At 39.3% G+C, this 131,731-nt stretch overlaps 1 protein-coding gene across 3 annotated transcripts; it reads left to right on the top strand.

The window, feature by feature from the left end:
* Window positions 1-15,378: 15,378 nt before the first annotated feature.
* Window positions 15,379-110,925, top strand: PCTP (phosphatidylcholine transfer protein). Of its 3 annotated transcripts, XM_063706250.1 has the most exons (7): window positions 15,390-15,649; window positions 31,706-31,823; window positions 35,465-35,544; window positions 38,088-38,259; window positions 39,156-39,223; window positions 87,082-87,248; window positions 107,970-110,925. In XM_063706250.1, the coding sequence occupies exons 1-6, from the start codon at window positions 15,509-15,511 to the stop codon at window positions 87,160-87,162; spliced, it is 660 nt and encodes a 219-aa protein (XP_063562320.1). In that variant the 5' UTR covers window positions 15,390-15,508; the 3' UTR covers window positions 87,163-87,248; window positions 107,970-110,925. The 3 variants fall into 3 exon arrangements, with proteins under 3 accessions (XP_018884130.1, XP_063562320.1, XP_018884129.1); XM_019028585.3 differs by lacking the exons at window positions 87,082-87,248; window positions 107,970-110,925 and adding an exon at window positions 40,399-41,740 and having other exon boundaries at window positions 15,379-15,649; XM_019028584.2 differs by lacking the exon at window positions 107,970-110,925 and having other exon boundaries at window positions 15,403-15,649; window positions 87,082-90,460.
* The last annotated feature ends 20,806 nt before the right edge of the window (window positions 110,926-131,731 follow it).

Here is a 131,731-nt window from a genome sequence, read left to right as displayed (position 1 = left end):
TGTTAATCTGTTTATAACCTACGATTAAAGTTTTCAAAATAAATTTTCAATAGGAGACTACAGTGTATAAATTATATGTCAGTGCCTGGCATAAACTAGACACTCATTTATTTTTAGTTCCCTATACCCACTAAAAGTATATGTTTTGACTTTCCCTATAAAATAATGCCAAACATTTCACGATGTGATAGCCAAACTGAAATTATGCTTCTATGATCTTTCAGAAATGTTCTTGGATAAATGAGTGAAAAGGAAATAAAAATAACCTTTAAGTGTTAGGAAACCTTTCAATCCAGCTACACACCAGCTTTACCCACTCACTTCCTTCTCTCTTCTGCGCCCTCTACCGACTACCAACTGCAAGTCTGTATTAAATTAGCAAATTTAACTGTTTTGAACAACAAAAAAACAATTTTCCCCAGCCTATGCCTGAAAGTCATTAAAACACAAATGATTGCTTTAAAGAATCATGTTGTCTTTTTTCTTTTTTTAGTGGCACCAGGAAAACCTAGCTATAATGTAAAAAAATGAGACAATATAGATAAACCTAAGTAAAAAAATAAAAATCACATCAACTCCACCTTCAATAGAACTACCAATATTTTTGTATCTTCACTCTGCCTTCTCTACATAATATGTATGTTATTTTTCTTATAAAAATGGGATTATATATTTTGTATATAATTTGTATAAACTTTCTCTTTTTATATTAACCATCCATGGCAAACTCTTTCCATGTCAATAAACGGATAATCAGAAATGGCTACATCGTGTTCCATTGCAAGGATGTCCCACAATATCTTTGTGGGCACACATTAAGTCTGCTTCCAGCTTTTCTTGTTGCTTTTTTTAAAAATTTCCTCTCATGTCTCATCTTCTCCATGAATATATGATAGAAACTAGGGCTATTATTAGTGATAATAATTAATCTCAGGGGCTACAAATGACAGGTATCTCAATATACACACTCTTTTGTTAAATACTTCTGCCTCATTCCATTTCCTATACTGCTTATTCTTTCCTACTAAATTGCATCCAAATATGCAGTATTAGTTCACATTTAGTGTGCACACAATAGTGAACATTTTGTAAAGATGTAAATTTTTTTCTCAATAAAATTCAAGAATTTTCACCTCCAAAAATGAGAGTTGGCAGTCATGAAGAAGGTAAAATCTCAATACATAAAAATAATGAGAGAAAAAGATAAGAAATAAGGGCTCCTAATACAAGGGATTTAGTCTATGCAAAGTAGAAATTCCAGAGAATATAATGGAACTGAAAGAACACAAGCAAAGGTGAAAACAATAGAAGGAGAACATTTTGAGCCAAAGAAATATTTAAATTTGATACTTAAAAAGATTAACTGAAAAGAAATGGAAAAAATATCCCCACGTTGCTAGATATATCCAGGCAAAATTCTTGAATATAAAAGACAAAACTTTCTATGAGAATCAAGGCTTTACACCTGTACTCCTAGCTTTTTGGGAGGTCGAGGCGGGCGGATCACAAGGTCAGGAGATCGAGACCATCCTAGCTAACACGGTGAAACCCCGTTTCTACTAAAAATACAAAAAATTAGCCAGGCGAGGTGGTGCGCGGCTGTAATCCCAGCTCCTCGGGAGGCTGAGGCAGGAGAATGGCATGAACCCCGGAGGCGGAGCTTGCAGTGATCTGAGATCGCGCCACTTGCACTCTAGCCTGGGCGACAGAGCGAGACTCCGTCTCAAAAATAAATAAATACAAAAAATAAAAAGAATCAAGGCTTTAAAAGCCTCATGTATTCTATAAGGGAATAGAAGTCAAGCCATTTTCCCCAAAGCTGAATGCCAAGCAGTCACTGTTTACAGAATTTTGAGCGTGAAATCAAATTAGGAACTCATGAATAGTGAAGATGTAGTTTACAAGTACTCAAAGTAAACAATAAGGTCATGCTTTAAAAACATTTTACAAAAGTAAAACTATAATTCTTCACAGAGAGCAGGCATGTCTTAAACCACAATAATACTAATCCAGATTTTTATTCCGAGGTATAAGCAAATCCAGGAAACGGCAGATGTTAGTGAGAGGAAGTATAAACTTAATACATTTATTTTACACAGAGAGAGTCAGAAATAATTTTTTTCTTTATACTAACATACATGATATATCTATTCAAAATCTAAAGGTAACTATAAATAAGATTTTCTGTTTTTTTAAAAATAATTTCACGTCTTCATTTCTAATGTTCCTTCTTTTAAAAGACAGTCGTATAGGATGGATGTCTATTTTAGTTGTCTATTCCTGCATAATAAGCAACCCCAAATATCAGTGGCTTAAAAGAACAAGAGTTATTTATTTTGCCTGTGAATCTGTAATTTAGCCCAGGCTCAGTGGTGACAGCTCATCTCTGTCTGCTCCAGATAGTGTTAGCTGGGGCAGCCCAACAGGATTGGACGGGTGGGTGGGAGGATCTGCTTTCAAGAGGACGCCTTGATATGGCTGGCAAGTTGGTGCTAACTGCGGCTGGGGAGCTCAGGCTCCAGAGCTGTTGAGGCCAGGCTGTTGGTCAGGCGCTTTAGATGTCCTCCAAGACATAGTCTTCATAAGATGCCTGGGCTTCCTCCTGGGATGGTGTCTGGGTTCTGGGTTCTAAAATGATGTCCCAGTTCTGACTTTGTAGGCAAGAAGTTTGAATTGTATATAATGCACTGTCAAGTCATTGGAGCGTTTTAAGGAGGGAGTGTCATGATCTCTGGGTTCTGAGAGAGCTCCAAAAGAAACAGGAAGCTGTTTATCTTTTATGACCAAGTCTTGGAGGTCACAGAACATCACTTCTGATGTAGTCAGAAGTCTGCTCCAACTTAAGGTGAAGGAACACAGGCTCTACCTCTTGGTGAGAGGAGTGTTAAAGTCGTATAAGAGATTATGTGGGAAGAGAAACACTGTTGTGGCCATTTTTGAAAAATACAATGAGTCTATCTTCAAAATGCTAAAGGAAAAAAAGGTTTTGTTTAAATTTTAAATTTAATTTTATATTTTTAGAGATGGGTTTCACTCTGTCACCCACGCTGGCACAAGCATAACTCATAACCTCCAATTCCTGGGCTCAAGTGATCCTCCTGCCTCAGCCTCCCAAATAGCTGGGACTATAGACCTGAGCCACCATGCCTGGCACAAAAAAGTATTTTTAAAATCCCCAAATAGATGCCCTTATTTGGCTTGGTGGTTATGAGAAATGCCTTGGAATAAAGGGATCTGGATTTGAATCCCATTTGTAATATTTACTTTCTGTATATCTGTAAAAATGTCCTTTAGTCTTCTTAAACCATCTGTTAAATGGAAATATTGATACTTAATTCACTGGGTTTGTAGTGAGATAATATACTTTTAAGTACTGCGCATAGTCACTGACACATATTATACTGTCAATAAACGGTATTTTTTGTTTCTTGGTTTTTTTTTTTTTTTTTTTTTTTTTTTTTGAGATGGAGTCTCGCCCTGGCACCCAGGCTGGAGTGCAATGGCACAATCTCGGCTCACTGCAACTTCCGTCTCCTGGATTCAAGCGATTCTCCTGCCTCAGCGCCCTGAGTAGCTGGGACTACAGGCGCGCATCACCATGCCCGGCTAATTTTTTGTATCTTTAGTAGAGACGAGATTTCACCATGTTGGCCTAGCTGGTCTCAAACTTCTGACCTCGTGATCCGCCCACCTCGGCCTCCCAAAGTGCTGGGATTACAGGCGTGAGCCACCATTCCCGGCCTAAATGGTAGTTTTTAAAAAGACAAGAAAGACTGCAATACTACTGTTTACATTGCTTGGGAGTTCTAGCCCAGTGATTGTCAAGTTTGTTTTTATCAGTAGAACCCTTTGCCTCTCTGGCCAGGTGCAATGCCTGTAATGCCAGCACTTTGGAAAGCCAAGATGGGAGGATGGCTTGAGGCCCGAAGTTTGAGACCAGCCTAGGCAACACAGTGAGATCCTCGTCTCTCCAAAAATAAATAAATAAAAACCTTTGCTTCTCATAAACACTTCTTCAGAGTCTGAATGCAGAAAACCAACAACTTAGCTTTTATTTGTAAAGCAAAGATGACAGAGCCTAGAGCTCTGTACCTGCTAGTTTACCCTACTTCCTGCAAAGACACCAGGAGCATCTGCTGAGACATTATGAAAACCATTGTTTCAGCCCAGCTCATTTAATATCATGGGAAAGAAAAATGATTGGTACAGCTATTAGAAAAGCTATGGTAAAGTTATCTCCTTTTTTCCCCTTAACAATATGATTGTCTATTTAGAAAACTGAAGAGAACAACTTAAAAACTAATAGAACTAAGAAAAGAATTTAGTTTGGTGACTAATTCATTTATCATTTATAAACACACATATATATACACACACACATATATCTATAGCTCTAGATCCAAATCTCTCTCCCTCTGTATGTACATATATATATATATATTCTAGATGTATATCCAGAATTCTTATATTATTTCACCCAATAGATACTTGCATACTTATTATGTGCCAGGTGTGTGCTAGCAACTGGGGAGGCAGTGGTAAGTAGGGTAGCAGGTCTCACTGTCCAGCTTATGCTCTGATGTGGGAGACAGACACTTAACTAATTACTGACTAACTGAGATTAGTGTTGGAAAGCCATTAATATTTATTTACTTATTTACTTTTTATTGTTTTCCTCCTACCCCCACTGGGGTACAAATCCAATAATAAATGCAATAAATTTCATGCAAGAAGAAAAGAAAAGGCTGAAATAAAAAAAAAGAAGAGTTGAGGGAGGATTGGGGTTAGGGGAGGAGAGTCTATGGAAGGAGTGCTCAAGCTGATACCCAAAGGGTAAGGATGGCTGAAGTGCTGAGGAGGACAGGTGAAGTGGAGAGGACAGCATGGGGGTGCGGGGTTTGAAAAGAGAACACAGGACTTTGTAGGCAAGGAGTTTGAATTATATTTAATGCTCCGTGATGTCATGGGAGGATTTTAGGGAGGGCGTGGCATGATCTCCTTAGCATTTTAACACAGCTCTCTCTGTCTCTGTGTAGGGAGTGGATCCAGCAGGGAGATGTCAGAAGGTCACTGAATCATCAGGGCAACATTGATAGTGGCTTCAGCTGGGTGGGCAGTCCAGATAGAAAGAAGTGAACAGATTTCAGCTATGTGGGAAGTAGAAATGGAAAAATTGTTGACAAATCGGATATAGGGTTTGAAGAAAGCAGAAAAATATAGTTGTAAGGTTTTCAAACTTCCAAACAAATCTGATTTGTCCTCATGGACACACAACCTTAGTGAAAAAGCAAGCAGGAGGCGCCTAAATAAGTTTTCTTCCCTGGCGGAAGTGGTCTATATTAAGTCTGCTGAGGTCACGCAGAGCATAGTCTACTTTCCCAGAGAAAGACAGCCGGGACTCTGATCCAAACTTGAGACCTCCACTATAAAGTGAAGATTTCAGGTGCAGGAAAAAAGACATCGATATTTATGCAGATTAGTATGAGGGTGCAGTTCTGTAGTCAGGGGATCACAGCCCAAGTGTAACTCTAGACTTTCGGGCTGAAATATCCTGGTGTTGAACTTGGATCTCCTGCCATGATGAATCAGGGAACGGAAGGGACTTCGTAATACAATACATCCAGCTTGTCTGTGGAATCCCGTTACTGGAAGAAAGGTGAGTGATGACTTTATTCTCTGATCCCTTCCAGGATTCAAACAAACCTAGTGTTCTGAACTGTCAATTTTGTTTAGTGAGTTTCAAATAAAGTATCTGTATTAACAGGTAAAACTGTAAACTCATCTTTCCTAACATCTGATTTTCATGTTCTTATTTTACTTTTGTTAGCAGGCTAAATATACCATGGACTCTCAGTCTTTATGGATGTATGACAACATGGTTTGACTAACTGAATAACAAAGTTATTATCCAATCCTTGTGCCTCAATTCCCTCATCTGTAAAATGAAAGTGGTAGACTCGATAACACATAACATGTACATAAAATGATTTCTGCAATTCGTTGTTTGTGTTCATGTGTTTACATGGACTACTGGTTAAGGATGAGATTTGGCATCTGATACATCTTTGTACTCTACAGCAGCCATTATGGCCATGAAACCATAAAAATTTATACTGAAGGAGCTTTCAGATGTAGCCTTTAATGTATTCTTTTATCTATTAGTGTACTCACTCATTTGACAAATATTTATTAATGATAAATACACAATTGTCAAATGAATGAATACATAAATAAGAAAGAGAATACATTAAAGGTGATATCTAAATTATTTTTCAGCATGACATTATATGACATTTATGGCTATAATGGTTCGTAAAAAGCCTTTTGGTAATGAAGACCTTTATAAATGTAATGGGGTTAGAAGCTGTGTTCACTGCTTCATGCCTGCAGATTTGACATCCATAATAGATGCCCAAAACATGAGAAAGGGGGCTCTGAAATCTCACAGAACTGACTCTAAACTTCAGCTCTGCCTTTGACCTGCCCATGAGACCTTGGACAACTTACTTCGCTTCTCTAAACTTCAGTTTCTTCCTGTGCAACCTGGAGATTATAATAGAACTAACTTCACGGTGGCATTGTTGGAATTAAATGAAAACACTTAGCATAGTTCCTGGTCCATAATGAGTACTCGGCAGGCTTAAACTATTATTAACTGACTGTTGCAAGTTATTTTATAAGCTTTAGAGGCCAGCAACAGTGGTCTCTAAAGCTTATAAAATGACATTTTTTTTTTTTTGCTTCTTCATTGCCCTACCATGATAAAACTCTAGTGTTTGTGTGTGTGTGTGTGTATGTGTGTGTGTGTGTGATGTATTCTCACTTTGTCCCGCAGGTGGGAGTGTAGTGGCGCGATCTTGGCTCACTGTAACCTCTGCCTCCTAGGTTCCAGTGATTCTCCTGCCTCGGCCTCCTGAGTAGCTGGGATTACAGACGTGCTACTGTACTTTAATAGGAGTAGACATGCAATAGTACAAGTTGAATAGACTAGAACTAAACTGATTTGGATGGCAATTGAAACATTAAAATCGACTCTGCTGCAGAATTTAGAAATGCCTATCAAGTGTTCACTTTCACTTTTCGGAGTGCTGTTGCTCATATTATCTGTTTAATCATGTCAGCAAATCCTTGAGATCGGCATTATTATTTTTACATCACTGTTAAGTAAACAGGTTTAAAAAATTAAAGTGACTTGTCTGGTTCTTAAAGTGACTAGAACTTGTCCTTGACTCTTATCTTGGGAATCCACATACCAAATTAATTCTACAATGTGAAAAATATCTTTAGGGGAAGTGAGAAGTTCTGATCTTACCCAGATGTTTTCTCTATGATACCACATATTTCATTCACTTCTCAATTGCTTGGTGCATAATAGCTTTTACTAGTAAATAAGAACAGATACAGTAGCCTCCCCTTAGCCATGGTTTCATTTTTTCAGGTTTTGGTTACTTGTCAACTGAGGTCTGAAAATATTCAAAGGAAAACTTCCAGAAATAAAAGAATTCATAAGTTTTAAATTGTGTGCCATTCTGAACAGTGTGGTGAAATGTTGCACCATCTCACCCCCTTCCACCTGGGACATGAATTATTCCTTTGTCCAGTGTATCCACTCTGTCTATGTTGAGTGACTCACCTGCTGGAAGGCAGCCAGCTCAGTTATCAGATTGTCATGATAATTCAGTGCCTTTCTTCAAGTAACCCTTATTTTACTTAATTATCCTATGTGATGAATAGTTATTGTTGTTAATATCTTACTGTGCATAATTTATGAACTAAATTTTATCACAGGTATGCATAGGTAGGGAAAAACATAGTGTATGTAGGGTTCAGTAAAGAAAAATCATAGTGTTTGCAGGGTTCAGTACTATCCGTGGTTTCAGGTACCCCCTGGGGGTCTAGAAACACATCCCCTGAGGATAAGGGAGGACTACTGTATACTTTTAGTATCTCAATTTCTTGAAAAAAGTTGATCAACAGGTAATGCATGTGTGTTCTCTATGCAGTTAGACATCTGTGAACATTCATTCATTCATTTTTAATAGCATTCCAAAATGGTGTTTTTCTTCTGCTATTTTTTCATTATAATTATACCTTTATTAGAATTTTTTAATTTAAATTGTGTGTAATTCAAAAACACCAAAAGGGGCAGATAGTAATAGAACATTCATGAACCCACCACCCAGCATATACATTAATATCATGCCTTATTTACTTTATAATTTTTTTAAAAAATAAAATATTACAGCTACCACTGAAGTTAATCTGAATCCCTCCTATTTACATTTTAAACACTTCAGGGCATATGTATAGTTTATAAACACTATGAAGTTTCTTACCCTGTACATCCTTCTGTGACTTGCTTTTTTCATTTAACAGTTCTCAAGATTTATTCATGATATGCAAGTATATATATTTTTTATTTAAAAAATTATCAGATGAACATATTTATTTATTTATTTACTCTGTGGTTGGTGGATATTTATGTTGTTTCCAAGTTTTTTCCACTAAAATAATGTGCATCCTTATGCAATATTATCAGTTCTCTCAGGTATACTCAAAAGTGGAACTGCTGGGTCAGACTGTGTGTATTCTCACATTTAATAGGTCTTGTTGAGTTGTTTTTAAAACTACTATTTGCACTTTAACCAGAATGTTTTATGTTGGAACTTCCATTTCCCTGAAAATTCACCAACACCTAAAGTCAGATTTTAAAGTTTTTGCCAATTTTCTGTAAATGAAATGGTACAACTGATTTTGCATTTTTCCAATTACTGTGTAAGTAGAACAGCTTTTCCTTGTATATATGCTGTTTGGGTTTTTTCCACTGTTCATATTCTCAGTTGCATTATTTGGGCTTTCTTATTGATTTCTGAAATTTTGTTGTATATTTTCAATATCGATCCTTTGTTGGCTATGTGAGTAACAAATGTCTTCTACCAATCTATGTGATGGATTTTAATTTGTTTATAGTGTATGACTGAACAAGAACTCTTGCTTTTTAAAGTAGGCAATAATTAATCTTTTATGGTTTGTTCTGTATTTTGTCTTTAAGAATTTTTTTTTAACTTTTAGGTCATAAAGATTTACTCCTATATTATAATTTAAAAGTTTCCACATTTTGCCTTATGCAGTTGGTTCTTTACATGTCTGCAATTTCCATTATTGTATGATATGATACAGGAATATAATTTTAAAAATAAGGATAGCCAGTTGTTCCAACAGCAGTTTTAAAATTGTCCATCCGTGCTTATGTACTGTGTTTCAAAATGTACATGGACTTGATGATGGATAGAAAGCTGTTACATGAGTTTTTTTAAAATCATTTTTTCCCTAGCCCTAGGTCAATATTATATTATTTTCTTTATGATAAATCCTAATATCTTACAGGGAATATTTTTATTTTTTCCCTCCTACTTTAAAAAATGGCTTTCCTATGTTTTCAAATCGCATGACCTTTAACACTTTCTTATGAATTTTAGAATTGGTGTGTCAAGTTCCTTGAACACCCTTTATGGAAATCTATTTAAATACCATTGGGTTTATAGTTTGTATAGATAGAAATGGTGTTTAAAATATTAAATATCTTAAGCCATATGTATAGTATCAGTGAGAGGTCAGTGCAGAAAACAAACACTCTCTAGGTATCTAAGCAGAAATGAATTTATTACAGGGAATTAGTTGTGGGCTAGCTCCTGGAATAAGTATGTATTTGTTTTGTTTTGTTGTTTCCAAATGTATAGGGGGCAGAAACTGGCTATTTTTGTTCATTTTCTCCTTCTTCTTCTTCTTTTTCTTTTTTCTTTTTTTGCATTGTCATTGGAGAACAGTATTAATTCTTCTGTATTTGTTGAAAACATCCTTTGTGGCTTACAAGATTGCCAATTTTAATGAATGTTTTATGAGGATTTGCAAATGTTGGTGTGTTCTACTTATTGAGTATGAGGTTCTATATATGACCTTTAGATCAAGCATATGAGTTTTATGCTTAAATCTTCCCTATCCACCAGTTTTTTTGTCTGCTTGGTCAATTTCCTAAAAAAGAGCCTTAAAATGTTCCACTGTAATGATGAATTTGCTGATTTCTCCTTATACTGATGATAATTTTTGCCTTACATATTTGAGATTAAGTTGTAAAATAAATACATACAAATTTAAGCATTCCGAATACCTGAAGAGTTATCCTTTTACCATTAACTCAGAAACTTCTATTAACTTTTTTCTTTTAAAGTCCATTTAGTCTGATATTTTAGTAGTCACACAAGCTTTCTTTTGTTTCAGATTTACTTGTATATATTATCCATACCTTTAACTTCACATTTCTGTGTAATTATGTTTTAGTTATTGTCTCTTATAAATACATATATCTGGGTTTTTCCTAAATTTTTATTTTGAATAATTTCAAATATGCAGAAAAGTTGAAGAAATAGAAAATAAAATCCTGGCTACCTTTCATCTAAATTTATCAATTATTTATTTTGTCACTTTTGCTTTTCTATCTATATATCAATCACACTTTTTTCAATGGAACCATCTGAACATAAGATGCAAGTATCATGCTGCTTCACCCCTAAATAATTCAGCATTCATTTCTCAAGAATAAGAATATTATTCCACTCAACCACAATAACATTTTTTACACCTACAAAGTCAACAATAGTTTTATAATATTTTCTAAAAGTGGTGCATAAACAAATACCCCCAATTATCCCAGAAATGCCTTTTAATGGCTTTTTCCTAATCCATGACTCAAGATTTATGCATGACACTTAATTGTTATTTCCCTTGACTTTTAGAATAGTTTCTTTCATATTGAATTGTTTTACTAGTTATTCTGAGGAATTTTCCACTTACTGGATTTGTCTGATTGGGGTCTTATGACTAGTTACAAGTTAGATATTTTGGCAAAAATGTTTAGGTGATATTATAAACTTATTGCATCATGTCATGGAGGCTGTGATGTCAGTTGTCGCACTATTTGTGATGCAATTGATAGCTTGGTTAAGGTGGCAACCACTAGATCTTCCCATTATAAAGTTACACTTTCCTGACTGTACGTAGTAAGTAATCAATGGGTGATTCTTCGCAATCAAATGAAAAGTCTAATCTGCATACCCTTTCACCCAGTGGTTGCAGCATCCATTTATGATCCTTGCCTACATCTATTAATTATTAATAGGGGGTCAAAGAATGCAAGTTTTCAAATGTTGACATTCTTTCTACCTGAATTTTTTGGCGTTCTTTTCTAAAGAAGAAATTTTCTCCTCTCTGTCTTCCCTATTTTTCTTCTCTACTTTTTTTTTAATTGAGTAACACTGTGGACACACAGATTTCTTTTTAAATCCAATATTTTATAATCTATTACTATAACTATTCTTTGTGATCTCAAATTTCCCAAAATTTGGAGACTGGGAACTCTTTCAAGCCAACTCCCATATCTTTTAGACATAACTCTAATTGTCTTTGAACATCTCTCCTTATTCTCAGGCACAACATGTTTTAGGCTTACTTTAGAAGTTCCCTGCCCCATTTCTAGAATCAGTCTTTTTTCCAAGAATCTTTTAGTAGACAATGATATATAGAAACCAAGAACTGGCCACAGCTGCGCTCAATGCTAATGGCGTGCCAATGCTTCTAGGCTTCCAGATCATTTTAATGAACAGATCAAGGAACATACACACACACACACACACACACACACACACACACACACACACTGAATTGTACTGCATTGCTGAATATATCACAACTTGTTTTATCCATTCACCCATTAAAGGTCATTTGGGTTGTTTCCAGTTTGGGGCTAATACAAATAAAGCTTCCATGAACATTTGTGTACAAGTCGATGTTTGAACAATGCTTTATTTTTTTCTCTTGGGTGAATACCTAGGAGTATGATGATTGGATTGTATGGTAAGTGTATGTTTAACTTTTTAAAAAAATTGTCAGTTTTCCAAAGCATTTGTACTGTTTTCATTTCTACCAGCAATGTATGAGAGTTCTACTTCCTCAGCATCCTTGCCAACACTTGCTTTGATTAATCTTTTTAATTTTAGCTATTCTAAAATAGCCGTAGTGGCACTTAATTGTGATTTTAATTTACATGACCCTATTGACTAATGTTGTTGAGCATCTTTTCATATTCTTATTTGCCACCAGTATATATTTTTTGGTGAAGTGTCTGTTTAAATTTTTTTTTTACCTATTTTTATTGGGTAGGTTTTTTTTTATCTTTGACTTGTGAGCATTCATATCCTTAAAGTTTAATTTGCACAGTTAAAGTAAACTAAAAAACACTAAAGTTAATATCTTGCATCTGCCTCCTTAACACAACTCTGATCTTGCCCTCCCTTGTTCCAGGTTTCTGTAGGTTAGAACTTTTGTTCCACTTTATTTTTATATGTGCCTTTTTTTTCTGTATTCTCCCCACCCACCCATCCCATCCCCTGGCCTCTTTATTCTCTGCTTATTGGGCTTCAGTCAGAAGTGTTTAGCCTTTTCAATGTGTCCTTCATGTTTCTTAATTACTCTTTCATGTTTTCCATTTCTTTATACCTCTGTTCTGCTTCCTGGGAATTTACTCATCACAGCTACTTTCTTATTCCCTGATCTCTCTTGAACTGTGGTAGGGCAACCATTTTACCTTTCTTTTAAATTTTTAATTTTAATAACTATATTTTGTATTTATGGAGGGTCTACTTGGTTATTTTTCAAAGTCAATGCTCTTCTCTTCCCCATCTGCATTCTGAATCACATTAAAGGTAGATGCTAATCAGACAATGGATCAGCATTTCACCTTTATTACAAATAAAGCTGCTTGGAGAACAGGGCTTGGGTTTGTGGCAACAATAGAATTATAACACTCTGCCTATAATCAAACTTGCCATCCAGGCACAGGCATCATTAGGAAACCTAGATTCTGGTGTCAGAGCCTGTCCTCTTGAGTCTACTATACAACCTAGGGCAGATGAGAATGCATATTTTCTACGAGTAGACAGTTGCCAAAAAGGAAGAGCCAGAAGGGTTGATCTAGACCTGACCAGTAGTTCCTTCTCCTAAACTCATCAACTACAGTCATGCACATCATAATAACATTTTGGTTAATGTTGAATTGCCTATATGATGATGGTCCCATATGATTATAGCACCATATTTTTATTTTACCTTTTCTATGTTAATTAGGTTTAGATACACAAATACCATTGTGTCACAATTGCCTTCAGTATTCAGTACAGTAACCTGCTGTACAGGTTTCTGGCCCAGGAACAATAGGCTGTACCATACAGCCTACATATGTAGTAGAATCTACCATCTAGGTTGGTTTAAGTGCACTCTATGATGTATGCTTTAGGATGCAATTGCCCGATGACACATTTCTCAGAATATATCCCTGTCATTAAGCAATGCATGGCTGCATTTAAATCACCCATCTTCTCCAGAGTAGGAGTTGAGCAAATGAGTGAGGTCAAACATATTTACCTAATGGAAGTTCCTCCACTGGGAAACATTGCATGGGGAGGTGGGGAGAGGACCAGTCATCCATTCTAAGAATATACAGGAGCTGGTGTTGCTGGCTTTCATTCTCTCTTCCCTTTCTGAAACCTGGAAGTATCCTTTTTCACTTTTCAGCTAAACTATGTATTTACAACTATTTTCAACACGTTTTAACCAACATTTCCATGTTTGAAGCCAGGAGCTTTAGCTGCCATTTTGCCAGAAGTTGTTTCAGAGAGTTTTTTTTTCACAAAGGAAACAGGCTATTAAGGCAACTTCTCAAGAACAGGCCTTCCTGGATCCCTTTCCTAGCTGTTTTTAGACTTTAGAGATACCATAAAATATTTCCTAACATTATTCTTTCATTAACTGTAATAAAATAACTGAGTGTAAATCTCAGAATATTCAAGGATATATTTATTTTTCTCCTGAGTTTATTAGGCAACACACTTTTAAACACATACAACAAATACAATTTGAAGTGCGTGCTTTATATCTTGCATGATGTCGTTTGTGCTCTTATGCTTGTCTCCATTAGTCTATTGCCATATAGTAATAAAGCTTTATCAAATCAAACCTTTACAATGGATTCCTTGAAGATACTTGAAAATACTTCATAGCCAATAGTTTTTACACAATTGGTTTTTCAAGCAATGAATTTCCATTTAAATAAAATATGGATTTACAATACATAGAAAATTTATAAAGGAGTTATAAAACAGTGGGAAAGTATGTCTAGTCTAAACTTTTGTGCATTTAGTCTAGGAAAATTTCACATCCCTCTTTCCACACCTATAAAACCAAACAGAACCAGGACCGACTTGAGGAAAGCAATTATTTATCTCTGCTGTGTCTAACTAAGCAAGCTGCCAAATGTGATCATTTGCCTGATCGGAAATTTGCATAAATGAAGACTTTGCCATCAACTTTCTTTCAAGTAAGGAAAGAAAAGCATTTCAATATAGTAATGCAAAACAAGTGGAAATTGTTATTGAACATTTACTTGGACGGGCACTGTGCAAAATTATTCCTTGTCCAACCACCTCCTCAGCTGTAACTGGTAGCACAATTCTTGACCCATTTTACAGATTAGGAAACATGAGTTTCCAGAGTTTATTGGCACTCATGTGGCTGTTACATCGTTTTGATGTTTAAACGACCTACTTTATTCAAAGTCAGGTAGTACAGTCTGCTGGTGGGAAATACAGTATTACTCAAGGAACTTCAAAGGAACAAGAAGATGTTTGAGTTGCACAGTGAGCTAAATTATGCAAGTTGCAGAAATCCTAGGTGGATAGTACAACACCTTTCAGATCAGTTTCTACCCTCAAGGGTGGCAACAACCTTGTAGATCCATTATGGATTAGGTTTCTAAACTGTTTTGGTGTTATGACCCCCTAGAGTCTTCTGGGGAATCCAATGGACCTCGTCTCAGAATAATGTTTTACAATGTATAGCAGAAAGAAGAGAAATTATATTGAAATACACCTCTGGCATTTGAACCCTTAGGATTTTTCCAGCATTTCTACTCTGCCCACCTCTCCTCTCATGTCTACCAAAGAGTCTTTCTCTACTTTATTCAGAAAGGTAAATGAGAGACACTCAAACAGGTCTGTAGGTTATGGGAGTAGCAGGGAGTATGGGATGGGCTACTGAGGAGCTGTTTTTGAGGTGACATCACTGTCTCCCTTCCTCTTCCTTTTCCCTTCCCTCTGGAAGCCTCCTCACTTCTCCAGCTCTTCCTTCCTTCCCTACATCAAGTCCAATTTTTCTCCTTTTACTTCTTGTCTATCCTCCTCACTCCTTGCTCAGCCCCGCCCGCTTTTCTAGGCCCGCCCCTCCAGGGCCCCACCCTCAGGCCGCTCCTCCAGTCTAGGCCCCGCCTTCTCCTCAGTTTCCTGCCAATGACGCTGGGGCAGCCGGGGCAGCCGGGGCAGCCCGGTCACCCCGCCCCCAGGCCCACACCAAGGGTGTCCGCGGCCTGCCCTCCAGGCGGAGGAGCCCGGACTGCGGAAGGATGGAGCTGGCCGCGGGAGGCTTCTCGGAGGAGCAGTTCTGGGAGGCCTGCGCCGAGCTCCAGCAGCCCGCTCTGGCCGGGGCCGACTGGCAGCTCCTAGTGGAGACCTCGGGCATCAGCATCTACCGGCTGCTGGACAAGGTAGCGGCCAGCCCGCTGGAGGACCGCGGGGCCTAGAATGCGCCGGGGTCGACCTCCCCGCAGGGAGTGCGGGGCGGCAGTCGCGGAAGGGACAGGGGCGGGTCTTCTCCGGCTCAGGAAGGAGCTCCGCCCGGACCCTGTCTCAAGCTCTGGAGCTAGCGCAGGGGCGGTGCCTCCAAGTGACTGCCGTGCAGATCCAGGGCAGTTGGAAGGTCACAGGAGTTCAGCCTCAGGTCAGGCCCGACGGGGCATGTAGTTAGAAGTTAATGAGAGTTGAAACGTGGGTCAGCTGGTTCCTAGGCCCGTGCACACGTCTGCAAGGGACGTTGATCCTCACTCTCCAATGCGTGTCAGTGGCATATGGGGGCTGGGGTGGGGGAGGGGCGGTATCTTAGGGCTTGGATATAGGAGGAAAAGAAACAGAACTTTTCAAGGACTGGATGTGCAGGGTGGTGTCAGGGGTTGCCGAGAAGGGCCCTACTGTTTTAGTGACTCGTTTCTTTTGGTTGTTGCCCCTTCCTTCCAAGTTGCTCTTAATAAATTGAGTCCGAATCTTCAGGCAGGAGTAAAGATGTAGGAGGAATGGGATTGGTTGTTGAAGTCTTTGGAACCAGGTAGCCATCCAGGTGGAAGGCATTGCCCCTGAGGCCTGTCATCCAAGGCTCGTCATCAGTTGCTTTGTGTAATAGTCGCAGCATGGCAAGTAGGTTAAAAGTCGCCTGCAGGTAATGTGGGTGAAACTGAAGTTTCCTAATACAGGACCAGGATATTATAGTGTTAGAGTTAGGAGGATACCTCATGCTCACCTGGTTAAACCCCAAGTTTCATAGGTGAAAGCAACAGGCCTCAAGGGTGAAGTCACTCCTGAAATGGCCCAAATAAGTGAATAGCAGAGGTGGGATTGGAGGGTTCATGATCTTGTGAATGTCAAACATGTGGTTGCCTTTTTAGGCACTTGCATTTTTGTTTACATCAAATATAGTATTTTTATATTTTAAAACAGAAAGCAAACGTTTGCAATATTTAGAAGTTGCTCACCTGTTAAACAGGAATGAAAACTCTGCCTGTCTCATTGCAGGGTTGTTAGGGGGTTCAAATACAATCTGTCAGATATGTGTGAAAATTTGATAGCTGTAAATAACTCTACAATGCACAGGACAGTGACCCCATACCTCTCCCGGGGAAGAATTATCCAGTCCCAAATTGTAATATTGCCAAGGTCAAGAAACCCTACTCTAAATAAATGGAGAATATAGGTATTATGAAGAAATTTCCTGTCTAAATACATATATATTTGCTTTGGATGCAGTCCGTCCCTCTCCAGTTAGTGGGACTGTAAAACATGTTATTTGGAATACTTACAAATTAGTAGGGCTGGCCTTTACATAATCCAGAACACAGCAGATACTGCAAGTGGCTAAGCTGCCATATTTACTTTTTTTCTGTATACAGATGTTATATCTTGATGGATTACTCACTCAACAAACTCTGAATGCTTGCTGTGTACTAGGACCATTGGGTTTAACAAGATGATCAAGAAGTTCGCAGTCTAGAACAAGCAGAATTAATTTCTCAGGGTAACTTTAAAAGGTACCTTAGTTTGAAAATTGATACATTTTCAGAAAAAGTCTTTCTTTTAATTTTTATTTTTTAGAGATGAGGCCTTGCTATGTTGCCCAGGTTGGTCTTGGAACTCCTGGGCTCAAGCAGTCCTCCTGCCTCAGCCCTCAGCCTCCCAAAGTGCTGGGATTACAGGGATGAGCCACCACACCCAGCCAGGCAAAATTCTTTTATCTTCTCAGCTATTCCATTTTTCTTACCAGCCACATCAAGGCTTTGGCCAAGTTTTGTTGATTCAACTGCTCAGACGTGTCTACCATCTGGCTTATTTCCTCCCATTTTCTTTCCTTTATCTTTGCTACTTTGGGTACTCAGCACCCCTCACTTAGAATTGCAGTGACCTCTTAACTAGTTTTTGGCCTACCAGCTCTCTGCTCCTGTCTATCCTACACCTTCCAGTGCAATCAAACATCTGAGAAGCAGTGATCTTATCACTACCTTTTCAGTGGCCTATTGATTGCAGAAATAACAATCATCATCACTGTAATAGCTAACATTTATTGCATGATTTCTTATAATTCAGGTGCTAAGTGTTTTGGAAGTATTGATTTACTCAATCCTTGCATCAACCCTATGATAAGGTACTATGATGATCACCTTTTTACCTATATATAAATGAATGCATAGAAAGGTTAAGTTGGTTTCTCAAGATTCCAGCTAGGATCCAAACCCAGCTGTCTGCCTCCAGTCCTGTGTCTTCAACATGCTCCTGCATTGCCTCTCCAAACAGAAGGCAAATGCTGCCTGGTGGGTACACTGAACTAATTTGGTCTCAACCCACATTTCCATCATTCTCTCCCATTACCATAGACCTGACATCTTCTCCTCTAGCGAGCCAAGACCACTGTGCCATCTTCCCTGTATACAGACGAGGCAGTTGAGGTCCAGGGAAAGTCAGTGGCATATACAAAGCACACGGCTAAGAAGTGGTGAATAAAACTGGGATTTAGATCCAAGTCCATCTGCCCATGAAGCCCCTACTCTTTCCCCAAGCCACACACACTCTTTTTCTAATAAAGCTTCCAGCATGTGGGATGGACCGTCTTAGGAGGATGAGTCCTCATTATTGGAAGTACAGTACAGTGTTGGAGAAAAAACTCAAACTGTGTTTTTTTCATTATCTCAACATCGCCAACAACACAGAAGCACAGAAGACTCCTGTGACCAAATGTCTGAGGATTTCTCTCCAAACACCAAGTAAGCAGTCAGTTTTGCGGTGGACGTCAGCTAGGTGTCCTCCTGTTCAGTATTGACACTACCTACCTGGAAATAGTGTCAGATCCCATAGGTTGAGGTCCCAGTCCCACAAGATTAACCCCCTCTTCCCTGCCACTTGTAATGCCAGTTGAAAGCCCCAGGTTGTTTTACCTGTGCTTCTGACCAACTGGCTGTAAATAGGGGATCCCATGACCCCCTCCTTGGATTCCATTAATTTACTAGAGAGGCTGACAGAACTCAGGGAAACACTTGCTTTCATTTACTGGTTTATTATAAAGGATACTACAAAGTATACAGATGCATAAGATGAGATATGGGGGAAGGATCTTGGAACTTCCATGCCCTCCTTGGATGCGTCACCCTCCAGGAACCTCTATGAGTTCAGCTATCCAGAAACTCTCTGAACCCCCTCCTCTTGGGTCCTTTATGGAAACTTCATTGGCTAGGCATGATTGAAGCGTGGACAACAGTGTTGAAATATGACTGGACAGAAAGGGTCTGATCTCGTATTAATAGACTGATTGGGGAAACCCAAGAAGGCCTGTCCAGATTCTTTTGGCCTCTCCATGCGACATTCCTTCTTCCAGGGTATGAGGCAGGACCCTCCCTGGAATGAAGGTCTTGCAACTCTTGGCTCAACTTCTGAGGCCTAAAGTGCACCAACGTACAAAAGACTGTAACAAGGGCTATGAGAGTTATGAACCAGGAACAGTGGATAGAAACTGTGTGTGTGTGTGTGTGTGTGTGTGTGTGCGCGCGTGTGTGTGTTGGATGTACAGTACTGGAGTATGTATGTGGGTGTGTGTGTATACTCTATGTCCAATACACACACGCCCCCACACATATGTATACACACATATGTAAATTATATATTTATATACACACATATACATATGTATGTATATGTATACATTTTGTATATATAGCTCATAATATCACAAGTACTGTATTCAGAAAGGAGACCAGAGACAATTTGTTTATATACTTCATTGAGCCTTTATTGAGGATCTGCAATGGGTCAGATTTCCATCTATGGAAATGGATCTAAGAGTTGCTCCCCTGAAGATTCTAGTGGCTTAGTTATGAAGTTATGGGCGTCGGTTGGACTGATGGTCCTTTAAGGACCCGATTGTGCATAGCATGCTTGCCACTGTGTGGTATGAGCTGGTTGTGATGACCCTTCGCTTTGCTTCCCACACTCAGCATAGAGGTGGCCAACCTAAGGCCAAAGCTATGTGGCTTCTTGGGGCTCTTGAGCAAGATTTGAAACAAGAATAAAGAAAAAGAAAATTGTGACCATGATTTAAATGATGCTGTAACAAAGTTACTGTTACATGTTTTTAAAAGACTGAAAGAAGAGTAGAGGCTCTTGAAAGAGATTTCAATGTAGCAAATTGTATTTTGAAATAAAAATAATAGAATTGTGTCCTTTTTTTTAGTAGACACAAATGATTCTGAATCCTGTTCTTGGACAAGTGGGCAATTTTGATGTACAACTTTTGATAATTTTTTTTTGTTTTCTATTTTTCTCTTAAATCACAAAATTCTGGACTGGAAAGTTTCTTCTAAGCCATGCTGTCCAACACCATCATCTTTTTCCTCTACTTCTTTCTTTGCCTACTCTATTTCCTTCCTCTCTTATTTCTTCTCCATGTTGTGATGATAATAAATTTATTTGATGCTGCAAATTATAAATGCTGTCATATAAGTTTTCACTTATCCTTCTAAACAGACGTGGAAGATAGGCAAGAATGGGCTTACTTTACAAATGGAAATAAGATCCAGAGTTGTTGAGCGAGCCACATAAGACCTCATAACTAATAACTAATGTGAACAGTCTGCTATGATAAACTCAGTACCAAATACACAACTTGCTTCCATACAAGAACTACATTCTGTTTCCAGAGGCTAAAGCAAAACTAGACCAGGGCTGCCATGGGTATTGTGGGAAAAGCATGGATTTTGGAGTCAGATAGTCCTGTGTGAGAGTCTCAGCTCTGTTCCTCTATCATTCATTTAAGCATTTGGGAGATATTCATCAACTGCCTCCCATGTGCTACTGTCTTCACAGACCCTGGGGATAAGTGGTGAAGAAGGAACATGGTGCTGCTGCTTCAATGAATGAGCTTCTTGAACATGGATCATATTCATTGATGAGAATAAGCCCATAGTATGTGATGAAATGTCCAGTGGAAAATGCTATAAAGTACTTTAAAGAAAATGTTATAAAGAAAATAAAGCGAGATAAAAGGATAGAGAGATGGCATGGCAGGGTAGCCAGGGGTGATGTGATGTGTTTCAGATAAGGGAGTCCAGAAAGGCCCTCTGTGGAGGTAACATTTGGCCGATTTGAATAATGCAAATATCTGGAGGAGAAATGAATCTGAGAGTGTTTCTCAAAGTTCAAGCACATTGGAATCACTCTAGAGAGCTTTACAAACCATACCAAGCCCTACCTTAGGGATTCAGGTTTAACTGGTCTAGGGTGGGGCTTTGGTGGTCCTTTTGAGAGGCTCCCCCTTCACATAGGGGTTAATTATTTTGTCCTCTCTACTTTCTTGTATGTTTGAAATCTTTCATAATAAAACCGTTTTATACACGTGTGTGTGTGTATTATGAATGTGTGTGTGTGTGTGTGTGTGTATATATATATATATATATATATATATATATTTAGGCTTCTCAGGAGATTCATATGAGCATGCTGGCTTTTAAGCCACTGAGATAGAGGGAACACTGGGTTCTAGTCCCTCAGCCAGGCTGAGCTTGCCTTATTTTCCAGGAGGAGCCAGGAGGCCCACAGGACTGGAGTGGATATGAGATTGAAGAGTGGCCAGGGGCCAGGCCCTACTTACTGGCCAGGTGATATTGATCGGTCACTTTTTCATTTTGAAATCTCAGTTTCCTCATTTGCAAAACCTGGATAATACTTACCTTTCAGGGTTGTTGAGAGGATTGAACGAAATGATAACATGGCAGAATGGTTCTCAAACTTGAGTGTGTATTGGAATCTCAAATTTGAGCATGCATTGAGTGTGCATTTGGATATATATATGTACACACACAAAAGCATGCATTGAGTGTGCATTAGAATATATATACATATATACATGTATACATATATACACATATATATGTGTATATACTCAAGCATGTGTGTGTGTGTATATATATTCTAATGCACACTCAATGCATGCTCAAGTTTGAGATTCTAATACACACTGAAGTTTGAGAACCATTCTGCCATGTATCATTTCATCCAATCGTCTCAACAACTCTGAAAGGTAAGTAGTATCCTGGTTTTGCAAATGAGGAAACTGAGACACACACACACACACACACACACACACACGTATGTATATATATGTGGAAAATACTGTATGTGTATATATATATACACACACATATAGTATATATGAATATATACACATGTATATATGTGTGTGTGTATATACTAATCACACTCGTCAATGAATGTGATCCACGTTCTCATCAATGAATAAGTTCTATGTTCATGTATGTATGTGTATAGATAGATAGATAGATACTCTTCTTTTTTATGCATTATATTTCTAACCAGCTGCTGAGTGATGCTGAGGCTACTGGTCCGGGAACCACACTTTGAGAACCACTGGTGGATGGGGAGCATCTAGCATGGTGCTGAGGCAGTTCTGACATTGAGAGCTAAAGTCAGAGGCAGGAGAATACCCTAGAGATGAGATGCAATGGAAATTGAAAGATGAAAGTGAGACCAAAAAATGTCTTAAGACAAAAGCAACATCCATTTTAGGGCTCCCTCTCCCTGATGTTTAAGTTAGTGGTCACTTGGGAGTAAATGTGGTCCCATGAGCAGTGCTGAGAAGTTTCCCTGAGAGAAGGGCCATGGGTCACTTAGAAAAGCTCTTCCAGTGATCTGCAAGTCAGGCCCTTGCAGGAACTTCAGGCTTCGTTACCATGCCATTAACCACTCACTGCCCATAGAGTGTGGAACCAGTGCGCAGAGGCTCACAGCTTCAATTTAGACAAAATAAATGTTGGACTGAAAAGCTCTGGCTGATGGCTTGACTTATTAAGTTTTTAAATCTAAATATCTGGCACTGTGAGAAGGGACAGCCTAAATTGTGTTTTTGTCCTTGAATAGGGCTTCTAGTCAAAGAGTTTGGTGAGGAGCAGACAGTACTTTCCCAGGGACTGTTCTTCCCTGTGCTCTTGACCTACTAAAATTCTCAAAGACCAGCATGACTGGAAAAACTGCATTTGGGCAGGCTGGGCTGAGAGAAAGTTTGGCCTTTAGAGAGAAACACAGATCCAACTCACAGAAGAACAGATTTCACTCTATAGATGTGAAATCCCTACTCCTATTTCCCCAGATGGGATAATAATCCAATTAGCATCATGAGCCCCATTACTTCAGGATTGTAAAACTGTTCTGCTCCTTTCTGTCATCCTTCTGATTACCAGCGTGATTGATAGAATCATTCTTGAGCCCTGGTCACTTACGGAGCTGAAATTTACTTGTGGGCAGAGCCACCATGTCTCCAGGACACCCGTCTGTGGCATTCAACTTCCCACCATAGACCAAGGCCAGCTCCTTCTTTTCTGTCTCCCTTGAGTGTGCAACTGGGTAGATAAGTTAGAGTCTCAGTTTTTGCCTCTCCTCGCTTCTGTCTTAGGATAAGCCTATGGGTATGAGGCCATGCGAGAATGCTGGTCTCAAGGTTCAGATTTGGTGGAAGGAGGGGAGAGGAAGGAGTAAGATGCCTCCCTTCTGTCTCCAGGTATAAGCCAAGCTTTATGCTCTCACTCTGTCTTTCACCAGATTGCTGTATGGCGATTACAGGAGGTGGCTATTAATAAAACAAAACACTGATATTTCATTCAGCCTTGGGAATCCCTTGAGAAGAGAGGTGACTTGTAGGGAAAGGTGTAGGCATTCTGAATGCTTGGACATAATACCATACCAACATCTGGAGTGAACCAGCAGGTGAATCTGGGGCAATGCTGAATAGAGGTTCTTGTCTCTATACATGTGCCTTTTCTGGACATTTTGCAGAAGATCTTTAAGCCTCAGTTTTCCTGTCTGAAAAGTGGGTTTACTGATGGTCCATACCTCGTATCATTATTTGGATTAAGTGGGATAATCCATGTAAAAGCACTTGGATCAGTGCCTGCTGTTCAGTTAATACTCAGTAAACATCAGCTATGAGTATTGTTTTACCCAGCTGTGTGCAACCCTGAAGGATTAGACCTATCACATTTTCTTAGAGAGGTCTTAAATATTAAATCAGATTTAGTCAACTATCTGTCTTTGTAGAGTCTTGGCACATACTTCCCAGCAGCAGCTGCAGCTTTGACTTCTGCCATTAGAACTGCTTTACTTTGATGAAAAATACTTATTTTTCATACCATCTGAGTCTATTACTTGCCCCAAAGTGGATGGACTTGGACAGCTTTTAGATAAATAGATTGGGGGGGTTTCCTGTCCCTCTGAGGAATGGAAATGAGCTCTTCTGTGAGAGGCAAAGAGAACTCAATGCACACTCATGAGTGCATTCACAGGATTTGAGAATATGTGATTTATCAAGACCACCTTGTAGTTAGTGGTGTAAATTCAGATAAACACCATAAATTGGAGGTAATGAGTGGTGCCTTTCTCCAGGCCTGGTTGGGTGATGGGACATCTACGGGAGATTACTCCTGTGTGGGGATTGCAAGTGTCATTTGCAAACATTACGACATTTTGACACATCTCATATGTAAATGCATAGCATCTCTTTCAGAGTTTATTCTGTTTGGGACAAATAAGTGTACTGTTGACAATAATATTTCTCAGAATACTTTAACCTTGTAAATATAATTGAAAACAAATTGCACAGCTGTTTTTTTTCACACATTTGAATCACCATTGCTGAGAAATATACCAGTTTAATGTTTCGACAAGTTAGCCAGCGTGATAGCATCTCAAAAATTAGTGATAACAGTAACAGATTTCCTGGCCATGCATTCCCCTGTCTCCAGCCTCCATTTCTTTACTTATAAAGTGGAGTTAATGATGCTTACATCACAGGATTATTGCAAGTATTCATGATTAAGCCCAGCCTGGCTTAGAGCAGGTTCACTGTAGATATTGGTTTTCCTGAAAATGTACATTACAGTTCTGAATCCCAGTTCTTTAATCTGGAAAAAGGAGATTATCGTACCTACCTTGTTAATGAAATAGTAACCTACCTTATTAATGGGAATGATATCTAATATTTACTAAGTACTTATTATGTGCACCACATAATAGAACTTTAGATGGATTATCTAGTTTAATCCTCATAATCATTCCATGAAGTAGAAACTTATTAGACCCATTTTGCAGGTTAGTAGTGGAAGAGGTTAGATTCTACCCAGACGGTGAATCTGAGCCCATGCTATTACCACCACACTGTCTTTTCTGACTAGCTTTTCTGATTTATGAGACAGCACTTTGGAATAGTATATGGAAAAACTTGGCACAGTACCTCATCTGTTGAAAGTGATAATATTCATCCTTTCTCTATACCTGCCTTTCTCCTGGTTCCTTTCTGAACCCTTCAGAAGCAGCATCTAAAAAAAAATACTTCTTCTGGCCCTTTGGAGGCCTGTTGGGCAAACACACCAGGCTTAGGGACTCAGGGGAGCATCTCAGTGGGAGGTCCGTTCTGGGTGGCCTGGAGCAGGAGTACTGGCTTAGGGAAGGAAAGGGTTCCCATCCAGGCTTTGCCACCAACAGCGTCATCAGCTGACTCTTGGCAAGTCACTCACATTACACAGCTAAGCTAAGACCCCTTCCTGCTCTAAGATCCTGTGTGATGGGTCTTCTTTATCTTTATCATTAGTTTGTGGTCTGGAACAATGATTTGGGAATGATATGCAGAGAAAATACAGCTAAATAAGGAGACATTGTAGGGAATAGAAGGGGCCAGTGTGCAAAGACACACCATTTCTTTCTGTCTGTCCTGTTACTAGCTGTAGGACTTAGGCAAGTAAGTTGGCCTCTCTAAGCATCATTTCCTTCTGTAAAGGTAGAGATAACACCAACTTCCTTATCTACATCACAGGGCTATCTTAGCTGTTACATGAGAGAATGAATATAAAACGTTGGAAAGTGGACCATGCTTAGAAAAACAATGACTAGTATTATTGAAAGAATTTGTAGCAGGTCAAAGGGATTAGAAAACTCCTTCAAATACAAAATACATGACTTTTGTTGTATTGTTAATAAATCATCAAGGGAAACAGAATCCAGTCTGCAGTCAAGTAGAAGCCTCTGCTTGATTTCTTCTTGGGATCAAGATATAGTGAATACCAGCTGGTATTCACTATATGTACTGTAGCAGGTATATATAAAAATATATATACCTACTGGCATTATATATACACATATATATCTGCTGGTATTATATATAAAATATATAATATATAAATATATGTAATATATATTCTATATATAACATATTATATTTATGTAGAATAATATTTCTCTATATATTTATATATATTTTTTCTGAGTTAGTTATTCAAAGGAGACAGTACTTTTTATAACATGGCATGTAGGGTCTTGTATGCATTTGTGCAAAACTAAATGTTGTATCTCAATTTAATATCCATTAAAGTGTCCATTATCTCTTCCTTGACAGTACATTTTAGCAACATTTATGTACTTCTGTACTGTTTTAATGAATTTATGTATAATTATATTTCTTGTAAATATTCGTAAGTCTTACCAGCACTATTCTGTCAGCCTACTTTTTTACCTTGATGTCAGATTTTTAAAAATAAATCTGGACTTGGTAAGGAGAGACTTGTATTCAAATGGATTATTTCAAGGAGTTAGGGAAAGAAGTATTACAGTAGGAAAAGTGCTTTGCCGATAAGCTCCGCAGGCATCTTGGGAGTTGCAGAGCCGTTCTTTTATAAAGAGGAGCAAAGAACGTTAGAAAGAACCATATGCGGGGATGTGGGATGAAAGGATGGCATGATCGGATAGCAGATCAGAGAATACTTTTCCCTGAGCCCAGCCTGTTTTCAGGAGGGACTGTATGCTGGCTCAGGTTTAGGATGGGCCAAAGTTCAGGGGCCTGGAGGAAGGAGAAAAGTCCAACCAGTTGGGTTAACAAGCATTTTGTTCTGGTTGATCAGTGGGGGTGGGCAGCTTAGCTAATCATTTATAAGACAAAGAAAGGGAAATCTGGAGGGTCTGTGTCTGGCCTTGTCATAGGTAAACGGGGGCATCCGTGAGTCTTATCTAAGTCGTATGGGGAAGGGTAGTGGATCTTCACAGTAAACTTTATGAAACACAAAAGGTAGGGGATTTCTTAACCTTCACTGTAATCTAGGATGACAGGGTTCAAATAAAATTCAGCATTGTTGATAAGGACCACTAAGTCAATTAGGATTGTTTTTAGCTACAAGTAATAGAAAATTGGACAATCAATGACAAACAGAGGCATGTTTATCTCACCTAATAAATAGGTCAGAGTTCTACCTATTGGTAGAGTTTGCTGTCATTGATTTAGCATTCAGTGACGCCAGCAACCCTCTGAGTCTTTCTACTCTATTTCTCATGTTGATTGCCTCTTGGTCATAGGATAGTTGCAGCAGCTCCAACCATCATGTCCACATTTAAAACAGGGATAAGTCACACGGCTACCTCTCCCTGCAGAGGAGACCAGGGATGTTATTGGCTGTTTACATTGCCACGGGGTTCTCTTAATAAGGAGAAGGAGTGTTTACCACATCAAGTCTTATGTTTCTTCTGGCAGTTGCATTCTGTACATGATACTGGCTAATTCTCTACTTCCAACATAATCCTTTTACTATTTGAATTGTAGGAAACTAAATGTCTTATAACTGGAGCATTAGAAAAGTATCCATTATATTTTAGTCTAGATAAGGAAATTGAGCCACTGTTAGAGGTGGTTTTCTGGAGGAGCTTCAGGAAAAGCCAAGAATCTCTTGAGTAAGTTTCTTTGGAGTCATTTATTCAAATGTTAGTAAGCTTGGAAAAATAAAGCCGATATTGCAAAGGATTTATATCTCTAATTTTAAGAGATCTTACACATCAGATCTTATTATAATAGCAATAAAAGCTTTGCCAAATAAGTTTTGCTTTTTCATATCAAATTGTTTGTATAAACAATGGTGCCCAACGCTGGTGAGATGCTCCTTTGGAACTGGTGAGAGGAACTGGTGAGAGTACACACTTGGCGCACACGTTCTGCAAGGTTTGTAAAAAGTATAAAGAGCCTTAAAATGTTAATCTACTTATCCTAAAATTTATCTGTAAGAAAACATTTGTAGTAAAAAAAAAATTACAATTATGGACCAAGTATTCTATACAAACATAAATATTCTGGAAATTTTTTTCATAAAAATATTTGGAAACAGAAATTTTTTTGGAGAACAATTGAGTTAGGTATGGAGTCTTCATAACCTCAGTATAATATTTAGTTAAAAATAAGAATACAAACTATTTATACCATGTGATTCCCGTTTGATAATGTACAGATGTATTTATTTACTTAAAGGAAATATGTCAAATATTCTCAGTAGATATTTTTGGATTATGGGGTTACATGTCACCTTTTAAAAATTCTTTATGTCATTTTTATAAACTTTTTAATTATAAAAAACTATTTTTTAAAATATGAAGTAAAAATGAGTGTGGTTGCTGAGATCCTTTTTAAAAAGAAATAATGGGTGAGAAAATGCTTTGATTCAAGAATGTGGACCAGGCTGTTCAGCGCTTGGACATTGTATTGATGAAGTAGGAAAGGTGTTGCCGTGTTATGGAGCATTTGGTTCCTCTGGAGCTCTGGCATTGCTTAGTTCTGCCTCGGAGGGAATGTTTAAAGGAAGTTGTCGCAATCGTTCATTCTTCTGTATTCACGCAAATTATGGTTGTTCTATTTTTCTCTTCCTTGAGAACTTTCTGTTCTCATTGTCTGTGCCATATAACAGGATGGAAGTCACTATGGGTTGTAACTACATTCAGGAGAAGAAGAGAACCAGTGTAAGGGAACAGTGTGTTTTAATTTATGCAGATATCCAATGCTAACTTATTTAAAGGTTGGGGAGGTCATTATCTTAACACATAAGAATTCTTGTTGCTTAGAATGTGTGGAAAACAAGGCCTCAGTATTCTTGAATAATTGCTATTTGTCTCCCTTCCAAAGCCTATGATGAGAACAAGTGTGTATGAGTGTAAATGTGTGGGTATGTATAAATCCTTACTAAGTTCAATTGTGTGTGTGAGGGGAGGGGGCAAGAGAGGGAAGATGTTTATCTTCCTGACATCTCTCATCAGACCCTGAGGTCTGCCCTTCTACTGGGGCATCCATGGCATGGCACATAAGGGGTTCAGATAGACTAGTTTGATATTTGCTGGTTGGAAATTCTTGGTATAAAATCACATGCTTTTAGAGCTGGAAGATTCTTATGGATTCAATTTCAATTTTTCATTCATTTTTTGCCAGGTACTTTCACATACATCTGAGATTCCTAAACCGGGATGTATTTATCCCTAGGTTATACCACCCAAGCTAGAAGACCCTTAAAGCTTCGGGATCTCTAGAAAGATTCAGCATGTTTATTCCTTGACTTCCCCTCAGGCCATGGCACAGTGTTTACGGAGAGGGCTTCATTCATGCACGATTAACCAGTAACACGGCCTTAGCGCATGGACGCAAGAGTTCATCCAAAAGTTGATGTTTGTTCATTTGTTTCTTTGCCTTTGTGTTGAAATTAATCTAATAGCCATTGCTTTAATTTTAATAATAGAGCCTTTAGGCAAAGCTGAGGGTCAGGAATTGTAAGTTGCCACCGTACAGAGAGTGAAATGTGTGATGGGGCAACTCTAGGCCAGGACCCTCATGGACAAGCATATGGCTTACCAAGGAAACAAGGGAGCTCTCTGGTACTTTGGAATCTAGAAAGGCCTTTTCCCAAATCAAAGGAACTTATATGATTTGAAGCAGATTTCTTTTGTTTTTCATTTTCAGTCTTTTATACAGAATCAAAAAGAAGCAGTTGTTGAAAAATTCTGTCTTGGAATTGATAAAACAATGTGTTGGGTTTCACTATGCCACATGGCTATTTTAAATATAACCTCTCTCGAGAACTATAGCTGCCTATGTGACACCCTTACTTGGATGCTTAATAAACATCTTAAACTCAACTTGTTCAAAAGAGAACTCTCAATTACCCCAAAAGCCCACCAATCACCTCTTCTCCAATTTTTTTTTCTGTCTTAGAAGATGGCATTCCCATCTGCCCAACTTGGGTTATGAAAGTTATCCTTGATTCTTTGCTTTCCCTTTCCCCAGGATCTATCAGGAATTCCTTTTTACTTTACCTCCAAAATATATCCTTAAATCACTGACTCCTCGCCATCACTGTTGTTACTTCCCTGTTCAAATCACCATCATTTCTTATCTGAACTATTGCACTGGTCTTCTCTCCCATCTCCTTGTTCTCTGATGATCTATTTTCTACCAAGCAGCAAGAATCACCTTTAAAAAATTAATTTGATTGCATCATTCTTAAACTGAATTATGAATCAGATCTGGTCATTTCTCTGTTTAAAGCCATCCATTAGTTTTCTATAGCAATGAGAATAAAATCTTTACCTCTTACCCTGGTTTACAAAGTCCTTGGGGTCCAGCCCTGACAAACTCTCTAACCTCAGCTCCTGCCACTCTCTCTTTTATCCAGAGTTCTCCAGACCCCAGGTTCTTTAAAGATGCCAGCCCACCAATCTGAGGACCTTCCTTCTACCAGGAACGGGCTTTTCCTATCTTCCTATGGCTGGCTTCTGCTAACATTTGGAACAAGATGCTCTGATAAATGTTAACTCTCATAGAGGCCTTTCCTGATCACCTGATTACATAGATGTCCTCCCCATCCCCACCCTTGCAAGGCATCATTTATCACACAACTCTTCTTACCCTATTTAAATTACCTAGATGGCACTTATAGCTATCTCTAGCACTGCTGCCTACCTGAATTTAAGATCTCTGAGAGCAGGGCCTGCACCTGCTTTTTTACCATTGTGTCACCAAGACCACAGAGGAGGTCAGTGTTTGGTGTGGCATGAACGTCGTCATCAGCTGCTTTTCTTTTTTTTTTTTTTATTATACTTTAAGTTTTAGGGTACATGTGCACAATGTGCAGGTTAGTTACATATGTATACATGTGCCATGCTGGTGCGTTGCACCCACTAACTCATCATTTAGCATTAGATATATCTCCTAATGCTATCCCTCCCCCCTCCCCCCACCCCACAACAGTCCCCAGAGTGTGATGTTCCCCTTCCTGTGTCCATGTGTTCTCATTGTTCAATTCCCACCTATGAGTGAGAATATGTGGTGTTTGGTTTTTCGTTCTTGCGATAGTTTACTGAGAATGATGATTTCCAATTTCATCCATGTCCCTACAAAGGACATGAACTCGTCATTTTTTATGGCTGCATAGTATACCATGGTGTATATGTGCCACATTTTCTTAATCCAGTCTATCATTGTTGGACATTTGGGTTGGTTCCAAGTCTTTGCTATTGTGAATAGAGCCGCAGTAAACATACGTGTGCATGAGTCTTTATAGCAGCATGATTTATAGTCCTTTGGGTATATACCCAGTAATGGGATGGCTGGGTGAAATGGTATTTCTAGTGCTAGATCCCTGAGGAATCACCACACTGACTTCCACAATGGTTGAACTAGTTTACAATCCCACCAACAGTGTAAAAGTGTTCCTATTTCTCCACATCCTCTCCAGCACCTGTTGTTTCCTGACTTTTTAATGATTGCCATTTTAACTGGTGTGAGATGGTATCTCATTGTGGTTTTGATTTGCATTTCTCTGATGGCCAGTGATGGTGAGCATTTTTTCATGTGTTTTTTGGCTGCATAAATGTCTTCTTTTGAGAAGTGTCTGTTCTTGTCCTTCACCCACTTTTTGATGGGGTTGTTTGTTTTTTTCTTGTAAATTTGTTTGAGTTCATTGTAGATTCTGGATATTAGCCCTTTGTCAGATGAGTAGGTTGTGAAAATTTTCTCCCATTTTGTAGGTTGCCTGTTCACTCTGATGGTAGTTTCTTTTGCTGTGCAGAAGCTCTTTAGTTTAATTATGTGGAATCCAGCTTTCTCTCAACTTGGGAACCAATAGACATTTCTACCTGTTCTGTTTTTATAGAAGACTGGACTTTATGAGTATAAAGTCTTTGGTGTTCTGGAGGACTGCTCACCAACTCTACTGGCAGACGTCTATATGGACTCAGATTACAGAAAACAATGGGACCAGTACGTTAAAGGTGAGTGATGTTTGCTTTTCGTTTTTTTTAGACGTACTTTCACTCTTGTAGCCCAGGGTGAAGTGCAAAGGTACGATCTCAGCTCACTGCAATCTCCGCCTCCCGGGTTCAAGCGATTCTCCTGCCTCAGCCTCCTGAGTAGCTGGGACTACAGGCACCCGCCACCACACCTGGCGAATTTTTGTATCTTTAGTAGAGACAGGGTTTCTCCATGTTGGTCAGGCTGGTCTTGAACTTCTGACCTCAGGTGATCCGCTTGCCTTGGCCTCCCAAAGTGCTGGGATTACAGGCATGAGCCGCTGCACCCAGTGCTTTTTTTTTTAATCATTAAAAAGTAGATCTATTCTGACCAGATGCAGTGACTCACGCCTGTAATCCCAGCACGTGGGGAGGCTGAGGCGGACAGATCACTTGAGGCCAGGAGTTTGAGACCAGCCTGGCCAACATGGTGAAATCCCGTCTCTACTAAAAATACAAAACTTAACTGGGCATGGTGGCGCATGCCTATAGTCCCAGCTACTTAGGAGGCTGAGGCACTAAGAATTGCTTGAACCCAAGAGGCAGAGGTTGCAGTGAGCCAAGACTGTACTTCAGCAGGGACAACAGAGGGAGACCCTGTCTCAAAAAAAAAAAAAGTGTAATCTATTTTTATTTATTCTTGCCAGTAGAAAAAAATAAAATTAACTTCTACTACATAGTGCTTCCTATTAAATTTTGGCACAAAAGCATTTTAAATGTTGGACTGAAATGCACTTTTGCTATTGCTAGGACTTGCTCCTTACCTAGTCTTAGATCCTCTCCACAGTTTGCTCTTGGGGCTCCTTTGCTGCCACTTTTAAGTTGTGTGATCCTCCCGTGTATCTAGGTTGTCATGAAAGGGGAGGAGGTGCGGTCCAAGTTTTGGTTTGAGAGTTGAATCAAAATTTTCCAAACAGAGAAGAATACATGTATGTGAGGAGGTGAGAGAGGGACAGGATGACTGGTTAAGAGCATTCTAGGCTCAGGGATCAGCATTAGTACGGTCAGGAAAGCGTGAAGCAGTATGTTCAATAGCCACCAGCAGTTTGGTGTTGTTGGGTTGGTTGGAGTAAGAGAACCTATCCTAGGTCTTCGACTACTGTTAGTACTAGTTCTACTACTACTATTGTTAGTACTGCTAGTACTAGTAGAACTAGCTAATAGAACTAGTACTAGTAGTAGTTGAAGAGCTAGGGTAGGTTCTTCTACTGCTAGGCGAACTAGGGCAGCTGTTGGGTCCAGATCCTCCAGGGCCTAGCATGGCGACCAGGCTATCGGTCTTAGATTTTTCCCTGTAAGTGATGTGTTATGAAAGACATCACACAGGGACTTCTCCTGCCACTTAGAGCTGGAGTAGCCTTTGCCAACCCAGTCATAGTGGAATGGAACTATGAAACTAGCCAAAGGCACATAAAGCCTTTAGTCAAGACTCTTGGTTGCAAGTAACAGAAAGCCAACTAAAGACAGTGTAAGAAGAGAAAAAGGAGTTTGTTAGTTCATGGCATTGAAAAAAGTCCAGGGGTTTCTAACTTTGAGGACAGCTGCAACAGGGAACTTAAATAATTTCATCAGGATTGTTTCTTTCTCCATCTGTAGACTCTGTTTTCTTCTGTGTTGACCTAATTCCTAGGCAGATTCTTATGTCATGGCCAAGATGTCTGCCAGAAGATCCAGGTTTATATTCTAACCATATGAATAACCCCAGAGGAAGGAGAATTCTACTTTTCTAGGGATGACAGCCAGATGCCAGGATTGGCTTTTGTCAGCTCAGCTTGGAGTTTGTGCTTATTTTCTGTGGACATTCATCATGGTTTTGGGCAACTTAGTGTTCTCAAATACCCTTCCTATTTAGGGGGCAGTGGGATGCTTACCTATCCAAGGGAACAGCCAGACACTGTCTGTCCAGGCCTCCCTAGCAGCCAAGATACAGTCATGTGACATAGACTCTGCCAATAAGACCCACATGTGGCTTCAATTTGGAAAAGAGCCATGCGAGGAAGCAGGCAGCATGGAAGATCCATTTTTCAGTGACCATTGATGGCATCTGACTTTAGGGAAAACAACTGCTGAGCCTCTGATGTTTGCTCCCCAACATCAACAGCTTTCACTCTGGGTTCTGATCCAGTGGAAGCAGCAGTTAGGCTTTGCTGGAACAATCTTGAGGTTGGAAATCTCACTCTGGTCCATCTGAGAGCTTTACTAAATCACTTTTTGCTCTCAACTTGCTAGAGTGACCAACTACGACTCTGGACAGATCTGCCATCCCTGAATTCGTCACCACGGCCATGTCTTGCTCATTTTCGCAGCCCTGAAATTACTGCAGAGTCAGTCTTGCGAAACCATGCAGCTGAGAAGTAGGGGAAGGGTGATGCCCTGAAGGAAGATTGAGATGCTCAAGGGGCGATCGATGCTGAGCATGTAAAAGCAACAGATGTCCACCTCTCCCTTTCTTTTAAGGACTCTCATCAGCCTCCTGTGACCCTAATGGGCTGGCACACTCCTTAATCTACAGTGTGCTTCTAATAGATTTTCTTTCAGAACCTAAATTATCCCTCCTTAGCATCTCCTCCAGGGACTTTGGGCTCCTTCTTTAACTGGAGGTAGAAAGAAGTTTACTGCACAGCACAGTCTGGGGACAGAGGGTGTGCATGCCATTAAATTTCTTTGCTATCTCCCTCCAAGAGTTGGCTGCTGTTTGCACATAATAGTAAAACGGAAGGATTATTAGGGAAATTTGGTCCCCCTAGCTGTGGCATAGTGCAAAGAAACATGGGAGAGAAGAAAGAAACTTGGGGTAAGCCATAGTTCTGCTGATCTCTAACTATTTAAGAAGGACGTTGCTCATTCTGGAACCTTCATATCCGACCTATGAATGTGCTAGACTGGGTGACTCCGTTCCAGGTTAGCTGTAATGGATCAAGGAATCCTAAAGGGGAATTAAAGGGCTCAGAAGCAAAGCTATTGGTACTCTAGTGACATCTGGTGGTTATCCTGAATTTAAAACCTCTGACTATTTTTTTGATGTCTGATTTTGTTTCATTGCATTCTATCAAGAATATTGATTATGCTATAGAATGGCCAAGATTTGTTGGCTTCTTTTATTTGTGCTGTGTTTTTCTATCCACTAGACTCTGTCCCTGGGCAATAAGCTTTCAGTGGAAATTAATCGGTTTGACTTTTTTCTAGAATTTTATACCTTATGAGTTAGTGGTTTATCATAACCTAAGAGGTCATCTTTTTTTTTTTTTTTTCTTGAGACATGGTGTCATTCTGTCACCCAGGCTGGAGTGCAGTGGTGCAATCATGGCTTGGCTCACTGCAGCCTTGACCTGCTAGGCTTGGATGATCCTCCTACCTCAGCCTCCAGAGTAGCTGGGACTACAGACATGCACCACCATACCTGGCTGATTTTTTTGCTTTTTTTTTTTTATATAGAGATGGGGTTTCACCATATTGCCTAGGCTGGTCTTGAACTCCTGGACTTCAGCAATTGACTCACCTTGGCCTCAAAAATTGCTGGGATTACAGGCATGAGCCACCATGCTTGGCCTAAGAGGTCATACCCTTGTTAGTTGTAGCTAAAAAGGCTTCCAGATGCATTAACTTCTTTTGCTTTCCTTTAGAACTCTATGAACAAGAGTGCAACGGAGAGACTGTGGTCTACTGGGAAGTGAAGTACCCTTTTCCCATGTCCAACAGAGACGTATCCTTTCCACAAGGTACTCATTCCCTGGCCCTCTAAGTGTTTCTGTGTTCCTCAGCTGCAGTCTATTGCAGAGAGGTAGAGCTGGTTTCTCAGCAGGCACAGATAACATTGTCTCTGATTCTTGCAGCAGCATTTGCTAAAGATATTGCTTCTTGTGTGGTGTTTGGAGAGCTCAGAGTGTGATTTCTGGGTCCAACCACATGGAGTGTCTGTAATTTTGGTCTCTGGAGAGCAGCTCTTACTTTCCTAAGAAGTTTCCTAGGCCCTGAAATTGTCAGGCCACAGAATTGGGGATCTGGAAGGAACTTCTCATAAAAAGTGCTTGTTACAGCTCCCTCAGTCTACAGAAGGAAAAAGGGCTCCCAGAGAGGTGATAGGACAGAGGCACATAGGTGGTTAGTGGCAGAGCAGGTGCTGGAACTCAGGTCTCTGCATTTCCAGCTCTCTCCGCCTCCCCCATCTCAGTAGACCCCACAGCAATCCCTCCTTGATTGTTGGCTCTGGACACTGACTGTAAGCTTCTTCCCCTCAATGTCCTTGTTTATGAAATGAAGCAGTTGAATGAAATGTAGGGAGGCTTGGCTGGCACTGTAAGGTCTTCAGAAGCCCCCTTAGGACTAAGCTGGGGGGCTAGGATGGAATTTTGGGGGTGGGTAGGATGGAAGTAGGGTGACTCCTAGGTAAGATTTTGACTCCTTCGCCATGCTCTTCAATCCCAGCAGCGGAGTGTTTTACAGGTTCAATTTCCATGTAAGATCCTTTTAGAAAAGGGTCTCTTGGAGTCCAAAAAAAGTTTGGAAGCCGCTGAATTAGATGAACTGCCAACACTTCAAAGGTGTTCTGCCAAATTTTAATCACTATATCAAGATAATTCTTCCTCCGTGGAGTATCAGATGATATCTATCACATGAGCTGAGAAAGTTGGGGGAGAGAGTGGAACAATATTTGCTAAAAGGAAAAAGTAAAAGGTGTAGGAGAAAGGAACCCAGCGACAAATCAACATCTCTTTCCTGAAATATTTAAGAACTTTACTCATTAGTGCATAAGAGCATGGAGCAATAGGCTGTCCAATGTGAGGGTGGGGCAACAGGGGGCGCTGTCAAGACACTGAGGTGGGGCTGAACGCGGGTGGCTCACGCCTGTAATCCCAACACTTTGGGAGTCCAAAGTGGGCAGATCACTTGATGTCAGAGTTTGAGATCAGCCTGGCCAACATGGAGAAACCCCGTCTCTATTAAAAATACAAAAAAATTTAGCTGGGTGTGGTGGGCGCCTGCAATCCCAGCTACTCCGGAGGCTGAGGTGGGAGGATCACTTGAACCCAGGAGGTGGAGGTTGCAGTGAGCCGAGATCGTGACACTCTACTCCAGTCTGGGTGAGACTCTGTCTCAAAAAAAAAAAAACAAAAAAAAGACACTGAGGTGGGTGGAGGCTGAGACGGCTGCCATGTTATAGTAAGTGTAATTGTGTTGTGCGTAGTGACTTTTTTGATTATTTTAGGTTTTTGATTCCTTTGAGTGGGAAACCCAAAATTCTGTTGTATGAAAGTGTAACTAACAAACTAAATATCTGAGCTCCATCCAACTATGAAATTCTAAGTAGGTTTTGGAGCCAGATCTGGGATAAAAATTCAGGTTTCATCACTTCAGCTGGGATGTGGGATTTTTGGCAAGGTTCTTTTCCTCTCTGAGCCTCACTTTTGTCATCTGTAGTATGGGGATACTCATACCAAACTCACAGGGTCTTTGTAAGGATCCAAATTTAAGCTGTATGTCAAGTGCATGATGTTACATGATAAAGGCTCGATAAGTAGTGATTCCTGTTGTTTCATAGACTTTCATTATCCTCCCTAGAATAGTGCCGTAAACTTAAGGGTTCTTCTGTCAAGGCTGATGGACATGAAATGGTTTTGTTATTCTTGGTAAACTAGTGTTAGCCCAGAGAGGACATCTGCCTACGAAATGTTCATGTAGTCCCATGTCTTCCTATGGTCATCAGCTGTAACATTGCTTGACCATTTACTATGCATAAAGGTCAGTAATTAGAGCATTGGGTGAGGCCAGAACAAAGAGGAATGACACCATTGTCTGTCGAGTGCTTACTCTGCCCAGGTCTTTCTCTAATGCCCCCACCAAGCCTGTCTGCAAGGCAGTGTTACTCCCTTTCCTACATAGGGAATCTGAGTCTCAGCAAGGCTGAGTAGCTTACCTAGGACCACACAGCTGTTAAGTGACCATTCCTCTGTCATCTCCCAGTGCCTTCTTGGAGAAAGGAAATGTGGTTTCCTCACATAATTAAAAGCATGAAGGGATCACTCACAGGTAAGTAATACATGCTCTTTGGTGAGAACACTAGGTGTTGTGAGGCACAGTCTTGCAGTGCAGGTAGGGAGACAGGGCAGGTCAGTGAACTAGTGGTAGAAAGGAGCAAATGCCAAATGGGAGGCACAGAATCACCTCCCTTTGCTTCCAGCTTGTGGCGCTTTCCTTCTGTCTGTCTACAATGCTGGCATTGGTGTCTTGCCTTGACTGGCCATGCAGTATGTCTACCTTCGGCAGCGGCGAGACCTGGACATGGAAGGGCGGAAGATCCATGTGATCCTGGCCCGGAGCACCTCCATGCCTCAGCTTGGCGAGAGGTCTGGGGTGATCCGGGTGAAGCAATACAAGCAGAGCCTGGCGATCGAGAGTGACGGCAAGAAGGGGAGCAAAGGTAAAACCCATGGTGCCTGTCAGTGCACCCAGCCAGGGGTCCCCCACGGGAGGGCCAGGCTGATGGGGGGACATGTCGAGTACATGAAGCGTATCCCTGAAGGTCAGAGGACAGGCACAGCTGCAGAGCAGACCAGGATCAGCACCTAGAGAGAGCCTCATTCCACCCCAACAAACTTGAGTAGAGTATGAGGTTGATGTTTAACTCTGACCCAGTCTATTTTCTCTAGACTCATGGATTGTGCAGATGAAACCAGACCATTATAAGTAAGCCAGAGAGTTTAGAAAGTCACTTCCAGCTGGTCCTGTGGGTACATACGCTGGGCCTAAGGGTAGGCAAGAAAGCTGGCAGGTTTGTCTTGGAGGTCTCAGCTCCGGCTCAGTACCAACTCAGAGCTACTCAAGGCCTGCCCAGCTTGAGTTTCAGCCCCCAGGGAGGAAAGCTGCAGACAGAGAGTGGGGTGCGAGGCCACCTGCTCTACCAGAATGAGTGTGGCCTTGTGTCCTAGGCAAAAATCTGAACTATAGTTAGATGGTCACCTGGAATATGTCACCTAATTTTTATGAGTATCTGTTTCATCAGTTATAAAATGGGATTAATTTTACCATCTCCTTAGGATTGCTAGAATAATTGAATGAGAGGCTATATTCAAGTGTCCAGCACTTGCCAGGTATTTAATAAATAGCAGCAAAATGTGTCTATGGCTGTTTTCAAAAGTGCCTATATTTAAGTATGCTGTAAGGGCAGTCAGTGGAGAGAAGTCCATCTGAATTATATGCTACCTCCCTCTGCAGTTTCTGAGCTTGAATATGAAGATATAAAGTTTGCACAGTTTTGTTGCTGTATTTTTCTGGTATTTTTCCTTTTTCTGAATTGTCCTTTCTTTCCCTCTCTAGTTTTCATGTATTACTTCGATAACCCGGGTGGCCAAATTCCGTCCTGGCTCATTAACTGGGCCGCCAAGGTGAGATCCCAGGAGGCGGGGCAGGGGGGAGGGATGGGGGAGTGTGTTTGACAAATGTTGACTTAGCCCGCGGGGCTGTCAGGCTGAAGAGACACATTGTCTCAGGCGTAATGAGGCTCTTTTATGAAGAGTTTGGTTGAGTGACTCTGGTTAGGGCTGGGGTTGCCAACATCCAAGACGGAAGCTGGGACAAGAGACAAAGAATTGTCAGCTTGGAATGCCAGCCTCTCCCTGCTTGTGCCCCAGGACCCCCGCCAGAATCACTCTCTGGAACCTCTGGACAATAGTCTGCTCCTAGTAGGAACAATAGTGCCTTTGGAGCCTATATTCCTCTGCTTACTGGGGAATAAGACAGACTGACCTGGCTTGGAGACAACCAGATGTGTCCAAGCCTGAGGAAAGCTTCCACTTTTGTTGTTGTTGCACTTTTTTTTTTCTTTTTTTCTATAAGGGAGGGAACTGCAGTGGTAGTTTGTATCACTAGAGACTGCCCAGGAGCCTGGCATTATGGGGACCATCAGCCTGCTTTGCACAAGATCTACTACTAGAGAGCTCAACAGATTCCTTGGAAGAGTGAAAAAGCACATCAACTTTGGAGTCAAACAGACGCAATTTCAAATCCTGGCTCTGCTACTGACTGTCTTGTTTTACTTAAGGAAGCCATGCATTTCTTCCTTTTTAAAAATGAAGATAGATGTCTTCTACTGCATAGAGGGGGAGTAAATAAGACAATATTTAGGAAAAGTCTTGCCCAGTGCTCAACATTAACTAAATGATAATATATCCTGCTCCTTGATCCCCAATCCTTACCATTTTCTAATTCAGTAAAGTAAGTGCTTTCATTTCTTTGGAAGAATGTAACAATCCAGCCCAAGCCCATTTCTTGTGTTTTCTTTTTTCCAGAAACACTGTTTCAGAAACATCTTCGCTTTTTCCTAGAAAAAGCTAACATATAAGGCCTTTTTGCAACAGAAGTTCCTGTTGACTGGTCTTACTTTTGTCCTCAGTCCTACTTTTTGTCATCATCTGCAACAACATTCTGTTGAAATCCAGTTAGGGAGCCTATTCATTTTTGTTAGTCCTAAAGCCAACATTGTTTACCTTCTGCCACATCCCAAAGAATCAAGAGTGACCACTGTGAAGACATAGAAATGACAGTCTCATTTCCTTTGCAGAATGGAGTTCCTAACTTCTTGAAAGACATGGCAAGAGCCTGTCAGAACTACCTCAAGAAAACCTAAGAAAGAGAACTGGGAACATTGCATCCATGGGTTGATGTCTCTGGAAGTGCAACCACCCAATGTCTCTGGAAGTGCCACCTGGAAGTGCCACCTGGAAGTGTCTCTGGAAGTGCACCCACCACTGTTCAGCCTTCCCCTGCTGTTTCTGTCTTCAGAGGCCTACACACTCTACCACATCCTTTCTAAGCATGTTCGCCTGACATCCAGCTCACTCGTCTGCTTCCTTTCTCACTCCCCCCATCCTGGGCTGGGCTGCCTTCTTCTACAATTCAATATGGGGCAGACTAGGGAAACCTTTGCTTGCTTACTATTAGGAGGGGAAGTCTTCAGTAGGGAACACGATCATTCCATTGTGCAATTTTACGCGGATGGGTGGGTGGAGGGACACAACAAAATTTAAGAATGACTATTTGGGCGGGCTGGCTCTTTTGCAGCTTGTGATTTCTTCCAACTTGGGAGGGGCTGCTGGAAGTGGCATTTCGTTCAGAGCTGACTTTCAGTGCACCCAAACTGGATGACGTGCCAATGTCCATTTGCCTTATGCTTTGTGGAGCTGATTAGGCTGGGATTTGAGGTGATAATCCAGTAAGTCTTTCCTCGTTCCTACTTGTGGAGGATCAGTAGCTGTTATGATGCCAGACCATTTGGAGAAGTATCAGAGGCCTGACTGGACACATAATATGACAACCACATTTTTCCTCATCATCCACGAGGAAATGGATGATTTCTCTTTTCCATATGTCACTGGGGGAAAGGCTGCCTGTACCTCTCAAGCTTTGCATTTTACTGGAAACTGAGGCATCAAGATGGCTGTGGCAGCTAGCAAAAGCAAAGATGCTTTGTGCATAGCCTTGTGAAAAAGTATCTTTCTATGCAATAAGATGAATTTTCCTCCCAGAATATTCAGAAATGTAGAAGGGATAACAGTTCACAGCCAGGTAAAATTTAACTGGTGGCTTAATGACTCTGCACCTTTTTCTCAGGAATTCTGCCTAAGTTGTCTGCCTTTTCTACCACCAAAAAGACTTTTAGTTTTCTATGGTTTCTCCTGAATTTTGGTAGGGTAAGGTATTTCTATGTCAAAGGCACAGCCTTGATGATCTCAGGGAAAAATTTTAATCACTGTGTATAATGATACTGAACCTTGATTAATAACAGAAATTCAGGATGTAAAGCCACAGAATGGGATTTATTAACGTGGGATACCTCAGACTGTTTGTTTTCTTTCTGGGAAGAAAAGTGTGTTCTATAATGAATAAATATAGAGTGGTTTTTACTTGTCCTGTGTACCACTTCCTTCCTACCTTCTTCCTTTTGTGAGTGTGCATCAGTTAGATCTCCTTTATTTGCAAGTGATATTCAGCCTAATTTGTAGACTTGAACATAAAACATAATTTTGGGCTTACTTATATGCAAGATCAGGTGTAGGTATCTTCATGTAGGGATCAATACAGGTGCTCAAACTGAGATTAGAATTCAGATCGTTTAGTATTGGTCTGCATTTCCTGGTAGCATTGTCGCTAACAGCAATAGGTAGGTTTGCATCTTCCTAGGCTCATGCCAAGCAAAACAAAAAAGACAATGTTTCTTTCTAGTAGGACCTGCACTATTCCATAACTTAGAGCCCCTCTAAAACATATGCTTATCTATGCCCTGCTCATTATGGTCATCTGGATAGAATTATACAAGTAAGTGAATGCCTCATAAAATTATCATTAAAATATCATTATCAGTAATGTAGCTGAAATCTATTCTAGATAAACTAAATCTGAATACTTCATGTTAATAGAAGTCAAGTTGAAATCTTATGAATAGATTATTTGAAATAAAAGCACTGAGATTATAGTCACTGAAAGAGAATTGTCATGAAATGGTGTCATGTAAACCATTTCTTTAAATAACATTAAATAATTTGCTAAGAACTCTGAAAATATTAAGAATGCTGAGTTTCTAGGTAAGGTACTTATTTTAAAAGGTTACAGTGTTTGCTGTAATGAATGGAGTTAAGACTTTTTAGCATTTTTACTTGCTAATTTAGAGTAGTGGACAGTCCTCACGAGCTGAGGTTATGTAGGAAACTGAAAACTCTTGAGCTGTAGTAAGTGCCAAAGTCAAAAAAAAAAAAAAATAGAACTGGTGGTTTAGGCCTTTACTTAGAGGGACTTGCACCTGAGTTCTCAGGGTATGTTTTTCTGCAGCAGCTGGATGTATCACTTGGAATTTGTAAGTTATATTGTCATTCCTCTAGCACTTTGTTTTACTTATTTTTCCCATATCTGTGTTTCCAAGTAGACAACCAGCATTTGTGGATAGAAGCAGTTATATCACTTTGATTACTGGTCCTTGGGGTAGTATATAGTAGGCACTCGAATGGTGACTAAATGAGTGAATGAATGATTTAGAGAAGATTGACCAAATGGCATGAACCTGGAAGACTAAATCCATTCAGCTATAGAGGCTCAATCCCCATGGATTCAAGCCAAATTATTCCCCAAGTCAGCGTTTTGTGGGGTGCGGGGTGGTCGGGGGCGGTTTCTAGATTTCCCAGGTACCCATTGGTCCTTCCTTGAAGTACCAAGGTCCTCTCTCCGTTAAGGGGTGGCTTTGCTGGTGTGGCTATGGGTTATATTATAATGTTAGAGAAATGGCACAGTTTGAATTGAGTCCGGCTGAGATTAGTCAGGATTCCAGCTGAAATTTAATGGCAAAAGTAGCACTACTGTTGATGGTAAATTTTTTCCACAGGCAAATTATTCACACTGCATAACAATTCAAAGTTAATGACCACCTTGGAACCGAGGAGTTCCAGCAGAGGGTCACTTCCCTTGAAAATGTTCCTATTTCACAGCAAGAGTCCTGGCCTGACTCCCTGGCTGAGATTCCTCACCCAGAATCCCCATCTATAATGCCTGCCCTTCCAACCTCCCACTTCCTAGCTGGACTTGCAAGAGATGAGGCAGGAAGAGCCCCATTCAGTTCTCACATTTCTAGTAGCACCACCCAGTCAGCTCAGAGAATTATCTTTAAATGCATCGAGACATTTAGTTCTTTAACAGATATTTCTCAAGAGGCTGGAGTCCATCAGCATTGGGATAGGCATGGCATTTGCGGGATGAATGAGAAAGATATGGTGCCTGCCCTTAAGGTGCTTATGGTCTAATGAAAACTCAGTGAACAAGCGGCTGAAGGATGATAAGTGCTCAGAAAAGGAAAATAAAAGGTGCTGTCAAAAAAAGGGCAGTAACCAAGTTTGAGGAGCAGAGGAGAACGTGTTGGAATTGTGGCTGGATGAAGGTTGCAGAAGAAAGCTGTTCATGACAGAAGAACCATTTGCACAAAACCTCTAAGGAGGAAGGACTCAGCAGGAGAGTCAGTCACGTGAAGAATGACAGAAGGCCAGTGTGGCTGGAGCGCTGACATGAAGGAGAGGCATCTTGTATGTGGCTGGAGAAGTAGACAAGCTATGTAGGGTCCTGAGAGCAATGGCAAGGATTTGGAACTTTATCCCAAGAGTCCCAATAAGCTTTGAAAGATTTGAGATTGAGGAGTGACCTAAAAATATGTATTATTCTTAACACCATTCATTTTTCTCCATGATTCCCCAGCATCTATGACAGCCTCTCCAGTAGCATTGTGTGGGGCTACTCAAGGTGCTTTAAGCCCTATTACTTTGAATCCTCTCCATTGTGAGGCAGCATGCAGAGTAGCCCATACTTAAATCAAGTTTCCAAAGTGGAACATCAGCTTCTGAAGTTTAACTGAAAAAAAAAAGGCTGGAGGGAGGGGACCACCCGTGCACATCCCCTCTGTCTCTATTGGCCCATGTTGGGGTGCAGCATACCCTCCCACACATCTGCATCATGCAGCCCATCAGAGCAGAGCCATTTAAGGGGCCAGAAGTGGGAGAGAAAAAATGAAAGGCAAAAAAATGTAAGCAGGTCCACTTTCCCCAAGTTCCTTTTTTTTATATTCATCCTTAACTGCAAGGAAGAACTTTTTTTTTTTTTTTTTTTTTTTTTTTTGCTTGAGAAGACAGAAGCAAAACATATTGTTTGTTTAGGTTGCAGAGTTTAGAACCAACAAAATGGGAGGACTTCAGAAAAATTATTTATATTGCTCATCTATTTATATATGTGTATGTCCATGTGTGTCTCTTTGGATACACATAATAGATGCTGCATTTCATAAGATATAATAATGGACCAACAATTAAACAGTACACTATGTAAGTACACTATGTAAACTTTCTAAGTTTCCTGTGTGATATGCCAGGCCCACAGCCAGGCAGTGGAGTACATAAAGGTGGGATGCAGTGACTTTAGAATTATTAGACAACAGATCCTGTAGGACAATGAGCAGTTTGCTACAAGCTCTTAAAGTATTAGATTTTCCTTCCATCCGATGGTGGTCGCATCCTTTCTGATTATTATAAACACTTGTGCGCATATTCCATGTCCTCTGCAGACTGCTATAATTCCTGAATGGAAGAATCCGCCCCACATTCATGTAGTCCACTGCTTAGCAATGGACCTGGCATGACATGTAGAAAACTTGGAGTCACTCATATAGCACACTGCTTAGTTGTTGTGTTATTGTATCTTATGATTGCAAAGTCAGTGCATTTTAGTTGAGTGCACAGCCACCCAGCCACCCTTGCAGTAAAGTGTGGCCATGGTATGTAATTCTGGCCAATATCATATGAGCATAAATAATATGTGCCACTTCCAGCTCAGGATCTTAAAAGGAAAAGGTATGAACTCAGCTTGTTCTTGCCTCCTTCACCATGTCTGGGAAATGATGAGAACTGGAACAAATGCCCTGGAATCAAGGATGAAAGCCTAGGATTAAGGATGACAAAATAACTCTGCCTCCCTTGGACTGTTACAAGAGAGAGAAATAGACTTCTTTCTTATTTAAGCCACAGCATGTAAAAAAAAAATAGCAGCTTTGCCTATACCAACTCATGAATAGCTCAAAAAGAGCGTCCCTTTGGACCAGTAGATCAGGAACCAGCTCAAATCCTCCTCATCTATAGACTTTGGATCTCCTGGCCTGTGTCAAACAATAAGTGATCTGCAAATTTCTGACTTGTTCCAGTTTCATTTAATGTGGTCAATAAATGTTGGCTGTTATTAGCTGTTACTCCCAATTGTACATCTCTATCTGCCTCCCGTTCTCCTGCCCCATGCTTTGCCTCAGGCTACTCTTTTTGTCTGTGGAGGAAATCTTCCCCAACTTTTGTGAAATTTCTGTCAAAATTGAAGGCTTACTATAAATCTATTCCCTCTAAGAGATTCCTTGGATTTAGAAAAAACTTAATCTATGATGGTGCTGAATAAATGAAATCCAGCACCTTCAGATTGGAGCTACTTCTATTAATCACCTTTGATAGACACTGTATTAGTCCAGGTTCTCCAGAGAAACAAAACCATCAAGATATACACCTTGTCATGCACCACATCATGATGTTTCAGTCAACAACAGACTGCATTCCAATTCATACCACTAACTAAAAACAAATAAACAAAATAAACTAAAAACCCCAACAATATGTATGGCAGTGGTGCCATAAGATTATAATCCTATATTTTTAATGCACCTTTTTAAGCTACACTAATACATACCATTGAGTACTGAATACTGTAGGCAATTAAAACATGTTGTACAGGTTTATAGCCTAGGAAAACAGGTTACTCCATATAGCCTATTTTTGTAGTAGGCTATACCATCTAGGTTTGTGTAAGTATACACTATGATGTTTGCACAATGACCAAATCACCTGACACATTTCTCAGTATGTATTCTGTTGTTAAACAGCACCTGATTGTGTGTGTGTGTGTGTACATGTATGTGTGGAATTATGGAATTGGCTCATACAATTATGGAGGCTGAGAAGTCCCAAAACCTTCAGTTGGCAAGCTGGAGACCCAGGAGACCTCATGATATAGTTCCAGTCCAAAAGCTGGCAAGCTGGAAAGTCAAATAAATGATCTTTCAGTTCAAGTCTGAAGGCCAGAAACACCAGTATCTCAGCTCAAAGCAGTCAGGCAGGAGGCATTGCCCCTTCCTCAGAAGAGGGTCAGCCTTTTTGTTCGATTCAGGCTTTCAGCTGATTGGATGAGAACCTCCTATACTGGGGAGAGCCATCAGCTACTCAGTTCAAACATTAATCTTATCCTCAAACACCCCTACAGTCACACTCAGAATAATGTTTTACCAAATATCTGGACAGCCCATAGCCTAGTCAAGTTGACACATAAGATTAAACATTATACTTGGTGAGAGCCCAGTGTTCTCAGATAAGGAAAAAGATTTAACATTTTGAAGCTCTTATTGTGTGCGAGGCACTAGATTGGATGTTTTACTTACAGCTTAGTCTTTGGTGAGATAGGAAATACTATCTCCAACTTACTGATGATGAATATAGGCTCAGAGAGGCTAAATAATGTGCTTAAGGTAACTCGGCTAGTTAGGTGGTAGACTGGGAACTCAAAGCTAGGCTTCTTTGATCCTAGATCCCATGCTTCCACATTCCCCCTCACATTCCAACACTTTTAATCTCCCTTCTGTTCCATCAATGTGCCAAGCTTGTTTTTGCATCAGTCATTGTACCAGTTGTCCTCTCTGCCCAGAGTGCCCTGCTCCCTGATCCACACAAGCCTGAAATCTTTAACTCATGCAAGTCGTTGTTTAAATGTCCCCTCCTCTGAGAGGTTTTGCAGTTGAAGTCAATCCCTATTTCATTACCTTGTCTGCATAGCATGTAATACTTTCTATTAAATGTATTTATTTTCTGTTCATTTATTTCAGCTCCAAAAGGGTACAGAACTTTGTCTCGTTCCCAAATTATATACTCAATAGATAGAGCACAAAAATATTGTAAAGTATCTGCTGAAGGAATGAATGAATCAATGGTGGGGCAACAAGCTCAAAGTCCCATGATCTCAATTTGACCAATAATGCCTGAAAGATAGGTCCAAAAAAAAATGTATTCTCAATCTTGTGTTCCACCTAATTTTTACCAAAGAGGGAACACTGAGGACAAATTTTTAGTTCTTTTTTTAAAAGCTAGAATTGGTTTGTTTTCCAGGGTTTTGTTCTTTATTAATTTTTTTGATTTTTCATTCTGATTTAACACCATTGGAGAGCTCATACTAGCCCCGTAAAAGTCTACTCAACAGAATGATATTACCGATGTAACTTAGGGAAGGGAGAGAGGCTGGAGGCAAAACAGGGCTAGAAGAGAAGATCTTTTCATTTGCAGGCCAGAATCCTGAAAGAAGAAAACCTGTATCCCCCATGGACAGATATGGGGAGGGGACTGTGGGTGGAAGGACAGCACGCCGAATTCATTTTCTCTTATCTATCTTATCCAATTCCTCTCTAGTGGTTCATAAACTGAGAAAAAGTCAATGGAAACCAATCAGGACAAAAACAGCACTTAGAACTCCATGCAGGGCATACAGCAACTTTTGTTTTATGTCAAACAGCTTATGAGGGGCTGGATCTGCTTTTAAGTGGTCATGGATTCGGCTTACCAGTGAATGTGGTGGTTCATTTTCCAAGGGAGAGTGAATGATATTCTTCATGAGGAGCCTATATTTTAGGCCTGGTATTGAATAATTACTGGACTGCTGAAAGCTTCCAAGTAGGAGTTCGCCCTTCACTACACAGTTTGGCTCATGTTCCCATTTCGGCTACTTTAAGCTGTTGTAAACAGCATTCGTTTTCCATTACAAGCTAGGAAATGTGACTTCAGCGACGGTGCCGAGTCCCTGGAGAGCGCCTGCCAGGGAGGCCGTTTCCTCACCTCTCATTTTAGTTTGTAACTTGATGGCGAGGTTGAGTAATCGCTGAAGCTCCATGTCTTCCCATCCTATTCTGTTCCACTAACTTATAAAACAGCCAGTGACCCGCTTGAGGACTAGCGGATCAACCAGATGTTTCCTGAGCAAAGACAGCATGCGTTTCCCCTTGCACATCATCTTGTGAGAGGGGAGGGCTGGCGGGCCACTCACCCCGTCTGACATCATTGGGCGAGGTGGCCTGGGGGAGAATTTCAAAGCAGAGCAGCTTGGCCAGGGAAGAGCTCAGCTGGCAGCTGTGAGCTGGGATTAACTGACCCAGATAACTAGGGAGAAGGAATTGGCAATCTAAGTGTTTGTTCTCCAGCAGGAAGTAGACGGCCTCCTTTCTACTCCCTAAATATCTGTGGCTGTAGGAGACCTTCCCCCAATGGCTCCACATACACAGTCAGGATTGCGTCCACCATATTTCTTCCCATCCCAACTTTTTGTTGTCCCTGGCTTTTGCATAAGGTTGACATGGCACAAGCTCAACCAATTGCAGTGTAATAATAATAACAACCATAATAATAATAATATCAATGAATTATTCTTCCCTAAACAACATTGAGGAAGTCAAATTCTAAACAATCTTATTTCAAATAATCTCCTTATAGATCACTAGCTTGTCAGAGTTGGGGTATTAAGAACCAGTAAAATAAAATATTTTTCGTAATACAGGGAGCAGCTGACATGTAATTGTCAGCTTCCCCATAGAAAGGTCATTAAAAATAAGACAAATAAAAAGTAAATCCAATATACCATTTACCATCACTATGATTTCATAAAAGAAAGGTTTAACCTCTTCTGCTGTAATGCATCCAACGTCTTTTCTTTATACTTATAATCAAATCCAAACTACTAAGACCTAAAAAATTCCATATTACTTAGGATCTGGCCCATGCCTGCTCTTCAAGCTCCACTTCCTCCTTGACTTATTCCTCTCTAGTCTTTTATCTGTTCCTCAAACATACAGTGGTCTTTGCATTTACTGTCCCCAACATCTGGAATGCTCTTCCCCACATCTGTATATAGCACACTGCCTATGGTATGCAGCTTTCTGACACAGCTCCCAATAATCCCCACATCTGTATATTCACTTCTTTGTGTAATGCCCTCCTCTGTATGTGGAGTGGACCTGGTGACTTGCCTCTAAAGAATAGAGTAGAGCAAGAGTGATGGGATGTCACATCCAAGATTAAATTGTAAAATACTCTGCCTTCGTCCATTCTTGCTCACTTTCTCTGTCTGGATTGTCTCACTTGCTTTCTCTCATGAAGCAAGTTGCTAATTATGAGTGTCCTATGGAAGGTCAATGTGACAAGGCCTCTGGCCAAGAGCCAACTAGGAGCTGAGACCCTCAGTTCAGCAGTTTGGGAGGAACTAAATCCTTCCAACAACCTCCTGAGTGAGATTAGAAGAAGATCCTTCTCAATAGAGCTTGGCAGTGACTGCAGCTTCAGAAGACCCCTTGATTGCTGCCCTGTGAGACAGGCTAAGCCAGAGGACTTAGCTAAGCCAAGACACACTGGAACTGCAAGATAATACTGTTTTAAGCCAGTAAGATCTATGTAGTGATGGATAACTGAAGCAACGCCTCATTTATTTAGATCTTGCCCAAATGTTTTCCTCTCCAAAGTCGTCTCTCTCTAAAACAAACCAAACCAAACAAAATGATCACACATTATTCTCTCACACCTTACCCAGTTTTGTTTTTCTTCATAGCAATTATCACTACCTACATTTATATCACAGATTTATTTGTTAGCTATCTTCCCTATTAGAATGAAAATTCAGTGAACAAAATATCTGTCCTTTTGCTGGTGAACAAGATGGACATGCATTTGCCCTGATGATGCTTCAGTTTATTTGACAAATATTGATTATAGGGCTACTTTGTACCAGGCTCCATATTTATAGGTTTTTTGTTCCTGGTTCTGTTGTATCTAGGCTAATTAATTTTAGTATATTGGTTCAGCTGTTTTGTTTTAAATTTAGCTCAGCTGCTCTTTGATAATGCATCTTTCTGTATCTTTCACTGAGTGTTTGATTAAAATGCCATATGTGGGCTGGGCACGGTGGCTCATGCCTGTAATCCCAACACTTTGGGCGGCCGAGGCAGGCAGATCACTTGAGGCCAAGAGTTCAAGACCAGCCTGGCCAACATGGCAAAACCCCTTCTCTACCAAAAAATACAAAAATTAGCCAGGCATGGTGGCGCAGGCCTGTAATCCCAGCTACTCGGGAGGCTGAGGCACGAGAATAACTTGAACCCGGAAGGTAGTGGAGGTTGCAGTGAGCCAAGATCACCACTGCACTCCAGCCTAGGCGACAGAGCAAGACTCTGTCTCAAAAATAAAATAGAATAAAATAGCCATGTGTGATAGAGTCAAGAGTAGAGCTTGTGTATACTCTGTTGAAGTCCATTGTTGAATGAACATAATTATTTGAAAAGATACCTAATGTAAATGACGAGTTAATGGGTGCAGCACACCAACATGGCACATGTATACATATGTAACAAACTTGCACGTTGTGCACATGTACCCTAGAACTTAAAGTATAATTAAAAAAAAAGTTCTCACTTTATGCTATGCTGACATCTGCCTATCTGTTACTTTCATCTATTGACCTCAGATTTACTGTCAGAAATAATATAGAAAGTGTCTATTCTTTTTCTCAAATCCAGTTAAAATTGTTCTGTTAACTCTATCTCTTTGGGTGTAAGTTCTATTTATCAAGTTTATTGCCTCTTTTGTGCAATAGGCTTTTCTTGGATGTTTAGTGTGTCTTCATTTTGTGGTCATCTTGTGCAGTTAAGATTGCAAGTTTAACTTTCTGCTTATTTGGGAGCAGATCTGAGAGCTATCACTGTGGCTCCCTCTCCACCGTTTCCAATGAGAGCAATGGGGCTCCTGGTACCATCAGCCATGCTTCCAGGGATAGGATCCTGCATCATCTGTACCTAGGAATTACCCCATCTTTCTGTCTCAAGCTCCCACATTCATGAGAAAATACATCTCAAGGCAGATTCATCTGTTTCTGGCATATGTGTGTATGTGTGTGCTTGTGCATATGCATGTGTGAGCATGTGTGTGTGTGTGTGTGTGTGTGGTAGACTGGTTAGTTAACCTGGCTACCTTACTGCTCTCATCAGAGACCCCAGAGGTAGACTACCTCCGAACATCGATCGTCTTCATTGTTTTTCTCATCTTTAAGAGCTGCACTTTCCACCAATGTCCTAAGCTATAGCTTTTTCTGCAATTTTATCTCATGCATTTTGTGCTTGTTTCTGGACCACAAAATGTAACAACTCTTATGTTCCAATCCTTGTGTTTTAATTCTTATGAATGTATTTATACATGCATTTGTGTGTGTAGTCATATTTTATATTTTTAAGTATATAAAATATGAATATATATATATATTTTTTTGAGATGGAGTCTTGCTCTGTCACCCAGGCTGGAGTGTGGTGGCATGAAATCAGCTCACTGCAACCTTCACCTCCTGGGTTCAAGCAATTATCCCTGCCTCAGCCTCCTGAGTAGCTGGGATTACAGGCACATGCCAGCATACCCGGTGAATTTTTGTATTTTTAGTAAATACTGGGTTTCACCATGTTTTCCAGGCTGGCCTCGAGCTCCTGACCTCAAGCAATCCACTGGCCTCGGCCTCTCAAAGTGCTGGGATTACAGGCATGAGCCACCACACCCGGCCGTGAATATATTTCTGTTTTATATCCATATGTGTATGTTTTTATAGGTCATCTTATCTACCATCTTGAAGCCATTATCTCCACTGTCTTTTCAATCGGTCAGCACGTCAAATATTTAAAGATAATTATCACATTCTCCATTATTGTTTCCTCCTCAGTCTAAACATCCTCAGTTCCTTTAATGATCATAATGTACAATAATTTTCTGACCCCTTATCCCCTAAAATTCCCTTCTCTATTCTTCTCGGCACATAGCATTTATTCAACAGCACTGTCATATAATATGGCCCTCAGAGTTGAGAGGGACACTCAGAGTACAACGGGACTGTTACTGCTTGTACTCTTTCTCTATTTTTCTATCAATGCTGTCTAAGTCTGGTTTATCTTTTTAAAACCACATATTTATACTACTGGATTGTAATAACCAATTTCCTTTCTACCTCTCTTCCGAATTTTATATATCTAAACTCTGCCAAGCAACAGGTTCCTTATTCTGTACTTGTGTAATTGATTACCAACCAAAATGAAGGACTTCACACTAGTTCTTAATGATTTGTACCATGCTAGGTTTAACCTCTCCACATCCTTTTGTAGTGTGTGTCAGAATATGCAGCAAGGCAAGTTTCAGTTTATTCTTGTCTTTAACAAACTGACAAGCCTCTGATATATTGATCTCTGGTGAATTGTGGTTCCTTCCTTCTATGGAACACCTTCTCCTATGTTACTAACTGATTAGAGACCATATTATTGGCTTCTTTAGCCAAACCCCATATTTACTTGTGGGGATTATGTTATTTATTTACTCAACAAAGATTTATCAAGGGCTAACTCTGTGCCATGAACCAAGTTGGGCATTGGCTATACAGAGATAAATAAACATCATCTTTGACCTCATGGAACTTATGATCCAGTATTTACATATTTATAATTATGTATAGACTTATTATACTTATGATTGCTAGTGATTATATAGTCAGAATTTTACTGAAAAAAATTGCCAATCTGGATAAAGCAAATATAGCAAAATGTTCATTACTGAATTAAGGTGATGGGGTATCCAGGTGTTCACTGTACGATTCTGTCAACTTTTCTGTATATCTGAAATTTTTCATGCTAAAATATTCGGGGGAAATTTGCCTGTCCCTCATGATCTATATTTCTTTTATAGTCCTCAGCTATGCAATGGTACGTGTCTTTCTTTTAAACTCTTTGGATTGTTTTACTTGCTTTTTATGAACTTCAGGATACCCTCACCTTTTTCTCCCAGGGTTCCTGGAAGAAATTGTGACATAGTAGAAAGAATACAGACATTGGAGATGAGCTAGGACTCAAATTTTGAGCCTGGCACCTACTGGCTTCCTGCCTCTGGATAAGTCATTTAATGTATTTGAGCCTCGATTTTTCTTATTCCTAAAATGGAGTAATTATATTCACACTTTGTTGTGAAAATTAAGTAAAATCATGTATGTAATCACTTGGCATATTTAAAATGCACCCTTCCCCACTTCCATGACTTTATCCATCTATCTACCTCACACATCACCATTATTTCCTTTCTTACTAATCAGAATTAAGTGGTGAGTACCCATTTATGCTTTTCTCTTTCCTCTTTGAAAAATAAAATTCTCAGAAACTCAGATCCTTAATGTGTTATTGGATAGTTTTGTTTAGCAAATATGGTATCAGAAGATAGGAATTCATCCATAACCTTCAAGTTTCCTTTTCGTTCAGATATGGGATTAATGTTAGGAAATTACCATTAATATCCTGACTAAGTGATCAGTAATTGCTGTTAAGTTGTAAACGCTTTATTGCCAATTCCTGTCTTGATTTAGTAGGTTTATGTTGTCTGTGTCCTAATTGCTGTGTCTGCAATGTTATCTCCTTTCTTCTATTTTTGCGAAAATCCTGTGCATCCTTTGAGAACAAGTTCAATGCTCTATCCTCCTGTGAAGGCTTCCTAAATCCCTTCCTTCAGGTCTTACTCAAAATATTCTCACTGCACCGTGTTATGTCTTAAAATATCTCACATAAGGACCAGATGGATTCACAGCCGAATTCTACCAGAGGTACAAGGAGGAACTGGTACCATTCCTTCTGAAACTATTCCAATCAGTAGAAAAAGAGGGAATCCTCCCTAACTCATTTTATGAGGCCAGCATCATCCTGATACCAAAACCGGGCAGAGACACAACCAAAAAAGAGAATTTTAGACCAATATCCTTGATGAACATTGATGCAAAAATCCTCAATAAAATACTGGCAAACCGAATCCAGCAGCACATCAAAAAGTTTATCCACCATGATCAAGTGGGCTTCATCCCTGGGATGCAAGCCTGGTTCAATATATGCAAATCAATAAATGTAATCCAGCATATAAACAGAACCAAAGACAAAAACCACATGATTATCTCAATAGATGCAGAAAAGGCCTTTGACAAAATTCAACAACGCTTCATGCTAAAAACTCTCAATAAATTAGGTATTGATGGCACGTATCTCAAAATAATAAGAGCTATCTGTGACAAACCCACAGCCAATATCATACTGAATGGGCAAAACCTGGAAGCATTCCCTTTGAAAACTGGCACAAGACAGGGATGCCCTCTCTCACCACTCCTATTCAACATAGGGTTGGAAGTTCTGGCCAGGGCAATTAGGCAGGAGAAGGAAATAAAGGGTATTCAATTAGGAAAAGCAGACGTCAAATTGTCCCTGTTTGCAGATGACATGATTGTATATCTAGAAAACCCCATTGTCTCAGCCCCAAATCTCCTTAAGCTGATAAGAAACTTCAGCAAAGTCTCAGGATACAAAATCAATGTACAAAAATCACAAGATTCTTATACACCAACAACAGACAAACAGAGAGCCAAATCATGAGTGAACTCCCATTCACAATTGCTTCAAAGAGAATAAAATACCTAGGAATCCAACTTACAAGGGATGTGAAGGACCTCTTCAAGGAGAACTACAAACCACTGCTCAAGGAAATAAAAGAGGATACAAACAAATGGAAGAACATTCCATGCACATGGGTAGGAAGAATCAATAACGTGAAAATGGCCATAGTGCCCAAGGTAATTTACAGATTCAATGCCATCCCCATCAAGCTACCAATGACTTTCTTCACAGAATTGGAAAAAACTACTTTAAAGTTCATATGGAACCAAAAAAGAGCCCGCATCACCAAGTCAATCCTAAGCCAAAAGAACAAAGCTGGAGGCATCATGCTACCTGACTTCAAACTATACTACAAGGCTACAGTAACCAAAACAGCATGGTACTGGTACCAAAACAGAGATATAGATCAATGGAACAGAACAGAACCCTCAGAAATAACGCCACATATCTACAACTATCTGATCTTTGACAAACCTGACAAAAACAAGCAATGGGGAAAGGATTCCCTGTTTAATAAATGGTGCTGGGAAAACTGGCTAGCCATATGTAGAAAGCTGAAACTGGATCCCTTCCTTACACCTTATACAAAAATCAATTCAAGATGGATTAAAGACTTAAACGTTAGACCTAAAACCATAAAAACCCTGGAAGAAAACCTAGGCATTACCATTCAGGACATAGGCAGGGGCAAGGACTTCACGTCTAAAACACTAAAAGCAATGGCAACAAAAGCCAAAATTGACAAATGGGATCTAATTAAACTAAAGAGCTTCTGCACAGCAAAAGAAACTACCATCAGAGTGAACAGGCACCCTACAAAATGGGAGAAAATTTTCACAACCTACTCATCTGACAAAGGGCTAATATCCAGAATCTACAATGAACTCAAACAAATTTACAAGAAAAAAACAAACAACCCCATCAAAAAGTGGGCAAAGGACATGAACAGACACTTCTCAAAAGAAGACATTTATGCAGCCAAAAAACACATGAAAAAATGCTCACCATCACTGGCCATCAGAGAAATGCAAATCAAAACCACAATGAGATACCATCTCGCACCAGTTAGAATGGCAATCATTAAAAAGTCAGGAAACAACAGGTGCTGGAGAGGATGTGGAGAAATAGGAACACTTTTACACTGTTGGTGGGATTGTAAACTAGTTCAACCATTGTGGAAGTCAGTGTGGCGATTCCTCAGAGATCTAGAACTAGAAATACCATTTGACCCAGCCATCCCATTACTGGGTATATACCCAAAGGACTATAAATCATGCTGCTATAAAGACACATGCACACGTATGTTTATTGTGGCATTATTCACAATAGCAAAGACTTGGAACTAACCCAAATGTCCAACAATGATAGAATGGATTAGGAAAATGTGGCACATATACACCATGGAATACTATGCAGCCATAAAAAATGATGAGTTCATGTCCTTTGTAGGGACATGGGTGAAATTGGAAATCATCATTCTCAGTAAACTATCTCAAGAACAAAAAACCAAACACCACATATTCTCACTCATAGGTGGGAATTGAGCAATGAGAACGCATGGACACAGGAAGGGGAACATCACACTCTGGGGACTGTTGTGGGGTGGGGGGAGGGGGGAGGGATAGCATTGGGAGATATACCTAATGCTAGATGATGAGTTAATGGGTGCAGCACACCAGCATGGCACATGTATACATATGTAACTAACCTGCACATTGTGCACATGTACCCTAAAACTTAAAGTATAATAATAATAAATAAATAAAAGAAAAAACCACACATACTCATATTTCTAAACACTTTCTCAAAGTTTGAAAAGGAGGGAATGCAGCTACTGAAATATTAAATGTAAGAAGGATTCACACTACATCTTTTGATACAAAATAAATTCTCCACAGAAAAAAATAAAATAAAATATAATATCTCACATAACTTACCATTAGATAGTAAGAACTGTGCGGCCAGAAAAAAGAACTTTTTAAGCTTTCTATCCCTAGTGTATGGGACTAGAAGCAGTCAGCAGGTACTTCTTAGAGATAATTCGTGGATACCTGGGGAGGTGAGTGATCAGAGTTAATTATCCCTGGGCCTCAGTTTCTTCCTCCAGGAAATAAAATAGGTCACCAGGTGACTTCAAAAGCCTATGTAAGTAAGCAGTGAAATTTTATGATTCTTAGCCTTTCTATTATGTTACTCACTCACATGCAGTATACCTTTTTCATTTCAAGTATTTGGCTTAATGTCAGAGCTTTATGTATGGATCTGGAGGTTCTTAATTTTTAAGCAATAGAGATGGATGCTCATACATTCCCTCTCTGACTCTTTGCTCTGATTTTCTCAATGGCTTTGCACCAAGGGTATGGATGAGTTCCCCAACAAATCATAGTTCCCCAACATATACTCCAGTCCAAACAAACAAAAACGCATCACCCCATGCCCTTCAACCTCACCCTGCCATCCCCTCCATTTTGCAGATCACCTATTTTAAAACATCTCTTCTGTCCTGTGTCCTAACTATCTGAAAAAGGCTGAGTAGATTCACATATCCTGGAGTCTGGTGGGTGTCTAGATTAATATTAAGAAGATGCTGGCCTCTGAGTCTTAGACCCTTTTATCCTTCAGCATATGCTGAGTTTGAGTTGCTGGAAGATATTTGATTCTAACCTTCCATATTTGTGAGCCTCATCTGATTATTCTGGACAGTCAGAAACACTTGAGGAGGATGAGGGGGCATGTTAGGGAGGTGCAGGACCTCACATTTTCACCCCTGTTTCCTAACCCTTTAAATTGCAACAATGCTGAACATACTTAATGTTCCGAATTCTCTGCACTCTCACTCACCCCGTTTCCCTCCACTTAACACACTCTTCAAATCTTCTCTACCTTTTTTGCCTGATAAAGCTGATTCATCATCTGAGGCTCAATTGAAAACCACTTCCTACAGAGAGAGTTTTCTGATTCTCCTACTACAACTCTTACTAAAATGTTTGGTGATTGATTATTTACATGATTTCTTCATTTAATGGATGCCATCATTCTTGTTCGTTATTGTAGTCCTAAAGCTTAGCACACAGTACCTGAAACACGATAGTTGCTTAACTTGTCTCTATTGAATAAATTAATAAAGGTGGTAGTCGCTGCTCTCATTAAAGAAATTAAAATACTATAGAATGCACAAGATAAGCACACAAATAACCAATATATTGATGCCTCTCATTTTACAACTCCCAAGGATCCTGTGGAAATAGCATTGTTTCTACCATTTTGCAGAAAGAAAAATGTAGCCTTAGAAGTTATATCAATCATCAAGTTATTCTACAGCTAGAAAGTAGCAGAATTGAATTTGAATGGCAGCCTTCACAGTAGAAGTTAAGTGTTCTCTCCATAATATTGCAACAATATGCAACGACTGTTGCAAAATTGGTACAAAAGTTGGCTGCATTGCAGAAATGAGAGAGTTACTCCTAGATGACATTTAAGCTTAGATCTGAAAGACAGTAACTTGTTTTAAAAAATATTTTCAATTGCCAGAACAAAACCAACCTCCTTTTTTGCATCATAATAAATTAAACCAATACAGCCATATTTAATGTAAGAAGTGAAAGCTCATTCCCCTCTTGCTCTAATTACATTCCCAAGACATCACCATCGTAAAGCCTATCTATATACATGATATGGTGGTTTTATGTTATTTAAATGAAATCATACTCTAAATGTCCAATAGTCTTCTTCTTCTTTTTTTTTAAGTCAGTATAACTTGGACAACCTTCTATGGAGTATATTTATATTTACCTCCTGATTTTTAGCTGCTACATTTCATTCCTTTGTAAGAATGTTCTAAAATTTGTTTAACCCATCTCTTGTTATGGGCATTTGGGTGTTTTTTTTAATTTTCTCCCTTATAAATAATTCTACAAGAATTCTCCTTGTATATACATCTCTGAGTCCTCATTAAAGATTTTCTGTCCGTCAATTCCTAAAATAGGATTTCTTAAGTTATGGGTTATATGCAATTTAAATTATAAAAGAAGCTGACAGAATTGCACAGAATGTGAAAAAGTTGAAATTAGAGGGCAAAAACATTCAAGGTGGAACAAGTCACATAAATAAAGGCACCTAAAAGCATAAGTCACATGCTTTTATTTTTCCCAAGAAGTTTCCGCATTTTGACCCTTTGTGTGAGCTCTAACGACAAATTCCAGCTCCTGCCAAGAGACCACAAGCTATTTGTCAGTTTGTCTTTTTATTCTCCTTCTTGTCCCTTCAGTGATGAAGTCCCCAGAGGTTAAACACTCTCATTATTAATCTTACCACAAGAATCCCAGAAAACCAATGTTTGCTGCCCTTTGGTTCTTTATTTTAATGACTCCTCACCACACACAGACCCCTTATTGTGCTATTCACAACTTTCCAGATGAAACCAAAGGCTTGATTCAACTGTAGTCAAAGAAAGTGAATTCTCCCCAATTCCACACACATACACACACTAACACTCCTCTTTTCATCAGTGCCTAAAACTTAAACTTGAATGAACATGACATGAGATGTTTCTAAAGAGCTATCCCCCTGCCATCAGTTTTATTAAAGGCATAAATGTGCAGTCGCATTTAATGGTGTTTATTTTGAAACATGTGATGTTTACCCTTGAAAGCCTATTATGCATCTCTCACCTTACAGTGAACAAAAGGGCATTGTAACTTCATGTAGTCAGACTGCTTGCTTAAATTTAGGTCTGCACTCAAATGAGAAAAATACTTGAGTATCAGTCATCTTGGAATCCAAGGGACTTATTCATAGAGCATGTGGGGCTCTATTCATAAATGATTTATGTCTTTGCATAAAGGGGAGTGGGGGTTGCATGTGTTGCCCAGAGAACCATCGTCTGACTTTCCTGGGTAATTTATACAAGATCAATATTTATCAAGGTGAGCCAAGAATTGTGCCGTAACTCTCTGAGAGCCAAATACTTCATTTACAGTTCCTTCACCCATGGAAGGGAGCGTGACAGATTGAAATGTTTGCATAAAAGCTACTTAAAGAGGTTCTCACTTGATTCCTGTTGCTTTAAATGCGGGGTGATGCCTTGCAAGAAATTGCAGATTTCACTCATAGATGTTGCTCATTGACTAACACATAGTAGATATTAAAAAATGTACTTGTTGAATTAATGACTAAAGGGAAATAAACAATCATAATAGAAATATTACTATTCCCAAAGAGAAAGACTGATTGCCCACGTTGTTTATTCTGTCAGTAAATATTAATTGAGCATCCATTAGGCATTTTGCATTGAATAAAGTCACAGTTATTACCTGGGATGATCCCTATACATATGTGTGAAAACTTTAAAACATGTTAATGAAATCTATGCTCTATTAAAGGTTCAAAAAAGTGTTCTGGTGATAGAGATAAAGGATCAACTAATTCTGCACAGAGGCGTCTAGGAAAGGATAAGCGTAAGTAGGAGTTAAACAGAAAGTAAATGAGGATGGGAATTTTTGGGAGAAGTAATAGTACGAATTAAGGCAGCATGAAAGACCTTTGGATTGCAGGAATGGGATAAATATGTTGCCATCAGAGATTAGAGTACTGTGTCAGTAATAATAAATAAATCTGAAAATTTCTCTTAGGACTGGGTTGTGAAAGGCATAATACACTCAACTAGTGAGCTATTAGTTTATTTTGTAAGCAAGAAGAGACTCTCATAAATTTTTAAACATGGACATTACATGGTTGGATTTCTCATAGGGATATATCTCTGGTAGCACAGTCTATACTATTTACCATCTGGTGGAGATGAAAGAGAGGAGATGACAAGTTGGTGTAAATTTGTTTATGTCTGGTAGTGTCTCTTTGGAGTACTGTTTTGAGAATGATTTTAAAATTTCATCTGGACTCATTGGGAAAGGCTTCAATCTAAAGAAATGATGCCTACCATGAGTGTAAGAAGCAAAGCAGGGAAAGTGTCAGCAGACGTAGCTAAGCATTTGCCATCCCTGGGTTAGCAGGACATTGGGAAGGTCTAGATGAGATATCATTAGTCTTTAATTAGGACAACTTCAATGTATGGGAGATGATAGGGGTAGGTTTATATATGATTATGATCTCCTGTGCACATATGACTTGATGAATTATGTGCAGTTTAAAATAGAATAGAGGATGACTTTCTGAAGCTTGTAGTTTAAGACAGATCTTGAGAAAAGCAACCGTAATTAATTAAGATGGGGAAAAGTAAATCAACAGTGGTAAAGAGGAAAAAAAGATTATTTCTGTATGATTTTTACACATATTGAGTGTAAAAATGTCACAAAATGTTTGCAGCATGAGTTTGAATCCCAGAGAATGCTCTGAAATGAAGATTTAAACCTGGGATTTATCTGAATATAGGCATCATGTCTCATAGTTCAAGGATAATATTACTGAAGGAGAAGTCCAGTGGAACACCAGCATTCAAATAAAGGATAGTAGAAAAGGAAGATCCATGCAGATGACTTCACATTTCCAGAAAGAATATTTCCAATTTGAGAAAAACGTAAAATTCGACCCTCTACCTTTCATTATCACACAGAAAAACAAAAGGGATTTCCATTCCTGACTATGATAACTAGCTAGCATCTGAGCAGCTATCCTGCAGAGAATAACTGGAAAAGCTAGATTCAGTTTTTAAAAATGTGCTTTAAAGTTTGGGAGATTTACAAAGAAGGCGATAACTTGAGGGGCTAAAAGGAGAGGTGCAGAGATATGAACCTAGTGTTAAGGCTTTGTATTTCCTCTTGAGATTTTTGTGAATTTATAAGTGAAGGCAAAAAAGCCAAGAGAAAGCAGAGCTCATACATTCTCATGGGGCTATGAAGGAAAATGTGGAATTTAGAACCTGCCAAAGACAAATGTCTGGTAAATACCACAGGATTTCAGTTGGTACCAGGGTTAATACTGGTAAGAGGCAAATGAGGCACGTATGGCACAAAATTTTAGGAGGCACTCACTCATTAAATCATGTGTCCTAGGTGGCTCACTTGCCTCATGTTAGTCCTGACTCACACTGGGATACCTGGAAGGTTGTCTACAACTACAGAAAAACTGGAAATAGATCACTCTTTATAAAGACTAGTTCTAAAAGAGATGGAGTCAGAATTGTATTGAGACCTGCCTCTAGTATAACTGCCTGAGAGAAACAAAACTGAGTCCTCTCTGGAGGAAGAAAATGTTATCCAGAAACTCAAATTATTGCTACACTTCTTTTTTGACACAATGCCTTCAATAAAAATTTACCAGGCATGCAAGGATATGAGGTCTAGTTATTAAAAAGCAAAAATAAAACAAGAATAAAAGCAGACAAGAGTGCCAGACTGGTAGAAGATCCAGATACTAAATTTATAAGACATAAACTTTTAAAAAACTGGGATTCATATGTCCAAAATATTAAATAAAAAGATGGAAAACTTTAGCTGGGAATCAGACTGTATTAAAAAAATCACATAAACTCATAGACCTGAAAAAATAAAACTGAAGTTAAGAACTCATTATATGAGCCTAACAGATTAAACACAAGTGAAGTGAGACTTAATGAATGTAAAAATGTCAGTTGGAAATATACAGATAGAACAATAAAAAGAAGAATAGAAAATGCAGAAAAGGGTCTAAGAGATACATGGGACAACATCAAAATGTCTAAACTATGTGTAACTGCAATCTCATAAGAGTGAAGAGGGATAATATAGCAGAAGCAATATTTGAAAAGATAGTGGCTGAACAGCTTATAGAATCGTTGAAGGACATTAGCTACAGCTTCAAAAAGTGTTACAAACACCAAGCAAAACAAACAAACAAAAATCCTTCCAAAAAACCACGAAGAAACTCATATTTAAATTCATCACAGTAATTACTGATGAAATGAAAGAAAACATGAAGGGCAACCAAAGGAAAAAAAGATATGTTAGCATTAACGAAAGAATCCTAAAACTTACAGCTAACTTATAAGAAATTATAAAAACCAGGAGACAATTGAATGACATTTTCAAAATACTGAAAGAATAAAAAACTACCAGCCTAGACTTCTATACCCAGAAAAATATTCTTCAAAAATATTGGCATAATAAAGACATATTTAGAAAATGCAAACTGAGGGAATTTATTAGCAACAGAGTTATAGTACATAAAATACTAAAAGAAGATATTTGTATAGAAGAACAATGATTCCAGATGAAAAAAGAAAAATGCAGAAAATAATGAAGAACAACATAAAGATTATATTTATGCTTAAATGTAAATGAGTATTGACTGTATAAAACAACAACAGTAATGTTATATAAGGTTTACAATATCTGTGTCATTAAAATAAGTGAAAACCCTAGCATAAAAGACAGCAAGGGTAAATATTTTTTAATTGTTTGCATTGTCTTGCAAGTAATAAAAATATATATTTATGTTAAATATTAATAAAATATTTATGTTTGAATCTCAAGGATATACATTAAAGAATTTGTAAAAGGATTAGTAAGCTAATGGGGGGGAATGCAATAATAAAGAATGCTGGACTAATGCAACAGCAGCTAGAAAGGAGAGAAAAAGGACATAGAAATTGATTTAATGCCAAATATATCAATAATATCTTGAAATGTAAGTGGGTTAACTATTCAAACAGACAAAGATTTTTTAGATGAAAAGAGAAGCACAACTATATGCTGCTTAAAAGAGACATAATTTAAATGCAAAAACGTTAAAAGTAAAAATGTACAGAAAGATAGCATAACCTTTTTCATCTTTGTTGGTTTAAAGTTTGCTTTATCAGAGGCTAGGATTGCAGCCCCTGCTTTTTTTTTTCTTTTTTTTTTTTTTCGCTTTCCATTTGCTTGGTAAATATTCCTCCATCCCTTTGTTTTGAGCCTATGTGTGTGTTTGCACATGAGATGGGTCTCCTGAATACAGCACACCAATGGGTCTTGACTCTTTATGCAATTTGCCAGTCTGTGTCTTTTAATTGGGGCATTTAGCCTATTTACATTTAAGGTTAATATTGTTATGTGTGAATTTGATCCTGTCATTATGATGCTAGCTAGTTATTTTGCACATTAGTTGATGCAGTTTATTCATAGTGTTGATGGTCTTTACAATTTGGTATGTTTTGCAGTGGCTGGTACCAGTTTTTCCTTTCCATATTTAGTGCTTCCTTCAGGAGCTCTTGTAAAGCAGGCCTGGTGGTGACAAAATCTCTCAGCATTTGCTTGTCTGTAATGGATTTTATTTCTCCTTCACTTATGAAGCTTAGTTTGGCTGGATATGAAATTCTGGTTTGAAAATTCCTTTGTTTAAGAATCTTGAATATTGGCTTCCATTCTCTTCTGGCTTGTAGGGTTTCTGCTGAGAGATCTGCTGTTAGTCTGATGGGCTTCCCTTTGCGGGTAACCCAAACTTTCTCTCTGGCTGCCCTTAACATTTTTTCCTTCATTTCAACCTTGGTGAATCTGATGATTATATGTCTTGGGGTTGCTCTTCTTGAGGAGTATCTTTGTGGTGTTCTCTGTATTTCCTGAATTTGAATGTTGGCCTTTCTAGCTAGGCTGGGGAAGTTCTCCTGGATAATATCCTGCAGAGTGTTTTCCAACTTGGTTCCATTCTCCCCATCACTTTCAGGTACACCAATCAAATGGGGGTTTGGTCTTTTCACATAGTCCCATATTTCTCAGAGGTTTTGTTTGTTCCTTTTCATTCTTTTTTCTCTAATCTTGGCTTCAAACTTTATTTCATTAAGCTGATCTTCAATCTCTGGTATCCTTTCTTCTGCTTGATCAATTCAGCTATTGATACTTGTGTATGCTTCATGGAGTTCTTGTACTGTGTTTTTCATCTGCATCAGGTCATTTAAGTTCTTCTCTAAACTGGTTATTCTAGTTAGCAATTCCTCTAATCTTTTTTCAAGATTCCTAGCTTCCTTGCATTGGGTTAGAACATGCTCCTTTAGCTCAGAGGAGTTTGTTATTACCCACCTTCTGAAGCCTACTTCTGTAAATTCATCAAACTCATTCTCCATCCAGTTTTGTTCCCTTGCTGGTGAGGAGTTGTGATCCTTTGGAGGAGAAGAGGCATTCTTTGTAATAAATAGCTCTTATTATGCTGAGAAACATTTCATCAAAACCTAGTTTATGGAATGTTCAGCCTTTTTGCACTGTTTTTTCCTCATCTTTGTGGATTTATCTACTTTTGGTCTTTGAAGTTGGTGACTTCAATGGGATTTCTGTGTGGACATCTTTTTTTTTATGTTGATGCTATTCCTTCCTGTTTGTTAGTTTTCCTTCTAACAGTCTGGCCCCTCTGCTGCAGGTCTGCTGGAGTTTGCTGGAGATCCACTCCAGACCCTGTTTGCCTGGGTATCACCAGTGGAGTCTGCAGAATAGCAAAGATTGCTTCCTGTTCCTTCCTCTGGAAGCTTCGTCCCAGAGGGGCACCCACCAGATACCAGCTGGAACTCTCCTGTATGAAGTGTCTGTTGACCCCTGCTGGGAGGTGTCTCCCAGTCTGGAGGCACAGGGATCAGGGACCCACTTGATGCATTACATAATGGTAAAAGGATCAAAGCAACAAGAAGAGCTAACTAACCTAAATATATATGCACCCAATACAGGAGCACCCAGATTTATAAAGCAAATTCTTAGAGAACTGCAAAGAGACTTAGACTCCCACACAATGACAGTGGGAGACTGTAACACCCCACTGTCAATATTAGATCAATGTGGCAGAAAATTAATAGTGATGTCCAGGACTTGAACTCAGCTCTGGACCAAGTGGACCTAATAGACATCTACAAAACTCTCCACTCCAAATCAACAGAATATACATTCTTCTCAGCACCACATCACACTTATTCTAAAACTGACCACATAATTGGAAGTAAAACACTCCTCAGCAAATGTAAAAGAACGGAAATCATAACAAACAGTCTCTCAGACCACAGTGCAATCAAATTAGAACTCAGGATTAAGAAACTCACTCAAAACCACAGAACTACATGGAAACTGAACAACCTGCTCCTGAATGACTTCTAGGTAAATAACGATATTAAGGCAGAAATAAATAACTTACTTGAAACCAATGAGAACAAAGACACAATGTACCAGAATCTCTGGGACACAGCTAAAGCAGTGTTTAAAGGGAAATTTATAGCACTAAATGCCCACAGGAGAAAGTGGGCAAGATCTAAGACTGACACCCTGACATCACAATTGAAAGAACAAGAGAAGCAAGAGCAAACAAATTCAAAAGCTAGCAGAAGACAAGAAATAACTAAGATCAGAGCAGAACTGAGAGAGATAGAGACATGAAAAACCCTTCAAAAAAATCAATGAATCCAGGAGCTGGTTTTTTGAAAAGATTAACAAAATAGATAGATGGCTAGCCAGACTAATAAGGAATAAAATAGAGAAGAATCAAATAGACACAATAAAAAATGATAAAGGGGATATCACCACTGATCCCACAGAAATACAAACTACCATTACAGAATACTATAAACACCTCTACACAAATAAACTAGAAAATCTAGAAGAAATGGATGAATTCCTGGACACATACACACTCCCAAGACTAAACCAGGAAAATGCTGAATCCCTGAATAGACCAATAACAAGTTCTGAAATTGAGGCAGTAAGTAATAGCCTACCAACCAAAAAAAGCTCAGGACCAGATGGATTCACAGCCAAATCCTACCAGAGGCATAAAGAGGAGCTGGTACCATTTCTTCTGAAACTATTCCAAACAATACAAAAAGAGGGACTCCTCCCTAACTCATTTTATGAGGCCATCATCATCCTGATACCAAAACCTGGCAGAGACAGAACAACAACAACAAAAAACTTTCAAGCCAATATCTCTAATGAACATAGATGTGAAAATCCTCAATAAAATACTGGCAAACCAAATCCAGCAGCACATCAAAAGGCTTACCCACCATGGTCAAGTCGGCTTTATCCCTGGGATGCAAGGCTGGTTCAACATATGCAAATCAATAAATGTAATCCATCACATAAAACCAATGACAAAAACCACATGATAATGTCAACAGATGTGTAATAGGACTTTGATAACATTCAACACCCTTTCATGCTAAAAACTCTCAATAAACTAGGTTTTGATGAAATGTTTCTCAACATAATAAGAGCTATTTATGACAAACCCACAGCCAATATCATACTGAATGGGCAAAAACTGGAAGCATTCCCTTTGAAAACTGGCACAAGACAAGGATGCCCTTTCTCACCACTCCTATTCAACATAGTATTGGAAGTTCTGACCAGGGCAATCAGGCAAGAGAAAGACATAAAAGGTATTCAAATAGGAAGTTAAATTGTCTCTATTTGCAGATAGCATGATTGTATATTAAGCAAACCCCATCGTCTCAGCCCCAAATCTCCTTAAGCTGATAAGCAACTTCAGCAAAGTCTCAGGATACAAAATCAATGGGCAAAAATCACAAGCATTCCTGTACAACAATAATAGACAAACAGAGAGCCAAATCATGAGTGAATTACCATTCACAATTGCTACAAAGAGAATAAAATGCCGAGGAATACAACTTACAAGGGATTTGAAGGACCACATCAAGGAGAACTACAAACCACTGCTCAAGGAAATAAGAGAGGACATAACCAAATGGAAAAACATTCCATGGTCATGGATAAGAAGAATCAATATTGTGAAAATGGCCATACTGCCCAAAGGAATTTATAGAGGTAATGCTATCTCCATCAAGCTACCATTGACTTTCTCCACAAAATTAGAAAAAACTACTTTAAGTTTCATATGGAAACAAAAAAGAGCCCGTATAGCCAAGACAATCCTAAGCCAAAAGAACAAAGCTGAAGGCATCACACTACTTGACTTCAAACTATACTACAAGACTACAGTAACCAAAACAGCATGGTCCTGGTACCAAAACAGATATATAGAACAATGGAACAGAACAGAGGCCTCAGAAATAGTGCCACACATCTACAACCATCTGATCTTTGACAAACCTGAGAAAAATAAGCAATGGGGAAAGGATTCCCTATTTAATAAATGGTGCTGGGAAAGCTGGCTAGCCATATGCAGAAAACTGAAAGTAGACCCCTTCCTTATACCGTATACAAAAATTAACTCAACATGGATTAAAGACTTACATGTAAAACCCAAAACCATAAAAACTCTAGAAGAATACCTATGCAATATCATTCAGGACATAGGCATGGGCAAAGGCTTCATCACTAAAACACCAAAAGCAATTGCAACAAAAGCCAAAATTGACAAATGGATCTAATTAAACTAAAGAGCTTCTGCAGAGCAAAAAAAAACACCAGGATCAGAGTAAACAGGCAACCGACAGAATGGGAGAAAATTTTTGCAATCTACCCATCTGACAAAGGTCTAATATCCAGAATCTACAAGGAACTTAAACAAATTTACAAGAAAGAAACAACCCCATCAAAAAGTCAGCAAAGTATATGAACAGACACTTCTCAAAAGAAGACATTTATGCAGCCAACAAACATATGAAAAAACGATCATCATCACTGGTCATTAGAGAAATGCAAATCAGAAACCACAATTATCAAAACCATCTCACTCCAGATAGAATGGCGATCATTAAAAAGTCAGGAAACAACAGATGCTGGAGGGGATGTGGAGAAATAGGAATGCTTTTACACTGTTGATGGGAGTGTAAATTAGTTCAACAATTGTGGAAGACAGTGTGGCAATTCCTCAAAGATCTAGAACCAGAAATGCCATTTGATCCAGCAATCCCATTACTGGGTATATGCCCAAGGGATTATAAATCATTCTACTATAAAGACACATGCGCACGTGTATTTATTGCAGCACTATTCACAATAGCAAAGACTTGGAACCAATCCAAATGCCCATAAATGATAGACTGGATAAAGAAAATGTAACACATATACACCATGGAATACTATGCAGCCATAAAAAGGATGAGTTCCTGTCGTTTGCAGGAAAATGGATGAAGCTGGAAACCATCATTCTCAGCAAATTACCACAAGAACAGAAAACCAAGCACCACGTCTTCTCACTTATAAGTGGGAGTTGAACAATGAGAACACATGGGCATAGGGAGAGGAACATCACACACTGCAGCCTGTCGCAGGGTGAGGGACTAGAGGAGGGATAGCATTAGAAGAAATAGTTAATGTAGATGGCGGGTTGATGGGTGCAGCAAACCACCATGGCACGTGTATACTTATGTAACATACCACACGTTCTGCACATGTATCCCAGAACTTAAAATTTAATAAAAAAAATTGAAAAGATGGCATAACTACAGTAATATCATACAAAATAGATTTAAGGTGAAATTATTAATATAGGTTTTTTTAAAAAAACATTTTATAGCAGTAAAGGGGTCAATTCACCAGAAAGGTAGAACAACCATGCATTTGTATGCACCCAGTAAGATCACTTTAAATTTATAAAGCAAAAATTGATAGAATCAGGTGAAATAGACAAGCCCAGAATTATTGTGGGGAACTTCTTGTATTGTTTTGCTTTAAGCAATTGAATTTGGGGATGGGTTGTTTTACATCAATAGATAAACAGAAGTATACATCTCCTCATTATCAAACTATTTTCCTCATTTCTTTTTAAACTATTTTATTTTAGATTCAGGGGGTTTATGTGTTTTTTTCTTACATGAGTATATTGCATAATGGGTGAGGAATGGGCTTCTAATATACCCATTACCCAATAGTGAACACTGTACCCAGTAGGCAATTTTTCAACCTTGTCCTCCTTCCCACCTTCCCCCATTTTGTAGTCCCCAGTGTCTATTTTTCCATCTTTATGCCCATGTGTACCCATTGTTTACTTCCCACTTATAAGTGAGAACATTCAGTATTTGATGTTTCTGAGTTAGTTCATGTAGGATAATGTCTTCCAGCACCATCCATGTTGCTGCAAAGGACATGATGTCATTCTTTTTATGGCTGCATAGTATTCCATGTGTGTAGACACACACACATATATGTATATATATACATATATATACACACATATATATATGATAGGAGATTTTAATGTACCTCTGACAGAAGGTGAAAAACAAGAAGACAAAACACACATTTAGAAAGAATACAGATCTACACAATACCATTTAAAAATGTGTATCCATTTGGCACCAGATTTGACTCTCTTCCCATTGCTGGGAGTAGTTCCTCATATTGTACCTATTAAATCTTTTGGAAGAGAATTTTGTTTTATTTGGCCCTGCTTTTGAAGTAGGGTATGAGAGCTCCAGTTATGGTCTCTCTCTCTCAATCTGTATGTGTGTGTGTGTGTGTGTGTGTGTGTGACTTTAGAGAAATCTCTTTGGCCTCATTTTTGGCGAGAGTGATACATCCTAAAGAATGAAAACATTTTTATTCTTCTCCAAGTGATGGGAAACAGGCTAATACAGGGTGGGTTCTCCTTACCTCCTTAGAAAGATAAATAACTTGCCAAAGTGCTTAAGTTATTTTCCAAAGGGCCTTAAGTCCTTTAAAATGGGCCATGGATCACAGAGTCCTATTATTAGAAAATAGAAGTATAGGCAAGCAAGAAAAACAGAAAGAGAGGGGATCTAGACTCAAAATTTGGAGATCTGGGTTTCATATTTGAGAGTGATCCTCTACAGAGAGTGCCAGAGCAATAAACCAGGAGAAGGACTTTATGACAGTGGTGTGCTGGAGGTACTGGTTCATACTGGCTTGCAAGAGACTTTTGTGTGCATATCTTCCCAAATCCAAGTTCAGTACCATTACGTTGGTGGCTTAAATGTATATAATGTGGTAGAAGTATTTATATCAGAGAAATTGGCAAATGGTACAAAACAAGACTGTGTGTTGGGGAAGCTAGTTTTTAAACATTTATGAGTATACCATAACCAGAAAATAACCACTGAATTTACCCTCTGAAAATACCATCTGAATATAGGACTAGAATAAGACTGCCAGGTAGGAAACAACATCCTACCCTAGGATGATGACCCTCCTTGATAACTTGAGAATTCTCTCAAGTTTCAAATGAACATCTGTACAACTAATGAGGGCAGTGTGAGGAATTAAGGAAGGAAGTCTCCCAGTTAAACCTCGGTACTGGACAGGAACATGTTAATACCTGCTGAGTTTTAGATGGGAGTGTAGCCATCACTATTACAGTGTTTGTGTTTGTGTAAGTATTTATACAAGATTGTGCCTTGCATTTCATATATATTACAGAACAGGAAAATGTTGTCGGCTTCATCATGAAAAAGAGGTTTTTGGAAGAGACAGAGATTTCTCAGTTGAGACCTGAGAAGACTTGACTTTTATATTGCTAAGTTTCACACAGGTCATGGATGAGTGCTAATCTGCTAATGACTCAGACTGCATTTGATGCAATGTTCCCTGTATCAAAAATGAAACTTATATAGATGTATAGAAAAACAAAGTAAATCAGAACATGCGAAGAATGAGGGAGACAGTGATGGTGATGGTGGAAGTTTCCTTCTGATTTCCAGAATTCTCCTTTGATTCAGAAGTTAGGCCATAATAGTCTTCAAAAATGAACTATTAATGATAGTCTAGTCTTTACAGCAGTAAAACCATGTTGATAGGTTATGGGATTTCTTTCTTTATCATCACCATGACTGCTTCTTGGAAACCACTGAGTTGGCAGCAGCTGTGTTCATTAAAGGCTGAGTTCTCAGAAGTGTTTATAAAACTAAACAACCCATAGATTTCTACTGGCAGAAACTAGTCATTGGCATTCTGTGTCTTAGTTGCTATTCCTTTTTCACATGCGGCTTGGCAAGACTGACATATGTATCAGAATCATATGTACAATTTTAGTTAAACATGGACTCTCCTTCCGTCCTTCCCATCTCCTTTGGGCACAAAGAGAATTTTTAGATCCTTATTTTTCTCCCTATTCATAGGTTTAAGACAACATTGCCTTATATAAAACAGTAAATCTCTGACTGATACCCCACTCTTTTTGATGAATTGTGCTGTAGAATATTTGATAGACCTTCTTGTTAAAGCTTTAATATGAAGTCAATAATTAATCAAGTAATCAATATATAGTTGGCCTTTATAAGTGCCAACACCATGGTCTGAAGATTGGTGAAATATGTTTGCTTTTTCACTTTAAGTCAACTTTCAGCATTTTCAGGGTTAAGACTCTAGAGCAACTTGAGTCGAGACTACCATGGAATTCACAATAATTCTCTTGAATTCAATCTATTACATTTGAAAATTATATTTGAATCTCCCCCAGATATAAATGCTTCTAATTTTTTTGGTACAAAGCATTTTCACATTCATTATCTTCTTATAACCCTCTAAAATTCTAAGGGCAAATAAAGTAGATATTAGCGATAATGATAATTACTGTGTTGGTGAAAATAATGCTTTTAATAATGATGATAATGATGGTGGTGACTACAATTTAAATGCCTCCTAGGTCCCAAGTCTTGTGATAGCTTCATATATATTATATCATTTAATCCTCTGAACAACAATCTGAGGTAGAGTACCTCAACTCAAATATATGAAGTGATTTGTCGAAGGTCACATAGCTTATAAATATTAGACCAAGGTTTGGAACCCAAGTCTTCAGTCTTCTGGGCCAAGTTATTTGTAATCTATGAATTGCCAAATGCAATGCATAAAATGCCTTTACAACTCCATAGGATGGTTGACACACCTTACCTCCCTCAGAACTTGGATTAACTTCACATTCTCTGAGAAGCGTTCTCTACCACTTATCAGCCATCTGATTTTAAGCAAATTATTTGACATGAGTTTACTCATCCATAAAAAGGAGGTAACTCATCCATGTTGGCTCAGTCTTTGCTGCAAAGATCCAATAACTTAACCAAAAGGCTAGAAAAGTCTGGCAAATAATATGCATTTATTAGGTTGTGGTTCACCTTTCCACACTGGCCACTGGCCTTCTTATGCTTTATTGCAATTATGAGAAGCACATGTGGCAAAACAAGGGTCACATCAACCCAAAGCACACAGAGTTTGGATGTTAGCACGTTATTCCTAATCACTCAGATTAGCAAGCAAGTCGTACTCTTTTCTCTCTGTCCAAAGCTTAGCAGCATTACACTGGACCTTAATCCTGCTGTAACTAAGGGGCAGTAATACGTCTTAAAGAAAGATCTTTAAGAGAAAGGAAAACTGAAGAACCCTGGAAGGTCCATCCTGGAATGAGCCAAAGCTAACACTTCCTCAAAAAACAAAGGAATTTCCTTCCCCCTCAACCCCGCCCAGCATATTTTATGTATAGTTTCTAAGAGGTCAGCTAAGAATAATGGGCTTGAGCCAATCCCGTATTGGCCAACTACTCTAACGTATTTCTCTTCAATATCTGGTGAGGCAATGGTGTTCAAGAAACATCTACACAATGCAAAGTGAGCAAAAACCAGCTAATCCTAAATCCTACGTCAGTATCTTCTCCAACCTTGGGGTAAAAAAGACATTTTTGGCCAAAGACTATGAAGTAATGCTCTTTATTAGCTTACTTCTTCTCTGTGTCCAAATGATAAAATAAAATTCTCACATGAAAAAATAATATTTAGAATTTTCCCTTTATAGTCTTCAAAATAGTGGTTGTCCTCATTGTCTCTCCTTCTCTCAAACAGAAAAAAAACCCAAACTCTTTATAAATTTAGATTGAGTTGACTTATTTTTCCTTTATTTGAAAAGTTTCTTTATATATGATGTCACATCTATTATCTCTCTGTATACTATACCTCTTAAGGTAAGCAGATGTCATAATCTCTATTTTGTGGATAGGGAGGGATGCTTAGAAAACTTTGTAACATATTGATATCTCAGCTAGTAAATTGTGGAACCAGGACTGGAACCTACAACTTCTGACTTGAGATTGTTTCCAAAATCAGAGCATTCTCAGAGTCTTTTTTTTTTGGAGACGAAGTCTTGCTCTGTCACCCAGGCTGGAGTGCAATGGCATGATCTCAACTCACTGCAACCTCCGCTTCCCGGGTTCAAGCGATTATCCTGCCTCAGCCTCTTGAGTAGCTGGGATTACAGGTGTGTGCCACCATGCCCAGCTAATTTTTGTATTTTTAGTAGAGATGGGGTTTCACCATGTTGGCCCAGATGGTCTTGATCTCCTGACCTTGTGACCCGCCCGCCTTGGCGTCCCAAAATGCTGGGATTACAGGCATGAACCACCGCATCTGGCCAGAGTGTTCTTATTTTGCTTTTGTTGTTACTGTTTTTGCGTTTTGTGTGTGTGTTTTCTCTATACACACCAAGTACAGAGTTTAGCTCTGTAAAAACATTGAAAACAAAACAGCAGAAAGGACTAAAGCTGTTACTGTTAGAAATTTACCTTCTAGTTGGTAGATACATAACACTGTTCAAAGCAGGAAGCAAAGTCAGTATTATTATTATTTTTAAGAGACAGGGTCTCACTCTTTCACCCAGGCTGGAGTGCAGTGGTGGGATCATCACTCACTGCAACATTAAACTCCCAGGCTCAAATGATTCTCCTGCCTCAGCCTCCATAGTAGCTGGGACTGCAGGCATGCACCACTATGTTGGCTAATCTTTATTTTTTGTAGAGACAGGGTCTCACTATGTTGCCCAGGCTGGTCGCAAACTCCTGGCCTCAAGTGATGCTCCTGCCTTGGCTTCCCAAAGCATTGGGATTATAGGCTTGAGCCACGGTGCCTGGCCGAGCAAAGTCAATGTAGTTAAGTACTGGGAAGGCCGAGCAAACCAATGGTAAAATTTGGATGAGAGTCACTGAGGAGGTTTCTGGGCCTAGTTGAATATCCACCTACCTATAAAATCTAGAGCCCTGGCTTTCCCATCTACTGAGACTCCAGGGGTAGGGGGCTTGTCCCACTGAATTGTCTGTGCTTCTAGGAAGCTCCTTCATTGTATGTGAGCCTAATGTGCTTTTATTATCCTCTACTGCCTTTATCACAGGAGTGAACCTCATCTACTCGTTGTCCCTAAAACATAACAGAGCCTCTCACTGTTTACCCATATCCAGTTCATGAGACTTGTAGGAGCTCCCTGTGGATGTAGTATTTGGAAAAAAGATTTTGGATAACTGTGTCAACCTGTTGGGATGCTTCCCTAAGAGTCCACTAGAGGAAACCGTAGTCAGGAGGGAAATTGGGGTTTAAAATTCAAACACAGAACTATGTGTTGAGCTAATGGGGCAACACTAGGATAAAACAATAGCTGGGCAGTGAGAGTTAGTGGCTTAATGACCAGGAGAATAAAAGCAAGAATTGCTGTATGGAACAGGAGAAATTAGGCAGTTTAAGCCGTCTTAAAACCTTGGATTTTTCTTTTATTGCAGAGTTACACCCAAGCTGCCAGAGTTCTTTAAAGACATCAGGGGAGGCCGGATAGTTGTCCCAAGCTATTACCCATCTATAGAATGCCCTTCTCTCCCTATTAATTACTTCGATTTCTACATTTTCTGCATGGCCTACCTCTAATATTTTCTTCTGCAGAGAATTGTTCTTAGCCACTCAGACTATAGGAATCATGCTCAGTTGTCATATATTTCAAACAGTTCTGTGTCACCATTTCCTTTGTTACATACAAAGTCTTTCCTCCAAATAGAATATAAACCAGTTATAGAGAGGCAAAAACATGATGCCTTTCGAAAATCCTAAAGGCCTTAGCAAATTAATTATTATCATTATAGCAAACACATATCTAGCACTTACTGTGTTCTCTTCCAAGCACTTTTCACATATTATCTCATTTAATCCTGACAACCAACTATGCAGTATTTCCTATTGTCATTTTATTTTACATATGAGGAAACTGAGTCCTAGGCAGTGTAAGAGATAGTCCCAAGGTTACCCTGCTTAAAACAGAGATCTCTCACCCAGAACAATTCTCATTGGCACCTTCACTTTGCTCGGCTGCCAAAAAAGTAGATATTGATGTGGAATCTGAATACAGCACCTGGCTGAGAGCATTGCCTGTCTGATGATTCACACTTTTAAATAAAAATAATAAAACCGTTGGCTGGACAGCTTCACTTCCACAGTCCAGCTGGGATGTCATCACTGTGGTTCCAAAACACACTTGGGTGATATTTCAGCTTGAATAAGTGTCATTTGCACATTCAGTTGTGAAAATTCTGCACGGAGGTCCTGTGATCACACTCCTTGTCAGGCATCTGCCAAAAGCTTGCTAATGTTTTGGCTCCCTTGTCCTGCTGGTTTTTGCTGGAAGTGACCTAGAGGAGCATGGGATGCCTTCTCCTTTAGTTGAAACCCAAGTTAAAATGGGACAATCTGGGTGAGTGACCCAAACCTGAGTCCTGATTCAACCATTATTTACTGAGCACTCAGTATGTATCAAGCATTTTCCTGTATTTTATTACATTGAATCTTCCTGGTAGCACTCTGAGGTGGGTGTTGTGATCTGTATTTTACGGATGTGGAAGTAGATTCAGATGTGAAAGTAACTTGCCAAAGGCCATTCAGTGAGTAGAACTAAAGAGATCTGATTCCAGGTTTCCTGCCCTCATCTCCATATCAAGGTGCTTCTAGTTCACTTTGAGGTGAATAAAGTAAAGAATGGAGGGGTAATATAATAAAGATGATAATAATAATAATTACAAACATCACTACCAACATTTCTTAAGTCTGCACTGTGTGCCAAGCACTATGGGAATACCTTACAGGCATCACTTCATTTTACCCTCACAACACCCATAAGAGGTAGTAGGCACTAGTATTTCCCCCATGGTACAAAGAAGGAAAATGATGCTTAGAGACGTTAAGCAGGTTAGCAAATGATGTGCCAAGATTTAAGCCCAGACATTCTGTTGCCAAGGCTTGCTACAACAGCTGTATGAAAACATGCAATGTGGGAGTGCTAGATTAGATTCCTCACCTGCCCCATATCTTCAAAGAAAGCACCAAGAGAAAGTGTGAGGTCAATGATTTGAAAAAATAATCAGACTGTCAACATTTCCAGTGGAGCCCATTCAGCCAAAGTCACCATTTTCAACGTTAACCTCCATGTTGCAAGGCTGACTTAGGAACGTTACACTCACAGACTCTGAGGAAGATGATGGATTTGTTGAGATGGAGCCTCACCTGGCTTGGAGCCAGGATGTCCAGGCTAAATCTGTGTCATTTAGTCCTTTTCACCCCATCTTATTGGGAGTAAGCTGGAAAGAAAATTCGGGTGCTTTGCCAAGGCTTTGGGAATTCACAGCCCTGTCACTCAGAGATGAGAAGGATCCTTTAGTTAGAAAAATTTCTCAGTCACCCCTTCTGGAAGAGAATCAGTGAGGTGCCTTTCCGCAGTCATGAGAGTTATCACTCCTCCCCAAGGGGAGAGTGGGCAGTCACGGTGAATCCTGGAAATGAGAGCTGCTCCCAGAGTGATTGAGAACAGAACTGAACTCAGTTCCTCACTTCTTGGTACCAAAGGGGTTGGGCTGTGCCTTGCAAAGGGAGAGCAAGAATGAAAAGAAGAGTAGAATGAGGTTTCGTTTTATATCCGGTAATCAACACACCAAATTAAAAATGAGCAGGGCAGTTTTGTGTGTGCTTGTGATTTGTTACACTGTTTTCCTTTCCTCTCTTATTTAAAAAAATGCTATTTAAACAATATTATAATGACATTAAAAGAAGTACATTATTTATTTATTTATTTTGATACAGCACCTTGCTCTGTTATCCAGGCTGGGGTGCTGCGGTGGTGCGTTCTCGGCTCACTGCAACCTCTGCCTCCCATGTTCAAGTGATTCTCCTGCTTCAGCCTCCCGAGTAGTTGGGATTACAGGTGTGCACCAACATTTTTGTGTTTTCAGTAGAGACAGGTTTTTTTGTGTTTCAGTACAGACAGCTAATTTTTGTGTTTTCAGTAGAGACAGGGTTTCACCATGTTGGCCAGGCTTGTCTTGAACTCCTGATCTCAGGTGATTTGCCTACCTTGGCCTCCCAAGGTTCTGGGATCACAGCTGTGAGCCACCGTGCCTGTCCAGAAGTTTAATAAAGAAAATATTCACATTCCGCTTGTAGAATACAGCATAGTCTTTGCTCGTGCATCATCTATTCTTATGTAACTGTAATCATACAATAGAGTGAGCATTTTTTCATGTTGTCCCATATTCCTTAAAAATATTCCTTGCTGGGCATGGTGGCTCATGTCTGTAATCCTAGAACTTTGGGAGGCTGAGGCCAGAGGATCTCTTGAGCCCAGGAGTTCAAGACCAGCCTGGACAATACAGTGAGACCTTGTCTTTACTAAAAATAAAAACATAGCCGGCCATAGTGGCACATGCCTGTGGTTCCAGCTACTCAGGTGGCTGAGGTGGGAGGATCACTTAAGCCTGGGAAGTCAAGGCTGCAGTTATGAGAGATTGAGAGATCGTGTCACTGCACTCCAGCCTGGGTGACAGAGGAAGGAAGACCCTGTGTCAAAAAAAAAAAAAAGAAAAATTGTTTCAAAAGAGAATTCAATGCGTCGATTACGAAGCCTATTGCTTCTTTCCTGTCTTAATTTTGCTGACACTCTGATATTTTAATCTCCATTCTAGAGTGTGAGCTTATTCATATCCATTCTAGAGGAAGGAGGAGGTTTGAAAATGAAGGGACATGCACATTTGTCTACCTTGTCATGTGTTAATGGTTCCCATTAATAACAAAATAGATGAGGATTAGATAAGAGGAGAAACAGAAGAAAAAAAGATCAAAAGTGTTCACTAAAATGAGTTGTATTCTAGTTATTTTCAATTTTAGGAGAACCAAGGTGAAAAAATGCACTAACCAGCTGACAAACAGCTCTGCCCTCCGGAGGCTTGGCAGACACTGAGCAGCTGCTCCCGGGGCCAGGCACCTCTGGCTGTGCCAGCAGCTGTGCCAAGGCTGAACAAGGTCGGGGGGGAAAGAAATGCTTCACATACCTTTGGATTTGTTTAGTCATTGACGCAGGAAATAGGTCTGTGTCGCTCAGCTGGTAGCATCATTGCGTTTGCCTGGAAGGTCAAGGGTTCAAGAACCACACTAGAAAGTTGGCAGCTTCCCGAAGCCAATGCTTGCACTGTCATGGAAGGCAGGTGGTGGTGAACACTGGAGAAAGGAATGCTCTCTCTGCATGTCCCAGGGAAATGGGGCTCACAGGGGCAAGACAGACACAACACCACTCAGTTTACTTTGACCCATAAGCTTCAAAGTACTCCTGTGTGGAACTAGCAGAACTATCATCCAGGGGACAGGATTGTGTCATAGACACCTCTAGAAGACAAGCGGAGTTTGGGGCTCTCTGATGCATGCTCTACCATCTTTTTTACTGAACCCTCAGCTCAGCCTCTGTTTCAGCTTTAAGAAACTCAGAAACCAAGAAAGTGAAAAATTGTGGCAGATCCTCAGGAAGAAAAGAGGCCCACACTTACTGAGTAAACTAAGCCTGGAATTCAGGTCTACAGCCCAGTAGAATAATCTCTTTGTAAACTTCTCTAAAATGCTTATGTGCATTGCTGCTTGGAAGTTCAATGTTATGCACAAAAGCAATTTACTATAATATTTAAGATATTTAAATTAGTTTAAGAGTTTAAAAAGCATGATTATATTTGAAATTATTGGGAATTATTTATAGTAAATACACTTGATAATTTTGCTTTTGGCTAAATATTGGAAATTTGGGGAAATAATCCAAAAAATGATAGTAGAGAGGGAGTTCAGCAAAGGTAAATGTGGAAATACATCTTTTAAAATTAATCAAGCCCACTCCGCTAAAAGATAGATCACTTAAGCCTGAAATACAATTTATCTGCCTAAAGAATTTCTATGGCAGCAGGTGTGGCCTGAACAACAGTGCACACCTGAGTTGTTTGTGCATGGAGTAACATTTTGGCTTACAAGTTACCACAGGGCTAATTGTTGCTTATTTATTTCGTGGGCTGCTCTGATCCTAGATACCTTTGTCCCAGGAATGTGGGAGATTGAGTAGGTGTGGGGATGGTGCTCTTCGGTAAAATTGTCTTTAGACTGGAGAAGGTACAGTAACAGACAGCTTCTTGTTAGTCTAAAGGAAAAAAATCCCTGACTCCTTTCCCCTTTAAATAAAACACCTTGCTTGCAACCAGCTATAAGAGAGGTTTGAGGTTGGCTTGCATCGGGACCCTGCCAACAGGTTCAAGTCTGATGTTCCTACTCCCAGGACATCTTTTGCTGTCTTATCATGAGTTTTTTATTTATTCAGTTATTAGGAGCTGTCTGTCTGCTCCTACCCTCAGAGACCTAAACAAGACCTCTCATCTTTTGAAACCAAAGACAGAGTGAAACAGTCCCCAAAGAAAGGAAATCCTACAAAGTCTAATGGAAGTTACACAGTTTTGGATTTCCCTTGGCATTTCGTGGTACCTGTCTCTAGTCCTTAGTGCTGTCTACCTGAAATTACTAACATTTCCTCTCTTCGTGAGGACAAGGTTCTTCTTCTTTAATTTTTTAACAGCTTTATTGAGATATCATTCACATATCTCACATAGGATTCACCCATTTAAAGTATATGCTTCAATGGCTTTTATTATATTCACAGACTTGGGCAGCCATCATCTTAATCAATTTTATAACATTTTCACGATCACCCCCAAAGAAATCCCAAATGTTTTAGCCAACATTCTCCAATCCTCCTGTCCTAGTGGTTGCATTAGGAAACCACTAATGTAATTTTTGACTCTATGAAATTGTCTGGATATTTCTCTATGAAATATTCTGGATATTTCATACAAATGGAATCAAGGCTCTCTTTAAGCATCCTACTATTCTTCCACAGAGCCTGGCCAAAAACCTCGTACCTAGTAGGCCTTTTAGCAAGGCTATATTAGTTACTTGATTTAGGTATATTAAATGACTCTTTTAGGATCAATATAGCTCGTGAGTGGGTAACTGGATAGTCCTAGATGAAAGACCTCATATGCCATTACCCATGGCGTGTTAATGGTCTGGACAGTATCAGAATGAAAAGACAGCCTATGAGTCATAGCTTCCTCTAGGTGAGGTCCCACAGACATGGCCCCCTGTACTACTTGTCTGTTCAATGATATAACACGGACGCCATCAGCTCAACAAATCAGAAATCGATTCCCTAGAAGACTGGAGTTCTCTTATAAGTTGGCACACCACGCTGTGTGTTAACAGGCAATAACACTAAAATGCACTAAAGACCATGTAATTTATTCCCAACATGCTGTTATTCTTTCCAAAACATTAGCTTTGGAGCAGAACGTTTGCTAAATGTTGTCTTTATTTCCAAAGCTTGGGGTAAAGATCATATGCAACCAATGACTGAGAGATAATTGGCCACTTTACAGTTTTAACCTCAAATGAACTCCCCCGTCTGAGTAAATTTCCTGGTAAAAGATCCCATTTTAATAGAATGTGAAAGCTGCAAGAAAGATGGAGCTTACAGATCACAGTATGGTCTGTTAGATAAATGACCAGGAGTAATATTTCTTAAAACCACATTTTGTAGACAGAGTTAACAGAAAACCCAGGAAAAAAATACCCAGTGGTTCAGCATTCACGCTTAAATGAAAATAGCATGTGTGTTTTCAGCTCAAGTTGTGCCAGGGCTTGGAGGGAAATTGGCAAGGATTAAAACCAAGAGTCTTTTGGGGGTTGTTGGGTATTGTCATCCTGGACCTGACCTCACAGCTTTCTCTTGGAGGAGAAGGCAAAAAGTAGCTGTGCTAAAACTTTGCTCTAAGAGTTGCCACAGAGTCCAGAAAGTTCCTCTTCTTGCAGTTGGCTTATTTTCACTGAGCTGGCATTGAGCCAGAAGTCAGGCTATTATTTTGTTTAATAGCTGAAGAAATGACCATCTTGTGCTTTTTAACCTAAAGGTGGCCTTGACTTCAGATCCCTGGATGTGGGGAAGCACCTAAGAAGGTCGTTCCTTCCGGCAGAATGGGAGGGTGCTCTTGCTGTGCATTTAAGGTGAGGTCCTTGGTTTCCTCCTTTGGATTATCATCTTTGGTGAGGTTTGCCTCATGGAGAACTGATGACTGTGAGTTGTCATGTACAAAGTGGAAAAGTAGCTTTATTGTCTGAAGCTCAAATTTCACAGGCTTGCACTCCTTGGTTTAGAATTCAGATTCCTCAGTTTGAAAGAGAACAAGAAAATGTCGCAACTTTTAATCTATTTGGGCAGAAAGAAAATTTAAATCTAGTCAGAGAGGGTATCTGTCTACAAGAGCTCATCCCAAAGATTTCAATTAGTTATTCAAGAAACCATGGCTAAGAACACACTATGAGCCAGGAACTATCCTGGGTCCTAGGGGTTACAGAGGAAAACTAACCATGACTCTACCTTGAAGGGCTCACAGTTTATTGGTGATTGGTCATAGGGGAGAGGGAGAGGGAGTAAGACCTAAGTGTGGTGAGTACCATGATACAGGTATGTACAGGATATGATGCAGCACAGCTTGGGGTGGGTCAGAAAGACTTTTCATGAGAAACGAATCCAAGGTTGGGTCTCAAAGTAAGAATAGAAGTTAGCCAGGCATCTGGAAGTTCACAGTTGCATGGGGGAGGCAGTTGGCTGAGGTAGAGGGAAAAAGCACAGAAACGGAGATCGCATGATGTGATTCAGCATGTCTTGGGTGGGTAGGCATGTATTTTTTGAAAGATGAGGTCAGAGAAGTTGGCAGAGACCAGATCAATAGCAGCCTTGGGTTTTAAACAAGACCACTTTCCTAGCTCCTCCTGGCTATTCCAACATGGCAACTGGTGCCCTGAGTTCTATCTCAGCATTTGTCACTGTGTGAGTATCACTCTTTTTTGCTCTAAGCAGATAGATCTTGCAGATCTGTAAAAAATTCTGGTTTTTCCACTTACTATGTGTGTAATCTTGGACAAACTACTTAGCTATATGGAGGCTCTGTTTTCTCTTCTGTAAAATGGGTCAAACAAAAAACAACTTCATAGGGTTATTGTGAGTATTACCAGGATCAAACAAGAACAATGACTGGCATGAGAAAAAAGTGGTCATGAAATATTTGTGGAATTAAATTGGGTACAGGAGTGAAAAGGAAATTCTTCTGTCTGGAAAATAGCCTTTAGCTTTCCAAACACCAGTAGCTGCCAAAGCAGTGTAGGACACCTGGAAAGAGGTAGAAAAGAGATCCGAACCATGAAGAAGAGTGACAGGAAGCCACAGACCCCAAAACTAGAAGATGGTAAGCCAGTGAAGCAGATCAAAGTGGGAGGGGTGCATCTTGTGCCAGAACAACAAGGGCACTGCCAGGTCAGAAGGGTGGCCAGGAGGGAGGAGGTGGCAGATGCTGGCTCATAGGGCACTTCAGGGAATGAATGCATGGCAGCCTGTGGCTTCCTCTTTCCTGATGTTGTCCTGGTGTCCTACCAGGCTCTGGAAAGAAATCAAAAAAAAAAAAAAAAGGAAAGAAGAGAGGAAAAAAGGGAAAAAGAAAACAGCGGCATTGTTGTTTAATAACAGCAACACCCCTTCATGATAGAAAACACATAACAAACTAGAAATAGAAGGGAACTTCCCCAACCTGCTAAAGGGTGTTTATGAACAAACCACAGCTAACATACTTAGTTGTGAAAGGCTAAAAGCTTTCCCTCTAAGATCAGAAATAAGACCAAGGTGTCTGCTCTTAACACTCCTTTTCAAAATTGTGCTGGAGGCTTTAGCCAGGGTAATTAGGCAAGAAAAAGAAATAAAAGACATTAAGATTGTAAAGGAAAAAGCAAAACTATCTGTTTGAAGATACATAATTTTATATATAGAAAAACAATATTGAAAAAGAAGAACAAAATTGGAAGATTTGCAGTTCCTGATATAAAAATTTACTACAGGCCGGGTGCAGTGGCTCATGCCTGTAGTCCTAGCAATTTGGGAGGCTGAGGTAGGAGAGTGGGAGGATCATTTTAGTTCAGGAGTTCAAGACCAGCCTAGGAAATATAGGGAATCCCAAATCCACAAAATAAATAAACAAAAAATTAGCCAACCATGGTAGTGTGCATCTGTCGTCCTGGCTACTTGGGAGGCTGAGGTGGTAGGGTTGCTTGAGCCCAGAAGGTTGAGGCTGCAGTGAGCTGTGATCACTCCACTGCACTAACAGAGTGAGACCCTGCCTAAAAAAATAGCTTACTACAAATAACTTGCTACAAATCTACAGTAATCAAGACGGTGTTGTACTGGCATGAGGATTGATATATAAATCAATAGAATAGAATTGAGGATCCAGAAATAAACCCTCTCAATTACAATAAATTGATTTTCCATGAAGGAGTATCAAGAAAATTCAATGGGGGAAGAATAAGCTTTTTCAACAAATGGTACTGAGACAACCGGATATCCATATGCAAAAGAATGAAATTAGATCCCCTGCCACCGTATATAAAAATTAACTCAAAATAGATCAAAGACCTTAAATGCAGGAGCTAAAGCTATAAAATTCTTAGAAGAAAACATAGGGGCAATTTTTTTTATGGATTTGCCAATAATGTCTTAGATCTAGCACCAAAAGCATAAGCAAAAAAATAAACAAAATAGATAAATGTAACTTTATTAAAATTAATAACTTTTGTGCTTCAAAAGAAACCATAAAGAAAGTGACAAGATAATACACAGAATGGGAGAAAATTTCTGCAAATCATATATCTGATAAGGGGCATTCCTGTTGCTATAACAAAATACTGAAGAGCAGGTAATTTATATAAGTAATAGAAATCTATTTCTCATAGTTCTGGAGGCTGGGACATTCAATATCAAGGCACTAGCAAATCTAGGGGCTGGCGAGAGCTGCTCTGGGCTTCCAAAATAGTGCTTTGTTGTTAGGTCCTCACATGATGGAAGGGATGAAAAGGCCAAAGGGATGAATAGCTCCCTCAAACCTCTTTCATGAGGTCATTAATCTCATTCACGAGGATTCTACTCTCATAACTTAATCACCCCTAAAGGACCTACATCTTAATACTATCACATTGGTGATTAGACTTCAACATATGAATTTTGAGGAAACACATTCAGGCTACAGCAGAGCTTGTATCTAAAATACGTAAAGAAATGATACAACAAGAGACAAAAACTTAATTAAAAAATGGAAAATAATCTGAATAGACATTTCTCCAAAGAAGATATACAAATGGCCAATAAGTGCATACAGTATGTTCAACATAATTAGCAATCAGGGATATGCAAATTAAAACTGCAGTGAGATGTCACTTCACACCCATTAGGATGGCTATAATGAAAAAGATGAATAATAACAAGTGTTGGCAAGGATATGAAGAAGTTGGAGTTCTCATACACTGCTAAAAGGAATGTTAGGCAGTGCAGCCACTTTGGAAAACACAAGGCAGTTTTTTAAAATGTTGAACACAGAGGTTTAATGTTCAAAAGGTTAACATTTGACTTTGAAATTCTACTCCTAAGTATAGATACAGAAGAAATAAAAACACAGGTCAACACACAAACTTGTACATAAATGTCCATAGGAGCATTTTTCATAATAGGCAAATAATGGAAATAGTCCAAATTTCCAATGACTGATGATTGAATAAAACGTAGTATATCTGTACAATGAAATATTATTTGGCAGTGAAGTACTGATACATGGTACAACATGGAGGAACTTTGAAAACATTATGTCAAATGAAAGAAGTCATTCACAAAGGATCATATATCATTTCATGTACGTGAAATGTTCAGGATAGGCAAATCCATACAAAGAGTAAATTAGCGGTTGCTTGGGATTAAGAAGAAATGGGAAGTGATGCTAATGGATATGGAGCTTCTTTTGGGGGTGATAAAATGTTCTAAAATTTATTGTAATGATGGTTGTACAACTCTGTTATTTACTAAAAACCATTAAATTGTACACATAAATTGGTTCATTGCATGGCATGTGAATTATATCTCAATAAAGCTCTCATAAAAACCAACAATACAAATAGCTATTGTTAATTTAGCACGTTCTAAATGCTAGGTACTGTGCTAAACTATGTAATCTTACCTAAGTCTCATAATAAATATGCCAGGAAACTTTTAGTTTTATTTACAAAGGGAAAACATGAGTTCAGAGATAAGGAAATTGCCCAAGGTCACAAAACTAGTAATTACCATACTAGTTAGGATTTTAACTCATTTTTGTCTCATTTTGAGTTTCAGGGTCTTACAAAATGCCATTAGATGGATCTTGTGAGCCTCCTTGTGTACAAGGCTGGGGTGTTCACAATAGTGACCAACACGAAACAGTAGAAATTAGTGAAATCTCTGCCTCTGACTTTCTCACCCTGGAACTGGGGTGAGGTGTTGGCTCCCAGGCGCTGTGGATATGGGGTGGCAAGGAATCTATCCTCAGTGAACTGAATTAATTCCTTAATTCTCCCTCAGATATGTCACAGCTGTCATTCTGGAGGTGAGACTCTTGACCCTCCACCCCCAGCACCTGATTTTACAGATTATGTCTTGCGTTTGAAAGTGAGTCCTGTTACTGTTGGTTCTGTCTGCTTCCTAGTTCCAAGAAACAAAACATGAGAAGGAAGGTGTTAAGCCCACAAGACAAAGACGTCAAATAGTTCTCACCAAGGAACATTTGGATGAGTTTTGGGAAAATGACTGTGAAGCAGATGGATTACATTTTCTGTTTGGGCTCAGTAATTAAGGGGAAAGGGGGACTCAAGCCAAATGTGCTGGGATTTTGTCAAATTCTAAATGTTGGAACACATTTCAGGATGTTTGACTGAGTTTGGCAGAATCAGTACCTTGACTGTGGCCTTCTCTTCTTGGACAAAAGATGACCGAAGAGCCTACAATAATCCAAATCTTAAAGAAGCCACAGGCATGGTTACCCTTTTGTGGGAAATGGCACAATGGTACCCTTTGTCAGTTGGAATATTTCAGTGGGGGGATTAACTATGCATATGGTTATTCTTGCAGGGTTTTTGAGAAAGAGGATAAAAATCAGCTCACATAACACAATTTAAGAACATATTCTTTCATTCTATTCCTCGTGATCCAGAGGCTAGAAGTAGAATTGCATCCTTCCATGACTATCCAAACCCCTTATTCTGTGCATCCTGAAGTATCCCCAGGAATTTTTGTGGCTGTACTTACTCTCATCCTTTGCTCTTTCCATTTGATTCTTTAGAATCAGAGCAGAACCAAGCGGGAAGCTCAGAATCAGAGAGATCTCATCAAGTTTTCGGCAAACCCAAACATTCTGCAATAGATTGAGTGGAAGGAAGAGGAAGGACATAAAGATAAAGACATGAGAAAAGAAGCTGAGTCTCTGTTGAAACACTGAAATGGGTGCAGGTATCATTTCTTATCTCATTGTTTTTTCTCATAAGCCCTGAATTAATTCATTTATTCACAGTATTTTCACAGATGTGAAATTCACATATTATTCACAGATGTGTTCACTATCATCTATGTACTGGAAAGATAGCAGTGAATAAAATGGACAAAATTACCTGCCCTCTTGGAGCTCGCATTCTAATGAATAAAATGCCATTGTCACTTGGAGGATATGCTTATCAAAATTTTTAGAGGTCAGTTGCCTAGCTGGTCAAAGAGCAGTAGAATTTAAATTTTTCTCCTGTAAGTAGCTACAATGCTTTGTCAGAATTTTTACCCTAGTATTACAAATATTTATTCTATTTTGCTGATAAATTTAAAAATGGCCTTCAGTGTCATTCCAGATGGGATATGTTGTCTTACCATTGACAGAATATTCTACACCCAAAGTTAAAATTTCTAAGAAGAAAACACAATTTAGTTCATCCTTTAAAACATTTTTTTCAAATGACTAAAAATTAGCTATTGGGAAGTGCTGATATTAAAATGGCAGCAAAGCTTTCGCCTCAGAGATCTCCTTTCTTCTCCCTGTCTTCTCATCAGCAGATCTTTTTTTATTCACTGAAGAAGCAAAATTGGAAAGTAAATATATAAATTAGAAACTGGCAAGAGAAGTAAACAGCAGTCTTGGTTTTCACTTCAAGGCAAAACGATGGCTCCTAGTGTCCCCTTCTGCATGTCAATCTTGTATATCAATTCCTTGTGATAGGAAATGTTATTTTCAGTGGATTGTAGTCCAGGCAATTGTCAAGAGAGCTCCTATGTGGCAACTGTTTTGGACATGTCCAGAGACACAACTTTTTCAACGCTGCATCAGCCCCAGCCTGGCTTTCACTGCTTCTGTATCCCTAGCTGGTCACAGCTAGCTCTGCTGATGCTCCACAGCTTCAGGCACAGCTCCACCTGAGCTATTCCTGATGGAGATGAATAGTGCTGCATAACTCCCTATTGCAGACTGGTTTCACATTAGGTCTACTGTCTAGACTTGGGACTTAATGGCCCCAGATGTCTGAGGGACTCCCACACTCCTTGCTGCCAATTAGATCTCAGATCTACTGGTGGTATTCATGACCATAGGGGACTAAGTTTGGGTGGTAGCTCCCTTCTTTTACCTTCTTCCCATACATTCACTCAGTCCATAGAATAGAACTGCAAAGTTGATGTCCTCTTTTTAATCCAACCAGTCAACTTGTCTAATGCACTAGTCCTAATTCTGGAGATCCTAGTTTCAGTGACCCAGTTACTGACCTGGGTCTTCTTGCTTACAAAGACCTCCGAGAGTGTACCCACCTGCCTGTTAAACTGGTTAATTTCCACCAATCTAAGTGTAGGTGCCACTTACTAGATGCAACTTTTTGGTATAGCCATTTCTAAAATGAAGATGGAAACAGGTACAGCCCCAAAGACAGTAGGCATGACCTGACCTCCTGTACCTTTAGAGTTATTCCTTGTTCCATCTCAGCGCATGTCTCAAATTAATTAGTGCATGTCTCAAATTAATTCCTGCTCCGTTTTACAGCTTGCATGATAATACTATAGGCAACAATGCAAAGTATCTAACATCAAAGTCTTAAACAATGATAAATTGTAATTGGAACTACTTCATGGTGGGAGAGAAGCTTTTGTTATCAACGTTTATTAGGCCTGCTGGACCTTTAGTAGGTCACTCGGTCCCTGAACACAGAGATAAGTGGACCTGGGTTTCATATTTAGTCTCCTTGCAGAACAAATTTAGCCTTGGAGAAGACCAAGGCTTTGGGCCCAGGAATGGCCTGGAAGTTCTCTGGGACTAATTCAAAGCCTCACTAAACTCCCTCTTGGAACATCTTAGGATCCATAGCCACAGATTCCTTGGTACACCCAGAGCATGGTATAGACTTTATAACACTGCCAGTCCTTTTTAATGTTTCAATCTTTTTCTTTCATCTTTATTCTAATGGTGCCTTGAGAAAAAACAGCATTGAGTATACAAATGAATTTGGGAGTAAGAGAGAGGGATCTGGGAGAAAAAATAAAAGTGAAGTTCAAATAAACTGGTTTGGGGAACTAAATGGCTCTTACGTTAAGAAGAGTGGGCTCATCCCCACCAGGTGCACAGATTTTTTAATGTCTTTTCTTGTTTAAGAAAAAAAGTAATTTGTCCAAATTCATGACCCTTTGTCCAATATGGAGGGTATTAGATACTTGATCTTTTCTTCTATGTCGAGGGCATGGCTGAAGTCTTTAATCAGAGCTCTGAGAGCCCAGTGAGAAGTTAGTTGTTCGTAGCTTGAGACATGGACCATTCTTTTCCCTTTAAAATTTTGTGAGTCTCTAAGTCAACTTCAAAATAAGGATTGAGAAAAACTCAAGGCTGTCTCAGTTTTGTGTTGAGTGAGTGCTTGCTTGAAATAGAGAAGCAAAAGAAAAACAAAGGTAAAATGTTTTGATCATTCACCAAATTAAGCGTTAGATGTTACTGCCATCTAGTGATGATTTAACACCTGGCTGCCAGGGGAATGTAGAGTCATCTTTTTGCTACATAGGCATCGCCTTAGGGCCTATCATAGACTTGCAGGTTTGGGAAAAAGGTGACATCTGAGTAAACTTCCAAATTACCAGAGGATGGTACTATGGTGAAAAGGTCCCACAACTGTGAGAAAAATGCATGTATTCGTATTAAATCCTAAGCCTCTCTGCCCATAATATTTCTTTAAAAAAATCTTCCTTGCAACAATGAAAACGGGTTTCTCTTAACTCCATGACTCCAGGATCCTTAACGCATATTTAAACATTCACAGGCAAGTCATATGCCACCTCTCCATCGCATCTGCCTCCAAACCCTGTCTCTACACATCACTTAATAGAGCTCCAATCCCATTCCTCCTCATTCTGACTGCGCTAATTCCAATCCCATTCCACCTCATTCTCACTGCACTCATGTGGTCACTGGAGGTGGGGAAGAGGAAGAAGCAAAGAAGATGATGCTGTGCTTACCTTGTGTAGATGCTTTACAATCATAGTTACCCTCACTATCATCCCAGAAAGTGGCATCATTCCAGTGTGAAAGATGAGAAAATCAAGAATCAGAAAAATTAGGTAATTGGCCAGAGATCACACAGTTAAGTGTAAGTAGCAAAGCTGGAATTTGAACTCAGTGTACCTGGTCTCATCATCTGAGGAGTTTTTTTGTGGCTTGGTAAGCACAGTGATAGGATGTTGGAGAGGAACACTGAATGTGGAACAGTGGGAAATGTTCTCTGCTCATCAAAGGGCAGAGTTCAAGAACATCCTCATGTGGCCTCCTCTGGAGCAGGTACAGAAAAGCTGGGAAGGTACAGAAGTACTTGAGTGTAAAGGCTTAGCAGGTTTTGGACGCACAAGCAAATCCATATCTAGAGCAGGGTTGCCAGAAACAGATGGTAACTCTAGGGTGCTAATTTCATCCCCTTCCCTCATCTGAAGAAATGCCATGCTTCATGAGGGTATCCATCTCCGAAAGATTAAAAAGATAAGAAAAAAAAAAAAAAAGAAGGTGATCTGATCTAAGCCTGGCACCAGCAGTCCTCTTAGGTATATGGAGGAAAGAACACTGAAGTTGGTGAAAAGGATATAGGTCGGGATTTCTGTTGCCTTGGGATTTGGGCTACAGCCATAAGGCTAAAGACATGAGGCAAAGCGTATTTAGTTTTCTTCATTGGCATCAAAGAACCTTCCCAGATGACTCTGCAGTTAGATGGCTCATGAAATCTTGGCCAAGTTCCGGCCAATGGAAACGATGTAAGCCTGTCTAGGTTTGGGCTCTGAGACATCCTACATGATCTTTCAGATGCTCTTTCTTCTTTCCCCTGAGGGCTACATGTGGAGTATTCATAGGGTAATTCTGAATCCAATTTGGAGCCTTGAAAAATTACTTGGTGCAAATATTCTTCTCTCTCCAACACACACCAGCCCCTCATTGGACTGGGCTGTGAATAAGAAAAATGCCACTAAGATTTTTTGTTTGTTGTTTATTATAGCATTTCATGTAATTTAACCTGATTAATATACAACAACAGATACAAAAGATACCTACTGTGGTAAACAGCCGGAAAAAAAAAAAAACGGCCAGAATTCTTTATTGCTCCTTGTATCCAAGCTCTTTGTAATTTGACTTTGCACTTTGTCTCACTAGGGAGGCAGTCTATTTCCCTGCACCTTGAGTCTGAGCTAACCTGTGACTTCTTTCATGCAAGTAGTAGCCGTGTGCCACTTAGGAGTCTAGGTCTCCAGAGGCTTTGCATGCTTCTGCCACTCATTTAGAATCCTGCTCAGCCCCAGTGACAACAAGCCTTGACCTGCTGGATAAGGAGGGACATGAGGTCAAGACACCCCAGCCAACCACCAGCTAATGCCATCCTAGTTCAATGTTCAGCCAGCCTCCTGCCACCCACAGCTGACCACTGAAGCATAAGTAAGCTCAGCTAAATTCAGTTAAGCCTGGCCCACAGAAACAAGAATGCCCAGCTGATGGCATGGTGTGTTTTAATACTTATTATTTAAGCTACTGGATTTTGGGGAAGCTTGTTACACAGCATTAGCTGAAACACCTATATTTTAAAAAGATCTACTGCTCATAACCCAGCAGGACTTACTAAGAGGCTAGCAGAACTTGTTGTCTTGTTATCAATCTACCACAGTCTCCAAAATTGGAACATTCCCCGTTAGAGGAGACATCACTGGGATCAGGGGTTAGAGGGGTTAGAGCATCCCATGTTCCTGGTAAGAACTTACTCCATTCTGCCTCTCTGGGAAAAGATTACAGGTGTTTTCTTTTTTCAGTGAAAGTCCAGGCTAATTAAGGGAAGTGCTGAGAAAACCACTTGTAGAAATCGGTGGGAGTCAGAGAGAGGACCTGCAGGAATTGGGGCTTAGCTTATCCCTCCCTGGCGAGAAGCTTATTAGGATGCAGGTCCTGTAAAACCACTGTTACTCCCAGCAAAGAAAGCATGATGGAGTAGTTTTTGATAGAGCTGAATTTTATGCTATTTGCGTTCAAGGGTGTATATTAATATAGTGCCTGGTACTGCTTCTCACCTGGAAAATTTTGAAGGCAGGAAACTTTCTAGGGGCACTCTGTGGTGGGAAGCAAAGGAACAGAAAATTGGTGTGCTAAACTCTTCTATAACTAATTGGAGAAGCAAGGAGCTGTAAGTTTCCTACGTGAGAAAGGAATAGGTAATTGGATTGGAACATTTTGGCAGAACAGTGTCTGTATTAGCCTCCTAGGGCTGCTGTAACAAAGTACTACAAATTGGGTGGCTTAAAACAACAACAATGTGTTCTCTCACAGTTTTGGGGGCTGGGCATCTGAAACCGAGGTGTCAGCAGGGCTGTATTCCCACTGAATCCTTTAGCAGAGGACTTTTGCCTGCCTCTTCCAGTTTCTGCCTGCACAGACGTTCCCGGCTTGTGGCGGCATCACTCCAACCTCTGCCTTCATCTTAATATGGCTGTCTTCCCTCTGTTCAGTGCTTTCACATGGCATTCTCTTCTCTTTGTATGTCTATTTCCAAATCTCCTCTTTTTATGACAACAGTCATTGGATTAGGACCCACTCTGATGACCTCATCTTAACTTGATGACATCTAGAAAAACTCTGTTTCCAGGTAAAGTCACATTCACACATTCACAGGTATGGAGATTAGGACTTCAATGTGTCTTTGTGCGGGAGAGGGTGGGAAGCAATTTAATCCAAAACAGTGCCCAAAAGGGCTGGCTTCTGGGTGATGGAGCCCAGTAGTAACAGCTGTAGACAATAGCAGAAGATGGGGGAGGGGGCAAGATGAGGGCGTGCAGCAGTGCCGGGCCTTCTGAAAAGTGGGCACGAATCACTTTAAGGGAACCGATATTTGGACTTCTGCTTCCCAATGGGCATAACAGCCAAGGGAGTGCCGGATATGGCCCCAGTCAGGAAAAAGAGCTTCTTGCTCCTTTCCCTCAAGGGCTTCTTCCCAGTCCCCCCTACATGTTAAAAATGGAAGAGATGCAGAAGGAGAAAGTGTCCCAGGAACAAAGGAGCAGACACCTGTAATAATCATCACTGAGGACCAGAGCCATGGGGAAAGCTAGCACCAGAGAGAGAAGAGGAGACAGTGGGGCTGAGTTCAAGATGAGATTGATAGTTAAGCCGGACTTTGTGAAACCTGAGTGGATATACAGGTTGAGATTTGCCCAAGATATGATCAAGAGGTGCAGAAAGGAGCTTCAAAGGCCAATATGTGAAAAAATAAAAAATAAAGACATACTTACACTTCACCTAGTGAATCAGTTTGGTAGAAGAGTTATAGGTGTTAAAGTCTAAACTGTGTGATTTTTGTTTGTTTGTTTGTTTTTGTTGAGGTGGAGCCTCGCTCTGTCACCCAGGCTGGAGTGCAATGGTGCGATCTCGGCTCACTGCAACCTCTGCCTCCCCAGTTCAAGCAATTCTGTCTCAGCTTCTTGAGTAGCTGGGACTACAGGTGAATGCCACCACACCCAGCTAATTTTTGTATTTTTAGTAGAGATGGGGTTTCAAACTCCTGACTTCAGGCTGATCTCAAACTCCTCACCTCAGGTGATCCACCTGCCTTGGCCTTCTGAAGTGCTGGGATTATAAGCTTGAGCCACTATTCCCAGCCTAAACTGTGTGATCTTGACCAATCTTTTACCACCTCTGAGCCTCAACTACCTCATCTATACAGTTTGGATAATAATTTAAACACACACACACACACACACACACACACACACACACACACACACACACCCTCTACAAGCTTGTAAAAGAACTTTCTATGTTTGAGGTGCCGTTGTCACTGAGACCAGAATCCACAGATGGTGGCTTGTGTTTCCATGTTTGGTTATAGGTATCAGACAATGCATTCAGCTTTTCTGAGCTTCAGCTTTCTCATTTATAAAAAAGGGCCATGAGTCATGGGGCAAATGGAAAGATGAAATGAGATGTGAAATTGCTTTTTTATTTTGCAAATTGTTTTATATTTGCAAAGCATTTCAGGCATGTCTCCTATTGTCTGTGTTTTTATGATACCAAATAGCGGCTGCATGTTGAATTAAATGTAAGAATTTATATTACTTGAATTCTGTTGATGAGAATTTGTAATGAGCAATCAACCTTGTACAATATGAACCCCCTGGAAAGCTTTAAAAATACTAATGTCTGGGTTCCACCCCCAGAGATCTCCACTTAATCAGTCTGGGCTAAAAAACCTGGGCATCAGGGAGATTTTCCAAGCTCCCAGGAGATTTGACTGTGCTGCAGGGTAGGGAAGGTGGTTTGAAAACCGTAGAGTAGAAAGTTCTGCTGCTGTGGCTGAATGACTGACTGCCACATTGTTATCTGTTTTGTTTTTCTGTTTACCTCTGACAATTTTTAGCTGCACTGCAATTTTTGTTGATGGACTAGGAACATGTTGATTTGGGTGTGATTTTCTGGCTAGTCAGCGATTTTTTTTTTCTTTTAGCTTTAGGTTTTGCCAGTTTTGATCAACTACTTTATCATTTTCTGCTTGCTACACAAAAAGTGTACCTGTCACCTTAAAAATGAAAATTGGTTGGTAAAATTCCACATTCTGACAGGAAAAATCACATCGTTTTTGTGAATCTGAAAGATGGTTTCCTTTCCACCACTGGAAAGACTGCTTTTATTTTTTAATAATCTGAGGTATCTTAGGACTGCAATTACACTGTAGAAAAACACGTGACATTAATAAATCAGAATAATTAAAACAGTGCAAAACAAACACATTTGTAAGTGCTGAGCAGAGAAATACACAGAAAAATTAATCTTTTTAGTTGAGGGGTTAGGGGAGATGGAGGTTGCCATGATGAAATCAGATTTCTGGGAGAAGGCTTAGACATGCCTGGGAGCACGTGAAGTGGTGTAAGGCCGGCTGCTGTGAGGCAGCAGCATAATAGTCCTGCAGGAGAAAAATTAGATTTCAGAGGGGTGGCTGAAAACATGAGGTCAAAACTGATACAAAGGCAGATTTGTTCCTAACAGAAAACCCTCTTGCCAGCTGTCGGCGCCTTCTCTTCCTGCCAGGTTTGCAGGGCAGGGGCAGCAGGCTTCTTCCCTTTTGCCCAAATAGGAGAAGAGCCCATTCAATCGATTATGGGCTGTCCAAAGTGGGCTGAGACCGGAGAGCTTATCTTCTTCTCCTCCCACTTTCCCTCCAAAAGCAGCAAGGGTGAAACGCCAGGTTTAAAAAGCGACAGTTCTTGTAATACTCCCAGTCTCAGCTGCTCTCCTAACTCCAGGGTGTAATTATCCTTGTACTTAATTGGAGGTTCAGGAGAGCTTATTAGCTTGCTCTGTTGTTGCATAATTCAGGAGTTCAGTTCAAGCTTCCTTAAAAGTGAAGCAAAGGCACCACTTTGTGGTGCAAGAAGCAAGGCTGGACAACTGAGGAGGGTCACCCCTGGCTCCATGCCCTCCCTGTTCTGCGGCTAATTCACTGGGTAGCATCAGCCAAATAGCCAACCGCTTTGGGCATCAGCTTCCTTCCTTGCCAATGAGGAGACAGACCTGGGTTAGTATTTGTGAAAGGGTGTTCCCTGAAACACTTGCTTTTCAAGAGGCTTCTTTAAAAAAATGGTTTTGTGTCCTTAAATAACTGCAGAAAATGTTGTGTACCAGGCATGCCTGTGGTGTATATAATAGATTGTCTCACTCAATATCTGTTCCAACATCAAGTTTACTACCTAAACCCTGTATTTCCCAAACTCCTTTGCACTAGAGTTCCAGATTCGATTAGGCTACCAGTCAGATGTATTTGCATAAGACATGAATTCGAAACTGGGGTAAGTAGGCAGGGAGACATTTATTTAACTGTCATGGAATGGTTCCTGTGGCAATTTCCGGATCGTAACTGAGTTCCCTTAGCAAGCCAGTACTCTGCTGTGATTCTGAAAATTATTCCTGCAGGCCCAGCACGGAGCTTGCATTGCCAGTGTTCCAACAATTTTATAAGCTCTCAATTCCTTGTATCAAATCCCTTGCTAATTAAAAAAGAGTGGTTTTATTATCTGCAGCTGAATTTGACTGATGCACAGCCTCTTAGGTATTGACAGTACATATAAACCTGTTAAATATTCTAAAATTTCTGGCAGGAAAGAAACCTATTTTACCTAGCCTGTTTCAAACTTACTTACTTTAACTATAAACCAGGGGTCTATATCTTATGTTGACTCTTCCTATACCTTTCAGAGAACAGTATACACTTTTGTTTTCTCATTGTCTTAGACGGGGGGAAAGAGGAGGCAAAGTCTACAGCCTTTAGAAAGCTGCGAATTCTGATCACCTCTTTGCATCTAGCCTTCTTGATGTAGACTATGCAACTAAGTGGTTGATGAATAAAGATGTTCATGATACTTCTGCCTCTCATTTCCTTGTAAGGATTCATTCTCATAGACATTTTGATTCTCTGGGTCTGAGGAGAGGCCCTAGGGTCTGAGTTATTAACAAATACTCCAGGGGATTCCAGTATAGCTGATGCATGGTTGGTCCTCCTTAATAACTGCACAGGCCTCAGAATGAAATCAGCATTATGCTCACAGTTGTCTTCCTGGAAAAACCCTCCACCACCCATGTAGAACTTCAGCCTGAGACCAGGTGTTTCAGCAGTCCCTGCCTCTTCAGCAGCTGGCAGGGACACCTCGGTTACAAAAGGAATATTTTAACTGCTTTTAGTCAAACAGACTTTTTTTTTTTTTTTTTTTTTTTTTTTTGAGACGGAGTCTCGCTCTGTCACCTAGGCTGGAGTGCAGTGGCGCGATCTCAGCTCACTGCAAGCTCCGCCTCCCGGGTTCAAGCTGTTCTCATGCCTCAGCCTCCTGAGTAGCTGGGACTACAGGCGCCCACCACCACGCCCGGCTAATTTTTTGTAGTTTTAGTAGAGACGGGGTTTCACCGTGTTAGCCAGGATGGTCTCGATCTTGTGACCTCGTGATCCACCTGCCTCGGCCTCCCAAAGTGCTGGGATTATAGGTGTGAGCCACCACGCCCGGCCAAACAGACATTTTGCCATCAAAACAGAAACACCCAGCTGGACGTGGTGGCTCACACCTGTAATCCCAGCACTTTGGGAGGCCAAGGCAGGCAGATCTCGAGGTCAGGAGATCGAGATCATCCTGGCTAACACAGTGAAACCCTGTCTCCACTAACAAAAAATTAGCTGGGCGTGGTGGTGGGCACCTGTAGTCCCAGCTACTTGGGAGGCTGAGGCAAGAGAATGGCATGAACCCGGGAGGCAGAGCTTGCAGCGAGCCGAGATCGCACCACTGCACTCCAGCCTGGGTGACAGAACGAGACTCCATCTCAAACAAACAAACAAACAACAACAACAACAAAAAACAAAAACAGAAACACCCAAGCAAGCTTGAGTTTCTGTCTCTCCTTTCTGCACACCACAATAGTTCTGTCACTATGCCGTTGGAAGTATATTTTGAAAGCTCACTCTCAGGTGAGGATATGAGATCCTTGAGGGCAAGCTCTGTGTCTCAATTATCTGTATTCCTTAGTACCTAGAATGCTGATTGCACAAAGTATCATTCTATTATTATTTTTACTATTTTAATGTCCAGATACATCCTTCTAAAATGGCTACTGCCTCAGGACATTTGAAGGGGGAAAAGAAGAAGAGAAATTTCTGCTCCAGGAAGGCTTGGAATGAAGAACACAGATAGCAAATTGTTCTTCTCTCCTTTCACCTCTACTCCCAGTTTTTAAAGTCTCTCACCTGCAAACTCATTGGTGGTGTTCTTTCTTTGCTTGCAGTTCTTACAAAGGCAAGAATGCCTGAATACTTGGTTGAAAGAGCATCGATGGCTTCAACCTGAGTGTGTTTTCCAAATTCATGCAATGTATTATGCCCCTAGGCCTTTGAGAGCTGCTGCGTGTAATCCCTAATGCTATGGCTGACACATGTGTCTATCAAATTGTGTCTTGTCTGAGCCTTCTGGGCACAAAGGAATATTCCCTTGATCAATATGTTCGATGGGCTAAAACAATTTTGCTGAATATCAAATATTGCCTGTGTTCTGCTAGGCCCTGGACATTGGAGTATGATTTACAACATCCCATTTGTTTTGATAAGCACCCCAAGCTAAGCTGAGGGCTTTTGGGGCTCTAAACGGTTGCAAAAACTTCAGCACAATTCAGTGTAAATGGTTTAAGAGTTTAAAGAGACCGTCCTTCTCCTCTGGGGCAGTTTCCTCTTGGTTCAACTTTTGTCATATGTTCCCTGGGAACACTGCGAAGTACTGAATGCTTCACACTCACCGCCACGCTGTCCTTCAGAGGGGTGTGGACTGAGGTGGTTACAGATGGTCTTTGAATGTGTTCGCTTAGGAAATATCACTCAGGGGAGTTGCAGGAGCAATATTTGAGCAACATCATAGATGTGAGGATATTAGAGCCAAGAGTGATCTAAGAGATAAAATAATTCAATTATTTTATTTGAGAGATAAGAAACTTGAGACCCAATAGACGTTCCACAGCAAGTATAGATACAGAAGCAAAGTTCTCAGGCTTGGAATCCAGCATCTTTTCTGAATACAACAAGTAACCTCCAAAATTTATACTTCTGAAGGAACAATCTGCAAAGAAACTTAAATCGTGCCTTCTACATACTTCCTCTGAATTTCTCTAAAGGCTTTTCAAAAATGAACAATTTATCCACAGTGCTGGTCCAAATAAGGGAAGTATCCTCCCACACAAAGAAAAGTTTGTAAGCGCTCGCATGCACTGCCTGGCACAGTTTCCTCACCCAATGCCAGACTTCAAAATTAGTGGTTTTCAAAGTATGTTCCATAGACCAACAGCATCAAATCACCCTGGGAATTGTTAGAAAGGCAAACCCTTGTGTGCAGATCTACCAATTCATACATTCAGAGGTGGTCCTAGATCTCTGTATTTTGCAAGCCTTCTAGGTGACTCTCACGCATGCTCAAGTTGGAGAACCACTTATTAATTTTGAATTCTCTTTGCACAATGTTATTTAGAAGCAATTGGAATATTCTCATCCCCTGCTGAAAGACCTTGCCTCCTGCCTTTTTTTGCCTTTCCTTAGTTTCATATCCTTGGATTAAGACTTCTAGCTCTAGATTACCCTGGACTATAAAACATGTTGAGCCTTCAAATCCTTCACATATCAGTGTGTACAATCATATCAGAAACTTCCTTAATAGCAGATTTTGATAGAGTATATTTATAACATATTTATAACTTATTTATGTCTGAAGACTGACTTACAAAAATGTAGGTGAATTAGAATAATGAAAGAGGTGTATCTCACGAAACACAAGCATAAGGAGGAAGCCCCTGAGTCTCAGGAGCTGACTGAAACTAGAGCCTAGAATGCCCACAGCACCCCTACTTTCCTCTTGTATCTACTCTGCTTTTGGAGTCAGTTTTGTACTCTCTCTTTTAAAAATTATTATTTTTTTAAATTTTAAGTTCTGAGGTACATGTGCAGGATGTGAAGGTTTGTTACATAGGTAGACATGTGCCACAGTGATTTGCTGCACCTATCAACTCATCACCTAGGTATTAAGCCCAGCATGCATTACCTACTTTTCCTGATGCTCTCCCTCTACCTGCCCTCCACCCCCAACAGGCCTCAGTGTGTGTTGTTCCCCTCCCTGTGTCAAAACTGGCTTTCTCTGCCTCTCAGTCCCTGTGAGAAAAAATGGCTACAGCCTGCAACTCCTAAGTGGAAAAGATCTAGCCACCAGGAAAGAGCCCACATGTCTTTCCCAGTCTCAATTCCAAGTTCCTAGAAGGGGATTTTAGCTTAGGAAGGATCAGCTTTTCACCTGAGGTCCATCGCTTGTGTGTGTATAGGAACATGCCCTTTGGGAGCCCCATGCACATAATGGTGTGGATGGTGTATGGGTAGAGTTTTCTGAAAATAGGGGAGGACTGGAAAGTTAACCTGATAGACAGACAGCTTGGATCCTGGATAAGAAAGTAATTAGAAAGAGTTCTATTGAATGGTGGAGGGGGTGTGAAAAAGAGGAGGGGGGCAGAGGGATGCAAAAGAATAAATTTCCCAGGTGGTAATTCTAAGGGTTTAGGCAAGTCAGTGTTTGTAATAGGTTGAGTTGTGTTCCTCAAAAAGATATGTTGAAGTCCAGCCCCAGGTACCTCAGAATGTGACCTTATCTGGGAATAGGGTTATTGCAGATGTAATGAGTTAAGATAAGGTCATTCTAGAATAGGGTGGGCTCTAAATCCAATACGATTATGGCCTTATAAGAAGAGGGAAATTTGGACACAGATGCGGAGACACAGAGGGAAGACAATTATGGGAAGTTGAAGGTAGAGCTTGGAGTGATGCTGCCACAAGCTAAGTAGTCTGGGGCTGCCAGAAGCTTGAAGAGGCAAGGAAGGATCCTCCCTTAGAGACTTCAGAGGGAGCATGACCCACCAGCACCTCGATTTCAGATTTCTAGCCTCCAGAAGTGTGAGACAATAAATGCCTGCCATCCCAAGCCACCAGTTCATGGGACTTCATTATGGCAGCAAACACAGTATTCTTTAGCCCTTTCATGCATGTTGAACTGCTACCTGTCCCATGCTTCAAGCACCACAAAGCCTAAACTCCTGCAGTCCCACTTTTCCTAGCTTGGTTCACGACAACCATTCACCTTTGGCTTAAAAAATCTTCCTTCCTCATTTTCTGATTTCTACTTTGCTTCTGGCTTATTGACTTATTACCTCTTCTGGCCTCATCATTCTTTGGATTTTGATATCCTTTACTATTTGATATAGCCAGTTTCAAATTATTCCCATTGCAAGGGACAGAAACTTAAATATGGAGGATTTATTAGCTTAGAAGTATAAAATGCAGAGATAGTCTCACTTCAAGAAGAGTTGGTGATAAAAACTCAGACATTGTCGCTAAGACAATGTTTCCTTTATCCCATGGGTTTGCTTTCCTTGTCACTGTCCCAAACCTCCATCAGGCTCTCCTATCTGGTACAAGGTGGCTACCTGAAGTGCCAGGCTGAGGTCTGACCAGCAGATTGACTAGTAGGACGTCTTTCTCTTGATAGTCCCAATAGGAGTTGGGAGACCACAGACTGCCTATTTACCAGTAATGAAAACTGAGGGAACATACTATTTTAATTGATTCCAACTGGGTCATGTGTCCTGCCCTGGAGATTTGGAAGGAAGTCAGCTAAATCTGAATCAAATGTGCCCACAAAACACTTGCTGAATGGGAGACTGATATTGGGAAGGCAAAAATAAAAAGTGTCTAGTGCATCTTCAACCTCAACTTAGATTCTTTATTCTTCTGTGTTGCAATAGGCTAGCAAATACCTATTGTGGTATAACATGACCCAACCTTGTAGGTTCACTTAGTTTTTTTCCCACCCTGCAGGAGAAGTAGGAGAATGAGTGCCTTATGAGTTCAACCAACATGTTTACTCATAAAAATTCAATCAAATGACATAATTAATATTTTCCAATTCATAAAAAATGACATAACCTAGTGGATAGAATTTGATAAACTACATGCTTTTAGCCCAAAAAAGTTTTCTAAAATCTTTGGCAACTGATACTACTTGTGTATACTATAAACTAAAAAAGAGTGGTTTAGTCCACCATTATGTCTTTAATTATTTTTTCATTGAAAATACCAAGTGCCCCAAAGACAAGGTTGAGTCAGTGGACTTTTGTCTGCCTGTGAGGTGAAGGGTCTTCTCTATCCTTGCCTCATCTATCTCTTTGAAGCACTTTCCTTCAATGGCCGCCTAAGGCATATTCTTTGCAGAACTGGGAGACTTCCTGGGTTATCTTCAGCAAAACAGAATGCTACTCTTCACAGAAACAGCATTCTTCTCCTTAAAGTTCTTCCCGGGCCTAGGGCTAAACTATCAAGTATGTTTTTGAATATATGTTAGCTTCAACTCCATACCTTTGTCCTGCCATTGTTTCTTCCTGGGACACATTGAAGACAAAGTTATAGCTTTATTGTCTTCTGCCATGAAATTTTCGTTGGTCACCTCCATGCTAAGACTACATCAATAAGAAATAAATACATAGCCCTTGTTCTCGTAAGAGTGACTAATAATAAGCCAAAATTATACAAATAATTCTATACTTCCTGTTGTGATAGGCAGTGAAAAAGAGAGTGCTGGGGGAATGTACATCAAGGGGATCTAACCTAGTCGATGGTGGAGCAGGGAATAGAGAAGGTGTCCCTGAGACTGTAGTGTTTAGATAGAATCTTGGAGGGGTAGCAGGACTAGTCTGGTGATGTGAAGGTTGTATGGTGGTATGGTGGAGTTTGATCATAGATATGGTAGTTACAGGAAAGAGTTTGGCATATCTGAGAAATGAAAGGATGACAACATGGAGGCAACAATGAGTAGAAGGAAAGTGAGATGAGCTCACTCAAGGATGGCTCACTCAGCCAGTGATGAGGGAGAGTCTTGTGAGCCGCATGAAGAACTTTAGACATAATGCTGCAAGCAGTGGGTGGTAATAACAAGATTTCAGACAATGGCAACCTAAATGGGTTTGCATTGGTAAAGGCCATTCTAGCTTCCATGTGCATAATGGATCGGGGAGAGACAAGAATGTGTGCACTAGACTCTTGGATTGTATTCGTACGGTGTTGAATCATCACTGGGAAACTTCCTTTCTTGGGTACCTATAATGGTACTTGCCTTTGGTAAATGTGCCTCTTAGAAGATTTGGATGCCCTTAAAACTCGACATGTCTAAAACCTATCTCATCATCTTTTTCAATGCCCTTTCGCCCCATAAAACTCCCAACCTGGGTCACATGTCTTGGCAAATAGCACCAATTTTCATTTGGTTTTGTAATGCAGAATCCTCATATGTCTTCCTTTCTCTTTGTCTCCCTCACCAGCTCTCACTCCAAATCCTTTGCCAAAATTGTCTATTTAATCCCCCTTGCATCCTCAAATCCATCATACCTCTCCATGTCTGTAACCATCTTCTGAGAGAGCCACCATCATCTCTCTTGCCCAGGGGTCGACTTCTTCCTCATTCACTTCATTGTCCTCACTCTGCTGACATCCTGCCAGTCTGATCTTTGCACCAGAGTGTTCTTTTCAAAATGCAAGCTGAGTGCTGTGGCTCACACCTTTAATCCCAGCACTTCAGGAGGCCATAGCTGGGAGAATCGCTTGAGGCCAGGAGTTTGAGACCAGCCTGGGAAATACAGGAAGACCTAATCTCTACAAAAATAAAAAAATAAAAAATAGCAGGGCATGATAGTGTGCACCTTTAGTCCCAGCTACTTGGAGGCTGAGACAGGAGGATCTCTTGAGCCCAGGAGATTGAGGCTGCAGTGAGCTATGATTGCACGACTGCACTCCAGATTGGGTAACAGAACAAGACCCTGTCTCAAACAAAAGAGAACAAAAAAATGCAAACTTAATCATATTTCAATCCTGTTTAACATCTTGTAACAACTTTCTTTGCTCGTAAGCTTCAGACAGAATTCCTTAATACAGCCTGCAAGCCCTATTCAGTGCCTGGTCAATAACCACTCTCAGCCGCATTCATCTCTGCTCCAGCCACAGTGAAATCTGCAATAGAGGTTGTCCCTACTGTCCCCCCTGCCCTATTGTCATGATTTTGTCATATATTCCTACATCTCATCTCAGTTAAAGGTTCGCTTCCTCAGGAAGCCTCTTCTAACTTCCCTGACCAGGTCAAATTCTCCTACTATAGCATCTCTTAGCTCCAGGTTCGTGCTTGTTGCAGTTGCAATTTTGCATTTGTCTCAGTTAATTTCTCTTCTCTCACTAGATTGTAAGCTCTGTGAGGGAAAACTTAGCACTGGTTTCTGCTCATCACTATAGCCCAGAATCTCAAAGACCTTCCATGATATTTATTGAATGAAGAGTGATGGAATAAACACATATCAAATGGTGCTTTTTATTGAATATCTAATGTGAACCAAGCAATTTATGTGCATTATCCCAGACCTCACCACAGTCTGGAAGACAACTCGGATTTATTTTTTAATTTTAAAGATAAAGAAAACTGGAGCTCAAAGAAGTGTACTTATCAGAGATTACAGAGCTCATAAATGAGCTATTTAACCTATCCAGTATTAAAAAGCTAGTCTATCTGTTTCTACGGGCTGTGCAGTTTCAACCATAGCATACAGAATGCTAAGGCTCGGGGGAAACTGGAAGGCATTTGATCTAATTCTGTCATCTTGCTACGAAGGAAGCTGAGGCTCATGGTTAACAAAACCAAACCAAACCAAACAAAAACAAAACAAAACAAAACATACACATTCACATAGAACATCCATAGGAGAGCGCAGATAGAATCTGTACCTCTCTTGACTTTGTTTTTTCTATTATCATATGTCATTTTAATCCTCTAGTAAAGAGTAGCAGCAGTGACTTAACAGATTTTTTTTCATCGCTGCTGCTTCTTAATCCCTTTGAGCCTCAATTTCTTTTTGTATAAAAGGGGAACAATAACGATGTTGTAGAGATGAGGTATGCAAAGTCTCTGGCTGCAGTGAGCACTTAGTAATAAGAGCTATTTATTGGGCCAGGATTCCAACTACTTTCATAAAAATAGCAGGAAAGTCAAATGGAAAGCTGACTTGATGGTAGGGGAGGCTTCTGCCCACCAACTAGTTCCACCTTTCTCAACCCTGCACTGAATGTTAAAATCACCTGGGGAACTTTTGAAAAATTATGATGTCTGGTCCCAACCCCATGGAGCCTGGTTTATACAGGGACAAGATATCTATAGGTTTTTAAAGTTTCTCCAGGGGATTCTAATGACCACCCAGGGTGGAAAAGCATGGAGCTAACTGGGGTGCAGGACCAGTGTCCTCGTAAGAAGTCAAAGGTTTGGTGGTAAACAACAACTGAAGCACGTTTTCAAGGTGAGATCCATTGGAGTGTATATTCCTGTCCTTAATTTAGTTTAAAGTGATGGATATCTTTTTATTTTTTCAAAGAAACAACAACAACAGATTTTTTAAAATTTTGCACCAGTCACCATTGCCCAAAGTGGCCATCCAGTGGTCATATCTGAATTGCTCTTGTAGCAAGGAATTCTGGAAAACTTCAGGGCATAGAGTCTGCTGGGACAGGGTGGGGGTGGAAATACATAACTGAATGGTAAATAAAACCAATTTTCTTGTTGCTGGCTTTCTGGCTACTTAATGTAAAGCCATAATTATTTCCATAGCAACACACTCATCACATACAACATGAATATGTAGATTCCCCAGAGGCAAGATGGAATAAACTGTATCTTTGTACACTTTACTTGAAAAAGAAAAATAAAGCTTGTATAATTCCAATCCACAGTTGCATAAACAGTATTTTACATCCATGTAGATAATTAATCCAAATTCATCTATAACCACCAGAAATGAATGATGTGCTCACTGAGGCCATAGAAAAATACCCTATACAGTAGTGCACATCCATGATTTTGTTTTCCATGGTTTTGGTTGCCCATGGACAACTACAATCCAAAAATATTAAGATATTTAGAGAGACAGCGCAAGAGTGAGAGTGCAAGCACACATTCACATTACCTTTATTATGGCATATTGTTATAATTGTTCTATTTTATCATTAGTTATTAATGTTGACTTCTTACTGTGCCTAATTTATAAATTAAATCTTATCATAGGTACATAGGTATAGAAAAAGAAACAAGAGTACAAGGTTCAGAATTCCAAATCTGAAAATCCGAAATCTGAAATGCTCTAAAATTTGAAACTGTTTGAGTGTCAACATGATATACATTGGAGCATTTTGGATTCTGGATTTTTGGATTTGGGATGCTCAAGCAGTGCAAATATTCCAAAATCCAAAAAAGTCTGAAATCCTAAACACTTCTGGTCCCAAGAGTTTCAGATAAGGGATACTCAACCTGTATGTGTAGGGTTCAACGCTATCTGCAGTTTCAGGCATTTACTGGGGGTCCTTGAAACATATCTCCCACGAACAAGGTGGGGACTACTGTAATTGATACGTATGTGTATGTGTGTTTGCAAAAGACAGAGACAGAAACAGAAAAAGATAAAGAGACACAGAAAGACTTGAAATCATAGTACATGGAGATTTTTAGAGGGAAATCCACGTCATTAGTAGCCTCCTTTCAGAATTAAAGCTCTCAAAGTACTCTGATTATTGAAGCACTTGAGGCATTGGTACTAGATGGGTTCACAGCTTGGAGATTGCACTATAGGCTGCAGATCATGCAGGGAAAGAAGACAAGTAGTACTGTGGTTGTGGAACTTCCACAGAGGAGAGGTTGTGGGTAGCCATCTGGTGAGAAGGGCGCAGTAGAGTTGGGTGAGCATGGAGATGTCTCAGAATATTTGAATTGAAGTCTTACTATGGCTTTTATGCAGATTATATTTTTACTGAGTTTGACTTGGAAATGGAGATGTGATAAAACTTTCTTGAGTCACTACTTTGGTATTGCCACTGAGAAGAGCTCTCCAGTTTTCTCCTTTACCTCTTTAATGCCAAGGTCTGTGGTTTTGAAGCTTCTCTAGGATCTGTAATTCTGGATCTCGGGTGAATATTCCAAGTGAGGAGGGGGCCATCATACCTTGGGTGAGATCAAAATAATGAGCACAGAGACTATCCTGCATTTCCTGGCAGAATCTCAATTCCAATCAGTCCTCTGTGATTCCACAAGGAATTTTTAGATTGGGTATGCAAATTACTCATACAGAAATCATTGTTTCTAGAGATATGACATGGTGATTCTCATTCTGGCTGACTCTGTTTTAATGTTCTCTCTCCTTATACCTTTTCCTATACTCCCATATAAACACAAAACCATCTCTATCTACCTCCCTCCCTCCCTCCCTCTTAACCTCTATTTACCTATCTAGCTAATTCTCTTTATTGAGATATAGATGTGAGTATGTGTGTATATAGAAAAAATATATAAGTACACCTCCCATATTCAGAAAACATTTACTGAATATATATTATGCACAAGGTACTCTCATATACTCTTAAAATACTTCAATGAATAAAAAAAGAAAAAGTCTTTGTCCTTATGAACTTTACATTTTTGGGGTTGAGGGGAGCAACAGGCAATAAACAATAACTATAATAAACAAGTTACAACAAGAGATACACAAAAATTAGTGTGGGGCAAATGGAATGGGGCATGGGGGCAGGTTGCAATTTTAAATAAGAGGGTCAGGAAAGTCTACAGTGAAGGTACACTTGAATAAGTACAGGCGTATATTATCCAGAACTGGCTCTTGAACTTCAGAGCAAATGGGAACTGTTTGGTTTAAGTTACGTGTTTTTTCCATTGCCTTATTTTCACTGAGATGTTGGAAGTCCCAGGAAATTGTGTATTGTTATATCAGTTCTTGAATGGGCAGAAATTTGACTGAGAAAAGCCAGATCCTAAGTTAATCAGAAAGAGACTGCAAAGAGCCAGGCTTTAGTTTAAAAACTGAAGAACCAGACTGGAGAGATCAAGACCAGATCTTGATGACAGGTTGGCGTCAGCTTGGAGGCGTGAAGAAATTGGACAATTTATGGTCAGCCAGTCAGGTTGCATCATAATTCCTAGTCTGCACAAGAACTCAAGGGAAAGAACAAATAAGTTTTCCGGTTCTATTTTCAGTTTATTTGCTCTCTGTTTTATGGATTTCAGACTCTTCAAAGATACTCTTCAGTGGCTTTGTTTCCAAATGAAAACCAGAAAAATGATGCTGGAATTTCATAGAGGCAGTGGTGGATGGAAGAGGGCTCCTCCTGTCTATAACCCTGGGAATATTGTTTTTGATTGTAGACCAACTAACTGCAAAGAGAGAAGACACATAAATAAGACAAGCCCTGGAAAGCACATGTGGTGTGACGGCGTCCTGCTGAAGCTGAGAAGACACAAATAAAAAGGAATTATTTACTGTTTGTAAGAGAGTGTTCTAAACCCAAGACACTGATTCATAGATGCTATCATGGCCCTGTAAACACATTAAAAATCAAATACAGGTTATATTACATGTACCCAGTTCATCTTACAATGGTAAAGTCCAGAAATTGTCAACAGTCTAAAAAATTCTAACTACTTGTCATATTAATGATGTGTAATAAGGTATAATATTGATAATATTTTATATTATAATAATGTTACATTATCTTATTTCTTCTAGTCTTGATCTTGTTTTCAGGTCTTAGCCATGAGGACATTTAAAATGTTTTCTGATTATGTTTAAGGATGATTGCACTGCATGAAATCCTTCAGAGGCCTCACACTTCTTTTAGGATAAGATTCAAATGGCTTATGAAGCACTAGGAAGTCTTTTTGATCTGCCCCCCTCCCCATCTACCTCTCCAGACTTATCCTGTGCCACTGTCGCACAGGCATCCTTCCTGCTGCCAGAACAACTTTATGCAGTTCCACAAATAAACCGTGGTGTTCCATGCAGCAGTGTCTTTGCTCATGATAGTTCCTTTGTCTAGAACATTCTTCCTGCCCTCACCCACCGGACTGGATTTATCTCTTCCTCCGCATAGTTCTTCTAACCTTTCTTTCTCAGTCAGACTGAATAGGGATCTGGGTCCCATAAGACCCCAGGCAAACCTCTCGCATGGCTCTTACCAGCTTGAAATGTTTACAGTTGCTCTTTTTGTTTCTTATGCCAAAGACTAAGAATTTGTTGAGAATAAAATTGAAATGATCTCTTACCCCAGCTTCTAGAATAGAGTAATAGTTCTTAGTATATATAGTGGCTCAATGTATATGTGTGTATATGAAATTAAATTGAAGCACTGAAGGTCTCAAATATTGCAATATCCACAAGGTAACAAATCTGGGAACTTTCTGGCAATCATTACACTAATGTCAGTGACAGAGATGGAGCTCAGAAAGTTATAACTATTATTTTAAGAAGCAATTTTCCAAGGTCAGCAGTTTACCATGAGAGCCTACTGACTTTCTCCCTAACCCACAGGAGACAGATTTGAGAGAGGAAGCGATAAATGGCTTTTCAATTCCATTTACTTCCACAGTTTTTAAACGCTACATCCCCACTGTCTTCATATAAACTCCAACCAGCATAGACATCGTATTATAAATGGAATTGATCACCTTGTAACATGGCAGAATAGTTTGTCTTTGATCTAAGATGGACCAGCTAACAACTCTATCTGTGCAAGGCCATTTTGTGTGCAAATTAGAAAGCAGGTGGAATCTGTGTAATTATAGGACACACATCTGGACCTGGCTCCTTTCTTTATGCATCCATTCCATTTGCCCAGGCTCTGGGTCCCCAGCACTGTGTCCTGTGCAAAGCTGACCTCCATTGCTACACTACTGCTTGTCCAAACTTTCCCATCTTGAGGCTCTTTTCAGTGCTTCTGATTCGCCAATATATTGAACTAATTCCTGTTAAGCTGCCAGTGCCATAGATTCATAGAAGCTTAGAGTTTTAACCCTTGAGGTCTAATGCAGGACCTTCATTTTACAGAGGAGAAATAGAAGATCTGGAGAAGGGGAGGTAACCAGCCCAAATTCATACCGCGGACAGGCAGAATTATCATCTGGGTTCTCCCTGACATTCCAGTATAGACTCACCGACATAGACTCTAATCCCTGCTCAGCCATTTACTGATATAATTATGGAAAACTTGCTGAAACTCTCAAAGTCTCTGTCCTTGTCCTCTGTAAAATCCAGAAAATGGTAACTTCCACCTCACAGGGTTGTTATAAAGGTTAAATAACAATATATAGACCAGGCGCGGTGACTCGCGCCTAAAATCCCAGCACTTTGGGAGGTCGAGGCGGGTGATCACCTCAGGTCAGGAGTTGGAGACCAGCCTGACCAACATGGTGAAACCCTGTCTCTCCTAGATACAAAAAATTAGCCGGGCTTGGTGGCACATACCTGTAATCCCAGCTACTCGGGAGGCTGAGGCAGGAGAATCCCTTGAACCCGGGAGGCGGAGGTTGCAGTGAACCAAGAATGCGCCATTGCACTCCAGCCTGGGCAACAAGGCCAAAACTCCATCAAAAAAAAAAAAAAAAAAAAAAAAAAAAAAGACATCTAACACGGTTTTAGCACAGCTTCTGACGTGCACCAAACATTTAATAAATGCTGAACAACTTGGTGCAGGATCTTAGAAGAGATGCTTTAGAGCAGGGTTCCCTTTTAGCCTTCAGCTCAGCCAATAGGTGTTTATTTTGACCACTTCCAGTAATGCACTTTGCTCATAGGTCTTTCAAGATAAACGGAACGTCCCTAATAATTAATGTTTTGGTTATGTGCCCACTTGAGAAGAGATACCACTTCAGCCTCTTCCGTCTCCGTGGTGCAGCCAGGCCCTAGCGTCTCTCCATCCCTGTTCCCCGCGGGCTCCCAGGACGGCGTCCCGGGGCCTCTGCGACTCTGCGGAGGGTTTCCGCGGGATGCTCAAGGGGGCAGTGTGGTCCTGCCGAAGAGGGCCGCCTCGCCTCGAGGAACGCCTTGGCCATTTTCACAGGAAAATGTTTACCCTGGAAATTAAATTATATTTGGGATTTTGGGTTTCCCCTCCCCCACCCCGCCGTGGGAGGTTTCGGAAAGTTACTGTGGTGCCCAGCGCAGTCAGAGGCCTGTCAGCATTTCAGCTCCGCGCGGCGGGCCCTGCGGCCTCCTTCAGCACCTGGGACCCCCGGGATCCCGGGCGTGTGAGGGCCGCCCCCCCCCCCCGTGAGGCCCCTGGCTCCGCACCAGTCCAGCAACACCCCCTCCCCCCATTTTCCCATCTTTAGCCACTTTCGGATCAACAGCTTAGGATGAATTTCAAACTTAAGTTGGATGGTTTGAGAGGGTTGGAGTGTGTGTGTGTGTGTGTGTGTGTGTGTGTGTGTGTATGTGTGTGTGTTCCCAAATATTTCTGAGAAAGTGCTCTTGAAATGCGCCCTGTGTATTCATGGATTCATGCATATTCATAGCCTGTTCCTCTCTGTAGGTTCAGGTTTTTCTTTTCTGTCAAACGAGGCATTAAGTAAATTCTAAGGTCTCCTGCAGCTCTGACATTCCAGAGTTCTAGATATATAAGAATAGAGAGGAATCTGTGAAAAAGTCCAACCCTGGGGAACTCCTTCCTTTCTCTGTGGCTTTACACAGTGAAACCATCACCCAATGCTCTTGATAACTTAAAGATGAAAATTTCCTGTTCTCCAGATATCCTGCTCAATTCACCCATCATGTACCACCAAATATAGATTCACTGCACTTTGTCCTGTGTCAGGGACAGGGGTGGCTTCTGCACATAAAGTGGTGAAGAAAACAGGTACAGTCCCTGCTCTAATGGGCCTTGAGGATTCGTGGGGATATCGATGCTACATCAATAATCACACATAAAGGGGGTGAAATTACAAATGGAGGTGAGCGCTTTGCAGGAAAAGTAAAGGGTAAGATAAAGTGTAAAGAGGATCTAATTTAGCATGAGGGGTCAGGGAAAGGGGAAATGATCTTCTAGCTAAGATATGAAGGACAGGTGGAAGGTGGCCAAGCAGTGTCTGTGTGGCACATCATGTGTAAGAATCGAATTACTGCCATAGAATGGCTGTTTGAGAGTGATAAACCCCCTCTTTTGGCATCCAAGGAAGAAATTAAGTCACTCTAATTCTCAGAGAACACTTATAGCAAAGTCCATGATAGTTTTTATAGGTAGTTTATATTGTCAAAGATTCAGAGCCTCTCACAGTGAGAAGAAACCTCAGAGGTCACCTGACTCAAATCTGTTCTGATTTAGAAATCTCCTTCAAAATATGCTATACAATTATCAGGATTCTGCCAGGAGTCTCAGCTACTCAAGAGTCACTTTTCCCACTCTTGACAAGTCATTTTCCTTCCATTGAGTTCTTAGATTCCCATTACTTAGATTTTCCTTGCTAGACTGTAAATTCCATAGGACAGGAATTTTGTCTTCTTTGTTCAATGGTGTTATCTCAAGTGTCATGAACAGTGATTGCCATGTAGTAGCCTTTCAAAGCACATTTATTGAATGAATTCATTGAGACTAAAATAGGCCTCCCTAGGTTTTTGCTCACTGGCCTTAGTTCTGCCCTCTAGAACAACAAAGAACAAACCTAACATCTTATGTAAAGAGAGTTTTATAGTCATTTAAAAATAGCCATCATTTTCTGGTTATTCTCTTCTCTCTGTTAAATATTTCCAAGTATGTAGTTTTGAAACTCTCAACATTTTGATCACTATTTGGGATTCAATCTGACATGACCAGTCACCTGATGTGTTTTGGCTCCATGGCCCTACCCAAATTTCATCTTGCTTGTAATCCCCAGGTGTTGAGGGAGGGACTTGGTGAGAAGTGATTGGATCAGGGGGGCGTTTCCCCTATATGTTGTTCTGGTGATAGTGAGTGAGTTCTCAGGAGAGGTGATGGTTTTAGGTGTGGCATTTCCTCACTCTTCTCTCTCTGTCTCCTGCTGCCATGTAAGACATGCTTTGCTTCCTCTTTGCCTTCCACCATGATTGTAAGTTTCCTGAGGCCTCCTCAGCCATGTGGAACTGTGAGTCAATTAAACCTCCTTTCTTTATAAATTACCTAGTCTCTGGTAGTGTAAGTTCCAGTCTGAAAGCTGGCAGTCTAAAGACTCAAGAAGAGGTGATGTTTCAGTTTGAGTCCAAAGACTAATGTCTCCGCTCAAAGCAGTCAGACAGGAAGAGTTCCCCCTTGTTCAAGGGGGAGGTCAGCCTTTTTGTTCTGTTCAGGTCTTCACCTATTGGATGATGTCTATCCATATTACAGAGGGCAATCTACTATTCAGTCTACCAATTCAAATGTTAATCTCATCTCCAAATAGCCATATCCAGAATAATGATTTTGTTTTTGTTTTTGAGACAGAGCCTCACTCTGTCTCCCAGGCTAGAGTTCAGTGGTGAGATTTCAGCTTACTGCAACCTCCACCTCCCAGGTTCAGGCAATTCTCATGCTTCAGCCTCCTGAGTTGCTGGGACTACAGGTGCATGCCACCACACCCGGCTAATTTTTGCATTTTCTTAGTAGAGACAGGGTTTCGCCATGTTGGCCAGGCTGCTCCTGAACTCTTGACCTCCTCAGCCTCCCCAGTTGCTGAGATTACAGGCGTGAGCCACCGTGCCAGGCCCAGAATAATGTTTGATCAACTATCTGAGCAACCTGCGGCCTAGTCAAGTTGACACATAAAATTAACCATCATATTACCTATCAGGCTATCAAAGAAAAGTGTGTGTAAGGAAGCTTTGAAGAATTAACTTACAGTGAGAGATAGTACCTCATAGGTGAGAAGTAGCTAGTGGCATCTTCTGGGAGGAGGGTAATTGGTTGGGTTTGTATACAGGCAGAGGGAGAAGAAAGTTTTACCCTTACTAGGTCCAGAGGAACCTGTGGAACTAATGGCAATCATGAGAACAGATGGGACAGATTACATTCAGAAAAACTCCTCATGCACTAATAATTTGCTTGAGTAATTATTCTTTCTAATACTTACCCCCTCCACAATTTTGCTGTGAACTGGCAGTGAAGGCAGGACCAAAACCAAGAAAGAACTTATTCACTCTCAATCATTCTTTAGGCTTGGAAACTGGCCTTAACCCATTCAATCCAAAGGTGATAACTGTGGCCCAACCCCTTACCGACTTCAGGATAAAATACTGATAATGAAAGGCAAAGCCAGAATCATCAGGGCCTACAGCAACAGAGCTGGAAGTTGGGAATTGTGCTAACCGGAAATGTATTTGACTTTCTAATGCTGGGGTCCAATCCCAAATTAACTTATCTCATAATAAAATGTAAATGATCACTCTCTCAATTTAGCTATCACACATAGAAAACAGTTCATACTTACTGGAATAAATAAAAAAAATAGTGGTATAACTCAGTCTCCATTGTAATTCTATGCACAATTTAATACAATAAAATATTATGAGATGTGAAGAAGCTAGAAAATAATATCTATCATCAAAAAATAATTCAACAGAAACACAGATGAACTAGATATTGCAACAAGCAGACAAGGAGTTACATATTATTATAATAACGTTTTAGGATGTATAGGAAAAGATGAAAAAGTAAATGAATAGGCAAAGATCTCAAGAGAGGTTTGGAAAGTATTAAAAAAAAGAGCCAAAATAGAAATTCTGCAGCTAAAAAATACAGTAGCTAAAATAACTACATATTAGATGGCTGAAAAGGAAATGTCTAGCTCCAGATGGTTTTACTGACAAATTCTACCAAACATTTAAAAAATAGCACTAGAGTCAGGTGCGGTGGCTCATGCCTGTAATTCCAGCACTTTGGGAGGCTGAAGTGGGTAGATCGCCTGAGGTAAGGAGTTCGAAACAAGTCTGGCCAACATGGTGAAACCCCATCTCTACTAAAAATACAATAAATGGCTTGGGGTGGTGGCGGGCACCTGTAATCCCAGCTACTCAGGAGGCTGAGGCAGGAGAATCACTTGAACCCAGGAGGTGGAGGTTGCAGTGAGCTCAGATTGTGCCATTGCACTCCAGCCCGGGCAAGAAGAGCGAAACTCTGTCTCAAAATTAAATAAATAAATAGAAATAAAAAATAGCACTAATTCTACACAATATCTTCCAAATAATAAAAGGAAAGGTTCAATTCATTTTATAAGACGAACACTACCCTAACACTAAGACCAAACATAGACATAGATCAATGCCAAAAAAACAAAACTATAGACCAATATTTCTCATTATCCTAGATTCAAAAATTCAAAAAATTTTAGCAAATTGAATCCATCCATATAAAAGTATACCACAACCAAGAAGAGTTTATTCCAGGAATACAAAGACTGGTTTTGTATTCAAAAAAATTATCAATGTAATTTGACATATTACAGTGGATTTTGGTTTATATTAACTAAGGTTTATATTTATTAGTTTATATATAAACAGTTTAAATAAGAAAGACTTCATGATCATGTCAAATCATGCAGAAAAGCCATTCAAAATTGAATATAATGTGGCCTAAATTATACTCATTTTTATACCAATTTGGTCATAAAATGTAACCTTTAGTATCTTTTATTGAGAAAGGGACCCACAAAAGCAAATGTACCTAGGGCCTATGAAAGTCATAAAGCAATCCTACTCTGGAATTATATAGATAATAATTAGTTGGTAATCTTAAGTTATATCACTGTAATATATCAGTTTTTTTCCTCATCTATACAATAGGAGATAATGAATAGTTTTTATTTCATAGGAGTGTCGATTTTCAAAAGATTATACAAGTACCTAAAAGCTTATTAAACTGCTTTTGGTATAAGGAATAACAATAAATGGTAGCTGCTCTTAAAATGCATATATATGATATGATATGTACTTTGCTTAAACTTTCTGTATTTTTAGTTTATCAGTTAAATTGGGTTAGGACATTTGTATTACAAGACATTATACATTTTTGGAGATTCTTTTCCAGTTTCACAAAGTTTGCATAAGGCTTAAAAACTGCAGTTATACTTTGCATGCTAATTCCTGTCCTAGCATTTATGCAAAGATCTACGAAGATCCAGCCAACTCCTGTGGGCTTTTTATGGGATGATGATTCTGTCATATACTTTCTATGGCACGTAGGTCTCAGTTATCTTCTCAGTAGCCGAAAAATGACTTATATTCACCCACTTTTACTTTATACTTAGTCCTCTGTTTATTTTTCTCCTCTATAAAAAAATCACTTAATGGTAGAAAAGCTTTTAAAGATATAATTTGTTATCATTGGTCAGAGATTTTTCTCCGTATGAAATTCATTGATTATATTGGATCAGACTGGTCTGATTGGCATCATGTTCTAATTTAGTGATTCTAAAACCCACCTACAGAAGCAGAGGGTTGTTGCTTTTAATACAAACCACTGTCTCTCACTCTGCTGATTCAGGTTTTTTAGATAAATTATTTTAAAAGCTCTCAGGTGATTCTAATGATTGACCAGCTGTGGAAACCAATATCTTCTCAACTATCCAAACTATCACTCACGTGAAAAAGCATTGTTATTTTATGAAAATGGACTAAGGCAAGGGGAAGGAGCTCTGGCCATTGATGCCAAAAAAGCTCTTAGATCCTATTTTTTCTTAAAAGTGTGATTATGTGTAGAGTGATGAAAGTTTGTTTGACATAGTCATCTTAGTCATTACTGAGGCATAAATGACTTTGAGAATCTTATCAGTGCTATAGATAGACCCTTTCTCCAGGAAATTCAGAACATTTCACACACAGTTTCAGAGAGTTAAAGATTTTTTAGAATATTTCTAAAACAGAGCTTTCAGATGAGCTGAAATGGACTATGGAGGTTGTCTGTAAGGTGACCCACTCAAGCTCTCAGCTAGCACGTTGAATTGGATGATATTGGGTAGTACTGGAGGCCAACCACACTGCAGAGTTTATTCTACTACATTCAGCTTTCTTTTCTTTTCTTTTTAAAGGAGGGTAATCTAACATATTATGTCTAAACTTTAATTACTTGGCTCACAAATAATAATGGAAACCTCCCTTCTCAAAGAGTGACAGAAAATAAAATACAGGCTGTGGGGAAACTCTATACATCCTTGGGTCTCAGTTTTCTTCATAAGATGAAGGGACTTATTGGGTCAGAGCAATGGATTTATTTTTTTTCTGACTATGTTTTTAATTTCAAAATATTTTAACCATACTAAATGAAATGATATAACAAACCCACATATATTTACCATCTGAATCAAAAAACCTTAATATTCTGCCATATTGGCTTCCAGTTTTTTAAAAGAGGTAAAATGGAACAACCACAATTGAAAATCACTGTATGTACTATCTTGATCTCATCTCCCGGCCTTCCAGAGGTAGCTACAATCCTGAAGCTGCTGTGTGTCATTACATTATTGTTTTTGACTTATATTATGTATATATCAAAAAATACAATATAATTCTACAAGTTTTGGAATTTGAGTTAAATCAAATTTTATCAGACTCTACACATTGTTTTGCAATTTATTTTTTTACTCAACTTTATATTTTTGAGATATTTCCATTTTGACATTTGTAGCTCCAGTTCATACATTTTAAGTGTTATATACTATTCTGTTGAAGTAATATATACTAGAATCTCAGAATAAGTGTGAAATTCAAGTGCAATGGAATTTATCTTTGAAGAATAAGACAAGAGTATGTCTTCTTATCTCCAGTATCCTTTCGACATAATTTCATTGAATATAACCCTCAAACAAAAGGAGGTGACAATGAACTGGAAAAGTCGTGGTACTGTAACCACTCTCCTGGAATTTTATTCCAAATATAAGGCCAAGAAACACTCCCATTGATGTTTAAGCTGGGTCATACAACTTCACCAGGTACTGCCAAACCATAGAGAGTGAGACCCAAGAACTGCAAGATCTCATAACTAAAATCCTTATCTTACCTGGCTGAATGTTTGAACCTCATTTATTGTATTTTAGAGAGATTTTACTGTACAATAGTTAATTTATATGTTCTCCTATTGATGAATATTTTGGTCATTTCTAATCACTCATTCCTAGTGTTTTTAATATCATTTTATGTTTTCTTCTACCCAGGTTTGAGTATTTCTCTAGAGAATTCATCTAGGAGTGAAACTGTTCAATAAACAGCTCTGCAGATCTTCTCCTCCAAGTGATTGTACTAATTTATTCTCTAACCAGCCATTATGGGCTGAATATCTGTGCCCTCCTCAAACTCATATGTTGAAGCCTCAATCCCTAGTATGATAGTATCTGGAGATGGGACCATTGGGAGGTAATTAGGTTTAGACTAGATCACAAGGGTGGAGCCTTTATGATGGGATTAGTGTCCTTATAAGAAGAGGAAGTGAAATGAGAGCTCTGTTGGCATGCACACAAAGAAGAGGTCATGTAAGCACACAGACAGATGGCAGCTGTCTGCAAGCCAGCAAGAGGGCCCTTACCAAGAACAGAATCTGTTGGCACCTTCATCTTGGACTTCCCAGCCTCCAGAACTGTGAGAAATAAATGTCTGTGGTTTAAGTCACCTAGTCTAAGGTATTTTGTTATAGCAGCCTGGGCTAAGACACTAGAATTTACAAAACTTCTCATTGATCCACGACTTCATTCAGCATTTACTGGCATTGTCAGATTGATGCAAATCTGATAGACATAAAAAGGTATCCCATTTTGGTATTAATTTACATTTCCCTGTTAACTGGGGAGGTGTAATACGTTTTAATGATTTTGGTCCCTTCAATTACCACCTGCGAATTAACTGTTTATGTATTTGTCACATTTTTAAAAGAACAGTTGTCTTTTTATTATTGGTTATGTTAATATGTCATAGATCTGTTTATAATATATTAACATATGAATTTATATTTTAAATAACATATATCTATATAAACTTATGTATATAACACATATATGTTTATGTAACATATATCATTTATTTATATAAAACATATGTTACTTACATAACACATATTTATAACATGTTATAAATATAACATATTTATAGTTATATGTTATATGTTACACATATAATATTAAAATATATTTATATTTTAATATATATAGCATATTTTATGTTATGTGTTATCTGTTACACATACATTAACATAAGTAATATGTTAATAGTCAACATAACATCTATTTAAATTATAACAAATTTATAACATATACATATTTTAACATATAAAACATGTATATTTATATGTTACATATTATAACATATGTTATAAATATAACAACATTAACATATATGTATTAATATTATCTTTCAGTTCATGACTTGTCTTTTAATTTTGCTTATGGTGGTTTTCTGTCCTACACAAGTATTTACTTAAAAAAACTTGAAACATAAGCTATACACAGGAAATTGCACACAGCATAGATGTACAGCATGAAGAACACACCTATGTAGCCAGCACCCCAGAGGCCCCATCATGCTCCCTCTCAACAAACCTTCCCACAAAGGTGACCACCATCTATCTACACTTACTACTTAGTTGTGTCTGTTTTCTGAACTTCATATAAATAGAATAGTGCAAAATATATTATTTTCCTCAATAAGGTGCTACTTAAATGTTCTGTGTTTTTTTGTAAGGCAATAGTTTGTTCCTTCTCCTAATTCTTTATTTTATTATTAGAATATACCATAGATTATTTTTTCTACTATTAATAGACTTTTTCTTCTCAGTTCTTGGCTAATACAAATAGTTTTCCTATGAACATTCCTATACATGTTGGAGAATATATGCAAACAGAACATTTTGGTTTGACATATAGCTACAAGTGGAATTGCTGGTCCTAGAGTCTGCACAGTACCACACAGTATTTCTAGTACTACACATTATTTCAAAATTTTACACCAATCTCTATTTCTACCAGCAATGCCTAAACAGTCCTATTGCTCCACAACAATGCTGTCTTTTGGTATTGACAATAATTTTCATCATAGCCATTCTTTATGTGTAGTATAGGCTCTTGGTAGTTGTAATACATATTTTTCTGGTGACTAATGAAGCTGAATATCTTTTAAAATTATGTTTTTTGGAATTTGAATTTCCTCATCTTTTGTAAGGGCTGTTCAAGTCTTTGGTTTATTTGAAGGAATGGTTGTCTGTATTTACCTTTCCTTTGTATATTCTAGACCCAAATATTTAACATATACATGTTATGTATGTATATGTATATTACATATGGCATGTTATATATGTGTAAAACATGCATAGGTATGTATATATTTTATACATGTTTGTGTATGTATGAATATGTATATTCACCCAGAAATATATATACACATATGTAAGTATACATACATAATATATGATATATATTTTTATATGTGTATGTGTGTGTATAAAGTATCTTCCCTCATTCAGTGATCTGTCATTCAATCCCTAATGGCATTTTTTTCTTCACTGTATGACTTTTCTATGCTTTCTATATTTTATATTTACATATTCTATATTTTCTATATATCTTGAATCATAAAACTACCTTTTAAAAATTGAGGCATAGCATAGTCACAGAAAGGCACACTTCAGTGCATAACTCAAAATTTCACACATTGAACATGTCCACATAACCAGGCCCCAGATGAAGAAACAGGATACTGTAAGTCCCAAGTCTTCCTTGCATTTCTTTCCAGTCACAGTTTTCCAGGTGGGGGTGGGGAGTCACTAACCTGACTTCTAAATGCATGGAGTGGATTTTCATATTTTTAAATTTAATATAAATAATGTGATACTTCTTTTGGGGGGGTGTCTGGTTTAGTTTGTTTAATAATAGGTTTTGTTGCTGTCTTAGTCCTTTTGGGCTGCTATAACAAAATACCATAAACTCAATGGCTTATAAGAAACAGAAATTTACTGCTCACAATTCTGGAGGCTGGGGAGTCCAATATCAGGGCACCAGCAGTGGCTGGTGAGGTTTCATTTCTGGTTCATAGATGACACATAGCTACGTCCACATAAGGTGGAAGGGAGAAGGCAGATCTCTGGGGCTTCTTTTATAAGGGCACTAATCCCATTTATGAGGGTAGAAGCCTCCTGTCCTAATGACCTTTTTAAGTCCTCATTTCCTAATATTATCACCTCTGAGGTTAGGTTTACAACATATGACTTTTGCAGAGACACAAACATTTAGACCATAGCAGTTGCTTATAGCAACTATTTTATTGTTAAATAGAATTCTCTTCTATTAATATGCCATAATGTATTAATCCTACTCTAGATGGATATTTTGATAATTTTTATGTTGTAGCTGTTGTTACAAATAACACAGCTATGAATGAACAATATTGTAGATTATTTGAGAGCATATATATGCATTTCTTAGGTGTAGAATTGCTAGTTCATAGGATATGCATGTGTTCAGCATTAGTGGATACTTCCAAACAGTTTCTTCAGTCTTTCTTTTTTTTAAGCCAATCTACACTCCCCTCAGCTGTCTTTAGATATTTGAAGAAGCCAGCCAAGTCCAGAAAACTAAAAAGCCCACTTACAGACTTGAAGTTGAAACAAATGGTTATGGCTTTGAACAACTGAGGTTAAGGGTAGTTTGTCATACAATATAATTGCCTCAATAGACACCTGATTGACTTGCATTCTTGGAATAAACTCTCATTTGGTTATATTATCCTTTTATATACCACTGAATTCTAATTGTTAATATTTAGACTAATGATTTAACAATTTTTGCATCTATGTTCATTAGCCTGTTGACATTTAAATTGCCTTTTTTGTAATGCCCTTGTCATATTTTAATATCAAGCTATGCTGACCTAATAATTTGAGATGAGAATATTCCCCTCCCCAACTCTAAACATTTCCTCCCCTAATCTCTTCCAGAGTGTGTGAGAAATTGGTGGTGTTTCATCCTTAAATGTTAGGAATAAATCACTGTGAAAGCCTTCTAGTCCTTGAGATTATTTAGCAGAAAGAATTTAAATTATAGATCAATTTAATTAATATATATGAAATTATTAATATTTATTTCTTCTCATTTCAGTTTTGGGGATTTCTAGAAAGGTGTCAATTTGACTGAAACTCTCAAGTTTAATTATATAAAGTTGTTAATATCCTTTTATTATCTAGTAATATCTGCAACATCTATCTGTGGCAATGACCTCATTTTAATGTCTGATATTAAGGGGTTTTCCCCTTCTCTGTTTTTGATCAGCTTTTTTAGCTGAGTCCGTGAATTTTATTAGCCTGTTTTGTTTTAAGAACCATTTTATTGTTTAATTTTTATATTAATAAATTTGTCTTCTATCAATTTGTTCACATCAAGATTTCTGGATTTTTTTTCATTTTCTTAGGGTAAGGTTTTTTTCAACTTTTTTAGGTTGGATACTTTCATATTTTCTAATATATTCATTTTAAGCCTATAAATTTTATCCTTAATAGCTTCAGCTTTACTTCACATCATCTAATAGCAGTAGTTTCATCATTATTTAGCTCAAATACCTTATATTACTTTTTGTTAATCCTATTTTGATGTGGATTATTTGGAAGTATGTTGACTATTTTTTAAAGAGTAGAAATTTTCTGGTGATCTGTTTGTTTTCAATTTGTTGGTTCATTCTCCTGTGGTCAGAAAACAGAATGGTGTATCTATCCTTGTTCTGTGTCCCAAGCAGAGAACAGGTTCAGGGTATAAAATTATCACGCCATCTTCAAATTGAGAGTTATAGAGTCTTGTGGTTCTTTGAGTTGCCTAAGAGTCAGAAAGAGAAAAATCAGGCTGAATTCTATTCGCCCCCTGCCCTATTTCATTTTATTTACAGCACACCTACCTTATCTGTTTTACTGACTAGGTTTTGGTGTAAGATTTTTTAAAAAAGAATTTCGCATCCTGACACTACTAAAAATACAAAAATTAGCCAGGCATGGTGGTGTGCGCCTGTAGTCCCAGCTACTTGGGAGGCTAAGGCAGGAGAATCACTGGAACCCAGGAGGCAGAGGTTGTGGTGAGCCGAGATCACACCATTGCACTCCAGCTGGGAGACAGAGCAAGACTCCGTCTCAAAAAAAAAAAAAAAAGGATTTCACTGCTGAAAATGTCTATAAACCACTGTATTATTAGAATATCCTGCAGTAGTTTAGTTATAAAATTTCATTATTCTATATATTTTGCTATTCGGAAAAATCATATTACCCTTCTGGGTTCAGAATGATCTAATCAGGTTGACATGGTATGCTGACCTCCATACAGTTGATTCATTAAACTTATCCAGTTACTTTATTATTATGTTAATGTACATATATGATCTGGGTGTGAATGACCACATGGACCTCTGCTAAGTTTTATAAAAACCGATATAGCTAGTTATCAAGTAATCTAGTAAAAAATATTCAACCCATCCTGAAGATCAAAGACATGCATGTTAAAGCAGTAGAGTCATATAATTTTCTTTATTTATCAGACTGGCAAATATTAAGTATTTTTATACACTTCTAGTGAGAATCTGTATTTAAAATTAGATGGCTTTTTTTTTTTTTTGTCTAAGGAAAGAGCTGGACCAGAGTCAGGTGTCACAAACTCAAATGCCTACAGGAGCCAGAAAACGGAAACCAGATTGACATTTCTCTTTCCCGTGGAAGTGTTCAATTTTGAAAGCTTTCTATGAAGTTCTAGGAGTGTGTCTAAAAATAATGAATAGAGCCAGTATGTATTTCAAGTATAAGACAACAATTAGATATACTCAAACATGAAGCATTTCAGCACCAAACAACCCTTCTTATCCCAAATGCATACATGCACTTGCTGACAAGTTCTGCTTTAAAAGCATAAAGCAAAAAAAAATTAAATGAGAACTGAAGGAGCCATAGTAAAAAAAGTATTAGTGGTGTGTGCTGAATCTTTTTAAATCTACAACTAATATAAGCCAATTATGCAAATAATATTTATGGAACAGATTAGTCATGCGACAAAATATAATAAAGATAATGATAAACGTAATAAAATTACTTCAAAAATTTAAAAATGCAGTTAGAAGAGGTAGGAGAACGTGTGAGATTTTTCTTTGTTGAGTAACTGATAGGGTCAAAACTGAAATTTGCTAAAAAAATCAAACACATAGATTTCAACTACTACATAGCCTTTCATCAGTCTTAGAGGTATATTTTTGGAAAATAATAAATGAGGTCATTATACTTTTCCCCCTTCTATGAAAATCAAGTTAAAATAAATGCTTTTATGCAAAATCACTGCATGATCTTTTTAAAATAAGTTTTCAAATCCATTACTGTTCTATGCATATAAAAATGGTATTTGAGATGATAGTCCCCCAATAATAATGGATATTTCTTGGTGGAAGATTTAAGGTGACAAAGGTGTTTTCTTCTTTCTACTGTTCTCCATGTCTAAAATTATTTAAAAAGATCAGGCAATAATGTTACAAGAACTTTAACTCATCATTTTTCTTCTTCAAATAAAAATAAAGCAAATATCAAACAAACACATAAAAAAAATTGTGTGCTTCATTCTATATACTAATTGTGACCCAAATGATCACTGAGATTTCTGTAATTCTAAACCATATCAGTCTGGTTCTAACTAATGAGCAATAAGAAAACTCATGAGACAGCTGTCCTTGCCCCTCAGAGGACATCCCATCTCCTGTCTACTCTTGCCTTGGAACTGGATCTATCCTCCCTCCCACCTCTACCCAGTAGCTGCCTCTTTCTTCTGCTGTCTCTGTGTAAAGGTTCTTCCATGGTCTTATGTAAATTGGAATTTAAATCCTACAAACTACATTGTGAGACTAATGGATCGGAAGAGATCTTTCCTCTCTGCCTACTTCTCCCTTGAAGGGAACCGTATTTATTGCTTTAATTAGAGCACCAAGCTGTAGGAGTAAATGCAAGTCTTCAGCACTTCTCCTGACAGCTTTAAATTGGGGAGGCAACTTGGAAAACTTCTGCTGCAAAAATGCCAGCTGGATAATTAGTACTATGTGGCTAACAGTTTAAAAAAGCTGGGAGGGGAGATGAGAATTAGTGTAAGCATCTTTAACACACTTTAACATTCTAAAATGGGTTTCCAAAAACGTTGCTGCTGAAATGTTTGCAAGATTTTTGTTAAATGTGACTTCATGTATTAATGTTCTTTTTGTGTGGAGGGAGGAGGAGGTGTTGACATTCATCTAACCTGCAGCAAGTGTCACTGGATTGCTGAGCTGGCTTTCTCTCTGTGCTGAAAGGAAAGAATAATTCCCTCCAATTATTCCTCCAGGGAGAATTAAATTTGCCAACTGATTAAGGCAAGAAAAGACAAAGTTTCTCAAAGAATTTTGGGAATTCAGCATGGTCTGAATAAGTCATAAGTTTTTAAGATAATAACCTGTAGTGTGTCCAGGGTGATGTCCAAAATTGCTAATGACTACTGAGGTACGGTCCAGGCCAATCAGAATAGAAGCTTGGCATTATGCTGTACAGGTACACGATACTTCAATATTAGCTCTGGTTGAATCTCCCTTTTTGCATACAATGTACCTCTGCTTGTTTAGAAAGAAGGATAGAAGCTTTTGGTGGTCTCTCTAGAAGATGAAACTGTTTATAGTCAGATTTAACTACTTTTTATAAATTTTGAACACGATCATCTTTCATTCACTTATTCATTCAACAACCCACAACACTGAAGCCACTATGTGCTGAATAGTAAAGCTTCAAAGACAAACAACAAAGACCACAATGTCTGCCTTTATAGGTTTGTGTTTTAAAGCAGGGACCAGCAAACATTTTTTGAAAAGACCCAGATAACGAATATTTTCAGCTTTGCAGATACATGGTACCTGTCACAACTATTCAACTCTTCTGCTGTAATGTAAAAGTAGCCATCGGCAATACATGAACAAATGAATGTTGGAGTGTTCCAATAACACTTTCTGGATACTAGATATTGAATTTCATATAATTTTTACATGTCATGAAATACCATTCCTCTTTCGAATTTTTCTGACCATTTGAAAATGTTAAAAACCATCCTTAGCTGATAGGCAGTACTAAAACTTGTGGGTGTCTAGATTTGATCCATGGCCTGTAGGGTTCCTGATCTAGAGAGTCGACAATGGAGAGGCTCAAGTCACTAGGGTCAATTGGCTGATGTTGAAAGTGAAGTGACAGAACACCATCTGGCATAGATGACTGCACGCCCATTGCTGTGTGAATTGAAGAACGTTGGTGCTGGAAGAAACCTCAGAGAGGCCTTGAATGCCTTTAAAGGGTGTTTGCTTCACTTTCAGGTCATTTTCAACCAACTGACCCAGTCACCTTTAATGGCAGGACTTGGAAACTTCCCAAGGCAGCCCACTTTATTGTTGGATAGAGACATTTTCATTAAATTTGTACTTTTATTTCCTACAAATACATGGATAAATAAGGACTCTGAATCCCAGTAAGATTTAGGATCCTTATTTTGCAATCTTTGGCAGGCCTCAGAGAATGAATGTAAACAACTTTTCCACAAGACATATATTACAGACAGTTATCCCATCACTTGTAAGTCTTTGGCTATATTTTTTGCCAATTTTTGGTCACATAATATGTTTTTCCTTATTGGAAGGTTGAAAAGGCATGGTTCTAGGTTTCCTATTCTTTCTGATTCCTTCAAGTATTCAATACTAGCTCATTTGTTTACAGAATGGAGAAAATTAAAAAGAAGCTTAAGGAAAAGAAAATTAGATTGTTTCCTTTTAAAGTGGTGATTCAAAACATGTTTGCATAAAAATAACAATATGAGCCAATGTGCCCTATTAAAATTAATCTGCTTATATGATAAGGTTTTTGGACCATGAGGCACAGCGGTTTTGCCTTGAGAAAAAGTGCTAATCCCAAATGAGCCTTGTCTTCTTTGCAAAGTGAATATTACCAAAGCTAGCAAGTCTCCTAACCTTTCCTGTAATTTCTAATCTTTATTAAAATATAAGGCAATTTGTTAAAGTCATTTTAGTAGCAGAGGTTGTATTTAAATGGGCCAAAGTACTGGGGCAAAAATGCATGCTGAATTGTGTGTGTAGCGGGGGTGGTGTATGCATGTCTCTCTGTGTGTAACTGCATTTATAACACTATATTTTAATTGCTGGACATTGTGTTGTATAATAAATATTACAGACTTCGAAGTTAAACTGATTATATCAAATAGCTCCATCACATAACATTTGGATAACTTTGGGCAAGCTACTTCTCAACTTATCTTTAAGTCTTAGTTTCTTCATTTGTAAAATGAGAGTAATAATATACATTTTATAGCATCAAATGAAAGACGTTAGCAAGCTGTTTAAGAGAAAGTTCTGGTATTTGAATATCATTATCTTCTTCTTCCTTTCAGCCTCTACCAAATTGCTTGTAAGGCTAATAATTGACAAAGTGGGAGTAAGAGAGAAAAGAAAATGAGATGCTGGAAACCCAGTAGGAAAAAATTTCAAGCTGGAGCTACAAATACATCATCCAAGAGATTCACTCTCTGGTTTCTTTATCCTTTCCCTAGAGTAATTAAAATATGACTGTAATATGATTAAATGTTTAGCTTAAAAAGAAAATCTCTTTCTCATCTGGAAGTTATTATAAGGAAGCAGACTGGTGTGGTTCTCATTTAAAAATGTAAATGTTGGTTTAAGTGTGTGAGATTGTCTCGAAGTCTAATAAGAAATACTTTGGCTCTTCTAATTGGAAGGTTGAAAAGACGTGGTTGTAGGTTTCCTATCTTTCTGATTCCTATTGCATTCCTGGAGGCTGGATTAACTTTGGGCACCAAGATATTTGGATGCTAGCTAACAATTTTCTAGCAGTTTGCTCTGTACTTTTTGATTATGCACTTTATGAGAATCAATTTCGTTAGTCCTCACAACAAAGTGACAGACACTATTATACTCCCACTTTACAGATGAAGAAACTGAGTCAGGTGGGACTCACATTAAGGTAGTGACAGAGCCAGAATCGCACTCCAGGCTGGCTGGCTATGGTTTGCATTTCCCTTCCTGAGTTCCCCAGGGCATTTCTCCCCTCTCCACTTTCCCTCATCGTTTCTTCCCACTTCAGTGGGAGAAAAAGGTACTATAAACCTGATGAACAGGGGTCCTAAATCTATTCACCTATAAGGCTCAGCAGATGACATGAATGAGTGTAGGCCTTATAAGGAGATATAGACCGAATGCCATGTAAAGGGAACAGTCACCACTCAGCTGTAATTAATTTTTGAGTAAAGGGAATTCAATTTGTTCAACATTTAGCAAACACTTAACCCATGCCAGATAGTCTCCTTGGCATTCAGACGGCTGTGGTTAAGGAAATAAAACCCCTGTGTTACAGGTTTTTATAGTGTCTTTCCCAATAAAAACCAAAAAACATGTCCACTCAGAACTTCAGAACGTGACGCTATCTGGAAATAGGATCTTTACAGATGCAATTAAAGCAAGATTGTGGATGAGATTAAACTAGATCAAGGTGGACCCTAAATCCAATGAAAGTGCCTGTAAGAAACAGAGAAGAACACACAGACACTCGGGAAGAAGAGCACCTTGTGAAGATGGAAGAAGACATCGGAGTGATGTCTCTGCATGCCAAGGAATGTGAAGCATTGCCGGTTACCACTAGAAACTAGGAGAGAGGTATGGAGCAGATTCTCCGATTTCACCAATTTTTCAGCCAAAACACTGGAAAATAACTAAGCGACCAGAAGTTCAGGAATTGTTAAGCTAGAATTTGACATATTCATATGATTGACCATTTCATAGCTATTTAAAAATAACGTTAAAATATTAATTTGAATGCAAAGATACAGTGCCATATAAAGTTAAAAAGCAGAAGAAAAGATATCTGGTCTTAACTGTAAAAATATATGCATAGAAAAATTCAGGAAGAAACTGCAATAAAATGCAGTAATTGTTTCTCTTTGTGTTGGGGTTATCTTGATATTTTTCTGTAAGCTTTATTTATTTTGCATTTTTTTATGAATATGTGTTGATTTTAGTATCAGAAAATAACATTTGTTTTAAAAAGCAGGAAAAGCACTGAGCGATGGATGTTTTCTAGATGTGTATTCTATTCAATATTATCAGTAGCCTCTCAACAAGATGGTAAAAATTGGCCTTTAAACCTAAAACAACTCATAGATCTGGGAGAATCTGAAGGGCAGACCTTTAACTGTTGATTTTATTCTAGCCCAGGGAGGATGAGTGCAGTGAAAAATGTTAGGGCTAGAAGGATAACTGGAGCCTGGAGGTCTGCACTGTGCTACTTTGTAAGAAAAATTTGTGATAATGATATTTTTTGAGACAGTAAAACACAGACCTCTAGGTGTGAATAAAACGCCTAAGAGAAATCTATATTAAGAGGCCAAATGATGAAGAAATGGCCTACAATTCAATAAAGGTAAGCATAAGGGTTTTGTTTATGTTTGTTCATTTTCACCTGATTAAAAGAGAATTTTACAAGATGACTACAGAAGGGGATAATGACTTACTTTTCAAAAAGAGATGATTTTAGAGTTAACAGCAAGCTTTCTTGATACATAAAAATGTCCAATTTTTAATCATTGAAACAGTCAACAAGAAAGCAATGGAAAAAGAAACAATTAGGGTGTGAACAAATCATTGCCAAATTGCAGATCCTCAGAAATGAAGGCAAATGATACTAGAAGTCAACAGGATTAGAGTATAAACACTTGGTTTACAGCCATGTCTCTGGGAATTCAGCTTTAGGGACTCTCCAAATTAGATTTATTCTGAGTTGCTAGCCAAACAAGACTAGTGAGTTGAAGCTACAAAAAGTCAGCATTTCATTTCAATGTAAAGATTTTTTTTCTATTCATCAAGAATATTTTCAATGGATTTGGACTACCTTCTGTGCTAATGACTCAAGTCACTATGGGGCCCCATCAGAGGTCATGCCATTGCAATTGGGTTGATGAAGCTCCCATACCATGTAGTATCTGGTCATCCAACCCCCTCATGTGCTCTTCTTTCCTTATTTCCAATTTAGTTAATGATATCACCGTATTCCACCCAGTTGCCTCAGTTGGTAATCTCAAGGTCATTTTAGCCTTATTCCACCTCCTCATACTGCTATAGTTCAAACCTTTGTGTCACCCCAAAATTCATAGGTTGGAATCTCTTCCAAGGTGATGGTATTAGAAAGTGGTCCCTTTAGGGGGTGATTAGGTTATGAGGGTGGAACCCTCATAAATGGGTCTACCGTCCTTAGAAAAGAGACTACAGAGAGCTAGCTAGCACCTTCCACTGTGTGAGAAAGCAGCAGGAAGACTCCCTTTTGAACCAGAAAGTGGGCCTTAGACAGACACCAAACCAGCCAGTGCCTTGATCTTGAACTTCCCAGCCTCCAGAGGTTTTAGAAAAAAAGGTCTGTGGTTTATAAGGTACCTAGTTCAGGATATTTTGTTACTGCATCCTGAATGGACTAAGACACATACCAAATTGGGTAGAAATGAAAGCCTTAGAGAAGTGCATGTAATGTACCAAGTGTCTACTAATCATTTCACTCCTCCAGTGCCATATTGTTCAAGCTTTTGTCATCACCCATGTGAACTTTTACAATAAACCTGTAATTGGCCTCCTATTCTTTCATTCTTGCTCAATCCATCCAACCAATTTTACTGATAGATTAAGAGCTCAGTTTATTAGCTCAAAGACTCACAACATATAGGCACTCAATAAATATTTGGTGAGTCAGTGAATAGATGAATATGTATAATAAGTAATAAAATACCAATTCAAATATGCCTTCCCTGCTTAAAAGCTCCTCCAACCTTATTACATACAGGTTATAGCTCAAATCTTTTAATTTGATCTGACTCCTGCAAAACTTCTTAAGCTCATTTCTTGACACATATTTTGATGCACAGTGCGTCTCTAGTATTGAACTAGAATAGTGATTCTCAAACCTTATCATACATCAGAATAAGCTGGCAGGCTTGCAAAAACACAGATTGATAGATTCTACTTCCAGTATTTATGACTCAGTAGGTCTAGGGTTGGGCCAGAGAATTTGCATTCCTATTCATTTCCCACATGTTGATGATGCTGCTGGTCTAGGGACCATACTTTGAGGATCTCTAGGCTAGATTATCTAAAAAATTCTGTCAGCTATGATAGTCAATGATATTTGGTATTAAAAAGACCTCAAAGACTTATATTTGTAACTCAGACTAATTTTATCCGACATGATACTATTTGAAGTGATAATTTTGTTTTTAAGCCAGATCAGAAAAGCTAGAGAAATGTTATAGAAGGGAATATGGTGTCTTTTCCTTTTTTTTTTTTTAACTTTCTGAGCTCTAAGGTATAAAGACACAATTATGCCCTGGAGCTCAGAAAGTAAAGAAAAGGAAACCTATCACTGGCCCTGTAGAGTTACTAGGTTCTAGTGGTTAAGAACATAAGTTTCATCATTGTAAAGACTTATGCTGAATTCCAGCCCTGCCCTCACTACCTGTGAAATCTTAGGCAGCTTATTTAACCTCATTAAGCCACAATCTCTCCATCCTTCAAATGCAGATGGCGCCAGGATCTATGTCACAGGGTTGCTAAGGGGATTAACGTATATAATGTGCTTAGCTGGATGCCTGGAACATAGTTGTGTGCAAGAAGTAATGCCATTGTACGTTTAACAGGTAAGAATCTTGGTCCACAGAGTCAGTTGATAAGAATTATAATTTATCTATTTTTATGTGACTCCATTTAATTTCTCTTAATAGTACATATTCTACCATTTGACAAAAGATAAATTCAAGTCAATTCAGTCCCCACCCAACTTCCTTTCCTTCAAGTTGCATCTGCTTTCTAGGGACTTGTGTGGTGCATTGGAGTGGTGTTTGGGGATACTTCATTAGTTCTATGTCATTAACAGGTCTACACTGGTATCCACTGAGAAAGACATAATTATGACTATCCTTTGGTCATGGGTCAAGCAGGTCACTGCTATATTATT

The sequence above is a fragment of the Gorilla gorilla genome, chromosome 4 (genome assembly GCF_029281585.2).
Source record: "Gorilla gorilla gorilla isolate KB3781 chromosome 4, NHGRI_mGorGor1-v2.1_pri, whole genome shotgun sequence".
Taxonomy (NCBI): Eukaryota; Metazoa; Chordata; class Mammalia; order Primates; family Hominidae; genus Gorilla; species Gorilla gorilla.
Note: the sequence above shows the minus strand (reverse complement) of the source record. Positions and strands in the feature narration are given on the sequence as shown.

Coding starts and splice junctions, on each gene's coding strand:
- PCTP (XM_063706250.1), top strand. CDS start 15,509: ATGGAGCTGGCCGCGGGAGGCTTCTCGGAGGAGCAGTTCTGGGAGGCC. Junction 35,545..38,087: donor TTCCCATGTCCAACAGAGAC/GTATCCTTTCCA, acceptor CTGGCCATGCAG/TATGTCTACCTTCGGCAGCG. Junction 39,224..87,081: donor TCATTAACTGGGCCGCCAAG/GTGAGATCCCAG, acceptor TTGATTCTTTAG/AATCAGAGCAGAACCAAGCG.